The sequence below is a fragment of the Pseudophryne corroboree genome, chromosome 8, assembly GCF_028390025.1.
Source record: "Pseudophryne corroboree isolate aPseCor3 chromosome 8, aPseCor3.hap2, whole genome shotgun sequence".
NCBI classification, from domain to species: domain Eukaryota; kingdom Metazoa; phylum Chordata; class Amphibia; order Anura; family Myobatrachidae; genus Pseudophryne; species Pseudophryne corroboree.
In genome coordinates, this window is record NC_086451.1 from 60,287,533 (window position 1) to 60,431,711 (window position 144,179).

At 49.0% G+C, this 144,179-nt stretch overlaps 1 protein-coding gene and 1 long non-coding RNA gene across 4 annotated transcripts; both read left to right on the forward strand.

Annotated features, from left to right (window-relative positions):
- The first annotated feature begins 49,828 nt into the window (after positions 1–49,828).
- Positions 49,829–71,933, forward strand: LOC134948481 (uncharacterized). 3 transcript variants are annotated; one of them, XM_063936476.1, is made up of 5 exons: positions 49,829–50,743; positions 59,448–59,537; positions 67,063–67,152; positions 69,619–69,735; positions 70,842–71,933. In XM_063936476.1, the coding sequence occupies exons 1-5, from the start codon at positions 49,954–49,956 to the stop codon at positions 71,408–71,410; spliced, it is 1,656 nt and encodes a 551-aa protein (XP_063792546.1). In that variant the 5' UTR covers positions 49,829–49,953; the 3' UTR covers positions 71,411–71,933. The 3 variants fall into 3 exon arrangements, with proteins under 3 accessions (XP_063792546.1, XP_063792547.1, XP_063792548.1); XM_063936477.1 differs by lacking the exon at positions 69,619–69,735; XM_063936478.1 differs by lacking the exons at positions 59,448–59,537; positions 67,063–67,152; positions 69,619–69,735.
- A 1,041-nt stretch (positions 71,934–72,974) lies between these two features.
- On the forward strand, positions 72,975–96,916 carry LOC134947488 (uncharacterized). Its single transcript, XR_010182576.1, has 2 exons — positions 72,975–73,065; positions 96,038–96,916. It is a non-coding gene; the product is annotated as an uncharacterized LOC134947488 (long non-coding RNA).
- The last annotated feature ends 47,263 nt before the right edge of the window (positions 96,917–144,179 follow it).

The following is a 144,179-nucleotide window of genomic DNA, read 5'->3' on the forward strand; positions in this document are numbered from 1 at the left end:
TGGGAGCGCAGGAGAAGACACAGCCCCGCTTGGCTGAGCTCCTCCAATAGGCCCTGGTAAAGCGTACTTACTCCCCCCCTCCCATTGGCAGTCTGCAAATTACACCTTAAATATGCTGGACAAGCTGATATTATGATAGTCTGAGCAGGGCCGTCTCAACAGCAGTATAGGCCCCTGGCACAGCAATGCACTGGGGCCCCTACCCATCCTCCAGCAGTAGAGTTGGGGGGTGCTATCATTGGCAGCTTTGATATACCACTGGTGGTAGGGGGTGTTCTATCTTCCGCTCAGCTTGTATGACCTGGAGCAGTCATTTCTGCTAATTACTCCTTTACTGCACAGATGGTGAGAGATGGGGCGGGAGGGAGAACACTAAACTGTAGAAGGGGCATTGGGCCGAATGAAGGGGCCCCAGTACATGACTTCCAGGGTGGTAGGGGGTGTTTAATACGCAGGGGAGGGTTGGATAGTGGAGTGGGCTTAATATTCAGCATTTTCTGGTGGGAGGGCAGCTTCCCTGACTGCAGATATCTCAAGTTCCTGGAAATAGATTGCTTAGCTTTGAATGGGATAAAAAAAAAAATAGTACCACTTTTCAGGAGGGACTGGGGACTTGGGGATCAGAGTTCAGGAGCCAGAGCAATCCACCAGCGAAAATATAAAACTGCATACCAGGCGTGTGGAGCTGGAGCAGGGACCAGCTGCTGGAAGGCTGATATGTCTGGTTCTGGGCATAGTAGATACAAGCTGCCAGTATCCACAAAAAGGGAAGAGTCCCAGCTTTTGGAGTATACCCTCAGAAAAACTCTAAGGGTGTGTACACACGGTGAGATTTTTTCTTAAGATTTTGACTATATAGTCAAAATCGTAAGAAAAGTTAGTGCAGATCGCAAGGTGAAAGTCACCTTGCGATCCCGATGCGCGGTCCCGCCAGGTCGGCATCGCAAGAAAAGATAGGCTGTGCAGGCAAGTCAATCCTTGCTAGATCGGTGTCCTATCTAGTTCATCTCACATGTCAATGACATCTCACATAAGCCAAAATCTCACATAAGCCAAAATCGTAAGCACACATAGTACAGATCTCAAGAAAAGTTAGTCAAAATCTGTCCTATCTGGGCTCCGGGGAGTACAAGGGAAATCGCAAGTAAAAATAGGACATAGCAAAGATCTCACCGTGTGTACTAACCCTAAGTCAGACAGAACCCAATATATCTGGCTGGAAATAGCAATTAAAAGTATTGGATGGGGACCACTGCTTTGACATCAAATGTCTCTGGTTCCAAAGGGCCGATTTTCAAAAATCTGGTACCCCTGGAAAGAGGGGACCCTTAGCTATAAGCCTAGGGCCCTTATACTATTGGGGCCCTTGGGCAAGAGCCCATTGAGCCCATACAAAAAGACAGCCCTGAGTCTGAGTTCCTTTGTGATGTCCTGCTTACAACTCACTGTGTTCCAAACTTCTATGCTACATATAGATGCAATTATTATGCCTGTATGCAGGTCACAGTCTGTGAAGACGTTTCCATACTTGTCATATGACTTGTTGCTTCTGAATCTATGCACCTGCGCAGTGGCGTAACTGGAAATTTTTCTCCCCCAAGCCAAAAAATCCTTCGGCGCCCCCCCATAATTGGCACTAGTAAAGGGACAAATATGCGCGTGCCGCCATAAAGGGTGTGTGGCTTCGTTGAAATGGGCGTGGCTTCGCGTAAAGGGGCGTGGCATTGCAGGAAAAGACTACCTTATACCCCAGTTTTGCAACCTGCACGCCCAGACGTTAGCCACCACAGGAAAGAAAAATAATCCTGATTCATGCCCCTTATTTGTCATTTTTCCTCCTTATAGTAATGCCCAGTATACATTATGTCACATACTGCAATGGCCCTTAGACATTATTCCACACACAATAATGCACATGACACAATATGCACACACTGTAATGCCCCCGACACATTATGCCACACACCGTAATGCCTGTGACACATTATGACAGGAATCGCAATGCCCGTTATACATTATGCTACACACTGCAATGCCCCTGATACATTATAGCACATACAATGTCTGTGACACAGTATGACACACATCACAATGATCCTGAGACATTATACCACATACCACTATGCCCGTGATATAGTATACAACACACCGTAATGCCTGACACATTATGACACACACCGCAATGTCCGTGATACATTATGCCACACACCGTAATGCCCATTACACATTAAGTTCTACAGTAAGGCTTCCAATTACTTTTAAATTACCTGCTCGTTGCCAGGGGTTTCATGCTCTTGGTTCCATGCACGGTGCCAGGGGTTTCATGCACTGGGTGTCATGCTCGTTGCTAGGGGGTAGTGCTTGTTGCTAGGGCCGTGCTCCCAGTGCCACATATGCCCCCAGTGCCAGATATTCCCCCACAGTGCCAGGTATATGCACCCAGTGCCAGATATTCCCCCACAGTGCCAGGTATATGCCCCCAGTGCCAGATATTCCCCCACAGTGCCACATATGCCCCCTCAGTGCCTACTCCCCCCAGTGCCAAATATTCCCCCACAGTGCCAGGTATATGCCCCCAGTGCCAGATATTCCCCCACAGTGCCAGGTATATGCCCCCAGTGCCAGATCTTCCCCCACAGTGCCAGGTATATGCCCCCAGTGCCAGATATTCCCCCCAGTGCCAGGTATATGCCCCCAGTGCCAGATATTCTCCCCCCCCCCAGTGCCAGGTATATGCCCCCAGTGCCAGATATTCCCCCCCAGTGCCAGGTATATGCCCCCAGTGCCAGGTATATGCCCCCCCAGTGCCAGGTATATGCCCCCCCAGTGCCTGCTCCCCCCCCCTTGTGTTGGAGGGACACGGAGCGCATAGCGCGCCTCTCCAGTGTCCATCCTGGCTCTCCCCCGGCCGGTCTAATAAAGGAAGTGCCGGTTCGTGAGCCAATCAGAGCTCACGAACGGCACTTCCTTTATTAGACCGGCCGAGGGAGAGCCAGGAGGGACACAGGGGGGCGCGCGCTGTGCGGCGCTCCGTGTCCCTCCAACACAGTAGGCAGCAGCGGAGGGATGGAGGGAGAGGAGACCGCAGATTGACATGCGGACGCTCGTCCGCATGTCAATCTGTGTAAAGTCAGTGGCGCCCCCGCAGCCCCTCGCCCCCAAGCCACCGCGAGGACTGCGGGGGCAGAAGTTACGCCACTGCACCTGCGATTGAACATATGGGCCGGGATGTAATGGGAGCCGAGTTTAGCATCCGGGAGAAAGACGTACAAACTCAGACGTTAAAATGTGTAACGTTTACCCGGTACACAGTTAATGTAATGGCGTGCGTCTTGTGCGCTCACAATGCAAATTGACCGCTTTTTTTAGACCAGGAAGCGTCCAAAAATTTTTTTCAGACCAACCGGAAAGCGTCTGTTATTTTAACAGTTTCACAGTGACAGAACGTCCCCCATTGTCATCCAAAAGTCCCATGAGTAAAACAAAACACACCCTAAAAATACCCTAGTCCTCCAGGACACACCAGAATTCCACTGCACAGATTTGGGTATACACCACAGGGTGTGGCTTTAACTTTCTGTTTGGACCCTTTCAAAAAAATGTTTTGGCTTGCTATGGTTTTCTTATTGACCAGTCTTTGGGTATATTTGTTATCTAAAACATGGTCCTAAAACATGGCACTATGCATGAGGTCATGCAGGAGTTCCTATATACGCTTGTACCCATACTGTATATAAGCCTTTTCTGCACAAAGTCTTGTGTTAATTCCACTTCAGGAATTGTGTCCAGGACATTCATTAGTGCACTGCATGTGTCTGGTAGACTTCCATTTGTATAATCCTGAATGTCCTTTTCTTTACCAAGTCTCTGTCTGTAGTAATAAACTCCCACAAGCTAGCTCTGGATAGCAACATATCCACCTTAAATTTCCATACCTAATAATTGAAAATATTCAATTAACCATTGCTATTTTAAGCTCTGAGCTGCTGCCAATTTTATTTTATATTTAATTCTTTACTCCCCTTGAAATACAGTGTTCAAGTACTCACATAAACTTTACAGATTTCACTGGAAGATTGCTTGTGGTCTTCTATTGTGTTATGTCTGGGCCCAAAACCAGTTGCAGGTACTTAGCTGGAACATACAAATGCAGGGAAGATTGTGGGAAAATCTTTATAGTGACCAATCTATGTAAACTTCCTAACATAATATAGATGATTATAATGTTGAGGACTTCTAACAGGATTTTTGAAGACCGTACACTACAACAATGAAGAGAAACTACAACAGTGATTGCTTAAGATACAGTTCCATCTACTCACCTTCCAGTATAACGTTGCCTTTTTTTTTTAAACACATAATTTGTTTTGGTTTTAATGAATACACATGAAAACCACAGGAATTATATGACTAGATTTACGTGAAAAAAGCACCACAAAGTTAGTTTGATAACAAAAAAGGAGCAAAAATATAAATAGAGTAGCAAGAGAACCGACTCTCTACACACTGTATATTGGGTATCCGGACTCCAGGTCAACACCAATTAGGTCGACAGCACTTAGGTCGACACCAATTGGTCGACACACCTTATGTCGTCACTAGAAATAGGTCGACACAGACAAAAGGTCGACATGGAAAAGGGTCGACATGAGTTTTTCACTTTTTTAAAACGTTTTCATACTTTACAATCCTTGTGGACTACGATTGAGAATAATAACCAAGCAAAGCAAGCCATGCGAGAGGACACTAATTGGGGTCCCCGGTCACATTACAAAGAAAATGACACATTTTCCATGTCAACCTTGTTCATGTTGACCTTTTGTCTTTTGTCTGTATCGGCCTATTGCTAGTGTCGACATAAGGTGTGTCAACCAATTGGTGTCGACCTTGAGTCCCAGACCCGTCTATTGTCACTTATGAGAGTACTAGCAAAGTAGTATACCTCTAGTTACGCTTCCCTACCAATACTCAGCCTGCAGCTGTTTCTATACTCCACTAAATAGAAACTAGAAAACACAAATATTAACAAGTGATTTATTCTGGAAAGATCTGTAAAACAGTACTGGCAAATACTATTGGTGCATTGTTATTTTAAGGGAACATAATATAATCATTAAAAAGCTAAGTGCATGATTTCATTAGTAACCTTCCCTTTCAATTTGGCCTTATCCTAGTTTCAAACACTATGGACTATATATTAACAATGGCCCTCATTCCGAGTTGATCGGTCGCAAGGCGAATTTAGCAGAGTTACACACGCTAAGCCGCCGCCTACTGGGAGTGAATCTTAGCTTCTTAAAATTGCGAACGATGTATTCGCAATATTGCGATTACTAACTACTTAGCAGTTTCAGAGTAGCTCCAGACTTACTCTGCCTGTGCGATCAGTTCAGTGCTTGACGTTCCTGGTTGACGTCACAAACACACCCAGCGTTCGCCCAGGCACTCCCACCGTTTCTCCGGCCACTCCTGCGTTTTTTCCGGAAACGGTAGCGTTTTCAGCCACACGCCCCTGAAACGCCGTGTTTCCGCCCAGTAACACCCATTTCCTGTCAATCACATTACGATCGCCGGAGCGAAGATAAAGCCGTGAGTAAAAATACTTTCTTCATAGTAAAGTTACTTGGCGCAGTCGCAGTGCGAACATTGCGCATGCGTACTAAGCGGATTTTCACTGCGATGCGATGAAAAATACCGAGCGAACAACTCGGAATGAGGGCCAATGTACTGTAAGATCCTACTTAGAATAAAAAGTATCTCCTATATATTAGCCCTGCGACTCTGTGCCTGCATTTCTAACGCTGGTGGAGTCACAGGCACAGATCTGGGTGGCTGGATGCAGGCCAGGAACAGTCCCCTCCCTCGGTCCGCCCATCCCCACCCAGTCCCCTCCCATCTCCGCCCACTCCCCTCTTTCCCTCCTCCCTGTACACTCCCTGCACCCTGGTGACACTGCAGCCGGTGAGTCTTGCGGCTGCCAGACAGTGCAGATGAGAATGCTGTGGACGACCTCTGCCTGCTACACCCGCCCCCCTCCCACCCGCGGCACCCACAGCCTTCACAATATCCGCCCACCACCCGCGGCACTCTCCCCGCCCCCCTCCCACCCGCGGCACCCACAGCCTCCACAATTTACGCCCCCCACCCGCGGCACATGCTCTGCCCCACCCCGCACCCTCCCACCCGCGGCACCCACACCTGAAGCACCCCTCCCCCACCCGCGGCACTCCTGCCCCTCCCCCACCCACGGCAGACGCCACTCCCCCACCCGCGGCACTCCCGTCCCCCACCCATTGCACCCACGCCTGCAGCACCCCCACCCCTACCCCACCCGCGGCACTCCCGCCCCTCCCCCACACACGGCAGACGCCACACCCCCACCCGCGGCACTCCTGTCCCCCACCCGTTGCACCCACACCTGAAGCATCCCCCGCCCCTCCCCCACCCGCTGCACTCCTGCCCCTCCAGCACCTGCGGTACATGCCCCTCCCCCACCCACGGCACTCCCGCCCCCTCCCCCACCTGTAGCACCCACACCTGCAGCACCCCCCTCCTTCACCCGCGGCACTCCCGCCCCCTCCCCCACCCGCGGCACCCCCCGCCCCTCCCCCACCCGCATCACCCACCACATCTGTCCTCCACCCACGGTACACGCCCCTCCCCCACCACTCCCGCGCCCTCCCCCACCCGTAGCACCCACAATCTCCGGCACCCCTCCCCCAACCGCCGCACCCCCGGCCCCATACCCACCTCTCCCCCCCGCTACACCCTCGCACCCTCCACCGCACCCGCCCCTCCCCCACCCGCGGCACCCACAGTATCCACCACATCCGCCCCCAATGGGCGGCACTCCCAGCACCTCCCCCACCCATACCACCCACACCCGCACCCCCCCCCCCCGCCCCTCCCCCCACCCGCGGCACTCGCGCCCCCACCCGCAGCACCCCCTTCCCCACCCGCCGCACCCACATCTATCCCCCACCCCGGCACACGCTCCTCCCCCACCCGAGGCACTCCCGCCCCCACCCGTATCACCCACAACCCCCCCGCCCCTCCCCCACCCGCGGCACCCCCGTACCTCCCCCACCCCCATACCCACTTCTCCCCCCGCTACACCCCCGCACCCTCCACCCAACCCACCCCCATTCCCACCTCTTCCCACCCTCACCCCCCCCACCCCCACCCCGCGGCACCCACAGCGTCTACCACATCCGCCCCCCACCCGCGGAACACGTCCCTCCGCCACCCGTAGCACCCTCCACCCCTCCCCCACCCGTGGCACCCCCCATACCCACCTCTCCCCCAGCTACACCCCTGCACCCTCCACCCCACCCACCCCTCCCCCACCCGTGGCACCAACAGCATCCACCACATCTGCCCCCCACCCGCGGCACACGCCCCCCTCCCACCCACAGCATCCACCACATCCCCATCCCACCCGCTGCACTCCCGCCCCCTCCCCCACCCGTAGCACCCGCAGCACCCCCCGCCCCTTCCCCTGCCCACAGTGCATCCGGACCCCCACCACGCCCCCGCAGCCACCACTCCCCCAACCACAGCACCTCCACCACACGTAGCACCTCGGACACCATCCGCAGCCGCTACAAGTGATTCCCTGAATCGGGGTGATCAGCGGCACGGATAGGCACCTCCACCTCACTGAACCCACCCCCTTTCCAAACACCCCACACAGACACTGAACTTCTGTGAGTATAGATGCCACCAGTGGACATTGGATTAATTAAAAAAGTAATACTGTGGCCATTATGTGTCTAAGCGACACTGCTACCTGTGGCCATTGTGTATAAGTGGCGCTACTACCTGTGGGCACTGTGTGTATACGCGGCTCTGCTACCAGTGGCCATTGTGTGTATAAATGACACTGCTACCTGTGGCCATTGTGTGTATAAGCGCCACTGCTACCTGTGGCCATTGTGTGTATAAGTGGTGCTGCTACCTGTGGCCATTGTGTGTATAAGTGACACTGCTACCAGTGGCTATTGTGTGTATAAGCGGTGCTGCTAAAAGTGGCCATTGTGTGTATAAGTGGTGCTGCTACCTGTGGCCATTGTATGTATAAGCGGCTCAGCTACCTGTGGCCACTGTGTGTATAAGCGCCTCTGTTACCTATGGGAATTGTGTGTAGAAGTGGCACTGCTACCGGGGGCCATTGTGTGTATAAGCACCACTGCTACCTGTGGTCATTGTGTATATAAACTGCTTTGCTACCTGTGGGCACGTTGTGTATAAACGTCTCTGCTACCTGTGGGCACTGTGTGTATAAGCGGCTCTGCTACCTGTGGGCACTGTGTGTATAAGCGGCTCTGCTACCTGTGGGCACTGTGTGTATAAGCGGCTCTGCTACCTGTGGGCACTGTGTGTATAAGCGGCTCTGCTACCTGTGGGCACTGTGTGTATAAGCGGCTCTGCTACCTGTGGGCACTGTGTGTATAAGCGGCTCTGCTGCCTGTGGGCGCTGTGTGTATAAGTGGCTCTGCTACCATTGGGTATTGTGTGTATAAGCTGCCCTGCTACCTCTGGCCACTGTGTGGATACGTGGCTCTGATACCTGTGGCCACTGTGTGTATAAGCTGTGCTGCTACCTGTGGGCGCTGTGTGTATAAGCGGCTCTGCTACCTGTGGGTATTGTGTGTATAAGCGGCTCTGCTACCTGTGGGCATTGTGTGTATAAGCGGCTCTGCTACCTGTGGGTATTGTGTGTATAAGCTGGCCTGCTACCTCTGGCCACTGTGTGGATACGCGGCTCCGTTACCTGTGGCCATTGTGTGTATAAGCAGCTCAGCTACCTGTGTCCATTGTGTGTATACGCGGCTCTGATACCTGTGGCCACTGTGTGTATAAGCTGCGCTACATACACTAGCAGTATATACTACACTATGTTATTCATTGTGCCCTGCAGCCACTCTTCACGCCCTCACAAAGGGCTATGCCCCCTTGACAATTGCATGCCCTTCCCCCTTGCAATATTTACTCAATAGCACAAACTTTTGTGAAGGTAAGACTCCATATAATAACAATTATAGCACAGCTGAAGCCCGTGCAGGGGTTAACGGGTCGTAGCCCCTTGCAACGCTATTTTCTGTCTAACACCTTCCCTCTCTTTATCCTCTCCCTACCACCCTGCCTCTCCCTATTCTTTACCCATCACACAGCATTTCTGTACATTCCCTTTCTCCCCCCCTACACCTGTCTTATTTTTTTTCAACCGGAACCCATTTCTGTATGCCCTCTATACTGCCCTGCATTTCTGGTTCTGTTATCTACCGGCCTGCGTATGTTCAAAGGCGTGCAGGGGTTAACGGGGCGTAAACCCTAACGACGGTGTGAAGAGCGCCCGTAGGGCCCGATGAATCACCTAGTTTACATAATAATAGCTAAATTATACTATACAGCTCTAACATATACACAATATGGACAAAAGTATTTGGCCACACCTGTTAACTATTGAATTCAGGTGTTTCAATCAGACCCGTTGCCACAGGTGTATAAAATCAAGCACCCAGCCATGCAGTCTCCATTATCAAACATTTGTGACACAAAATGGGTCGTTCTGAAGAGCCTTTGCAACAAGATGGTTCGTGAATTTTCATCCCTGCTGGATATTCCACGGGCAACTGTAAGTGATATTATTAGAAAGTGAAAGCGTTTAGGAACAATAGCAGCACAGCCACGAAGCGGAAGACCATAGCTGAAGAGTTCGAACTTCCACTGGCATTAATGTAAGCACAAAAACTGTGGAGTGATGTAAAGCACTCTGACACTGGACTGTGGAGCAGTTTAAAAATGTTCTTTGGCGTGACGAATCCCGACTCTCTGTTAGGCAGTCAGATTGGTGAGTCTGGGTTTGGCGGATGATGGGAGAACGTTACCTGCCTGACTGCATTATACTAACTGTGAAGTTTGGTGGAGGAGGGATAATGGCATGGGGCTGTTTTTCAGGGTTTGGAATAGGACCCTTGTCTCCGGTGAAGGGCAATCTTAATGCTTCAGCATACCAAGACATTTTGGACAATGCTATGCTTCCAACTTTGTGGCAATAGTTTGGAGAAGGCTCTTTTCTATTCCAACATGACTGTGCCCCAGTGCACAAAGCAAGGACTGTAAAGATATGGTTTGATGAGTTTGGTGTGGAAGAACTTGACTGGCCTGCACAGAACCCTGACCTCAACCCCATTAAGCACCTTTGGGATGAACTGGAATGGAGATTGCGAGCCAGGCATACTTGTCCATTATCAGTGCCTAACCTCATAAATGCTCTACGGCAGTGGTTCCCAAACGTGTTTGAGTCACGGCGCCCTAGACTACAAAAATGTTTTTTACAGCACCCCTAGGCCAAAAGTTTCTTATTGAGAAATTTATAAAAAGATATTAAGTTAAGTAAATTGTGTTTGTCATCCATAGGTTCATGTGGTGAGGGAAAGGATCTGTTTGTTACATATTTTATGACTAGGTGATTTATCGTGCCCTACGGGTGCTCGTCACACCGTCACAAGGGGCTACGCCACCATAATCCTTGCTCACTCTTCTGGCGTGCAATATTTTTATTATATGGAGTATTACCTCCAATCATAATTTTGTGAGTGGTTAAATATTGCACGGACAAAGGGTGTGCGATTGTTAAGGGGCCGCAGCCCCTTGCGATGGCGTGAACAGCGCACACAGGGCCCGATAAATTACATAGTAGGTGCTGTGGTTGGGGGGAGTGGCGGGTATGGGGGAGACGCGGATAGGGGAGGGGGTCTGGGGGTGCCGTGGGTGGGGGAGGGGCGGTTGCAGGGGCGCTGCAAGTGGGGGAGGGGTGGGTGCGGTGGAGCCTCGGGTGGGGCGGATTCGTGGGTTGGGGAGGGGCGGGTGTGTGGGTGCCGCGGGTGGGGGAGGGCGGACATGGTGGTGCAGCGGGTGGGGGAGGGGCGGGTTTGGGGGTGCCGTTGAGTGGGGGAGGGGGCCCGGAGGTACTGTGAGTGGGGGAGGGGCGGGTAATGCTTCTCCTCCTAGAAGCAGCGATAATACATAGCGAGGCGGCATTTAAAGTGACTTCAATACATTGATAATCCATACTGTGATTTCAGCAAATGTGTCCTAACATTTCTGAATTTTATTTCTTCTTCAGAGAACCTGAAGGTATAAAATTCCAAAACGTTAGAACACATTTGCTGTAATCACAGTATGGACTAATAATATATTGAAGTCCGTTCTCCCTGCATATATATTATAATATCACCTAGCAGAGTCTTTACGTACTGTCCTCCCTTTGGCAGTCAGAGTCTTTACATACTGTCCTCCCTTTGGCAGTGGCTCTCCAGGAGACTTGCACAGCAGCCAAGCAGTCAGTAACTATTGTTAGCGCCAGAGTCCCAACACGCCACATTACAGGGAAGAAGAACAGTATTTTCAATTTAGAATTTACATACCAATGTCAGTCCAGAGAAATTACATTTTTGGATCTAACTTTTAGTGTCTCTTCTGGTGCTAAAAGAATTACAAAGCAATTTTGGTTAATTCATTACAGATATCTGAAATACTGTATAGCGGAAAATATTCCTTAACAACAGTTTGTACGTTTAAGACGTAACTGTTCTTCACTCTTGAATAAAAAAATAAGAATTTACTTACCGATAATTCTATTTCTCGGAGTCCGTAGTGGATGCTGGGGTTCCTGAAAGGACCATGGGGAATAGCGGCTCCGCAGGAGACAGGGCACAAAAAAGTAAAGCTTTACTAGGTCAGGTGGTGTGCACTGGCTCCTCCCCCTATGACCCTCCTCCAGACTCCAGTTAGGTACTGTGCCCGGACGAGCATACACAATAAGGGAGGCATTTTGAATCCCGGGTAAGACTCATACCAGCCACACCAATCACACCGTACAACTTGTGATCTAAACCCAGTTAACAGTATGACAACAGAAAGGGCCTCTTAAAGATGGCTCCTTAACAATAACCCGAATTAGTTAACAATAACTATGTACAAGTATTGCAGATAATCCGCACTTGGGATGGGCGCCCAGCATCCACTACGGACTCCGAGAAATAGAATTATCGGTAAGTAAATTCTTATTTTCTCTATCGTCCTAAGTGGATGCTGGGGTTCCTGAAAGGACCATGGGGATTATACCAAAGCTCCCAAACGGGCGGGAGAGTGCGGATGACTCTGCAGCACCGAATGAGAGAACTCCAGGTCCTCCTTTGCCAGGGTATCAAATTTGTAAAATTTTACAAACGTGTTCTCCCCCGACCACGTAGCTGCTCGGCAGAGTTGTAATGCCGAGACCCCTCGGGCAGCCGCCCAAGATGAGCCCACCTTCCTTGTGGAGTGGGCTTTTACAGTTTTAGGCTGTGGCAGGCCTGCCACAGAATGTGCAAGTTGAATTGTGTTACAAATCCAACGAGCAATCGACTGCTTAGAAGCAGGTGCGCCCAACTTGTTGGGTGCATACAATATAAACAGCGAGTCAGATTTTCTGACTCCAGCCGTCCTTGCAATGTATATTTTTAAGGCTCTGACAACGTCCAACAACTTGGAGTCCTCCAAGTCGCTAGTGGCCGCAGGCACCACAATAGGTTGGTTCAGATGAAATGCTGATACCACTTTAGGGAGAAAATGCGGACGAGTCCGCAGTTCTGCCCTATCCGAATGGAAGATTAGATAAGGACTTTTATAAGATAAAGCCGCCAATTCAGATACTCTCCTGGCAGAGGCCAGGGCTAGTAACATAGTCACTTTCAATGTGAGATATTTCAAATCCACCTTTTTCAATGGTTCAAACCAATGGGATTTGAGGAAATCTAAAACTACATTTAGATCCCACGGTGCCACCGGAGGCACCACAGGAGGCTGTATATGCAGTACTCCCTTGACAAAAGTCTGGACCTCAGGGACAGAGGCCAATTCTTTTTGGAAGAATATTGACAGGGCCGAAATTTGAACCTTAATGGATCCCAATTTGAGACCCATAGATAATCCTGATTGCAGGAAATGTAGGAAACGACCCAGTTGGAATTCCTCCGTCGGAACCCTCCGATCCTCGCACCACGCTACATATTTTCGCCAAATGCGGTGATAATGTTTCACGGTGACTTCCTTCCGTGCCTTAATCAAGGTAGGAATGACTTCTTCTGGAATGCCTTTCCCTTTTAGGATCTGGCGTTCAACCGCCATGCCGTCAAACGCAGCCGCGGTAAGTCTTGAAAAAGACAGGGACCCTGCTGTAGCAGGTCCCTTCTCAGAGGTAGAGGCCACGGTTCGTCCGTGAGCATCTCTTGAAGTTCCGGATACCAAGTCCTTCTCGGCCAATCCGGAACCACTAGTATTGTTCTTACTCTTCTTTGCCGTATGATCTTCAATACCTTTGGTATGAGCGGCAGAGGAGGAAACACATACACTGACTGGTACACCCAAGGAGTTACCAGTGCGTCCACAGCTATTGCCTGTGGATCTCTTGACCTGGCGCAATATTTGTCCAGTTTCTTGTTGAGGCGAGACGCCATCATGTCTACAATTGGTCTTTCCCAACGGTCTATTAACATGTTGAAGACTTCTGGATGTAGACCCCACTCTCCCGGATGAAGATCGTGTCTGCTGAGGAAGTCTGCTTCCCAGTTGTCCACGCCCGGGATGAACACTGCTGACAGTGCTATCACGTGATTCTCCGCCCAGCGAAGAATCTTGGCAGCTTCTGCCATTGCACTCCTGCTTCTTGTGCCGCCCTGCCTGTTTACATGGGCGACCGCCGTGATGTTGTCCGACTGAATCAACACCGGCTTTCCTTGCAGGAGAAGTTCCGCCTGGCTTAGAGCATTGTAGATTGCTCTTAGTTCCAGAATGTTTATGTGAAGAGACTTTTCCAGACTCGTCCATACTCCCTGGAAGTTTCTTCCTTGTGTGACTGCTCCCCAGCCTCTCAGGCTGGCGTCCGTGGTCACCAGGATCCAATCCTGAATGCCGAATCTGCGGCCTTCTAATAGGTGAGCCTTCTGCAACCACCACAGAAGTGACACCCTTGTCTTTGGTGACAGGGTTATTCGCAGGTGCATCTGCAGATGCGACCCTGACCATTTGTCCAACAGATCCCTTTGGAATATTCTTGCATGGAATCTGCCGAATGGAATTGCTTCGTAAGAAGCCACCATTTTTCCCAGGACTCTTGTGCATTGATGTACTGACACTTTTCCTGGTTTTAGGAGGTTCCTGACCAGATCGGATAACTCCTTGGCTTTTTCCTCTGGAAGGAAAACCTTTTTCTGAACCGTGTCCAGAATCATTCCTAGGAACAGCAGACGAGTTGTCGGGATTAAATGGGATTTTGGAATATTCAGAATCCACCCGTGTTGTCTTAGCACCTCTTGAGATAGTGCTAAAGCTGTCTCCAGCTGTTCTCTGGACCTTGCCCTTATTAGGAGATCGTCCAAGTATGGGATAACTAATACGCCTTTTCTTCGAAGAAGAATCATCATCTCGGCCATTACCTTGGTAAAGACCCGAGGCGCCGTGGACAATCCGAACGGCAGCGTCTGAAACTGATAGTGACAGTTTTGAACAATGAACCTGAGGTACCCCTGGTGTGCGGGGTAAATCGGAACGTGTAGATACGCATCCTTGATGTCCAAGGATACCATAAAGTCCCCTTCTTCCAGGTTCGCTATCACTGCTCTGAGTGACTCCATCTTGAACTTGAACTTTTTTATGTAGAGGTTCAAGGACTTCAGATTTAGAATAGGCCTTACCGAGCCATCCGGCTTCGGTACCACAAATAGAGTGGAATAATACCCCTTTCCTTGTTGTAATAGGGGTACTTTGACTATCACCTGCTGAGCGTACAGCTTGTGAATGGCTTCCAACACCCTCTCCCTTTCGGAAGAGACGGTTGGTAAGGCAGACTTCAGGAAACGATGAGGAGGATCCGTCTCTAATTCCAACCTGTACCCCTGAGATATTATCTGCAGGATCCAGGGGTCTACCTGCGAGTGAGCCCACTGCGCGCTGTAATTTTTGAGACGGCCCCCCACTGTCCCCGAGTCCGCTTGAGAGGCCCCAGCGTCATGCTGAGGTTTTTGCAGGAGCCGGGGAGGGCTTCTGTTCCTGGGAAGGAGCTGCCTGTTGGTGTCTCTTCCCTCTTCCTCTGCCTCGTGGCAGGTACGACAAGCCCTTTGCTCTCTTATTTTTGTAGGAGCGAAAAGGCTGCGGTTGAAAGGTCGGTGCCTTTCTCTGTTGGGGAGTGACTTGAGGTAAAAAAGTGGATTTCCCGGCAGTAGCCGTGGCCACCAAGTCTGATAGACCAACTCCAAATAACTCCTCCCCTTTATACGGCAAAACCTCCATGTGACGTTTTGAATCCGCATCGCCTGTCCACTGTCGTGTCCATAAGGCTCTTCTGGCTGAAATGGACATAGCACTCACCCGAGATGCCAGTGTGCAAATATCCCTCTGTGCATCACGCATATAGATAAATGCATCCTTTATTTGTTCTAACGACAGTAAAACATTGTCCCTATCTAGGGTATCAATATTTTCAATCAGGGATGCATGTGTGTATATATTCTTTTGAATAACTTCCATCTTTCTATCTGATGGATCCTTAAGTGCGGCCGTCTCAGGAGAGGGTAACGCCACTTGTTTGGATAAGCGTGTGAGCGCCTTGTCCACCTTAGGGGGTGTTTCCCAGCGCGCCCTAACCTCTGGCGGGAAAGGGTATAATGCCAATAACTTTTTTGAAATTATCAACTTTTTATCAGGAGCAACCCACGCTTCATCACACACGTCATTTAATTCTTCTGATTCAGGAAAAACTGTTTGTAGTTTTTTCACACCATACATAATACCCTGTTTTACGGTATCTGTAGTATCAGCTAAATGTAACGTCTCCTTCATTGCCAAAATCATATAACGTGTGGCCCTACTGGAAAATACGTTTGAATTTCTACCGTCGTCACTGGAATCAGTGCCCGTGTCTGGGTCTGTGTCGACCGACTGAGGCAAAGGGCGTTTTACAGCCCCTGACGGTGTTTGAGGCGCCTGGACAGGCATTAATTGATTGTCCGGCCGCCTCATGTCCTCAACTGACTGTTTAAGGGAAGATAAACCATCACGTAATTCCACAAATAAAGGCATCCATTCTGGTGTCGACCCCCTGGGGGGTGACATCTGCATATTTGGCAATTGCTCCGCCTCCACACCAATATCGTCCTCATACATGTCGACACCACGTACCGACACACACCGCAAACTCACAGGGAATGCTCTAATGAAGACAGGACCCACTAGCCCTTTTGGGGAGACAGAGGGAGAGTCTGCCAGCACACACCACAAAGCGCTATATATACAAGGGATATCCTTATATTAAGTGCTCCCTTATAGCTGCTTTAATATATATATATATATAGCCATTAATGTGCCCCCCCTCTCTGTTTTACCCTGTTTCTGTAGTGCAGTGCAGGGGAGAGACCTGGGAGCCGTTCTGACCAGCGGAGCTGTGACAGAAAATGGCGCCGTGTGCTGAGGAGATAGGCCCCGCCCCTTTTTCGGCGGGTTCTTCTCCCGCTATTTTTCCAGTCAGGCAGGGGTTAAATATCTCCATATAGCCCCTATGGGCTATATGTGAGGTATTTTTAGCCTTGTATAAGGTTTATATTTGCCTCTCAGAGCGCCCCCCCCCAGCGCTCTGCACCCTCAGTGACTGCCCAGTGAAGTGTGCTGAGAGGAAAATGGCGCACAGCTGCAGTGCTGTGCGCTACCTTATGAAGACTGAGGAGTCTTCAGCCGCCGGTTTCCGGACCTCTTCACGCTTCAGCATCTGCAAGGGGGTCGGCGGCGCGGCTCCGGGACCGGACTCCACGGCTGGGCCTGTGTTCGATCCCTCTGGAGCTAATGGTGTCCAGTAGCCAAGCAGCAAATCCACTCTGCATGCAGGTGAGTTTACTACTTTCCCCCTAAGTCCCACGTTGCAGTGATCCTGTTGCCAGCAGGACTCACTGTAAAGAAAAAAAAACCTAAACTAAACTTTCTCTAAGCAGCTCTTTAGGAGAGCCACCTAGATTGCACCCTTCTCGTTCGGGCACAAAATCTAACTGGAGTCTGGAGGAGGGTCATAGGGGGAGGAGCCAGTGCACACCACCTGACCTAGTAAAGCTTTACTTTTTTGTGCCCTGTCTCCTGCGGAGCCGCTATTCCCCATGGTCCTTTCAGGAACCCCAGCATCCACTTAGGACGATAGAGAAAATAAGCTACAGGCAAATTGATTATTCAATAGACTGAAGAAAAGGGGATGCAATTTATTACACTACATTAGAATTGGAATACTCTAGAGCAGTGTTTCCCAACTCCCACCCTCAGGGCACCCTAACAGTGCATACAGTCCATACTACGTGCTGGTGAAAGGTATATGCATTTCTGGCAATACATAAAATACCGGCAGTCAGGATTCCCACAGTCAGAAGACCAACAGCGGGATCCCGATGGCCAGAATCCCGACACATTCCGGTAAGTATTTTTACCCTACCCCTAAGTCCTACTCTAACCATAACTCAACCTAACTTCTCCCTCCCACAACCTAACCCTAACCATACCTCCCCACTGCAGTCTAACCCTAACCTCCCACTCCCCCACAGCCTAACCCTCCCCTAGTGCATAATCCTAACCGTTCAACCCCCCATCCCCGTAGTTTCACCCTAACCTCCCTCACCTCTGCAGCCTAACCCTACCCTTAGTGCCTAACCCTAAGCGCAACCCCTGTGCTTACCTCCGGGATGTGTCGGCCTTTTAACTGTCGGGATCCCGACTGCCAGTTTTTTGACCGCATTCCATTTTATAGATCCACACAGGAGCGGCTCTAGACTGCTAGTGTCTGTTCAGCGCTGCTATGGGAGAGATGTCATGACGTCTCTCCCATAGAGAGGAGCAGGCGGGCAGATACGGAGGAAAGCGCAGTAGCGGTCGGGAAGCAGGAGCGGGGCTTGTAAGTATTGTGGGTTTTTTTTGTGTGTTTGTAAGCGGCGCCACTGGGGGCATCACTGCTGGGGGCACAGTTATAGGGGGCCCAACTACAGTGGGCACAGCTGCTGGGGGCACAACTACTGGGGGCAAATCTATTGGCGGCACAACTACTGGGGGCACCTCCTACAGGGGGCACAGCTACAAGGGGAAAATCTAGTGGGAGCACAGCTACAGGGGGAACAATTACTGGGGGCACAACTACTGGGGGCAAATCTACTGAGGGCACAGCTACAGGGGGCACAATTACTGGGGGCAAATCTATTGGGGGCACATCTACTGGGGGCAAATCTACTGGGGGCACAGCTACTGGGGGCAAATCTACTGGGGGCACAGCTACAGGGGGCACAGCTACTAGGGGCATAACTGTGACCATGCCCCTTCCCTATTAAGCCATGCCCCTATTTTTGGTCACGCGCCTTAGGCGTGCACCAACTCTGTTTTGCCTGTTGGGCGGGGAGGGGGGGGGGGGACCAAAGGAAACTTTCGCCCTGGGCACCACAAGGTCTAGAATAGAATAAAGGCATTTCAACTCTCTATATCCCCCATTTTATTATATTTATTTAAAGAGAAAATCAAAAGTAATTAATGAAAAATCAAGACTAGGGGCCCGAATTCTATTAATACCTAACATAATACGGGATCAGTACTAAATGCCGCCGGCCGGAATCCCGGTGGTCGAAATACCGACGCTGGAATCCCGACCACACAATCCCGACAGGGGTGGCGAGCGGAACGCAGCCCCTTGCGGGCTCGCTACGCTTGCCCCGCTGCGGGCACGGTGCCTCGCTACGCTCGGCACACTATTATATTCTCCCTCTATGGGTGTCGTGGACATCCACGGAGGGAGAATATGTCGGGATTGTGGCGGTCGGGATTGTGGCGGTCGGGATTCCGGTGTCGGTATTTCGACCGCTGGGATTCCGGCCGGCGGCATCTTGACCGCATCCCCATAATACGTACGCTATGCATTATAAAGTCTTCCCAATCACTTGTCACAAAAGGAGAATTTTCTATTAAGAAATACAAAACCAAATATACCTGGTATCATGCAAATGTGGTAACATCTTTATTTAATTGGAAATCGTAAACCCCAAATGAACCCACGGAGGCATTTAATTGAGAAGCACAATGACAACACTTGTGAGCATGTAATGAAATACAAGTCATTTCACAAAGACATGGTAACAATTTTTAATTTGATAAATAAATAAAAATAGGATTTTAATTACCTACCGGTAAATCCTTTTCTCGTAGTCCGTAGAGGACACTGGGGTCCACATTAGTACCATGGGGTATAGACGGGTCCTCTAGGAGCTTTGGGCACTTTAAGAAATCAATAGTGTGCGCTGGCTCCTCCCTCTATGCCCCTCCTACCAGACTCAGTCTAGAAACTGTGCCCGAGGAGACGGACATACTTTGAGAGAAGGATCTAACAGAACAGTGGTGAGATTCGAACCTGCACACACAAACAAGAGGAAAGCCATGCTAACCCAACTTGAACAGGAACAGCAACAGCTGAACCAACAACAATACTGAACCAAGTACCAGTGCAGGAAACACGAAGCGCTGGGCAGGGTCAGTATCTTCTACGGACTACAAGAAAAGTATTTACCAGTAGGTAATTCAAATCCTATTATCTCTTACGTCCTAGAGTAGGGGTGGGCAAAATACGGCCCGCGGGCCGCACCGATCCTGCCCGGCCCGCTGCCTCCCACCTGCGTGCAATGACCAGCGGCCCGACAGGGCCGCTTGTCATTGTCCTGGCCAGCTTCCAGCCTAGGTCACCGGCAGCGGCTGTGAACTGATGCCTGCGGCAGCGCGGCTCTATTAGCCGCTGCCTGCACTATCGGCTGGATGTACTAAGGTCCTGCTGACCTTTCCCCCCCTCCCCAATGTAGACAGCGCTGGCATGGAGCCGCTACTGTGTGCTGTGCTGGGGAGAGGCAGCTGCAACAGTGTCCTCTCTCTCCCTGCTTGACGAGCGGGGGAGGGGGGGAGGTGAGCGATTTCGTCTGCCAATTCCCCCAAGCAGCCATCCCCGCGGCCACCTGCTGCTCAACCAGCACCACTACCCTCCCTCTTGTCCAGTGTGTCTGCCCGCTCCGCGGCTGCACAGAAACATAACTTTTAAATATTTTCAAAGGAGGGGGCTGGCCACACATCACTGCATTGGCCACGCCCCCTTATATTACCTGGTCCCTTCACAGTTGTCAGTGCCCCTGGCACCATTAACACTGGTCTGTACCCGACAAGTTGCGGGATAATGTGCGTGTCGTACAGTACATCCCGCCCATATGTGATCTTTCCCCCCTGCTCCCTGTCAGCCCAGCTCCTCCTCCCCCTGCTACCAGCCAGGCAAAGCTCCGCCTCTGAGACAGGGGGAAGGACTGCTTTGCCGTGTGGAGAGTGGTGGGCTCTCAGTAGCAGGGGTCTCTCGGGGCATGTGTCCTGGGCCCCCCTCCTTCAATGGGCCATCCCTGATTATCAGAAGGAAGGAATAAGGAGGAAGTAGTGTCCCTGCAGGGGGCGGGGCTACCCAGTACGGAGCACAGCCCTGATGCTCTTGCACTTTATCATGCATGGCAGCTACGTAGGATGATGGACTTCCAAAGCAGTCAAAGTTTTCATGCAGTGACAGTCTTTAATTTAAGGTATGAGGGACCATAAATGATATTATGTCTGTGTAACTGTATATGATAATGTGCCTGTAACTTTGTGTATGTGTCTGTATATGTCTCTGTGTAACTCTATATGTGTCTGTAGCTCTGTATATGTGTCTGTAGCTGTTATGCACACCAGTGCCTGCAGGAATGTACTGGTGTCTGAACTGTTATGCACACCAGTGCCTGCAGGAATGTACTGGTGTTTGAACTGTTATGCACACCAGTGCCTGCAGGAATGTACTGGTGTCTGAACGGATAGGGATGCAAAACAAATGAACTCACAGACAGACTGGGGAATATGACATTACGTACACAGAAGGTGATAGGGTAACAAAATAAACACAAAGTGAACAGAGAAGCCCAGATGCTAAGAAACTGGGTGTCTCCCTAGTATTAGTAATGCTCAGATGGAAAAAGCAAGATGTTGTGTTTTAATACGTAGAGAACCCGAAATGCTGTTGCTAAGGGCAACAGCAAAACCCTAAAGGGTTACCAGCGGGTGTGGCAGTAAACTCCTTGGTCAGAGATGGAATGATGCAATACAAATAGGAGATATACAACCCTGGGCGCTTTGAATGGAATGATAGACACAAGGAGAGTCTCCACAATCCTAACCCTCACTTGCAGTGCACAGGTTCAGCTTACTGCCACTAAACTGACACCTGAACACCTTGCACAGTGAGACAGGATTTAGGCAGGCAAGTCTGAGAATACAGCCGCAAACTTGCTAAGTTCACAGAGTAGCAAAAGAACCCCAGCAAGATAAACGACTGACTCCAGTCTTACTGCTAGGTCTGGATTGGCAGAGTGTAGTACCAAATCCCCAGGCCTATTTGCAGTAAGCAACAACAAATACAAAGCTACACAGTACTGGCTAACTTTCAGGAACTGACTAACCAACAAAGATTCAGCAGCATCTGCTTAACCTGAGAAGAGGCCTTATATAGCAGGTGCTGTCCAAGCCCCACTCAGACCTCACAGACTGTGAGCACAAAAACCAGCACCGGATCCCCTGCCGTGCACAGAGCCTGTAACCACTGCACAGCAAAAGACCCGAACCGGAGTATCAGCTGCGCTCAGGTTACTCCGCTAGCACTTGTCTCCCGGTTGCCATGACGACGTGGCAGCACAGGGCAGGAGACCCTAACAGTAGCTCTGTATATGTGTCTGTAGCTCTGTATATGTGTCTGTGTAACTATGTATATGTAGCTCTGTGTATTGTTGGATCAGTATGATTCACCGCCGCTTGGGATCCCGTCGGTCAAAATACCGACGCTGGGATCCCGATATTTCAATTCTGACAGGGGTGAGTAAGGGGTGTTCTCCCTTCTCCCCAACCCCCTAACCCTCCCTCCCCACAACCTAAACCTAACCTCCTCCCTTGGTGCCTAGCCCTAACCACCCCCCATGACTGCCTAAACCTAGGCCCCTTCCCCCTGTAGCCTAACCCTAACCCTCCGAGGGCGGTGCCAAACCCTAACCTCCCCTCCCCGCAGCCTAACCCAAACCGTCCCCCCCCCCCCACAGTGTGTAAAAGGGAGCTCTACCTGCCGTAATGTGTAAAAGATAGCTCTACCTGCTGTAATGTGTAAAAGAGAGCTCTACCTGCCGTAATGTGTAAAAGGGGTCTCTACCTTCCGTAATGTGTAAAAGAGAGCTCTACCTGCTGTAATGTGTAAAAGAGAGCTCTACCTGCTGTAATGTGTAAAAGAGAGCTCTACCTGCCGTAATGTGTAAAAGGGGTCTCTACCTTCCGTAATGTGTATAAGAGAGCTCTACCTGCTGTAATGTGTAAAAGAGAGCTCTACCTGCCGTAATGTGTAAAAGAGAGCTCTACCTGCCGTAATGTGTAAAAGAGAGCTCTACCTGCCGTAATGTGTAAAAGAGAGCTCTACCTGCTGTAATGTGTAAAAGAGAGCTCTACCTGCTGTAATGTGTAAAAGAGAGCTCTACCTGCTGTAATGTGTAAAAGGGGTCTCTACCTTCCGTAATGTGTAAAAGAGAGCTCTACCTGCTGTAATGTGTAAAAGGGAGCTCTACCTGCTGTAATGTGTAAAAGAGAGCTCTACCTGTCGTAATGTGTAAAAGGGGTCTCTCTACCTTCCGTAATGTGTAAAAGGGAGCTCTACCTGCTGTAATGTAAAAGGGGGCTCTACCTGGCGTAATGTGTGTAAGTGGTGCTACTGTGTGGCGTAATTTAAATAATGGAGACTATTGTGCAGCCTAAAATGAATCTGGATGATTTTTTTGGTCACGCCCCTTCCACACGAAGCCACGTCCCTATATTTTTGGCGCATGGAGGGGGGGGAGCTGCTATTTTGTGTGCGGCCCTCGAATACTGACAGGAAAGTGTCAAGTGGCCCCTCTGCTGAAATAATTGCCCACCCCTGTCCTAGAGGATACTGGGGTCCACATTAGTACCATGGGGATGAACCAAAGCTCTCAAACCGGTTGGGAGAGTGCTGAGGTTTCTGCAGAACAGATTTACCAAACTGAAGGTCCTCAGAGGCCAAAGTATCGAACTTGTAGAATTTAGCAAACGTGTGTGAACCTGACCAGGTAGCTGCTTGGCAGAGCTGTAAAGCCAAGACACCACGGGCAGCCGCCCAGGAAGAACCCACTGACATAGTAGAGTGGGCCTGTATAGATCTTGGAACCGGCAAACCTGCCGTAGAATAAGCATGCTGGATAGTAAGCCTGATCCAGCTAGCAATGGACTGCTTTGAAGCAGGACACCCAATTTTATTGGGATCATAGAGAACAAACAGCAAGTCCGATTTTCTGTGACGAGCTGTCCGCTTCACATAGATCTTCAAAGCCCTCTCAACATCCAAGGACTTTGAAGTAGCAGAGGTATCGGTAACCACCGGAACCACAACAGGTTGGTTGATATGAAACGCAGACACCACCTTTGGTAGAAATTGCTGACTAGTTCTGAGTTCAGCTCTATCTTCATCAAAAATCAAATAGGGGCTTTTGTGAGACAACGCCCCCAGCTCCGACACATGCCTTGCTGAAGCCAAGGCCAACAGTGTAACTGCCTTCCACGTAAGAAACTTGATGTCAACGTTCTGTAAAGGCTGAAACCATTCTGATTGCAGGAACTGCAACACCACGTTGAGATCCCATGGTGCCGTGGGAGGCACAAAGGGCGGGTGGATGTGCAGAACACCCTTCAAAAATGTCTGAACCTCCGGGAGAGAAGCCAATTGTTTCTGGAAGAAAATGGATAAGGCCGAAATCTGGACTTTTAAGGATCCCAAACGTAGGCCCACATCCACTCCTGACTGCAGAAAAAGGAGAAACCGTCCCAGTTGAAATTCCACCGCAGAAAATTTCCTGTTCTCACACCAAGAGACGTATTTTTTCCAAATACGGTGGTAATGTTTATACGTTACCCCCTTTCTGGCTTAGATCAAGGTTGGAATAATCCTGTCCTGGGATCCCTTTCTGGGCTAGAATTTGATGCTCCACCTCCATACCGTCAAACGTAGCCATGGTAAGCCGTGATAGATGAACGGCCCCTGTTGTAGAAGATCCTCGCGAACAGGTAGAGGCCACGTGTCCTCTAGGAGCATCTCCAGTAGATCCACGTACCAGGCCCTTCTTGACCAGTCCGGAGCAATGAGAATAGCTTGAACCTTTTCCCTTTTTCATGTCGACTTGTGGAATTCCCCACCAACGTGTCAAGCACCCGAACACCTCCGGGTGAAGGCCCCAATCCCCTGGGTGGAGGTCGTGTCTGCTGAGGAAGTCTGCTTCCCAGTTGTCCACTCCCGGAATGAAGACTACAGACAACGCCACAGCGTGCCGTTCTGTCCAGAGGGGAATACTTGTTACCTCTGACATTGCTGCTCTGCTCTTGGTTCCACCCTGTTGGTTTATGTACGTTACCGCTGTCACATTGTGCAACTGAACCTGAATGGCATGATCCTGAAGAAGATCTGATGCCTGTAGAAGGGCATTGTATATGGCCCTTAGTTCCAGAATGTTGGTCAAGTCAGGAAACCATTCTTCTGATCATTTTCCTTGGAACTGTTCCCCTTGGTTGACTGCTCCCCAACCTCTGAGGCTTGCGTCTGTGGTTAGCAGAATCCAAATTTGAATCCCGAACCTTCGGCCCTCGGTCGGGTGAGGAGTCTGAAGCCACCACAGAAGAGAAATCCTGGCTTTTGGTGACAGATGTATCCTCTGGTGCATGTGAAGATGCAATCAGGACTATTTTTCCAACAGATCCAGCTGGAAGGGCCTTGCGTGAAACCTTCCGTACTGCAGTGCCTTGTAAGAGGTTACCATCTTCCCCAGGAGGCGAATGCATAGATGCACCGATATCCGGGTCGGTCTTAGAACGTCCCACACCATCGACTGAATTGCCAATGCCTTTTCTAATGGAAGGAACACCTTCTGTGCCTCCATATCCAGTATCATCCTCAGGAACGGAATCCTCCATGTTGGTTCCAGGTGAGATTTTGTCAGGTTCAGAATCCAACCGTGATCCTTGAGTAGTCGTGTTGAGAGGGCAATGTTGTCTAACAACCTCTCCCTGGATGGTGCTTTTATCAGCAGATCGTCCAGGTACGGAATTATGTTCACTCCTTGCTTGCGGAGGAGAAACATCATCTCTGCCATTACCTTGGTGAACACCCTCTGTGTCGTGGAGAGGCCAAATGGCAGGGCCTGGAACTGGTAGTGACAGTCCTGTATTGCAAACCTTAGATAAGCATGATGAGGCGGCCAAATCGGAATATGAAGGTACGTATCCTTGATATCCAGAGACACCAGGAATTCCCCCTCCTCCAGACCTGAGATCACCGCTCTCAGAGATTCCATCTTAAATTTGAACACCCATAAGTACAGGTTCAGTGACTTGAGGTTTAAAATGGGCCTTACTGAACCGTCCGGTTTCGGTACCATAAACAGGTAGGAATAATCACCCTTGTTTTGCAGTTGAAGTGGAACTGGAACAATGACCTGAGTCTGTACCAGTTTTTTAATTGCTGCCTGTAAAGTCATGCTTGCTTCTAGAGAAGCTGGTAAGCCTGATTTGAAGAATCTGTGAGGTGGGAGTTCCTGAAACTCCAGTCCCTGGGCGATAAGATCTTTGACCCATGGATCCAGGCATAATGTTGCCCATATGTGACTGAAATATCTTAATCGGGCTCCCATCTATTTGTCTTCCAGGCAGTGTGGTCCACCGTCATGCTGAAGGCTTTGAGGAAGCAGAACCGGAGGTTCTGGCTCTGTTAGGGGTGGCGGCGTGCTGCGGGACTGTGCGCTCGCCGTGGTGGGGCTTGCAAATAGGACCCTCAGGAGCTCTGTGTCCTGCCAGCGGGGAACAGGACCATTAACCCTATAGGAGGTTGGGCCGTCCCCCCCCCCCCCCCCCCCCCTAAGTCCCACGAAGCAGGCAGGCTGGTGCCAACCAGCCCTGTCTGAAAACAACAAACAGAAAATAAATGCAGAAAACTCTTCAGGAGCATCCCTGGTGGCACAGTCTTTAGCATTGCTGCCTCAAGGCACTGAATTTGACTCATGAGCAAGTCCCTATCTGTGTACACTTTGTATGTGATCCCTTTTTTTTTTTGGTTGCTTGTGTGTACCCTAGTTTTTGAGTTTATGTGTTAGGGAAATTTTGACTGTAAGCTCCAAAGGACAGATATGAATGACAAAATGTGTAAATTGAATGCGGAAATTGGTGGCACTGTATAAATAAATAATAAAACATATCTTATCAATGCTTTGCATGGTTGGGTGGTGGTGGGGGGGAGGCATTTGTCAACCACTTAAGCCACCGTACCTGCTGGACCAGGTTCGTCACCATTACTCCACCAGGGCCGTTTTGTTGCCATTCTAATCATGTCGACATTTTATTAGCGTTGACATGATGGATGTCGATGTGGTAGGGGTGGCCATTGACCATCGATGCTTCCAAACATTGATGGTGAACACTTTTGCCATTGATTGGGAAAGCACCAGATGGTTTCCCATAATCTTTTTTAAAAAAAATGTATAAGGTGCCGGGACACGGAGCATAGCTCTGTCCCCCTTAACCCACAAAGCCCAGGCCCCAGGTTCTTATTGGCCCACTGGCCAGACAGTGAAAGAACAGGGATGACTATCGGTTGGTGAAAACCATTGATGGTCATCTATTACATAGCAGGTCACTTGTCATTTCATCATCAATGGTACCCATCGATGGTGGACACACCAATGGCCACCCCTACAATGAGGTCAATGTTGACATGCCAAGCTTGTTGACAAACTCTCAAACATACCAACCTATAGAGATTAGGGAACTCCAGTAAGCTTTACCCATGGATATAAATGGGGTTTCTAAGTTAGCCCAATTAAAAAGAATGGGCCAGTTAAATGAATGAGAAAAGCTTTGAGGTTCTTAAATCATGCATGGTAAACCATTATTTTTTATATCAAGGACTATAGTATGAATGTGATAGAACATGCATGTGTATATAGAATATTTTCCTGGGTTTTTTTGTACATTTTTTGGTTAAAAAAAGTAGAAAAATAGACCTTTAGCAGAGTTTCCCCTAGGGATTTACTAAGCAATCATGGTTTAAAAAGGTGATTCCTTCTTTATCAGAGCATGATACATGCTATGTCGAACAAAGTTTGATATTCCCAGGAAACCACAGCATTGGTTATCAGGATAGTGGGATATAAGTGGGCTATTGCGTTTCCGTTCTGTGGTCACCTAGCTGGCTGTATCCCAGATATGAGTGGAAATAATAATGAGAGGATGATGCTAAGAAAGATTATTCAAGATTCACAGGTTTCATACAGTACCATACTCTGATGCCGGTCTACAGGCAGCAATTATCATCTCTTCCTTTACTCTCAACAACCAATACTGTAGTTTTACAGAGATATTTAACATGTGTTCAATCTATTCTCTATAATGCCCTGCTGAAAGGGCGTCCTATTGATTTTATTTTTATTATGAGATGCTTTGAACTTATACATTTCATTTTGTGTGAAACAGTGGTTAGCAATCCACCTCCGAGTGCAGGGACCATGTGCTAAAGTCCAACTAGGCCTGTATCTGTGTAGGGTTTATATGTACTCTCCATATATTTGCATGCCTCCCCTGGTTCCTCCCGCAGCCCCCCCTCCCCCCCCCAAAAAAAAAAAAAACACCCCACAGGTTAATGTAACTATGTTTATGTGATAGGTGACCCCTGTAAGTGACGTGAATGGCTAAATATCCTTTAGATCCATTTCATCCTTTAATAATGAAAATAAAATAATAAAATAAAATAATTAGCTATTGTTTTAATTGCAAACAGCCACACATCCCTTAATTGCCCTGCCATGTGCTGCAGGAAGGGTTACGTATAGAATGATCCTGCTGGATAGACAGGCTTATTAAGTATGTTTTAATGCTCCCCAGGCAGTGCTATTTCATATGAGCAAGCAGAGAGAGAGCAAACAGCTTTTCGGCTGGTCAGGGCAGGCTTGATAAAATTGTGCTGATTCTGTGCTCTGACACTCTGCTGACAAGACTCCTGCTTATTGTTAGGGGAGGACTGATGCGTCTCCGGCTGTCCTGAAGCTTTCCTAGTGCGCATAGAAGGTTCTTTTCATCCACTCTCCTATCCATAATCTCGACAAACGTCTCTTCCCTGCATTGATTTCCATTTCAGCCAGCGCAGGGCGCTGAACAATAATGAGTCGGCCGTGAAAAGGGGATGGTAAAGGATAGAGGCAGCAGCCTTTAAGGTGTTATGGATACACAAGATATACAGCTGTGTCAATAGAGGCAGCCGTGATGAGGAGGTGACCCAGGATTTATCGCAATGTATTTTCCGTCTGGGTGACCTCCCTGAGAAGTTCAGAGAATGCCGAGATGCTCTGCTGCGGCTGGATGTCACCTGCACTCCCCGCTGGGGTGCAGGCACCAGCAATATTCTGATCCATGTCCTCTAATGTCTTTATGTCTTCCCTCTAAAGAGCTGTAGTAGTATACATTCAGAATATTATGGTAGGGGTGGGCTGTACTGGTGTCTCTACGATGAGATAGAAAAAGCGCCGGAGTCTTAGAGAAGAGGCGATGACATTTTGGAGAAGTCCTCATCAGCCAAAGCAATAAATCTTCAATATTTAATATTTATGCCCTTATTTATCAATGAGTGATAAATTTCACTGTGAGTGATAACTTTCACCAGCCAACCGCTCCTGTCATTTCTCTAACGTCCTAAGTGGATGCTGGGGACTCCGTCAGGACCATGGGGAATAGCGGCTCCGCAGGAGACAGGGCACAAAAAGTAAGCTTTTAGGATCACATGGTGTGTACTGGCTCCTCCCCCTATGACCCTCCTCCAAGCCTCAGTTAGGTTTTTGTGCCCGTCCGAGCAGGGTGCAATCTAGGTGGCTCTCCTAAAGAGCTGCTTAGAAAAAGTTTTTAGGTTCTTTATTTTCAGTGAGTCCTGCTGGCAACAGGCTCACTGCATCGAGGGACTTAGGGGAGAGAATTTCAACTCACCTGCGTGCAGGATGGATTGGATTCTTAGGCTACTGGACACCATTAGCTCCAGAGGGAGTCGGAACACAGGTCTCACCCTGGGGTTCGTCCCGGAGCCGCGCCGCCGACCCCCCTTACAGATGCTGAAGATTGAAGGTCCGGAAACAGGCGGCAGAAGGCTCTTCAGTCTTCATGAAGGTAGCGCACAGCACTGCAGCTGTGCGCCATTGTTGTCACACACTTCACACCAGACGGTCACGGAGGGTGCAGGGCGCTGCTGGGGGCGCCCTGGGCAGCAATATATAATACCTTTTATGGCAAAAGAATACATCACATATAGCCATTAAGGCTATATGTATGTATTTAACCCATGCCAAATGTCTAAAACTCCGGGAGAAAAGCCCGCCGGAATAGGGGTCGGGGCTTATTCTCCTCAGCACACAGCGCCATTTTCCTGCTCAGCTCCGCTGTGAGGAAGGCTCCCAGGACTCTCCCCTGCACTGCACTACAGAAACAGGGTAAAACAGAGAGGGGGGGCATATTTTGGCGATATTTTTATATATTTAAGCGGCTATAAGGAACAACACTTATATAGGGTTGTTCCCATATATATTATAGCGCTTGGGTGTGTGCTGGCAAACTCTCCCTCTGTCTCCCCAAAGGGCTAGTGGGGTCCTGTCTTCGATAAGAGCATTCCCTGTGTGTCTGCTGTGTGTCGGTACGTGTGTGTCGACATGTATGAGGACGATGTTGGCGTGGAGGCAGAGCAATTGCAGATAATGGTGATGTCACCCCCCAGGGAGTCGACACCGGAATGGATGGCTTTGTTTATGGAATTACGTAATAATGTCAGCACATTACAAAAATCAGTTGACGACATGAGACGGCCGGCAAACCAGTTAGTACCTGCCCAGGCGTCTCAGACACCGTCAGGGGCTGTAAAGCGCCCTTTACCTCAGTCGGTCGACACAGACCCAGACACAGACACTGAATCTAGTGTCGACGGTGATGAAACAAACGTATTTTCAAGTAGGGCCACACGTTATATGATCACGGCAATGAAGGAGGCTTTGCATATCTCTGATACTACAAGTACCACAAAAAGGGGTATTATGTGGGGGGTGAAAAAACTACCTGTAGTTTTTCCTGAATCAGAGGAATTAAATGATGTATGTGATGAAGCGTGGGTTAACCCAGATAGAAAAATGCTAATTTCAAAAAAGTTATTAGCATTATACCCTTTCCCGCCAGAGGTTAGGGCGCGCTGGGAAACACCCCCTAGGGTGGATAAGGCGCTCACACGCTTATCGAAACAAGTGGCGTTACCGTCTCCTGATACGGCCGCCCTCAAGGATCCAGCTGATAGGAGGCTGGAAACTACCCTGAAAAGTATATACACTCATACTGGTGTTATACTGCGACCAGCCATCGCCTCAGCCTGGATGTGCAGTGCTGGGGTCGTCTGGTTGGATTCCCTGACTGAAAATATTGATACCCTGGATAGGGACAGTATTTTATTGACTATAGAGCAATTAAAGGATGCTTTCCTTTATATGCGAGATGCGCAGAGAGATATTTGCACTCTGGCATCGAGAGTAAATGCGATGTCCATATCTGCCAGAAGGAGTTTATGGACGCGACAGTGGTCAGGTGATGCGGATTCCAAACGACATATGGAAGTATTGCCGTATAAAGGGGAGGAATTATTTGGCGTCGGTCTATCGGATCTGGTGGCTACGGCAACTGCCGGAAAATCCACTTTTTTACCTCAGACCCCCTCCCAACAGAAAAAGACACCGTCTTTTCAGCCGCAGTCCTTTCGTTCCTATAAGAACAAGCGGACAAAAGGACAGTCATATCTGCCTCGGGGCAGAGGAAGGGGTAAGAGAGGGCAGCAAGCAGCCCCTGCCCAGGAACAGAAGCCCTCCCAGGGTTCTGCAAAGCCCTCAGCATGACGCTGGGGCCTTACAAGCGGACTCAGGAACGGTGGGGGGTCGACTCAAGAATTTCAGCGCACAGTGGGCTTGCTCACAGGTGGACCCCTGGATTCTACAGGTAGTATCTCAGGGTTACAGGTTGGAATTCGAGAAGTCTCCCCCTCGCCGGTTCCTAAAGTCTGCTTTGCCAACGTCTCCCTCGGACAGGGCGACGGTATTGGAAGCCATTCACAAGCTGTTTGCTCAGCAGGTGATAGTCAAGGTACCCCTCCTACAACAGGGAAAGGGGTATTACTCCACGCTATTTGTGGTACCGAAGCCGGACGGCTCGGTAAGACCTATTCTAAATCTCAAATCTTTGAACCTGTACATACAAAAATTCAAGTTCAAGATGGAGTCACTCAGAGCAGTGATAGCGAATCTGGAAGAAGGGGACTTTATGGTGTCCCTGGACATAAAGGACGCTTACCTGCATGTCCCAATTTGCCCTTCACATCAAGGGTACCTCAGGTTCGTGGTGCAAAACTGTCATTATCAGTTTCAGATGCTGCCGTTTGGATTGTCCACGGCACCTCGGGTCTTTACCAAGGTAATGGCCGAAATGATGATCCTTCTACGAAGAAGAGGCGTATTAATTATCCCTTACTTGGATGATCTCCTGATAAGGGCAAGATCCAGAGAACAGCTGGAAGACGGAGTAGCACTAACCCAACTAGTGCTGCAACAACACGGGTGGATTCTGAATTTTTCAAAATCTCAGTTGACCCCGACGACACGTCTGCTGTTCCTGGGAATGATTCTGGACACGGTTCAGAAAAAGGTGTTTCTTCCGGAGGAGAAAGCCAGGGAGTTATCCGAACTTGTCAGGAACCTCCTAAAACCAGGGACAGTGTCTGTGCATCAATGCACAAGAGTCCTGGGAAAGATGGTGGCTTCTTACGAAGCGATTCCATTCGGCAGATTCCACGCACGAACTTTTCAGTGGGATCTGCTGGACAAATGGTCCGGATCGCATCTGCAGATGCATAAGCGGATAACCTTATCGCCACGGACAAGGGTGTCTCTTCTGTGGTGGTTGCAGAGTGCTCATCTGTTAGAGGGCCGCAGATTCGGCATACAGGACTGGGTCCTGGTGACCACGGATGCCAGTCTGAGAGGCTGGGGAGCGGTCACACAAGGAAGAAACTTCCAGGGAGTATGGTCAAGCCTGGAGATGTCTCTTCACATAAATATACTGGAGCTAAGAGCGATTTACAATGCTCTAAGTCTGGCAAAACCCCTGCTTCAGGGTCAGCCGGTGTTGATCCAGTCGGACAACATCACGGCAGTCGCCCACGTAAACAGACAGGGCGGCACAAGAAGCAGGACAGCAATGGCAGAAGCTGCAAGGATTCTTCGCTGGGCGGAAGATCATGTGATAGCACTGTCAGCAGTATTTATTCCGGGAGTGGACAACTGGGAAGCAGACTTCCTCAGCAGACACGATCTACACCCGGGAGAGTGGGGACTTCATCCAGAAGTCTTCCACATGATTGTGAACCGTTGGGAAAAACCAATGGTGGATATGATGGCGTCCCGCCTCAACAAAAAACTGGACAGGTATTGCGCCAGGTCAAGAGATCCTCAGGCAATAGCTGTGGACGCTCTGGTAACACCGTGGGTGTTCCAGTCAGTGTATGTGTTCCCTCCTCTGCCTCTCATACCAAAAGTACTGAGAATTATACGGCAAAAGGGAGTAAGAACGATACTAGTGGCTCCGGATTGGCCAAGAAGAACTTGGTACCCGGAACTTCAAGAGATGCTCACGGAGGATCCGTGGCCTCTACCTCTAAGACGGGACCTGCTTCAGCAGGGACCGTGTCTATTCCAAGACTTACCGCGGCTGCGTTTGACGGCATGGCGGTTGAACGCCGAATTCTAAAGGAAAAAGGCATTCCGGAAGAGGTCATTCCTACACTGGTAAAGGCCAGGAAGGAGGTGACTGCACAACATTATCACTGCATTTGGAGGAAATATGTTGCGTGGTGTGAGGCCAGGAAGGCCCCCACGGAGGAATTTCAACTGGGTCGATTCCTACATTTCCTGCAAACAGGATTGTCTATGGGCCTCAAATTGGGGTCCATTAAGGTTCAAATTTCGGCCCTGTCGATTTTCTTCCAGAAAGAATTGGCTTCAGTTCCTGAAGTCCAGACTTTTGTAAAAGGAGTACTACATATACAGCCCCCGGTTGTGCCCCCAGTGGCACCGTGGGATCTTAATGTAGTCTTGGATTTTCTAAAATCCCATTGGTTTGAGCCGCTCAAATCGGTGGAGATGAAGTATCTTACATGGAAAGTAACCATGCTACTGGCCCTGACTTCAGCCAGGAGAGTATCAGAATTGGCGGCTTTATCATATAAGAGCCCATATCTGATTTTCCATACGGACAGGGCAGAACTGCGGACGCGTCCTCATTTTCTGCCTAAGGTGGTGTCAGCGTTTCACCTGAACCAGCCTATTGTGGTGCCTGTGGCTACTAACGAGTTGGAGGATTCCAAGTTGTTGGACGTGGTCCGGGCATTGAAAATATATATTTCAAGAACGGCTGGAGTCAGAAAGTCTGACTCACTGCTTATATTGTATGCACCCAACAAGATGGGTGCTCCTGCTTCTAAGCAGACGATTGCTCGTTGGATTTGTAGCACAATTCAACTTGCACATTCTGTGGCAGGCTTGCCACAACCTAAATCTGTCAAGGCCCATTCCACAAGGAAAGTGGGCTCATCCTGGGCGGCTGCCCGGGGAGTCTCGGCATTACAACTGTGCCGAGCTGCTACTTGGTCAGGGGCAAACACGTTTGCAAAATTCTACAAATTTGATACCCTGGCTGAGGAGGACCTTGAGTTCTCTCATTCGGTGCTGCAGAGTCATCCGCACTCTCCCGCCCGTTTGGGAGCTTTGGTATAATCCCCATGGTCCTGACGGAGTCCCCAGCATCCACTTAGGACGTTAGAGAAAATAAGAATTTACTTACCGATAATTCTATTTCTCGTAGTCCGTAGTGGATGCTGGGCGCCCATCCCAAGTGCGGATTGTCTGCAATACTTGTACATAGTTATTGTTACAAAAAAATCGGGTTGTTATTTGTTGTGAGCCGTCTGTTCAGAGGCTCCTACGTTTGTCATACTGTTAACTGGGTTCAGATCACAAGTTATACGGTGTGATTGGTGTGGCTGGTATGAGTCTTACCCGGGGTTCAATATCCTTCCTTATTGTGTACGCTCGTCCGGGCACAGTACCTAACTGAGGCTTGGAGGAGGGTCATAGGGGGAGGAGCCAGTACACACCATGTGATCCTAAAAGCTTACTTTTTGTGCCCTGTCTCCTGCGGAGCCGCTATTCCCCATGGTCCTGACGGAGTCCCCAGCATCCACTACGGACTACGAGAAATAGAATTATCGGTAAGTAAATTCTTATTTTTTCATACACAGCCTGTAACATGGCAGTTAGGAGCTGATTGGCTGGTGCAATTTATCACTCACAGTGAAATGTATCACTCATTGATAAATAAGGGCATTAATATGTTAAAGGTTATGATTCTTAGACGATCCTGTGCTAAAAATATTATTACAATTATGTACTGTTCGTGGTGCAAGAAAGTGCCGTAGTGGTGTAATAATTCATTTATCGCGGTAAAGGAAAAATATATCAAATGAATGCCCTTATTTATCAATAAGTTATAAGCTAACCAGCTCCTAACTGTCATTTTTCAAACACAGCCTGTGACATGAAAGTTAGGAGCTGATTGGCTGGTGCAATTTATCACTCACAGTAAAATGTATCACTCATTGATAAATAAGGGCATTAGGCCACCTTTTATCAAACCTCGGAGAGTGATAAATAGCACGGTGATAAATTACCAACCAATCAGCTCCTGTCATGTCACAGGCTGTGTTTGAAAAATGACAGTTAGGAGCTGGTTGGCTGGTACTTTATCACCGTGCTATGTATCTCTCTCCAAGACTTGATAAATCTGGCCCTAAATAAAGTTGTAAGATTATTCCAAAAACATGCTGGTTAGAAAAATGGTATGCTGTTAGCATATCGATCGTCGGGATCCCGGGGGTCACAAAACAGACGCCGGGATCCTGATGGGGGCACCATACCGCCGTCAGTATACCAGCGAGATAGTTAATTCCTCCTCTATGGGTGTCCACGACACCCATAGAGGGCGAATAGATCCTGTGGAGAGCACAGTGAGCCTTCAACGGGCTTAGTTGCGCTTGCCCCCCCTGCCGGCATTCCACCGCTCGGGATGCCGATGTCCGTATACTGAAATTCGGCACCCTGTGCGGCGGTAAATCATACCGAACCGAGTGGAAGCTCCTTAACATTTTGTATATTCATATTTATTTATATATCTGTCTGCTGGGAACAAAGACAAAATGGCTTCCAGCAAAAAAAATATCTATAATCTATTTTGAACTATTAAAGCGACCCGTCATATGCCAATCACCCCGTCCTACCTCCTGCATCGCCCCTTCCCGCCCCCTCCCCACTTCATTCTCTACTGAATACTTACTGCATTTCTTGCGCCCACAGAGTGGTCCACCACTGTCCTCTAAGGCCTGTCAAGTCGCTGCAGTGGGAACCGCTAGATTCAGAGACCACTGCATATGTCGGGGACGGGACAGATCTTCGTTGACTATTATATAGATTACAAGTATGACATTTATTTTGATTGATACAGAAGTTGGAGCCATATCTGGATTATCCATTAGCAACCTTGGGCCAAAGAAAAAAAAGATAGAAATAAGGTGAAAAGGGGCCCAAACCTGTATGTTGCTCAGAGCCCCACCGGGCCATGTGGGTTAAAACCAAAACCAAATTGAGGTGGACGGGATTACACGCCTGGGTCTATCAGTAACTGATCTATATGTATTTATCATGCACCTATATTTGCCGACACAATAACCGTGATGTGCACATTCATGTCCCTTCATAAAAATGGAAGTAGACTTATGACATCAGAGCATGTAGAAAGCACTGCAGGAGCACATCTGTTAAGTGGTCTTTATGTGTTTATATGTGAGGTTTGCTGTTTTGTGAAGTTGGTTGCTTTAAATGATACACTCTTTTTTATATGTTGTTTCCTCAGCCAGTCATCTCATATTAGTCTTAATCTAGAGGCAACAATGAGTACACTGCCAGACTTCTCAGGAATATCTAGCTAGGAATATTCTTTATGATAATCTGATACTCAAGTCCCCTTGATCGGGTTTCTTTGGCTGGCTGGCTGGGGCTAGTTCCACAACAGTTAGAGAGACTCACAGGCAATCTACTTGAGACTCACAGGTAATCTACTTGAGACTCACAGGTAGTCTACTTGAGACTCACAGGTAGTCTACTTGAGCCCTAGATGACCAGTTATAATAGCATTAAATAGGTGTATTTATGCCTGAGGGGGCCTGACACACCTTACAGCAGACTTCCCTCCTCCGAGCAGCGGGCCCACCACATTGTACTGTCTCCGGCAAGTGGGTCCTCCCCCTATGTGGCACCATCATCTCAGTGATATTTGGGAAGATGGCTCATGCGCACAAGATAGCAAAGGCTCTGGCACTATGGGGTCTATTCATGAAGCAGCAAAATGAGTGGAGAAGTGAGCCAGTGGAGAAGTTGCCCATGGCAACCAATCAGCTGCTCTGTATGCAAATTATAAATGTTAACTTCAATGCTGATTGGTTGCCATGGGGAACTTCTCCACTGGCTCACTTCTCCACGCTTTTCACTGCTCCATGAATAGACCCCTATGTTTCCAAAGAGATCACTGGAAAGATGGCGCCATGTAAGAGGTGGCCCCACTTCCCGGTACCAGTTCTGAGTTCAGGGTGTGTAGCCTGCACCCTTTATAGATATGCCTATGTGATAGGGCAGTATACATCAAAGCTTGAAAAAACCAGCGATAGGGCTCCTTCACCAAACGGCATTAATACAGTGGAGTACTAGTTGCATTACTAGCAAACTATCTCATTAGACTGAATTCATACATGTCCATCCATATTAAGCGAATGATATAACTTCCTGGGCGCATTTGTTATACAGCCGTGTACCCGAGCACACTGTGCCAGCAGCATGTGGACTGCTTCAGCTACAGACACCCTTGTCACGGCAATATCTCAGTCATTATCTGTAGCGTGTAACGAAGCCACAACTCAAAATGACATCCAGCCATTACGTACAGGAGTCACTCCAATGTTCAGTGCCGCTCCTTTATTGAGAATTCATGCCACTCTCACAGCCACCGGCCAGAATGAGGGTACGATAAAGGATCAAAGTAGTCTTTGGGGAATGCTGAAGTGGAAACAGAATGTTGACAAGCAGTATGGGAACACTGGATCGCAGACACAGTGACGTCAGCAATACTACTTACAGCATTTACACTGCCGGCAGTACCAAGGTCAAATAATGTTCACAGTTGTACTGCCGGCGCTGGTAAAATGCTTTAACCACTTGCCTGTTGTGGTTGCATCGTTTGTGACCACAACAGGCAGTGCGTTATCTGATCTGGTCGCAAATTATGTGACCAGTCAGATACGCAGAGTGGCCGGCTTCTTCCTCCCGGTTCCTCTGCTTCACTGCACTCTCCTCCAGTGTCTGCCGTGCTGCCGATCACTGCTGTCGGCACAGCAGGACCCTCCGCCCCTCAGTCTCCTAGTGTGTACCTGGTGTGTTACTGATGTCCCAGTGGTGGCAATTCGATGTTCCGATTTTTTAAAAGGTGATTTTGCACAAATATATATATATATATATATACTATATATTTGCCCAGATCTGTCACTCTGTGACTGTGTGGCTAACGCTGGGTGGAGACAGAGTCACAGATCTGGGCAAACCTCTAAATACAGTCAGAGTACAGTGTGTGACACTACACATACAGTCTATGGAGGGTCACACTCTAGGAGCTGTGTATGTACATTCCAGTGCTGTGTCCCATACACATTACACGGGAGCCCTCAGCACTGAGCATTCCGGCCATTGCCAGTCACCTGTACGAGCGCCTGGTACAGGCACCTCTCCGCCACCCCAGATATAGGTACACACAGCCCCCGCCATTACCCAGCCCGGTCACATTGGCCTGGCGGTCGTGGGATACGCACCGTGCAATCTGGATCTCCCTGTAGAGGCCGCTGATGTCAAGGTGGGCGCAGTGACGTCACTCCCGGTGGGTCTCACACCACAAAGCGAATCCAACCGCTTGCAGCGCACCCACGTTCCGCCCTGCCAGGCCTGGCCCTGATGCCACCGTCTGCTGCTGGCCCCGCGCTGAAAGAGAGAGGGTGAGGAGAGCGACCAATGGGGAGGCACATTATACAGGAGGGTGTGCGGGAAGGTGCCCAGGGAGGGGTGTACATACAGTATATATTTATATTATGTTCCCAATAGCCGAGAGTGCAGTAGGGATAGATAAGCGTATGAGAGATTGCAGGGGGCGGGGGAGAACACGGAGGAGGAGGAAGAGAACACTGTGACGCCAATATGCTCATCCCCCATCTGCGCCTCCGGACCCCCTACCCCACCTGCGGCACTCCCGCACCCGCCTCTCCACCACCCGCAGCGCCTCCGGACCCCCTCCCCCATCTGCTGCAACCTCCGCACCTGCCCCTCCCTCACCTGCGGCACCTCACCCCTCCCCCATCCGTGGAGCCTTCGGACCCCCTACACCACCCGCCCCTTCCCCACCTGCAGTGCCTCCGGAAGCCCTCCCCCATCCGCAACAGCCCCGCACCTGCCCCTCCCCCACCCCTCCCCCACAGCGCCTCTGTACCCCCTCCCCCATCCGTGGTCCCCACTCACCCGACCCTATCCCACCCACAGCACCTCCCGACCACCTACCCCATCCGCGCACACCCCTCATCCGCCCCTCCCCTGACCATAGCACCCCAGGACACCCTCCCCCATCCATGGCACTCCCCGCGTCTGGCCCTCCCCCACCCGTGGCACCCCTGGACCCCCTTCCCCATCCGTGTCTCACCCGCACCCGCCACTCCCCCAACCACAGCACCTACTAGGTGATTCATCGTGCCCTGCATGCGCTGTTCACGCTGTCGCAAGGGGCTAGGGCCCCTTAACCACCGCACGCCCTTTGTCCGTGCAATACTTCACCACTCACAAAATTTTGATTGGCGGTAATACTCCATATAATAAAAATGTTGCATGCCCCAAGGGCGGGCAAGGGTTAAGGGGGCGTAGCCCCTTCCGACGGTGTGAAGAGTGCCCGTAGGGCGCGATGAGCCACATAGTTATAAAATAGTTGTGGATAAGTTTAAATACTTGTTCCTCACTTAATTCACTCATAAAAAATCCTGAAATTTTCTAGGGTGTTTTTTGCAGAAAATAAAAGGCCAGTTAAATGGTTAGGTAGGTTTAATGCTCGCCGACATCCCAGTGGCTGTGTTCCACTTGTTGACATTATGATTGTCAACAAGACATATGTATCCCGCTGAAATCCCACACTTCTATGCATGTTGTGATTAATCACATATAAGGGTCTTCTTAATTATGGATAACCAAAATAGTAAAATAAGAAGCATTTTACAAGTATATTGGTTTTGCACCAGTAGGCAGGGCCGGCTCCAGGCATGTTCGAATAGAGCGGCCGCGCAGGGCGCCACCCTTAATGGGCGCCGCACGCTGCCGCCGCCATATTCCTGCCTGGAGCCAGCCTTCAGTGTCCCGGCCCCGGCCGCTTGTGTGCGTGCTATGCAGCGCGCTGTGCGGCGCCGGCGTCTGACGTTAGACGCCGGCGCCGCGCAGCACACATAGCGCGCATACAGAAGTTTTCATCCTTCCGCCCGCCCGCCCGCGCCCACAGCAGTACTCCCCCTCCCGGCTCCCAGCACCGCAGCCGGCTCCCAGCACCGCAGATGTAAGTGAATATCTGGCACTGTGGGGTCATAGCTGCACTGTGGGGGCATTTCTGCACTGTGGGGGCATTTATGTTTCTGGCACTGTGGGGGCATATCTGCACTGTGGGGGCATTTAAGTTTTGTGGCACTGGGGGCATTTATGTATCTGGCACTGTGGGGGCATTTATGTTTTGTGGCACTGGGGGCATTTATGTATCTGGCACTGTGGGGGGCATATCTGCACTGTGGGGGCATTTATGTATCTGGCACTGTGGGGGCATATCTGCTCTGTGGGGGCATTTATGTTTCTGGCACTGGGGGCATTTATGTATCTGGCACTGTGGGGGCATATCTGCACTGTGGGGGCATTTATGTATCTGGCACTGTGGGGGCATATCTGCACTGTGGGAGCATTTATGTTTTGTGGCACGGGGGGCATTTATGTATCTGGAACTGTGGGGGCATATCTGCACTACGGGGGCATTTATGTTTCTGGCACTAGGGGCATTTATGTATCTGGCACTGTGGGGGCATATCTGCACTATGGGGTATTTATGTTTCTGGCACTGAGGGGCATTTATGTATCTGACACTGTGGGGGCATATCTGCACTATAGGGGCATTTATGTTTCTGGCACTGGGGGCATTTATGTATCTGGCACTGTGGGGGCATATCTGCACTATGGGGTATTTATGTTTCTGGAACTGGGGGGGGGGCATTAATGTATCTGGCACTGTGGGGGGCATTTATCTGGCACTGTGGGGGCATTTATCTGTGCACTGTGAGGGGGCATTAATGTATCTGGCACTGTGGGGGCATTTCTGGCACTGTGGGGTCATGTATCTATCTGGGACTGTGGGGGCATATCTGGCACTGGTGGGGCCATTAATGTATCTGGCACTGTGGCGGCATTTATCTGGCACTGTGAGGGGGCATTAATGTATCTGGCACTGTGGGGGCATTTATCTGGCACTGTGAGGGGGCATTAATGTATCTGGCACTGTGGGGTCATTTATCTATCTGGGACTGTGGGGGCATATCTGGCACTGTGGGGGGCATTTATGTATCTGGCACTGTGGGGGGTATTTATGTATCTGGCACTGTGGGGGGTATTTATGTATCTGGCACTGTGGGGGGCATTTATGTATCTGGCACTGTGGGGGGCATTTATGTATCTGGCACTGTGGGGGCAATTATGTTTCTGGCACTGCTGGGGGGGGATGTCATGTGCATTTGGCTCTGCTGGGGGGCATGTCATGTGCATCTGGCACGGCTGGGGGGCATGTCGTGTCTAGCTGGCACGGCTAGGGGGCATATCATGTAGTGTTCCCGTGTCTCAGTGCAATACCTGGCGCAAAGTGTCTAACGTGCTCTGCCTGGCGCAAAGTGTCTAACTTGCTCTGCCTGGCGCAAAGTGTCTAACGTGCTCTGCCCCTACGAAGCAACGCCCCTAAATTTTTGATGCGCGTCTTCGGCGCGCAAGGTCCATGATTTTAAACGGAGTAACAAGCATTACAGTATGTACATAATTTTGCCCTTCTAACTTAAATATGTGCCCTCCCGAATGCAAAATGTGCCCTCCCCGTGATCAGCACCCCTGCCCTAAAACAATGCTAGAGTGAACACTATCATGTGTAGCTGGCACTGCTGGGGGGCATATCATGTGTAGCTGGCACTGCAGCGGGGCATGTCATGTCTATCTGGCACTGCTGGGGGGTATATCATGTCTATCTGGCACTGCTGGTGGGCATGTCATGTGTAGCTGGCACTGCTGCGGGGCATGTCATGTCTATCTGGCATTGCACTACTGTAGACATTATGTGTAGCTGGCACTATACTGGAGACATTGTGTGTAAGGAACACTACTGTAGCTGTTATGTGTAATGCTGCTAATTGTGTGCGTAGAGGGGGTGTGAAAATATATTTATTTATTTATAGTGTGATAATATGAAGTTGTGAGGCTCCGCCCACTTTTCCAGGAGACCACGCCCACTTTTCCAGGAGCGCGCACGCATTAAGTATGGGAGGGGGCGCTTTGAAATTTTCTCGCACTGGGTGCTATTAGGCCTGGAGCCGGCCCTGCCAGTAGGACACTTGCTATGGATAGTTATTAAATATATAAAAGGTACTGATTTAAGAGGACAATCCCTTCTCATACTAATTTTCTCAAATATGTATATTCATTGAATTTCATTCATGGTTCCTCCTCCCATTAATGGAAACTGTGACAGCCACCTCCCACTGCCGCTGCCAGGATGAGGAAACCCTTTGTTATTGGCTGGCCAGTCAGAACTAGTGTGTAGTAGGAAGTGGTTTCTTAATGAGGAGTCAGATCAAGAAAGAAGAAGAAAGAAGAAGACGACCAAAAGAGTTTATTTTACAATGATGTTTGTGGATTTTCTTTCTAAATTTAGAGACTGCTTCCACAGGCTCGGTACCGCAATGTATTTGACCCCAATAGGGTACATGATAAGTGGTAGTGGGGTAACTGTCTGGGGGTTATAAGCAGTAGATTGAGTTGGGGGGGGGATCAGTATGATTTGCTGATGGACAGGATGCCGGCTGTCAGTATACCAACAGTGGCATCCCGTCCATCATAATCCCGACAGCCCCCTATTCAACCCCCTCACCTTTTCCCTACCCTAACCCTCCCTTCTGAGTGCCTAACCCTCCCCACTTGGTGCCTAACCCCTTCCCTCCCCGCTTGATGCCTAAACCTAACCTCCCCTTCTAAGTGCCTAACCCTCCCTCACCCGGTCCCTAACCCTCCCTCCCCAGTCCCTAACCCTAACGTTAACCCCCTCTTCTTCTTCTGCCTAAACATAACCTCTCCCCCCCCCCACCCCGCGGCAGGACGGCAGCGTGTCCCGCTGTGAGGACGATTGGGATGTCGGCTTTTGGTAATGTGATGCCGGTATCCTGAGCGGCGCCGGTATGTGGACGCTGGCATTGCGTCCTCGTTCAGGATCCCGGTGTCGGTATATAGGCCCTCATTCCGAGTTGGTCGCTCGCTAGCTGCTTTTAGCAGCATTGCACACGCTAAGCCGCCACCCTCTGGGAGTGTATCTTAGTATAGCAGAATTGCGAACGAAAGATTCGCAGAATTGCGAATAGAAATTTCTTAGCAGTTTCTGAGTAGCTCGAGACTTACTCCTACACTGCGATCAGTACAGTCAGTTTCGTTCCTGGTTTGATATCACAAACACACCCAGCGTTCGCCAGACAATCCTCCGTTTCTTCAGTCACTCCCGCGTTTTTCCCAGAAACGCCAGCGTTTTTCCACACACTCCCAGAAAACGGCCAGTTTCCGCCCAGAAACACCCACTTCCTGTCAATCACACTACGATCACCAGAACGATTAAAAAAACTTAGTTACGCCGTGAGTAAAATACCAAACTTTTGTGCTAATTTACTTGGCGCAGGCGCACTGCGAACATTGCGCATGCGCAGTTTGCGACTAATCGCTCCGTAGCGAAAAAAAATAACGAGCGAACAACTCGGAATGACCCCCATTGACCACAGGGATCCCATCCATCGGGAGGCTAACTGCTTCCCGAGTTGGGAACAGATAACAGTGATCCAGGGAGTTAGGGTTCTATGGACTAGGCCTTGGAGAAAGATAAAAAGGAGAAAGATAAAGTACCAGCCAATCAGCTCCTGACTGCCATGTTACAGACTGTGTTTGAAAAATGACAGTTAGGGGCTGGTTGGTTGGTATTTTGGGGAAGATTTAACAACGATTGATATTAGTCATGACTACTAATCCTAAATGGTACTCCAACCAATCAGCTCCTAACTGTCATGTTTTTGAAAAATGACAGGAGCCAAATGGTTGGAGCTGCATTTAAGATTAGTAACTAGATTATCACTCATTGTTACATCTGCCCATTTATCTCTCTCTACTTTATCTCTCTCCAAGACTTGAACATAGGCCCCATAGAGGGTTTCAGGATGGGGGTGGGGAGTGTCAGAAACTAGTGCAGATGTAACAGGCCTTGATATGATGGGGTCAAGGCGAATAAAACCACAATGCAGCTGACCAACCCCCTCCCCCTCTGAACCATCACAACAGCGCTCTGTCTGCTGGCCGCTACTAGAGGAAGATGGGGACTTCTGCAAACAGCTAGTGCCACACTGTTGACTGACATGGTGGTGGAGGCTTGCTAGGTGCCTGCTGTTAATGGTGGGTCATGATTATCCAGGACCCCTTAGAAGCATGGGCCCGATACATGTGTGCCCTTTGTACCACCTATTACCGGGCCTGTCTGTCCATTATACTAGGACACCACAGCCAAGGGAGACTTGGAAAGAACTGTTCCTGGGAGTGGACTGAGCTGACCAGCCTGGCATGATTTTCACTCTGCCAGTGCGACCCCACACTCCCGGTCTCCATGTTATAATGTGAATCTGCCTAGAGTATTAGGTGACCCGGTGGCTGAGTATTTAGGGAAGGAGAACAAACTACAGCTGTTTCCGGGAAAGGGGGCTGATCCCATAGTCGGTGCAAGAGCAACTCTCGGGGCTGTTCCAGCCACCATTTTTGGTTAGCGCTACATGATAGATTGAGCTGACGAATGCCCCAGTCAGTGTCTAATCAGCGCAGATTCACAAACTAAGTTCCATCTATATTTTTCCACCTCCAATTCTGATTACTTTTAAAACGTACAATGTCAGGGTCACGGGTGTGATACGTATAAACAAAAATAAAACCTCATGTCCACAAACTGGTTTCTGAATATCAAGTGGCGCTGTATAAAGACTATAGATAAATATGACACTTTGGTCCTTATTGACCATGACGTTGAAATTGCTTTACATCATTTACTTTAAAATTTTAAAAAAAATATATCTAACAGTTATTGACAAAATTTAAGTACCAGAAATACTTTTATTATAACTAATATTAAACTTTTATACTGTTATCCAGTGTTAGTTTAGCTATTTTTTTTTTGGGGGGGGGGGATACAGGCAGATTTAACAATTTTTTAACTTTTCACTGCCAGCAATAATTTTCGCGGCAATCCCGTTTTTGAGAATTTACTATTGAATGTGCGAATCGCGGGAGTGTGCATACCCGTGAAAATCCCATTTTTTTGTGGCAAAAAAGCCATGAAATCCTCAAAAATGGCAATCTTGGTAAATCACCGCGATTTTTTGCGGCTAATTGAATTCAGCCCTATTTTTTTTAACTATGCTTATTTTATGCAAAAATCGGGATGGCTGCATTTATGTATTATGTTGTGCACGTAGATAAAAACAGCAGAACTGGTTTTAACAATACATTAGAAATAAGATAACAGAAATAGGTTGGTGCACTTTACAGACCATTAGTAGGAATAGCGGTAATGTATTAGAAGGTATCAGCACTGATGTGTGGGCTAACTGTAAACAGGCAGCCGTATGCTTTGTGAAGGAATTGTGCACTCAGTATAATAAAGTGCATTCTCCTTAACTTATAGGGAATTCTGATATTATATTTATCTTATTATGTTGTTTAGTTGTTTATTTAATACACATTAGTACCTATTGACTGTCTACGTTTGTTGAGATTGCTCTTATCTTTCAGTGGGAAACACTAGGATATATACAATTTGAAGTTGTTGAAGATGGGACAGAGAATATATGAGGAGGATATTGTTCCACATTCCGATAGATCAGGACTTTTGATACCAGAGCAGTTACGAGATGTATGTCACTGATGACCGAACCTTCAGTGCCATACACAGCAGACAAGGCAGGGACATCTTAACGCATACACACACTGGGCAGCTGCCCATGGCCCCAGGATTCTCTGGGTCTCTGCTCCGTAGGCTGGTGCCTCCGGAGTTTCTCGGATAGCAAGCAGAGAATGCTGCCGGGCTGCTCTGATTGTGAATTACGCACAATCAGTGTGCAGAATTCTCTACCTGCTTTCCAGGCCTGCAGCCAGACAGTGAATGGCTGTCAGGATGCTGATTGGTTGATGTCTGGAGCTAAACACCAATCAGAGTGCTGACAGCCATTTACTGTATGAAAGCATGTGGAGAGACTGCGCAGGACTGCAGGAGGGGTAAGTTATGATTTATTTTTGTATTCCTATGAATGGGTGGGTAGGGGCTCCAGTAAATTGCTTTGTAAAGGGCCTACAATGCTGTTAAGACAACCCTGAGACAAGGGAGGTAATATGGGCTATGTTATGTCCTGATGTACATATCTTTACTTCAATGAATCATGCAGTATGAAGATTATGTATTTTATTTCTTATTGGTAAGTAGTACTTGCATGGTTACAGATAGACATCAACTCCACATGCTGCTCTCCTTCTACTTACTCTCCTTCTACTTCCTACTTCCTTCTACTTCCTGATCACATGTTCATCTGTGCAGCCAGATTCTTAAAGGTACACTACCTCATCTAGCTAATGCACATAAATCTTCATAGATCATACTTGCCTACCTGACCCTCTCCATGAGGGAGAAAATGCTCTGTTCCTGGACTTTCCTGGTAATGTATGATTGCCATCACCTGTGGTGAAACACCTTTCTTATCAATTAACTAGCTCACCACAGGTGATGGCAATCATACATTACCAGGAAAGTCCAGGAACAGAGCATTTTCTCCCTCATGGAGAGGGTCAGGTAGGCAAGTATGGCATGAACCCCTGCATTAGTTCATTTCATACTTGCATTAGCATAAAGTATTAAATCAGGCTTCCACAGCTGCCCCCTCCCATGGCCAATCAGAATCAACCCCCTCCCAATCATCGATATAATAATGTTTGCTTATAAGAGTGCACTGAGGAGGATGAGGCTGTGCAGTAACAGTGACAGGATTTAGGGGTATTGGGCTGAAAAGATGGAATAGAGGCATACTTGCCTACCTGACCCTCTCCATGAGGGAGAAAATGCTCTGTTCCTGGACTTTCCTGGTAATGTATAATTGCCATCACCTGTGGTGAAACACCTTTCTTATCAATTAACTAGCTCACCACAGGTAATGGCAATCATACATTACCAGGAAAGTCCAGGAACAGAGCATTTTCTCCCTCATGGAGAGGGTCAGGTAGGCAAGTATTATTCACATACTTGCCTACCTGACCCTCTCCATGAGGGAGAAAATGCTCTGTTGCTGGACTTTCCTGGTAATGTATGATTGCCATCACCTGTGGTGAAACACCTTTCTTAGCAATTAACTAGCTCACCACAGGTGATGGCAATCATACATTACCAGGAAAGTCCAGCAACAGAGCATTTTCTCCCTCATGGAGAGGGTCAGGTAGGCAAGTATGAATAGAGGGGGACAGGAGAGGTGGAGCAGGATGAGGGGGAGAACTGAGGGGCACGATGTGAGGTTTTGTAGGATACATGACCTGAACTAGAGCGAGAGAGGGGGAAATGACATGAAACAGAATTAAAAACAAGGGGACATTACCCTGTGGAGTCCATCAGCAGTATCTATCGATGTGGCAAACAGAGAATGAATGTGCCTAAAAATAACTATACCAGTGAAATAAATAGCTCAGAGATAGGACAGAGTCCTCTATAGCAGTACTTGTCCGAAGTGTCCAATAAGCCTGAATAACAAAACCAACAAGATGCTCCCCAATAGTGTGGTATTGTCTGATGTCACCTGTGTGCTCAATGATGTGATATAAGACCTCATAGCAGAGATACAATTAAATGGGCTTAGCTACAAATGATTGAAGTTCTTTCATCAATTATGGACCATGTAAACAGGGAGTTCCCTTTGAAAAGTCCGGTCCAGGATGAAACACGTCCGCGGTGCATCTGGGAGTTACAGCTGCTACTGCTTTCGGTACTCCTTGTCATGGCAGGAGGAGGAACTGATTGTTACCCCATCTAACCTGGGGATTCCTGTAGCATTTCTGTGAGATCATTTATTCTGTCAAAAGTTTTTTTTATTGTACATTTGTTACTTACTTTTAATAAATCTACAAAGATTTAAAACAGTATTATGCTGTAATATATATGTTTCCTTTGAAGTCATCCGTTGTGAAATTGGTTATCTATCTATCTATCTATCTATCTATCTATCTATCTATCTATCTATCTATGTATCTCTCTCTCTCTCTATACAGGGTCGGACTGGCCCACAGGGGAACAGGGGAAACCACCGGTGGGCCCCACTGCCTGTGGGCCCACCTCCTGCTCTAGGGATTAGGTTCCAGGCTGTATCCTAGTGCACTTTTAAGTATACATTATACATATGTTACCTTATACTGCACAGTATGGCCACACCTCCACTATTGCCTGGCCACATCCTCAACCCAAAAATGGACCCGCACCACTCCCCCCACCGCTGCAACGCCGCCCCAGACCGACTGCCGCCTGTCAATCTCTATGCGTTCGCATCCTTATGGGATGCGATCGCATAGTGAAAGTCCGCGCTTGCGCAATGCAGCCGCAGCACATGCAGTTTGTGATTTGCCATTTGCAATCGCGATCGTTTGCAATTTTCGGACAATAGCATCCAGGTCTGAATAGCCCCCATAGATTGTAAGCTCCAGTGGGCATGGGGGGTCATTCCGAGTTGTTCGCTCGCTAGCAGTTTTTAGCAGCCGTGCAAACGCTATGTCGCCTCCCACTGGGAGTGTATTTTAGCTTAGCAGAAGTGCGAACGAAAGGATCGCAGAGCGGCTACAATTTTTTTTTGTGCAGTTTCTGAGTAGCTCAAAACCTACTCAGCGCTTGCGATCACTTCAGACTATTCAGTTCCTGTTTTGACATCACAAACACGCCCTGCGTTCACCCAGCCACGCCTCCGTTTTCCCTGGCACGCCTGCGTTTTTACCAACACTCCCTGAAAACGGTCAGCTGACACCCAGAAACGCCCTCTTCCTGTCAATCACTCTGCGGTCAGCAGTGCGACTGAAAAGCTTGGCTAGACCTTGTGTGAAACGACATCGTCCGTTGTAATAGTACATCGTGCGTGCGCATTGTGCCGCATACGCATGCGCAGAAGTGCCATTTTTTTGCCTCATTTAAGTGCGCTATATAAATAACCAGTAATTAAAAATAAAATAAATAAATAAATAAATATATATATATATATATATATATTTATTATCTATGCTAAAGGTGCTAAACAGGCACGGACACAACACACAAAGGAGAGGGAAAGGTAGTTTTTCTCTGCCCCAGGAGGGGCCGTGTGGATTGATCGTCTGCAGGTTAGTGTGGAGCCGGTGTGAGTCTCAATCCCCGTAGCTGGCTTACAATTATTGGAAAAGCACTCGTGCTGCTGCAGTGAAATTAGTTATTGATCCTTTGTCCGGGTGATGAGCCCGAGCTCTCAGTTCCTGCACACTGCAGAAACAATTCCCTCTCCCTCACATAAACTGACAGCCTTGACTCTCTCTGCACACCCCTTAGTGGCAGAGAGATAAGACATGCCTACACTGCAGAGACAGCTTAACCGTTTAGCTGCCTCCTTCACCGACATTTCCACTGTTGGATTTTTTTGTAGTTGCAGTCTGTGATCACTGGTGTCTTTTTGTCCTTGCCTTTGGGGGGGGGGAAGAACTGTAGAGTGATCCATGTTTGTTCCATAAATAGAACATGTCATCGGGGGTCCTACAACGGACCCCTCTGCAGGATCCAGAAGCTCCCATATGTTCTGTCTGGATGCTAATAGAATTATATTTTGTCACTGAGCCAAAACATATGGGAGATTTGTTTTTCTGACGTATAAAGGGCACAGTGTTCATTGGAGAGTCTCCTTGAAAAATGCTAAAAGTGAAATACAAGTTCATCCATTATATGATAATGTGGCCTCAATCACACAGCTAGCTCAATCATTTCATGACATTCTTTTTTGTTAAACCATAATAATCTGCGGCTGCCTTTTCATATGCAGGTAGAAGACCAATACAGCAGATGAGAAGACTGCATTGCAAATGTGCCCTGGAAGTTGTACAGCTGCAGCTCCACCTATATCCTGCATGCTTTACCAGCAATTAAGAGGTTAGTTACTGGGCTTTTATGTTCAGAGCTGGTAGGTGGAGCATGCTGGAAGGCTTAGCAAAACAGGATAAGGTGGGGCTTACACGGACACACAAAATAACAGCTCCCACATGTTTCTCTTCCTGTGCTTCAATAATGTTTGCAGCCCTGGAGAACGTGCTGGCTCAGATTCGTGCTGCAGGCTTAATGAGAGATGAACATCCAGTGAGGGCATCTGACACAGCCACCACTAATCCCCAAGTATCTCTTAGGAGGGCTAGGCCTCCAGAACGCAGGAGTCCATCCCCGATTCCCAGAACCCAACGCAGAGTCAGCAGCCCCTGCAGGTACCCTCCTGGAGGAGATGATGGCCAATGGCAGGATTTAGGCATGCTGTATCCTAGGAGGAATCCATACACCCTAAACTCTGACTTACATTCTTCTAATGTGCATAATTGGAGAGAGGAATATTTACCAGTTTCATCCTATAAGAATTACAAGCATGTACTGGACGGCGGACCGCCGACTGCAGTCACTGAACGTACCTACATGCAGACCCAGCGTGAGCGGGAGTGCTACGTTGACAGTCAAGGGCAGCGCCGCTTTAGTTCTTCAGCAGGCACCCAGCCAGTCGGTGAATTCATGGCTACAGTAGCAGGGCCAAAGCAAAGCGGCTTCAGTGACAGCGGGACTTTTACATCTACAGCCCACGCCAGGGACTTGACAACTACGTCTGACACTGAGAGGTTCCGCCAAGAATTTGCATCTGCAAGGAAACTGGACTGTAGATTTACTGAAGTGCACTCTGGCCTCCCTGCCCAGGTTTCGGGTAAGAAGCTGTAACTTGCAGTTAGAGCTCGCAGACCCTGCATTACATTTCACTTTAGTAAACACAAGAGTTGTGATTCTTCTACATCACTATAGGGCATACTTACCTGCTCCTATATCACTATAGGGCATACTTACCTGCTCCTATATCACTATAGGCAGGGTTGCCGATGTTCTGGCTGCCCCCTCCGGGAGAAGGCAGCCAGCTCGGCGCAGCAGAGGTCGGGGAGGGCGGCTGTGACGTGATAGGGGGTGTGGTGGGGGCGTGTCTATGTGTTTGAAGCACCACAGGGGGCAGAGCGCTTGCGGTCGTGTCACCGTGGCCACGCCGCCACTATACAGTGCCGATATTACAGCCACAGTACAGTGGGGGCGGGGCTATGATGACATGATTCAGCAGGAATCACATCATCGGGTCCCCTTGAACTGCATCGGGTCTTCGGTGCCGATATTACAGCCACAGTACAGTGGGGGCGGGGCTATGATGACATGATTCAGCAGGAATCACATCATCGGGTCCCCTTGAACTGCATCGGGTCTTCGGTGCCGATATTACAGCCACAGTACAGTGGGGGCGGGGCTATGATGACATGATTCAGCAGGAATCACATCATCGGGTCCCCTTGAACTGCATCGGGTCTTCGGTGCCGATATTACAGCCACAGTACAGTGGGGGCGGGGCTATGATGACATGATTCAGCAGGAATCACATCATCGGGTCCCCTTGAACTGCATCGGGTCTTCGGTGCCGATATTACAGCCACTGTACAGTGGGGGTGGGGCTATGATGACATGATTCATCAGGAATCGCGTCATCAGGTCCCCTTGTGCTCTGCAAGGGGGCGGCCAAGGGGGGTGCAGGGGAGCTGTGTTGCTGCAGGAGGCTTGCCTACCTTTCTGAGGGTCGGGAGGGTCACCCAATTTTCGGGAGCCTCCCGGCCATCCCGGGAGGGTTGGCATGTATGACTATAGTGCACACTTACCTGCTCCTATATCACAATAGGGCATGGTGACCTATTCCAGAAGACTCCTAAATTTTAGTGGCGTCCCATGGATTCTGGGAAGAGTAGGTGGCCCTCCCGCATCCAGCCTAAGTCCTTTTTAATGGGTGGAATAAATACAACCTATTGCCGTGATTTGTGGGTCCATTAAGAGATGGCGGGGCCTATATGATGCAATTATATGAGAATTGCATCATTTGACCCTTTCCTAGATGCGCAATTTGCAGCATTACGTTGATAGAATTTGGAGCCTAAGGATGAGTAGTGCTTGGCCCAGCCCTCATCACGGTCAGCTGCTGCTCCCCTGCGGGCTTCTCCCAAAGGGGAGAAAACTAATTTCTCTTACGTCCTAGAGGATGCTGGGGTCCACATTAGTACCATGGGGTATAGATGGGTCCACCAGGAGCCATTGGCACTTTAAGAGTTTGAGAGTGTGGGCTGGCTCCTCCCTTTGCCCCTCCTACCAGACTTGGTTTAGAAAATGTGCCCGGAGGAGCCGGTCACAGCTAGGGGAGCTCTACAGAGCTTTTCTAGTTAAGTTTAATTTGAGAGGTTTTTTTTACTTTACAGGGAGGCTGCAGCGAGGGACTAAGGGGGGGATCAGTGTCCGCCCTGCGGGGTCTGAGCCACTGCCTTCGCTGACTGGATACTGAGCTCCAGAGGGGTCTGATCGTTCTCCACCACAGGAGACCGCTCACCCCAGCAGCATGCTGCCAACCCTTTACAGAGCTGAAGAGGTGGTGAGTGAGACACCGACCCCCCCCCCCCCCCCCCCCCCTAGCAAGTGCGGGGCCGGTGTGAAGATGGCGGCAGCGGGGAGGGAGCGCAGTATTAACTGCTCTCCTGGGAAGGCTCAGCGGTACATGGTACGGCGCTATGAGGGGCGCCCTGGGCTGGTCACACAGCCTGTCGGGGTCCTCGGATTTCATCAAGCACTAAATCCTCCGGCCTGTATAATCCATGAAGAACGGGAAGACAGCGCCATTAAGGGGGCGGAGCTTCTCAGAGCGGACCCAGCAGCGTTTCAGCGCCATTTTTCTGCCTGCACAGCGCTGAGAGGAAGAACAGGTCCCTCCACAGCAACTACAGCTATCTGTACACGGTACCAAGGTGTTGTAGAAGGGAGGGGAGGCTGTAATAAGACTGTGTGTCCTATTAAGGGGTGGTCTTCTGTATGCCGGCGGTCGGGCTCCCGGCGCTCAGTATACCGGCGCCGGGAGCCCGACAGCCGGCATACCGACACTTATTCTCCCTCGTGGGGGTCCACGACCCCCCTAGAGGGAGAATAAAATAGTGTGGCGCGCGTAGCGCGCCACCAGGCCCGTAGCGTGGCGAGCGCAGCGAGCCCGCAAGGGGCTCATTTGCGCTAGCCACACTGTCGGTAAGCCGGCGGTCGGGCTCCCGGCGCCGGTATGCTGGTCGCCGGGAGCCCGACCGCCGGCAATCCGTAGTGAACCCCTATTAAGGAGCACAGTCAGCGCTGACAAGGGGTCTCCCTTTGCTAAAAGCGCTGTGTGTGGGTTGGCTCCAATCTCTGTGTTTCTCTTGCCATTCTTGGGGGGGAAACTGTCTGCCCGTGTGTGTGTGTGTGTGTGTGTGTGGAGTGTTTGGTGGTCTCCTTTAGCTGTGTCCAGGGATACTGTGTCATATGCTGCAGTGGATTTATCCTCCCAGGATGATCCCATTCCATGTAATCAGGATAGCACTGGTTTAGCACAGATACCAGCAAGGGAGCCTGAGTGGTTTTCCTCTATCAAATCTTGGATTTCTCAGATTTCTGACAGTGTTGCAAGTAATGAATCTGCAACCCAGGTATTACAGAGCTCTATGGCAGTATGGACGGTTTCTGGTACCTCAGGACGCCCCGCTATATACCCCCACAAACGTGTGCTTGTGCATGTCACACAAGACGACACGGATACCGATTCTGATACCACAGACGGTGATGGGGATGTTTTGCGGGGGTCCGCATCTCTTACAAAGGGGGTGCAATTGTTGATAGAGGCTATCAGGGATATGTTGAATGTTAATGATACCACACCTGAGCAGGTTGAGGAGGCTTTTTTCTCTAAAAATAAAAAAGCATTGCTAACCTTTCCTGCTTCAAAGGAATTGAATGCTATATTTGAAAAAGCATGGGTAAACCCTGAGAAAACATTCCAAGTCCCTCCCTGAAAGGGTCCAGGTGGCGTTTCCTTTCACTGAGGTGGATAGGAAAAAAATGGGAAAACCCGCTGATTGCTGACGCATCTGTGTCCAGACTCTCAAAAAAGGTGGTTTTGCCTGTTCCAGGATCTACCGCCTTAAAGGAGCTGGCTGATAGAAAAATTGATAACACGCTTAAATCAATGTACACTGCTTCAGGGGCCATATTATGTCCCACTATTGCTACCGCATGGCTTGCGAAGGCTATAGTAAAGTGGTCGGCTACCTTACTTGAGGATTTGGATACGATGGACAGGGTTGATGTTGCATTATATTTACGCAATGTACATGATTCAGCAGGTTTTATGGTAGAATCCATGAAAGACCTGGGTTCCATGGCTGCGGGAATATCTTCCATGTCTGTTTCAGCTGTGTGGAGTACCTAACCTATACAGGTTAGGCTCTCTTTGGGGAAGCTCTAGACGCGTGGATATCCACGGCTACAGTGGGTAAGTCAGTTTCTTCCCTCAGCAGCACCTGCTTCGAAGAAATCTTTCTCTTCATCTGCAACACAGTCCTTTCGGCCTAACAAGCCTAGAAGGGCCAGAACATCCAATACCTTCTTTAGGGGAGGTCGAGTTCAGTCCATGGAACCTGCAGCTGCAGGTTCCCAGGAACAAAAGCCTGCTGCAGGTACACCAAAGTCCTCCACATGACGGTGGACCGCGTGGCCTGGAGGTGGGGCCAGTGGGAGCGAGACTCAGACACTTGAGTCAGGTCTGGGTATCGTCCGGCCTGGATCCCTGGGTGATGGATATTGTATGCCAGGGATACAGGATGGAATTTCAAAGTCTCCCTCCTCATCTCTTTTTCAAATCAGGCTTACCAATTCTGTTGGCAGACAGCACTGTACTACAAGACGCTGTCCAAAAATTGGTGGAGGCACAGGTCATTGTGCCAGTACCACCTCACATGCAGAACAAAGGTTACTATTCAAACCTTTTCGTGGTACCGAAACCGGAGGGTTCGGTCAGGCCCATTCTGAACCTAAAATCATTGAATCCCTTTCTAAAGGAGTTCAAGTTCAAGATGGAGTCTCTCAGGGCGGTGATATCAGGTCTCGAAGAGGGGGTATTCCTGATATCCCTGGATATCAAGGATGTGTACCTCCACATTCCGATCTGGCTACCGCATCAGGCTTATCTCCATTTCGCATTGCTGGACTGTCATTTCCAGTTCCAGGCCCTGCCATTCGGCCTCTCCACAGCACTAAGGGTGTTTACCAAGGTGATGGCAGAAATGATGGTTCTCCTCCGCAAACAGGGTGTGAACGTCATTCCATATCTGGATGATCTGCTGATAAAGGCATCATCCAAGGAGAAGCTGCTGCAGTCCATTGTTCTCACAACACGCCTCCTCAGGAGTCATGGTTGGATTCTGAACCTTCCAAAGTCACATTTGGAACCAACCCAGAGTTTGTCCTTTCTGAGAATGATGCTGGATACGGAAGTGCAGAAGGTGTTTCTTCCGCAGGAAAAGGCGTTGGTGATACAAGCTATAGTCCGGGATGTCCTGAAGCCAGCCCGGGTGTCGGTTCATCAATGCATTTGCCTATTGGGAAAGATGGTGGCCTCTTACGAGGCTCTCCAGTACGGGAGGTTCCACGCTCAAACCTTACAACTGGATCTCCGGGACAAGTGGTCAGGATCTCAGCCGGCCTGCCCATCAACATCCTGGAACTAAGAGCCGTCTACAACGGTCTTCTTCAGGCGGCCCCTCTTCTAAGAAATCGGGCCATTCAAGTGCAGTCGGACAACGTAACAACAGTGGCTTACATAAACCGACAAGGCGGAACGAAGAGCAGAGCGGCAATGTCAGAGGTGACAAGAATACTCCTCTGGACAGAAAAACATGCATTGGTGCTGTCAGTCATCTTCATTCCGGGAGTATACAACTGGGAAGCAGACTTCCTCAGCAGACACGATCTCCATCCAGGGGATAGGGCTCTCCATCTGGTGGTGTTCAAGGAAATAACAGACCTTTGAGGATTACCCCAAATAGACATGATGGCCTCTCGTCTCGACAAGAAGCTTTGGCGTTATTATTCCAGGTCGAGAGATCCACAGGCAGTGGACGCCCTGGTGTCTCCTTGGGTGTTCCAGTCAGTGTACGTGTTTCCACCACTTCCACTCATTCCAAGAATCCTAAAGCTCATAAGGAGAACAAGGGTTCAAGCGATCCTCAATGCCCCAGGCTGGCCAAGAAGAGCTTGGTACGCGGACCTTATGAATCTACTGCAAGAAGATCCGAGGCCTCTTCCTCTTCGAGAGGACCTGCTGCAACTGGGGCCGTTCGCCTATCAAGACTTACCGCGGCTACGTTTGACGGCATGGAAGTTGAGCGCCTGATACTTGCTCGGAAGGGCATTCCGAAAAAGGTCATACCTACCCTGATACAGGCTAGGAAAGGGGTAACGTCTAAACATTACCATCGTATTTGGAAGAAATATGTCTCTTGGTATGAATCCAAGAAGTTTCCTACGGTGGAGTTTCAACTCGGATGTTTTCTCCTCTTCCTGCAAGGAGGTGTAGATATGGGCCTGAGGTTAGGATCTGTGAAGGTCCAGATTTCGGCCCTATCCATTTTCTTTCAGAAAAAATTGGCTGCCCTCCCTGAGGTTCAGACCTTTTTGAAGGGAGTTCTGCACATCAAACCTCCCTTTGTACCGCCTACGGCGCCTTGGGACCTTAACGTGGTGTTGCAGTTCCTCCAGTTGGATTGGTTTGAGCCTCTACAGGAGGTTGAGGTCAAATTTCTTACATGGAAGGCGGTCACGTTGTTGGCCTTAGCTTCTGCTAGACACGTGTCCAAATTGGGGGCTTTATCCTGTAAAAGCCCTTTTTGTATCTTCCACGAAGATAGAGCTGAGCTCTGGACACGTCAGCAGTTTCTTCCGAAGGTTGTGTCGGCATTTCATATCAACCAACGTATTGTGGTGCCAATGGCTACTGACTCCTCAATTACATCAAAGTCCTTGGATGTTGTAAGGGCTCTGAAGATAAATGTGAAGAGAACTTCTCGTCACAGAAAATCGCACTCCTCTGTTTGTCCTATATAATCCCAAGAAAATTGGGTGTCCTGCTTCTAAGCACTATCCAGCACGCTTATTCTACGGCAGGACTGGCGTGTCCAAAATCTGTCAAGGCCAACTCTACTCGTAAGGTTGGGTATTCCTGGGCAGCTGCCCGGGGTGTCTCGGCAGTGCAACTTTGCCGAGCTGCAACTTGGTCTGGGTCGAACACGTGTGCAAAGTTTTATAAATTCGATACTTTGGCCTCTGATGATCTGAAGTTCAGTCAATCAGTTCTGCAGGAGCCTCCGCGCTCTCCCTCCCGTTCTGGGAGATTTGGTACATCCCCATGGTACTTACGTGAACCCGAGCATCCTCTAGGACGTAAGAGAAAATAGGATTTTGGTTACCTACTGGCAAATCCCTTTCTCTTAGTCCGTAGAGCAGTGATTTTCAACCTTTTTTTACTCGCGGCACACCGAACAATATTTTAAAATTGCCAAGGCACACCATCAGTTCCCCACAGAAAAAAAACAAAAACACACATTGGCCCTCACAGTAAAAAAAACAACAACAACACAATACATAGGCCTACACAGAAAAAACAATCTCATTGCTCCCCACATAAATCCTGTTGCTCCCCACATAAATCCTATTGCTCCCCACATAAATCAATCATATTGCTCCCCACATAAATCCTATTGCTCCCCACATGAATTATTCACATTATTCCCCCCATAAATCCTTATTCTCCCCACATAAATCCTATTGTTCCCCACAGGAGAAATAAAATAACAAATATTAGCCTCTACCGGTCAGCTGTCCTCCTCCCTGTCTCTCAGTAGCGGGGGTTGTTCATAGTGGGTTGCTGCGAATAGTGGGCAGTCGGGCAGGTGTGGATGTGGGTGGGCAAGGAAAGCTGTGTATGCAGGCAGGAACTGGAAGATGTGTAGGCAGGCGGGTGAGCTGGCTGGTGAGACGCAGCGTCCGTGACCTATGATATCACACCGCCGCGTTTTCAAGGCATAGGTCACGGTTGGAGCACTTCTGATCCTCTAAGAAAAGCCCGGGCCAACAGTTCACTCTGAAGGTGCAGGAAGCTGCTCTGGCTCCGCGGCACACCTTGCAACTGGTCGCGGCACACTAGTGTGCCACGGCACACTGGTTGAAAAAGCCTGCCGTAGAGGATGCTGGGCGCCCGCCCAGGGCTTCGTTTTCCTGCAAACGTTATTTGGTTCGGTACCACTTCATTTTAGTTGAATACTGTATTGTTACTTGGTAAGTAATGTTTCAGCAGTTGCTTTGTTGGCTTGACGTACCTTGTATGTGTGAGCTGGTATGAATCTCACCACTATTGTGTATAATCCTTCTCTCGAAGATGTCTGTCTCCTCGGGCACAGTTTCTAGACTGTCTGGTAGGAGGGGCATAGAGGGAGGAGCGAGCCCACACTCTCAAACTCTTAAAGTGCTAATGGCTCCTGGTGGACCCGTCTATACCCCATGGTACTAATATGGACCCCAGCATCCTCCACGGACTACGAGAAAAGGATTTACCAGTAGGTAACCAAAATCCTATTTTTGGACAGTATGCTACAGGGCCTCCACCGCTAGGGGTCGGGTTCGACCTCCAGAGAGAGCTTTGGAGACAGGCGGCTCTGCATCACTCAGAGGTCGGGTAACCAGTATGTCTGTGACACTCTGAGGTGGCAGACATAGAGGAGAGAGTGTTACTGCTATAGTCATACAGCCTGATGGTGACATGTCCCACAGTGTGGGTGCTTTGGCGGATTCAAGGAATGGGGTGGTGCATTAGCCACAAGAGGGGTCACCTCAGGATTGTATGTCCCGGAGGTTCGCCGTGGTTACCTGGTGGGGGCCAGTGGCGGTCAGAGGTGGACGTGGCAGGCCTGGACTTTCCCGAGGTGAGCAGTCTGGAAGGGAGGTTCGGGGAGCATATAAACAAATAGCTATGCATCGATTGGGAGCATCGCAAGTGGCCGACAGCAGGGAAAGACCCAGCTTGAGTGGCCGCAAGGAGGGTTCATGAGCCGTAAGTCAGCGCACGGTTATCTCTGGCCGAGCTAATGTCGGCGTACCGCTTAGAGCTGAGCCTTTGAACCAGAGTGTGAGGGACAGAAGTAATGTTTCTGAGGGAACACCGGGCAGTCTCACGGTCCTTGGGCGGTCATATGCAGATGCTGTGCGTTCAGGGCGCGGTCGTCAGTCTGGGGGACGCAAAGTTGCTAGTTGGAATTCGTCTGAGGTGGCGTCTATATGCACCTCATTGATATCCGCACTTGTCCCCGTTCTTACAGCGGGCCATGCAGAGGGTAAATAATTGAGGAGGCATATGAATAGAGAGTCTAATGTGAATAGGAGGCGGGAGTCAGGGGCTACTGGTTCATGAGAAGCAGTGCGTAGGGAAAGGGATGGTCGGGAGGTTCATAATGAGTTTCTAGTGGAAGTGTCCCTTTGCATTTCTCCTGCAGAGTCTGTGATCGTTCCCGATCTACAGGATGATTATAGTGAGTCGGCGGCTGCTGTTGAGTCTGCTAAGGACGATGGTGGAAGGTTGGATGGTGAGTATGATTATGGTCTTAATGAAGCACTACAAGAGGGTGCGGAAAGCAGCTCCCTTAATAAGTCATTGGTTGCAGAAAAATCATGCAATCAGAAAGCTATTGATAAACAGAAGCGTAGGCGCAGGAAGGAGGGTGGTTCATCCACATCTTCTTCTGAGTCCTCTGACTCGGAAGATAATGATAGTAGTGGTGGAAAAAAGAAGCATAGTAGGAAGCGCAAGCACAGCAGTTCTAGCATGTCAGAGGAGGAGGGTCCAGAAGATTCTCTACAATGTGCTAATACGGCTGTTTTAAGGGGCGTTCGGCCCAGAATTAAGGATCGTATACGCGAGGGCAGGTATATTATCATGTTTGCATTAACAAGCAAAGCTAAGAAGGGTCCCCTTGAACTGCATCGGGTCATCTGTGCCAATATTACAGGGGGGCGGGGCTATGATGACATGATTCAGCAGGAATCACATCATCGGGTCCCCTTGAACTGCATCGGGTCATCGGTGCCGATATTACAGCCACTGTACAGTGGGGGTGGGGCTATGATGACATGATTCATCAGAAATCGTGTCATCAGGTCCCCTTGTGCTCTGCAAGTGGGCGGCCAAGGGGGGTGCAGGGGAGCTGTGTTTCTGCAGGAGGCTTGCCTACCTTTCCGAGGGTCGGGAGGGTCACCCAATTTTCGGGAGCCTCCCGGCCATTCCGGGAGGGTTGGCATGTTTGACTATAGTGCACACTTACCTGCTCCTATATCACAATAGGGCATGGTGACCTATTCCAGAAGACTCCTAAATTTTAGTGGAGTCCCATGGATTCTGGGAAGAGTAGGTGGCCCTCCCGCATCCAGCCTAAGTCCTTTTTAATGGGTGGAATAAACACAACCTATTGCCATGATTTGTGGGTCCATTAAGAGATGGCGGGGCCTATATGATGCAATTATATGAGAATTGCATCATTTGACCCTTTCCTCTCCTTATAGATGCGCAATTTGCAGCATTACGTTGATAGAATTTGGAGCCTAAGGATGAGTAGTGCTTGGCCCAACCCTCATCACGGTCAGCTGCTGCTCCCCTGCGGGCTTCTCCCAAAGGGGAGAAAACTAATTTCTCTTACGTCCTAGAGGATGCTGGGGTCCACATTAGTTCCAAGGGGGTATAGATGGGTCCACCAGGAGCCATTGGCACTTTAAGAGTTTGAGAGTGTGGGCTGGCTCCTCCCTCTGCCCCTCCTACCAGACTCGGGTTAGAAAATGTGCCCGGAGGAGCCGGTCACAGCTAGGGGAGCTCTACAGAGCTTTTCTAGTAACATTTCATTTTAGAGTTTTTTTATTTTACAGGGAAGCTGCTGGCAACAGCCTCCCTGCAGCGAGGGACTAAGGGGGGATCAGTGTCTGCCCTGCGGGGTCTGAGCCACTGTCTTCGCTGACTGGATACTGAGCTCCAGAGGTGTCTGATCGTTCTCCGCCACAGGGGACCGCTCGCCCCAGCAGCATGCCGCCAACCACTTACAGAGCTGAAGAGGTGGTGAGTGAGACACCGACCCTCCCCCCTTCCCCTCCCCCCCCCTAGCAAGCGGGGGGCCGGTGTGAAGATGGCGGCAGCGGGGAGGGAGCGCAGTATTAACTGCTCTCCTGGGAAGGCTCAGCGGTACATGGTGCGGCGCTGTGAGGGGCGCCCTGGGCTAGCGCTTACCCCCTACACTGGTCACACAGCCTGTCGGGGTCCTGGGATCTCAACCAGCACTAAATCCTCAGGCCAGTATAATCCATGAAGAACGGGAAGACAGCGCCATTAAGGGGGTGGAGCTTCTCAGAGCGGACCCAGCAGCGTTTCAGCGCCATTTGCCTGCCTGCACAGCGCTGAGAGGAAGAACAGGTCCCTCCACAGCAACTACAGCTATCTGTATACGGTACCAGGGGGTTGTATAAGGGAGGGGAGGCTGTAATAAGACTGTGTATCCTATTAAGGGGCACAGTCAGTGCTGACAAGGGGTCTCCCTGTGCTAAAATCGCTGTGTGTGGGTTGGCTCCAATCTCTGTGTCTCTCTTACCATTCTTGCGGGGGGGAACTGTCTGCCCTCACGTGTGTGTGTGTGTGTGTGTGTGTGTGTGTGTGTGTGTGTGTGTGGAGTGTTTGGTGGTCTCCTTTAGCTGTGTCCAGGGATACTGTGTCATATGCTGCAGTGGATTTATCCTCCCAGGATGATCCCATTCCATGTAATCAGGATAGCACTGGTTTAGCACAGATACCAGCAAGGGAGCCTGAGTGGTTTTCCTCTATCAAATCTTGGATTTCTCAGATTTCTGACAGGGTTGCAAGTAATGAATCTGCAACCCAGGTATTACAGAGCTCTATGGCAGTATGGACGGTTTCTGGTACCTCAGGACGCCCCGCTATATACCCCCACAAACGTGTGCTTGTGCATGTCACACAAGATGACACGGATACCGATTCTGATACCACAGACTGTGATATGGATGTTTTGCGGGGGTCCGCATCTCTTACAAAGGGGGTGCAATTGTTGATAGAGGCTATCAGGGATGTGTTGAATGTTAATGATACCACACCTGAGCAGGTTGAGGAGGCTTTTTTCTCTGAAAATAAAAAAGCCTCGCTAACCTTCCCTGTTCAAAGGAATTGAATGCTATATTTGAAAAAGCATGGGAAAACCCTGAGAAAAAATTCCAAGTCCCTCCCTGAAAGGGTCCAGGTGGCGTTTCTTTTCACTGAGGAGGATAGGAAAAAATGGGAAAACCCGCTGATTGCTGACGCATCTGTGTCCAGACTCTCAAAAAAGGTGGTTTTGCCTGTTCCAGGATCTACCGCCTTAAAGGAGCTGGCTGATAGAAATATTGATAACACCCTTAAATCAATGTACACTGCTTCAGGGGCCATATTACGTCCCACTATTGCTACTGCATGGATTGCGAAGAGCAATAGTAAAGTGGTCGGCTACCTTACTTGAGGATTTGGATACGATGGACAGGGATGATGTTGCATTATATTTACGCAATATACATGATTCAGCAGGTTTTATGGTAGAATCCATGAAAGACCTGGGTTCCATGGCTGCGGGAATATCTTCCATGTCTGTTTCAGCTAGTCGGGGACTGTGGCTGCGCCAATGGTCGGCCGATGCGGAATCCAGAAGAAGTGTGGAGTCCCTGCCCTATACAGGTTAGGCTCTCTTTGGGGAAGCTCTAGACGCGTGGATATCCACGGCTACAGTGGGTAAGTCTCCGTTTCTTCCCTCAGCAGCACCTGCTTCGAAGAAATCATTCTCTTCATCTGTAACGCAGTCCTTTCGGCCTAACAAACCTAGAAGGGCCAGAACGTCCAATACCTTCTTTAGGGGAGGTCGAGTTCAGTCCAAGGAACCTGCAGCTGCAGGTTCCCAGGAACAAAAGCCTGCTGCAGGTACGCCAAAGTCCTCCGCATGACGGTGGACCGCATGGCCTGGAGGTGTGGCCAGTGGGAGCGAGACTCGGACACCAGTCAGGTCTGGGTATCGTCCGGCCTGGATCCCTGGGTGATAGATATTGTATGCCAGGGGGATACAGGCTAAAATTTCAAAGTCTCCCTCCTCAACGCTTTTTCAAATCAGGCTTACCAACTCTGTTGGCAGACAGCACTGTACTACAAGACGCTGTCCAAAAATTGGTGGAGGCAAAGGTCATTGTGCCAGTACCACCTCACATGCAGAACAAAGGTTACTATTCAAACCTTTTTGAGGGTGCGGTCAGGCCCATTCTGAACCTAAAATCATTGAACCCCTTTCTAAAGAAGTTCAAGTTCGAGATGGAGACTCTCATTGCGCTGATATCAGGTCTGGAAGAGGGGGAATTCCTGATATCCCAGGATATCAAGGATGTGTACCTCCACATTCCGATCTGGCTGCCGCATCAGACTTATCTCCGTTTCGCATTGCTGGACTGTCATTTCCAGTTCCAGGCCCTGCCATTCGGCCTCTCCACAGCACCAAGGGTGTTTACCAAGGTGATGGCAGATATGATGGTTCTCCTCTGCAAACAGGGTGTGAACGTCATTCCATATCTGGACGATCTGCTGATAAAGGCATCATCCAAGGAGAAGCTGCTGCAGTCCATTGTTCTCACAACACGCCTCCTCAGGAGTCATGGTTGGATTCTGAACCTTCCAAAGTCACATTTGGAACCAACCCAGAGTTTGTCCTTTCTGGGAATGATCCTGGATACGGAAGTGCAGAAGGTCTTTCTTCCGCAGGAAAAGGCGTTGGTGATACAAGTTATAGTCCGGGATTTCCTGAAGCCAGCTCGGGTGTCGGTTCATCAATGCATTTGCCTATAGGGAAAGATGGTGGCCTCTTACGAGGCTTTCCAGTACGGGGAGGTTCCACGCTTAGACCTTACAACAGGATCTCCTGGACAAGTGGTCAGGATCTCAGCCGGCCTGCCCATCAACATCCTGGAATTAAGAGCCGTCTACAACGGTCTTCTTCAGGCGGCCCCTCTTCTAAGAAATCGGGCCATTCAAGTGCAGTCAGACAACGTAACAACAGTGGCTTACATAAACCGACAAGGCGAAATGAAGAGCAGAGCGGCAATGTCAGAGGTGGCAAGAATACTCCTCTGGACAGAAAAACACGCGTTGGTGCTGTTAGTTATCTTCATTCTGGGAGTAGACAATTGGGAAGCAGACTTCCTCAGCAGACACGATCTACATCCAGGGGAGTGGGGTCTCCATCCGGAGGTGTTCAAGGAAATAACATACCTTTGAGGATTACCCCAAATAGACATGATAGCTTCTCGTCTCAACAAGAAGCTTTGGCGTTATTGTTCCAGGTCGAGAGACCCACATGCAGTGGCAGTGGACGCCCTGGTGTCTCCGTGGGTGTTTCAGTCAGTGTACGTGTTTCCACCACTCCCACTCATTCCAAGAATCGTAAAGGTCATAAGGAGAACAAGGGTCCAAGCGATCCTCATTGCCCCAGACTGGCCAAGAAGGGCTTGGTACGCGGACCTTCTGAATCTACTGCAAGAAGATCCGACGCCTCTTCCTCTTCGAGAGGACCTGCTGCAACAGGGGCCGTTCGCCTATCAAGACTTACTGCGGCTACGTTTGATGGCATGGAAGTTGAGCGCCTGATACTTGCTCGGAAGGGCATTCCGAAAAAGGTCATTCCTACCCTGACGCAGGCTAGGAAAGGGGTAACGTCTAAACATTACCATCGTATTTGGAAGAAATATGTCTCTTAGTGTGAATCCAAGAAGTTTCCTACGGTGGAATTTCAACTCGGATGTTTTCTCCTCTTCCTGCAAGGAGGTGTAGATATGGGCCTAAGGTTAGAATCTGTGAAGGTCCAGATTTCGGCCCTATCCATTTTCTTTCATAAAAAATTGGCTGCCCTCCCTGAGGTTCAGACCTTTTTGAAGGGAGTTCTGCACATCCAACCTCCCTTTGTACCGCCTACGGCGCCTTGGGACCTTAACGTGGTGTTGCAGTTCCTCCAGTTGGATTGGTTTGAGCCTCTACAGGAGGTTAAGGTCAAATTTCTTACATGGAAGGCGGTCACGTTGTTGGCCTTAGCTTCTGCTAGACGCGTGTCCAAATTGGGGGCTTTATCCTGTAAAAGCCCTTGTTTGATCTTCCACGAAGATAGAGCTGAGCTCTGGACACGTCAGCAGTTTCTTCCGAAGGTTGTGTCGGCATTTCATATCAACCAACCTATTGTGGTGCCAATGGCTACTGACTCCTCAATTACATCAAAGTCCTTGGATGTTGTAAGGGCTCTGAAGATATATGTGAAGAGAACTTCTCGTCACAGAAAATCAGACTCTCTGTTTATCCTATATGATCCCATGAAACTTGGGTGTCCTGCTTCTAAGCAGACTATTTCTTGCTGGATTAGGTTCACTATCCAGCACGCTTATTCTACGGCAGGACTCTACTCGTAAGGTGGGGTCTTCCTGGGCAGCTGCCCGGGGTGTCTTGGCAGTGCAACTTTGCCGAGCTGCAACCTAGTCTGAGTCGAACACATTTGCAAAGTTTTATAAGTTCGATATTTTGGCCTCTGATAATCTGAAGTTCAGTCAATCAGTTCTGCAGGAGCCTCCGCGCTCTCCCTCCCATTCTGGGAGCTATGGTACGTACGTGGACCCCAGCATCCTCTAGGACGTACGAGAAAATAGGATTTTGATAACCTACTGGTAAATCCTTTTCTCTTAGTCCGTAGAGGATGCTGGGCGCCCGCCCAGCGCTTCGTTTTCCTGCAAACGATATTTGGTTCAGTACTACTTCATTTTAGTTGAATACTGCATTGTTACTTGGTAAGTAATGTTTCAGCAGTTGCTGAGTGTTCAAGCTTCGTTGGCTTGACGTGCCTTGTATGTGTGAGTTGGTATGAATCTCACCACTATCTGTGTATAATCCTTCTCTCGAAGATGTCCGTCTCCTCAGGCACAGTTTCTAGACTGAGTCTGGTAGGAGGGGCATAGAGGGAGGAGTGAGCCCACACTCTCAAACTCTTAAAGTGCTAATGGCTCCTGGTGGACTCGTCTATGGTACTAATATGGACCCCAGCATCCTCTACGGACTACGAGAAAAGGATTTACCGGTAGGTAACCAAAATCCTATTTTTGGACAGTATGCTACAGGGCCTTCACCGCTAGGGGTCGAGCTCGACCTCCAAAGAGAGCTTTGGAGACAGGTGGCTCTGCATCACTCAGAGGTCGGGTGACCAGTACGTCTGTGACACGCTCAGGTGGCAAACATAGAGGAGAGAGTGTTACTGCTATAGTCATACAGCCTGATGGTGACATGTCCCACAGTGTGGGTGCTTTGGCGGATTCAAGGAGTGGGGTGATGCGTGGTGCATTAGCCACAAGAGGGGTCACCTCAGGATTGTATGTCCCGGAGGTTCGCCGTGGTTACCCCGCGTGGGCTAGTGGCGGTCAGAGGTGGACGTGACAGGCCTGGACTTTCCCGAGGTGAGCAGTCTGGAAGGGAGGTTCGGGGAGCATATAAACAAATAGCTATGCATAGATTGGGAGCATCGCAAGTGGCCGACAGCAGGGAAAGAGCCAGCTTGAGAGGCCGCAAGGAGGGTTCATGAGCCGTAAGTCAGCGCGCGGCTATCTCTGGCCGAGCTAATGTCGGCGTACCGCTTAGAACTGAGCCTTTGAACCAGAGTGTGAGGGACATAAGCAATGTTTCTGAGGGGACACCGGGCAGGCTCACTGTCTCTGGGCGGTCATATGCAGATGCTGTGCGTTAACGGCGCGGTCATCAGTCTGGGGGGCGCAAAGTTGCTGGTTGAAATTCGTCTGAGGTGGCGTCTATATGCACCTCATTGATATCAGCACTTGTCCCCGTTCTTACAGCGGGCCATGCAGAGGGTAAATAATTGAGGAGGCATATGAATAGAGAGTCTAATGTGAATAGGAGGCGGGAGTCAGGGGCTACTGGTTCATGCGCAGGAGTGCGTAGGGAAAGGGATGGTCGGGAGGTTCATAATGAGTTTCTAGTGGAAGTGTCCCTTTGCATTTCTCCTGCAGAGTCTGTGATCGTTCCCGATCTACAGGATGATTATAGTGAGTCGGCGGCTGCTGTTGAGTCTGCTAAGGACGATGGTGGAAGGTTGGATGGTGAGTATGATTATGGTCTTAATGAAGCACTACAAGAGGGTGCGGAAAGCAGCTCCCTTAATAAGTCATTGGTTGCAGAAAAATCATGCAAGCAGAAAGCTATTGATAAACAGAAGCGTAGGCGCAGGAAGGAGGGTGGTTCATCCACATCTTCTTCTGAGTCCTCTGACTCGGAAGATAATGATAGTAGTGGTGGAAAAAAGAAGCATAGTAGGAAGCGCAAGCACAGCAGTTCTAGCATGTCAGAGGAGGAGGGTCCAGAAGATTCTCTACAATGTGCTAATACGGCTGTTTTAAGGGGCGTTCGGCCCAGAATTAAGGATCGTATACGCGAGGGCAGGTATATTATCATGTTTGCATTAACAAGCAAAGAAGGCGTTAGCTGCTGGTAAAAAGAAATCTGATCTAAGGGAGTAGGCGTACAAGTCATATTCGAATTGGCAGAAAGGGATGTTGGTTTTTGCAGCTTGTTTGGAGACTAGACCACAGGAGCATTTGAATGTAATCAAGTATATGTATTATATGTATTTGTTACATGAGTTAGTGAGATCAGGGCGTGGTTTAGCTTGTCGGATTTATGACGAGGAGTTTCGCAGGATGCAGCATCGTAGAGCGGTTATGGATTTTGGTAAAAAAGATGTTGAGATTTTTGTAGCTGTTAATCAACCACAGAAAGGTGGCTCAGAAGCGGTTTCTGAGAAATGTGCTGGGTACAGCAGCAGATGGACAACTGGGAAGAGTAGTCAGGGTAGGTGTTATGCTTTTAATAATGGGCAATGCACTCTAGGGTCCAGGTGTCATTTTCGGCATGTTTGTATCCGCTATGGGGGGTCGCATCCTGTCAAGGACTGTACACGGTCCTCAGGAAGTAGGGGAGGTTTCAGCAGACAACAGAACCGTGCCCCGCGGCTGCTGGTGCTAAGTAGGGCTCCTACTCCAGTGAGGATAAGCAAATTGTCTGGTTGTTTAGATCGTTAACCAATTAGGGAAGACGCCGATCTGTTGAGGATTGGTTTTCTAGGGGCTTCCCTTTGCCTATTTAGGGTCAGCTTAGTTCAGGTGCGGTACGGAGTTTACGCTCGGCTGAGCAGTTTCCAAAGATTTTAAAGGAATAAGTGGATAAGGAGGTTTCTTTTGGTAAAATGGTTGGGCCATTTGTTTCTCCCCCAGTTTCAGACTTGATCTTGTCCCCCCCTTGGGCGTTGTTCCTAAAAAGACTTCAGGAAATTTTAGATGAATTCAGCATTTGTCATGTCCAGTTGGGTCTTCAGTTAATGATGCTATTCCGGAAGCTTTGAGTATGGTAGTTTATCAGTCTTTTGAAGAGGCGTTGGTGAAGGTTAGGTCGTTTGGTGAGGGAGCCTTGATGAGTAAGATGGATATAGAGTTGGCTTTCCGTTTGTTGCCCATTGATCCAGCTTTTTTCCGTTATTTAGGATTTCGCCTTGCAGATTTGTTTTTATGTAGACAAATGTCTTCCCATGGGATGTTTTATATCTTGTTCATATTTTGAAAAATGTAATAGTTTTTTACACTGGTGTATTTCATAATATTCGGGCGAGTCGGGAATGGTGCACTGTTTAGATGATTTTTTATTCATGGACCCGGTGGGAGTCTGATATTTGTGGAAATATTTTAGTGAGTGCCATGTCACTGTTTGCTAACTTAGGGGTTTCGGTGGCAGAGGAAAAGACAGTTGGCCCGGTACCAGTTTTGAACTTTTTAGGTATAGAAATTGAAATGGTTATGGGCTGCTGTCGTTTGCCCAGAGATAAGGTAGGGCGTTTGAGAGAGGATATAGTGATGGCATTGGCTAATGGAAAAGTGATGTTAAAGCAGGCTCAATCAATGTATGGGTTATCCCTATGGGTAAGGTTTTTTGCAGGAAGTTAGAAAGCGCAACAGCTGGTGTTAAGAGGCCGGGTCATTTTATTTGTTTATCAAACGAAATTCGAGGGATTTGCATATTTGGGAAGAGTTTTTGACAGACTTCAAAGGTATTCGCATTTGGCAGACTGTACCCAGATCGATTGTAGAGTTGCAGTTGTTCACTGATGCGGCTGGTTCTCTGGGTTTTGGGGCTTACTTGAATAGCAGATGGGCGTCCCTCTGGCCCAAAGCATGGTTTGATGAAGGTTTAACAGGGAATTTGTTGTTAGAGTTATTCCCGATTATGGTTGCGTTGGAGTTGTTGCGTGATGTGTTGGCCAATTTTTCAGTGGTCTTTTGGTGTGATAATCTGGGGGTGGTTCAGGTGATTAACAGGCAAAAAGCATCGGGTTTACCTGTTTTGCGTTTGCTAACTCAAATTGTTTGCAGTGGAATATTAACTTTTGCGCCAGGCATGTTCCAGGTGTACAAAATAGCGTGGTAGATGCTCTATCACGTTGTGAGTAGCACAGGTTTAGGATATTGGCGCCGGATGCGAATGTATCTGGTGACCCTTGCCCGTCTTATGCCTGGCAGGTGATACGACTGGATTGAAGGGTTTAGCACTAAGATCATTGGCACCTTCCACTCTTCGGGCGTATACAGCAGCAGTTAAGGAGTGGGAGAGATATGCCTCCATACGTCGAGATCAAGGTAAGAGCGATTATGCTATGCTGTTGGGTTATGTTTGGAAATGTTTTAATAAAGGGAAGTCAAGAGGGTCAGTTGCGCCTCTAAAGTCTGCGCTATCCTATTTCTTGAGGCTTGGGGGCCGGCATGATTTCACTAAGTCCTTCGTTTTAGCCAGAGTATTGAAACGGTGGGCACGAGCTATGCCCCCTGGGCAGGACTCACGCAGACCAATAAGCATTTCAATGTTGCGGCGCATGGCGGACGTATTGCGTCTAAGATTATAAAGCGCTTTTATTCAAATGGTGTTTCGTCATGGCCTTCTTTGGGGGCGTTCAGAGCCAGAGAATTGGTGGCAGCATCAAAAGGAGCAAGGTCACCCTTGCTTCTTCAGCATGTGTTGCTGAAAGATGGCGTGTTATGGTGCAAAGTGCAGCATTCCAAAACCGATCAGTTAGGTAAAGGGTGTTGGGTGGCTTTGAAAAGCTTTGATGATATCGAGATTTGCCCAGTAGCCCCGACAGGAGAATATTTGAGAGTGCGGACTGACATTACAGGTCCCTGGTTGTAGCATGGGGATGGTGTGCCGGTTACTCAATATCAATTTCGGTGGGTTATGGAATGCTGTATTTGCATGATGGGTTTGCGCATGTCGAAATACAGTACCCATTCATTTCGGATAGGTGCGGCGACATCAGCGTCTGCTGAGGGCAGTTTGAACGAGCCAATTACAGTTCTTGGCAGGTGGAAGTCTGATGTATTCCGGAATATATCCGGTTTTGACCATTGGTAATCAAATCAGACTTGAGGTATTAGCCACTCGCCATATTTGGGGGTTTTTGAGAATTTTTTTTATCCTGTCAAGTGCCTTAAACCCAGGGGTTTGCACCCGCTTGGCAGGTGTTTTTCGCCTCTCGTCAAGTGTGGTTCTTCACCCCCTCCCCACCCCTTACCTGTTTAAATATGTCATCTTAGAGGCCAGTTTAAAATAGTTTAACTGTTAAAATTCACCATATTAGAAAACTAATAAGGGGTTTAGATGGGGTTTTGAGTTGATGTTGCTTTTAGAGTTATTTTGTTCAGGTTTTGAATAGTGTGAATGTTTGAATATTGATTATTATATTTTTCAGATTGTCGTTTGGACAAGTGCCCAATCTGGATTGTGGGGCACTCGTGTGTTTTACACGGTGAAAGATATGAGTTTGAGTGTCTGCAGTCCCCTGAAGCGGAACTGATCAGGTGGATCATTGTGAGGGGCCTGCGGTGGGAGCAAGTCATGCCCCTATTTTGGCAGCAGCTTCAAAGGTCGGGATGCCCGCTGAGAGTGGTGTTCCATGCCGGGGGAAACGACTTGACCAAGAGGACGGGCCTGGATCTCCGGACGACTATTATTAAGGACCTAGTTGGCTTACAGAACAAGTTACCCTTCCTAAGCGTGGGATGGTCGTACATCATCCCACGTTTAGTATGGAGAGATGCGGATAGGCCAGGCGCCATCGAGGTGGTTCGGCGCCGGACCAATGTGGCGGTTGGTCGGGCCGTAAGTGAGAAATCTGGGTTTGTGGTCCAGCATCCCTCCATTTTATTTTCCAACCCTCAGATTTATATGGACGATGGTGAACAGTTAAATTTGAGGGGTATGGAAATTTTTCTAGAGGACTTGATGGCCTCTGTCTTTAGTTGGGAGTGTAGGAAGTAGGAGTTTTTGAAGGGAAGTAAGTTGAGTGTTCTTAATGTTAGAGGTATGGTGGTGGGATTTTGGTGAAACTGTGGCGGGTTGGAACAGCCTTAAAATTGTGGCTGTGGTTAAAATGGGTTTATAGGTGCTCAGGAGATGAGAAGGTGGTGGAGTTTAATCCATAACGGGGCCGGAGTACCATCAGACCAGATAGGCTTTGGTCTCCAGGGGAGTGGTTAGATACCTGAGCACCTTTTGGTTTGGAGTTGGGGAATACCTTGAGTGGAGAGTTGGCCACGGTATTCCCGGTAATAGGTTAATTAACACAAGGGGTGGCAAATGGCCCCATATTGCCCCTTGTGATGCGATGGAGGCAGGGCTGGATTTGGGCCCTTGCCTCTTCTTGTGGTTCTGAAGTTATGCGTTGAGTTGGTCAGCCACAATAAAAACTGTAAAGTCTAATAATAAATAGGGACTTGGTTTAAATAGGCTTGCCACCATACCATTTTTATGAATAAAGCCGACAGTTTATTTGTCAAAATCATTCAGTTGTCTGTTTCAGTTATTTCTTTAGAGTGTGTTTGGAGTATGCGTATGAATGCAGAATATCCTACGATAGACATTTTAAGAGTGGATCACCCTGGTGTTGCACAGGCGGAAGTGTTGTACTGCTTCAATACAGCTACATTGAAAGGTTTAAGGGAGCTGGCCAGTGCAAAATTTGAAAGGGTTGATTTGTGAAAATACTAGTCCTTCTGAGTCCAAAAAAGAAGGCCTTGGGAATAGCTAAATCTAAGAAGGGTATGGGGAGGAGGCATTTCAAGCTTCAGCTCTTTCCAGGAATCTCCATAAGTAAAGCTGACACACCTGGTGATTTGGATGTAATTGCAAGGGAGGAGGATACTGAATTTCTGTTCACTGTATTTCTTGAAAAAATGTTGTTGCTTATTGTTGGGGAAGTTAGTAGGTGTTCCTAGGTAACTGCAGTCTGCTCGGGTTGTGCCTGCTGTAGTACTGGCTGAGGTGCAGAAGGAAGTGCAGTTGGGCATTATGAGAGGTCCATTCCTTCTCCTATATAGAGAATTTAAAGGCGTAGGACTCATTTTTGGTGGAATTAATTAGGGTATATATTTGGCGATACTCTCCATTGTACAGCCGACATCTACAGCTGTTGACGGATGCGACTGGTTGCCTGGGGTTTATGCATTGGTGTGTCTCCGCTTGGTCTCCTAGTTGGGTAGTCGGAGAACTAACTAGAAATTTGGCGTTGCACTAAAATTGTTGGTGATTTCTTGAGGAACAAATCTGTTGTCTTCTGGTGCAGCAATTTAGGGGTGGTTTAAGCTTCTCAACCAGCAGGGCTTCTTTATTACCAGCAGTTAGGTAGGCTTTTAGCGCACCTAGTATTGCTTTGCTTAGTTTTGGATATTTCCTTTAAGGCTTGCCATTTCACTAGTCATTTCCCTTGGATAGTGAATTGTCTTGTGGCTTTCCTTTCCCATTTTTAATTGCCCAGGCTTCATGCGTTAGCCCCTCTTGCTGCTTTGTTGGGGGTCTTATGCGATTCCTCTGTTTGACAGTTTATCAAGACAGATTAGAATCCCTTGGAGAGAAGGGATTTTACCAGGATACCTGTCGGGAATGGGTTTCTTTTCGGGACTTTAGCATGCATCAAGGTAAGAGCAGTTTTTGTACAATACCAACTTTCTGCAGCGGGGTACACTGTATTCCACAAGAAATACATCGGGGTGTAGAGTGGATCTTGATCCAGAGGCACCAACAGGCTAAAGCTTTAGGCTGTCCCAGGATGCATTGGGGCCCCCTCCGTAACCCCGCCTCCAGGCACTGTGAGCTCAGTTTCAACTTGGTGCCTGTAGAAGCAGGTCACCTAACAGAGGGGCTACACTGGGCAGCCCTGAAAAAGCTTTCAAGGAAGACTTCAAGGGGCGCAGCACTGTTATATGTAAGAGTGACATTCATCGCTGCGTCTCTGTCTCCTCCCAAGCGGCATTGCATACTCCCGCTGTCTTTTCCCGGGTACTTGCGGCAGAGATGCTCCAGCTCTAGGCACACGGCTGCAGATGCTCTCCTTGTTCGCGGGGCTGCTACGGGGAGGAGAGAGGATCCCCCAGACGGGACCAAATTTAAATTGCATTCCGACCGCATGTCTAGGGAGACAGACTGCTATGCTAGCGTGGAAACTGTCACCGAGCAGGGACCCCACTATATCCGCCAGGGCATAGGAGTACAGGTCGGGTGTACTAACGCCTCTGTTAATAAGGCTCCATAGTAACGGCGGTGAGGCCCAGCATAGGCGAGTCGGTGCTTGACCTGTAGCCCCTCCCCAGCCCAGGGCGACATCTACTGCAGATTTCTCTGACGTCCTAGTGGATGCTGGGAACTCCGTAAGGACCATGGGGAATAGACGGGCTCCGCAGGGGACTGGGCACTCTAAGAAAGAATTAGGACTACTGGTGTGCACTGGCTCCTCCCTCTATGCCCCTCCTCCAGACCTCAGTTAGAATCTGTGCCTGGCTCGAGCTGGTTGTACACTAGGGGCTCTCCTGAGCTCCTAGTAAAGAAAGTATTTATTAGGGTTTTTTTTATTTTCAGTTAGATCTGCTGGCAACAGACTCACTGCTACGAGGGACTTAGGGGAGAGAAGCGAACCTACCTGCTTGCAGCTAGCTTGGGCTTCTAGGCTACTGGACACCATTAGCTCCAGAGGGATCGAACACAGGCCCAGCCTCGGTCGTCCGGTCCCGGAGCCGTGCCGCCGCCCCCCTTGCAGAGCCAGAAGCAAGAAGAACGTCCTGGAAATCGGCGGCTGAAGACTCCGGTCTTCATTAAGGTAGCGCACAGCACTGCAGCTGTGCGCCATTGCTCCCTATGCACACCACATACTCCGGTCACTGATGGGTGCAGGGCGCGGGGGGGGGGGGGGGGAGGGTTTGCCCTGGGCTGCAATTAGATTACCTTAAAATGGCAAAGAAAAACACATAATATAGTCTAATAAACTATATATGTGTAAAAATCCTCTGCCATAATATTAATAAAAAAGCGGGAGAAGCCCGCCGAAAAAGGGGCGGGGCTATCTCCCTCAGCACACTGGCGCCATTTCCTCTTCACAGCTCCGCTGGAAGACAGCTCCCCAGGCTCTCCCCTGCAGTTTCCAGTCTCAATAGGGTAAAAAAGAGAGGGGGGGCACTAAATTTAGGCGCAAAACGGTATATTATAGCTGCTATAGGGAAAATCACTTTGTGTAGTGTAAATCCCTGTTTATATAGCGCTGTGGTGTGTGCTGGCATACTCTCTCTCTGTCTCCCCAAAGGACTTTGTGGGGTCCTGTCCTCAGTCAGAGCATTCCCTGTGTGTGTGCGGTGTGTCGGTACGGCTGTGTCGACATGTTTGATGAGGCTTATGTGGAGGCGGAGCAGATGCCGATAAATGTGATGTCACCCCCTGCGGGGTCGACACCGGAGTGGATGGATATGTGGAAGGTTTTAACCGACAGTGTCAACTCCTTACATAAAAGGTTCGACGACATAACAGCTGTGGGACAGCCGGCTTCTCAGCCAGTGCCTGCCCAGGTGTCTCAAAGGCCATCAGGGGCTCAAAAACGCCCGCTACCTCAGATGGCAGACACAGATGTCGACACGGAGTCTGACTCCAGTGTCGACGACGACGAGACTAATGTACATTCCACTAGAGCCATCCGTTGCATGATTACGGCAATGAAAAATGTGTTGCACATTTCTGACATTAACCCAGGTACCACTAAAAAGGGTATTATGTTTGGGGAGAAAAAGCAACCAGTGGTTTTTCCCCCTTCAGATGAGTTAAATGAAGTGTGTGAAGAAGCGTGGGCTTCCCCTGATAAAAAACTAGTGATTTCTAAAAAGTTACTAATGGCGTACCCTTTCCCGCCAGAGGACAGGGTACGTTGGGAGACATCCCCGAGGGTGGATAAAGCGCTCACACGCTTGTCTAAAAAGGTGGCACTACCGTCTCAGGATACGGCCGCCTTAAAGGAGCCTGCGGATAGAAAGCAGGAGGCTATCCTGAAGTCTGTATATACACACTCAGGTACTATACTGAGACCTGCTATTGCTTCAGCATGGATGTGCAGTGCTGCAGCAGCGTGGTCTGATTCCCTGTCTGATAATATTGATTCCCTTGACAGGGACACTATATTGCTAACCATAGAGCATATTAAAGACGTAGTCTTATACATGAGAGATGCACAGAGGGATATTTGCCGGCTGGCATCTAGAATAAATGCAATGTCCATTTCTGCCAGGAGAGTATTATGGACTCGGCAGTGGACAGGTGATGCGGATTCTAAAAGGCACATGGAGGTTTTGCCTTACAAGGGTGAGGAATTGTTTGGGGATGGTCTCTCGGACCTCGTTTCCACAGCGACAGCTGGGAAGTCGACATTTTTACCCCAGGTTCCCTCACAGCCAAAGAAAGCACCGTATTATCAGGTACAGTCCTTTCGGCCCCAGAAAGGCAAGTGGGTTAAAGGCGCGTCCTTTCTGCCCAGAGGCAGGGGGAGAGGGAAAAAAGCTGCACCATACAGCCAGTTCCCAAGAACAGAAATCCTCCCCTGCTTCCACTAAATCCACCGCATGACGCTGGGGCTCCACTGGTGGAGCCAGGTGCGGTGGGGGCCCGTCTCCAGAACTTCAGCGACCGGTGGGTTCGCTCACAGGTGGATCCCTGGGTTCTACAAGTGGTATCTCAGGGATACAAGCTGGAATTCGAGACGTCTCCCCCTCGCCGTTACCTCAAATCAGCCTTGCCAGCTACTCCCCCGGACAGGGAGGTAGTGCTGGCGGCAATTCACAAGCTGTACCTCCAGCAGGTGATAATAAAAGTTCCCCTCCTTCAACAGGGACGGGGTTACTATTCCACAATGTTTGTGGTACTGAAATCAGACGGTTCGGTGAGACCCATTCTAAATTTAAAATCCTTGAACACTTATATAAGAAGGTTCAAGTTCAAAATGGAATCGCTCAGGGCGGTTATTGCAAGCCTGGAAGAAGGGGATTACATGGTATCACTGGACATCAAGGATGCTTACCTGCATGTCCTCATTTACCCACCTCACCAGGTGTACCTCCGTTTTGTGGTACAAGACTGCCATTACCAATTCCAGACGTTGCCGTTTGGTCTGTCCACAACACCGAGGGTATTTACCAAGGTAATGGCCGAAATGATGATACTCCTTCGAAAGAATGGAGTTATAATCATCCCATACTTGGACGATCTCCTTATAAAGGCGAGGTCCAGGGAGCAGTTGTTGGTCGGAGTAGCACTATCTCAGGAAGTGCTACAACAGCACGGCTGGATTCTGAATATTCCAAAGTCGCAGCTGGTTCCTACGACGCGTCTGCTGTTCCTGGGTATGATTCTGGACACGGAACAGATCTTTCAGTGGGATCTGTTAGACAAGTGGTCCGGATCACATCTTAAGATGCATCGGCTGATCACCCTGTCCCCGAGGGCCAGGGTGTCTCTGCTGTGGTGGCTGCAGAGTGCTCATCTTCTAGAGGGCCGCAGATTCGGCATACAGGACTGGGTCCTGGTGACCACGGATGCAAGCCTCCGAGGTTGGGGGGCAGTCACGCAGGGAAGAAACTTCCAAGGACAATGGTCGAGTCAGCAGGCTTCCCTACACATAAATATTCTGGAACTAAGGGCCATTACAATGCCCTAAGTCAGGCAAGACCCCTGCTTCAAAACCAGCCGGTGCTGATTCAGTCAGACAACATCACGGCGGTCGCCCATGTAAACCGACAGGGCGGCACAAGAAGCAGGATGGCGATGGCAGAAGCCACAAGGATTCTCCAATGGGCGGAAAATCACGTGATAGCACTGTCAGCAGTGTTCATTCCGGGAGTGGACAACTGGGAAGCAGACTTCCTCAGCAGGCACGACCTCCACCCGGGAGAGTGGGGACTTAATCCAGAAGTTTTCCAACTGATTGTAAACCGTTGGGAAAGGCCACAGGTGGACATGATGGTGTCCCGCCTAAACAAAAAGCTAAAAAGATATTGCGCCAGGTCAAGGGACCCTCAGGCGATAGCTGTGGACGCTCTAGTGACCCCGTGGGTGTACCAGTCGGTTTATGTGTTCCCTCCTCTTCCTCTCATACCAAAGGTGCTGAGGATAATAAGAAAGAGAGGAGTAAGAACTATACTCATCGTTCCGGATTGGCCAAGAAGGACTTGGTACCCGGAACTACAAGAAATTATCTCAGAGGACCCTTGGCCTCTGCCTCTCAGACTGGACCTGCTACAGCAGGGGCCCTGTCTGTTCCAAGACTTACCGCGGCTGCGTTTGACGGCATGGCGGTTGAACGCCGGATCCTGATGGAAAAGGGCATTCCGGTTGAAGTCATTACTACGCTGATAAAAGCTAGGAAAGATGTGACAGCAAAGCATTATCACCGCATATGGCGAAAATATGTTGCTTGGTGTGAGGCTATGAAGGCCCCCACAGAAGAATTTCAGCTGGGTCGATTTCTGCACTTCCTACAGTCAGGAGTGACTATGGGCCTAAAATTGGGATCCATTAAAGTCCAGATTTCAGCCCTGTCTATTTTCTTTCAAAAAGAACTGGCTTCACTGCCTGAAGTTCAGACGTTTGTTAAGGGAGTGCTGCATATTCAGCCCCCTTCTGTGCCCCCAGTGGCACCTTGGGATCTCAACGTTGTGTTGGATTTCCTAAAATCACATTGGTTTGAGCCACTTCAGACCGTGGAATTAAAATATCTCACGTGGAAAGTGGTCATGCTTTTGGCCTTGGCTTCGGCTAGGCGGGTGTCAGAATTGGCGGCTTTGTCCTGTAAAAGCCCCTATCTGATCTTCCATATGGACAGAGCAGAATTGAGACGCGTCCCCAATTCCTCCCTAAGGTGGTATCAGCGTTTCATTTGAACCAACCTATTGTGGTGCCTGCGGCTACTCGGGACTTGGAGGCTTCCAAGTTGCTGGACGTAGTCCGGGCCCTGAAAATCTATGTTTCCAGGACGGCTAGAGTCAGAAAGACTGACTCGCTGTTTATCCTGCATGCACCCAACAAGTTGGGTGCTCCTGCTTCTAAGCAGACTATTGCTCGCTGGATCTGCTCCACGATTCAACTTGCACATTCTGCGGCTGGACTGCCGCATCCTAAATCAGTCAAAGCCCATTCCACGAGGAAGGTGGGCTCTTCTTGGGCGGCTGCCCGAGGGGTCTCGGCTTTACAACTTTGCCGAGCTGCTACTTGGTCGGGATCAAACACGTTTGCAAAATTCTACAAGTTTGATACCCTGGCTGAGGAGGACCTTGAGTTTGCTCATTCGGTGCTGCAGAGTCATCCGCACTCTCCCGCCCGTTTGGGAGCTTTGGTATAATCCCCATGGTCCTTACGGAGTTCCCAGCATCCGCTAGGACGTCAGAGAAAATAAGAATTTACTCACCGGTAATTCTATTTCTCGTAGTCCGTAGTGGATGCTGGGCGCCCATCCCTAGTGCGGATTGTCTGCAATACTTGTATATAGTTATTGCCTAACTAAAGGGTTATTGTTATGAGCCATCTGTTCGTGAGGCTCAGTTGTTATTCATACTGTTAACTGGGTATAGTATCACGAGTTTTACGGTGCGATTGGTGTGGCTGGTATGAGTCTTACCCGGGATTCCAAATCCTTTCCTTATTGTGTCAGCTCTTCCGGGCACAGTTTCCCTAACTGAGGTCTGGAGGAGGGGCATAGAGGGAGGAGCCAGTGCACACCAGTAGTCCTAATTCTTTCTTAGAGTGCCCAGTCTCCTGCAGAGCCCGTCTATTCCCCATGGTCCTTACGGAGTTCCCAGCATCCACTACGGACTACGAGAAATAGAATTACCGGTGAGTAAATTCTTATTTTTCCCGCCCTGGAGCTTCCTCACACTCTCCCTCACTCCGTGACTGAGACGCTGGGCTCCATCTTAGGTATAACTGCGGCTGGTCTCCGGGACTGCAGGGCAAGGTCTCCCTTATAAAGCTGCCTGTATACAGCACTGGGACACTTCAGTATTCTACATGTCTTTATACAGAAAGCGTTGGTTAAGAAAAAGTGTACCGATTACAGAATATATTGTACGAGTACTCTGATATATACCGCCGGTCTAGGACCGCATATATATATATATATATATATATATATATATATGTGTGTGTGTCCGATTCGGCCCGGCACTCCTAACGCTCCCCAGCGTTCACGAACACGCTCCCGTGCCCTCTCCTTCAGGGCAATGTGCCCAGCATAGACACAGCAAATAAGGGCGGCACTGGGAGACTTCTCAGTGGCGGTGAAACAAGTAAGTGCTTTTATTCAAATGGCAACGCTTCGGGGTCGCAGCCCCTTCGTTACCATGGTAACCAGCCACTATATATATATATATATATATATATATATATATATATATATATATATATATATATATAACTGCTTATACGGGGCAGACATGGTAGTTTATTTGTTGTATCGGGTGCTGTTTGATGGGGGTCAGACTTTGTCTGCCCCGTATAAGCAGTTCCTGGTGTTTTTGTAAGTATTTGTCTTGTGTGGTGTTTGTCCCCAGGCTTTTCCCTTTTATAGGTGAGGTTGCAGCACTTGACACTCTCACAATAACTGCCCAGCTAGACTAATGTTTACATTTATTATATATATTTCTGTGACAGAGTGAGCCAGTATCCATTACTTCCATATCTATATATATATATAGTGGCTTGTTACCATGGTGATGTATTCACCAAGAGGGCGGAGTGTGGCTTGCTAAGTGTGTACCACCTCCCACTTGGTTTGTAACAGAACGATGAGCTCTTTTGACGCGTATTACGCCACTTCCGGTCCCGGCCGTCACTACCGGTTCCGGTCGGGATGCGTTCCACAGTCAGTGGAACGCATGGCACTTCCGGCCGCGGCCGTGTTTTGTTTGTTTTTGAGTCATTTGTGACGTTCTAGGTAGAGGTATTAGGATTTGAGCCACATCATAGTACTATTGCCCATATAGGGTTTAGGTCCTTGTTCAGATAGTTGTTTGTGTGGAGAAATTAGTGCCTTTTGAGGCACTTCCTGTGTCAATTATTGGTTGGGTGTGGCTTGGGCCTGCCTTTGCTATTTAAGGGAAGCCTGTGTGACATATGGTGAATGGTGATGCACTGGACAGTTGTCTTCCTGATGTCCCTGTATGATGTCCTGAAGAAGGTCACGTGATGACCGAAACGTCGACACACCGTCTTTATGTCTCTGTGAGTTATTAATAAATTCCTGTTGGAATCTACTGGTGAGTGCCTGCATACCCAAATATATATATATATATATATATATATATATATATATATATATATATATATATATATATATATATATATATATATATATATATATATATATATATATATAATGTATAGGTTGAGTATCCCTTATCCAAAACGCTTGGGACCAGAGGTATTTTGGATATCTGATTTTTCCGTATTTTGGAATAATTGCATCCCATAATGAGATATCATGGCGATGGGACCCAAGTCTAAGCACAGAATGCATTTATGTTTCATATACACCTTATACACACAGCCTGAAGGTAATTTTAGCCAATATTTTTAATAACTTTGTGCATTAAACAAAGTGTATGTACATTCACACAATTCATTTATGTTTCATATACACCTTATACACACAGCCTGAAGGTCATTTAATACAATATTTTTAATAACTTTGTGTATTAAACAAAGTTTGAGTACATTGAGCCACAGAAAACAAAGATTTAACTATCTCACTCTCACTCAAAAAAGTCCGTATTTCGGAATATTCCGTATTTCGGAATATTTGGATATGGGATACTCAACCTGTGTGTGTGTGTGTGTGTATGTATGTATGTATGTATGTATGTGTGTGTATGTATGTATGTATGTATGTATGTATATATCTCCTATATAATAGCCCTATTCTGTGACCTTGTGATTCATTTGCTAACGCTGGGCGGAGTCACAACAGTGGGCGGAGTTATTCAAATGAGTCACAGAGATCTGGCCAAATCTACAGGAGACTAGGAGCAGAAGCAGATAGCATGGACATTGGGCATGTCACAGACAGGGCTGCATACCTCCCAGCTTTCTGCAGGAGCTTTCTCCAGGCAGAAGGAGGGAAACACTCGGCGAAAAGGGGGCGTGGCTTCACGGGAGGGTCCCCGTTTTCGTCAGTGAGGGGGCATGCCCAGCGCTCTGTGAGCTGCTGGCATGCCCCCAGGGGCTGATTATGAGTCCGGGGGGCCCAGGGCACTTGAGACAGGGGAGCCCTATCTCATTGCTGTGCCTGCAGGGGGTTGGGGGCGTGGCCTAATCGCGGCCCGCGCTGCCACGCCCCCTTATGCAAATTCCGATTTTTGTTTTTATTTTTTAATGGGATTTTGGCCCCTCAGCTAGGGCTAAATCCAGAGGAGGTGGTCGCTCCCCCCTACACACCCGCACAGGGAGAAGAAAGCAGGGAGACTGCTGCCTCCCTGCAACACCACAGACCTGCCAATATGCAGCAGCGTGTGCTGACTGTAGCACAATGCTGCCACTGTTGCTGGCAGGACGGGGGGGGGGAGCTTCTGAGCTGGGACAGAGCTACTCCAGCCGGGGGGGGCCTCTAAAACTGTGGGGCCAACGGTACGTATCCCCCGCCACCCCTCCCCCCCCTTAATCCGGCTCTGCTGCTGGAACCCCCCCATTAATCCGTACCCCCTGATGCCCCCTCTCCCTCTGTCTCCACTATTCACCGCTGCTCTGCTAAGCAGAACAGCGAGTACAGGAGCTTTCCAACTGCCCCCCCCCACCGCAGGACACTGCGACCCGCGGGTGGGACAGCGGGACAGACCCCAAAAAATGGGACTGTCCCGCGAAAATCGGGACATTTGGGAGGTATGGGGGTGTGTGAGGGGTATGTCATACAGACAGACGGGCACCGGCTCACTGTGTGCTTGACCCCCCACATCGGCATACTCAGCAGGGTCTCTCTGGTGCGGAGGAGCGTCACTTTCTGACACACTCCACGCTTCTTAGCTGCAGTTTAGTGAGGCACCTGCCTCTGTGCAGGTTCCATACTGCCTCTGTTATCTCCAGCCCCGGCAACCCCACCGCTAGCTGCAGCGCTGCCACCCGCAGTGGAGTGCGCCCAGCTCATTCACACACTTTAGCTGGCGGGTAGCGCTGCAGAAATCCGAGCTGCTTGCAGGCTCTGACCCACTCCTCCCTCCAGCCGCAGCGTCTCCTGGGAGCTAACCAGTCACTCCCAGTCTCCCCTTACCACAGTGCCCGGAAGCCGTGAGGTCCGCGCCACGTGCATGCTATGACCCCCTCCTCCCTCCAGCCGCAGCATCTCCTGGGGGCTAACCAGTCATTTCCAGTCTCACCTTACCACAGTGCCCGGCAGCTGCGCGAGGTCTGCGGTATGTGACTGAGGAGGGGGGGGAGGGATGCGGACTGGCAGAAAAAGCAGGACTCCAGCCTGAGAGAGTCAGCCATGCCAAGTCTCCAGCAGCAGCAGATCCCAACAGGTTGGAATGGAACAGCAGCAGCCAGCAGCAGTGACTCCGGTAAGACACATCTGTCTGTCACCACTGTTTTGTCCCTAATACCAATCTCTCCCATGCCCTGTGTTCTGTCATGTCCCTGGCCTTGCCCTGCCACCCTTATTCTGGCCCTTTCACCCTTATGCTGGCCCTGTTACCCCTATCCTGGCCCTGTCACCCCTGTGCTTGCCCTGTGAACCCTATACTGGCCCCGTCACCCCTGTCCTGGTCCTGCCGCCCCTACCCTGGCCCTGTCACCCCTGTCCTGGCCCCGTCACCCCTGTCCTGGCCCCGTCACCCCTGTCCTGGCCCTGTTACTGCATACCCTCCAACTACCTTTTATGGCATGTACAGTACCCGCAGCGCCTCCAGACCTCTCCCCAATGCACCACACCTCCGCACCTTCCCCTCCACCACATGCGGCACTCCACCCCTCCCCCACATGCTGTGCCTCCAGACCCCCTACACCACCCGTGGCTCCCACTCCTCCACCCCTTCACCACCCACAGCACCTCCAGGCCCCTTCCACCATTCACCCCCCTTATACGTCTCCCCCCACACCTGCCCCCCTCCACCCGCAGCATCTGCAGACACCCTCCTCCATCAGCGGTCCCCCCCTCACCCACCCCTCCCCCACCAATGGCACCCCTGCACCTGCCCCTCCACCACCTGCAGCACCTCCGGACCTCCTTTCCCATCCGCCGCAACACCTGTACCTGCCCCTACCCTACCCATGGTGCCTGCGGTCCCCTACCCAACCCCCGGCACACCCGTCCCTTCCCATCCCACAGCACCTCCGGAACCCTTCACCCATCCACAACATCCCCACACCTGCCCCTCTCCCACCCGTGGCACCCCTGCCCCTCCCCCATCTGCATCCCCCACTCCTCTGCCCCTCCCCCACGCGCAGCACCTCCCGAACCTTCCCCATCCGGGCCCCACCCCCACTTCTGCCTCCCCTCCACCCGCAGCATCTACAGACACCATCCGCAGTCCCCCCCGCACCCGCTACATTCTGTACATCGTGCCCTGCAGGTGCTGTTCACGCCGTCGCAAGGGGCTGCGCCTCCTTCACCATCGCACGCCCTTTCATTGTGCAATATTTAACCACTAACAAAGGAATGCAGGTAATACTCCATATAATACAAATATTAAACCCCAGAAAGGCATGCAAGGGTTAAGGGGGCGTAGCCCCTTGCGACGGTGTGAAGAGCGCCCGTAGGGTGCGATGAAGCACCTAGTCTATATATATATATATATATATATATATATATATATATATATATATATATATATATATATATATATATAATGTTCAGTGCACGTTTATTGTCATATAATAATAATTATCTGCATTGCTAATGTGACTGTGTGTGCCTGTATCTGCTGCGAGGTTTCACTTTCAGTGTTTCCCAGAGATCTATCACTATATTCTGAACCCTAAGGGACTGGGTGCGTCAGGGTCGTTTATATAGTGCGTCACAGTATTTACCTATTACGTGCATTTTACTGTATTCTCAGTCACATAATACCAGATTTATTCGCAGGTGTTGTGTACTGGGGACTCACTCACATGCTATCGGATTTATTCACAGGTATTATACTCTGTCTGGCTTCATCGTACTAAACCGCTCTGTGTTACATTTGTGTACAATGTCTAACAGAAAGGGCAGTAAATCTGTGGACGCTTCTGCATCATGCAGAGCATGCGCCAAGGATTTACCAGAGGGGGAAGCTGTGTATGATGGTCTGTGTAACAAGTGGGAAAATTCACAGCCAGTGGATTCTCATGTCACCCGCCTAGTGGTGTCATCCACTCTGCCTGTCACCACTGTCACTTCACTGAAAGAACCGACAGATAAGCGTGTGGAGGGATGCCTGAAATCTATTTACTCCCTGATAGATGCTGTACATACTTTCTCATACGTCCTAGAGGATGCTGGGGTCACATTAGAACCATGGGTTATAGACGGGATCCGCAGGAGACATTGGCACTTTAAGACTTTGAAAGGGTGTGAACTGGCTCCTCCCTCTATGCCCCTCCTCCAGACTCCAGTTTTAGAATTGTGCCCAGTGAGACTGGACGCACAACAGGGAGCTCTACTGAGTTTCTCTGAAAAAGACTTATGTTAGGTTTTTTATTTTCAAGGAGGCTGCTGGCAACAGTCTCCCTGCTTCGTGGGATTTAGGGGAAAGAAGTATGACCAACTTCTGGTGAGTTAATGGCTCTGCTTCTGGCTGACTGGACACTATTAGCTCCTGAGGGTGATGATCACTGGGTACACCTAGATGCTCACTCCCGCAGCCTGCCGTCTCCCCCTTACATAGCCAGAAGTCAGAAGACAGGTGAGTAGCAGAAGAAAAGAAGACTTCTTCTTCAGTGACTGCATTCTGAGGTACAGCGGACGGAACGATGCGCGCCATGCTCCCACGCACACACAGCACTGCAGGGTGCAGGGCGGGGGGGGGCGCCCTGGGCAGCAATAAAAATCCTCATTTTTCGACTGGCAAGAGGGGACATTAGTGCCTAGGCACTGTCCTAGCCCCCGCCAGTATAAATATTGAGTAAAATAAGCGGGACAGAAGCGCCCCGTTTAGGGGGCGGAGCTTCTCACAGCTCACTCTCAGCTAGGCGCCATTTCCTCTTCAGGAGCAGAGACGCTGGTCCTTCCTCACATGGCTGACAAGTATCAGGGTGCAAAACGGGGGGGGGGCGCAGTATAATTTGGTGCAATATTGTTGATATTAAAAGCGCTACAGGTCTGGGGCATTTATTAGTGTTTTCAGAACCATTAATTGGCGCTGGGTTGTGAGCTGGCAAATCCCCTCTGTGTCCCTCTGACAGACTTTACTGTGGGTCTGTCCCCTATATGCCCGGTGTGTCTGTGTGTGTTTGGTACACGTGTGTTGACATGTCTGAGGCTGCGTACTCTTCCCAGGAAGAGGCTGTATTAGGGACACAAACAGCTGTGGGGGTGACCCTGTCGGCACCGCCGGCTCCTGATTGGGTGAATGTTTTAAATGCTTTGAAGGCTAATGTGGCTCTTATTAGTAAGAGATTAGATAAGTCTGAGTCTCAGACCCAGGCATGGAAGAAATCTGTGGAGGATATGTTATTACAAGCACAGGACCCCTCGGGGTCACAAAAACGTACTTTGGGCCAGTTGGCAGACACTGATACCGACACGGACACTGATTCCAGTGTCTACTATTGTGATTCCAGATTAGATCCAAAATTGGCAAAGAGCATTCAGTACATGATTGTGGCGGTCAAAGATGTTTTACATATCACTGAGGACCCTGCTGTTCCTGATAAAAGGGTCTATATGTATAAGGAAAAGAAACCTGAGATAACGTTTCCTACCTCTCATGAATTGAACGCTCTATTTGAAAAAGTCTGGGAAAGTCCTGACAGAAAGTTTCAGATTCCCAAAAGGATTACGGTAGTTTATCCGTTTCCCTCTGTGGATAGGGAAAAGTGGGAGTCACCCCCCCCCCCCTCCCCCCCACTGTAGACAAGGCCCTGTCACGGTTGTCTAAAAAGGTTGGCTCTCCTGTCACCTGGCACGGCAGCCTTTAAGGATCCTGCGGATCGTAAACAAGAAACTACGTTAAAGTCCATTTATGCGACCACAGGTACGCTACTCAGGCCTGTCATTACATCTGCGTGGGTGAGTAGTGCTATCGAAAAGTGGGCAGATAACTTGTCATCTGATATAGATACCCTAGATAGGGATAGCATCCTCTTCACGCTGGGTTATATCAAGGACGCTGCAGCATACCTAAAGGAAGCTGCGAGAGATATTGGCCTTTTGGGATCAAAGGCCAATGCCATCGCAGTCTCAGCTAGGTGAGCTTTGTGGATTCACCAATGGAATGCTGATGCTGATTTGAAGAAAAGTATGGAATCTCTACCATATAAAGGTAAGGCCTTGTTTGGTGACGGCCTCGATGATTTGGTATCTACGGCTACCGCGGGTAAGTCATCCTTTTTGCCTTATGTTCCTCCACAACAAAAGAAAACGCACCACTATCAGATGCAGTCCTTTCGGCCCAATAAATACAGAAAGGGCCGAGGTTCTTCCTTCCTTGCTACTAGGGGAAGGGGAAGAGGTAATAGATCACCAGCCTTGTCGGGCTCCCAGGAGCAGAAGTCCTCCCAGGCTTCTGCCAGTTCCACCACATGACGTTGGGGCTCCTATGCGGCAGTCCGCACCGGTGGGGGCATGTCTCAAGCTCTTCAGTCAGTTTTGGGTTCGTTCGGACCTAGACCCATGGGTTTTACAAATAGTATCCCAAGGGTACAAGCTGGAGTTTCAAGATGTTCCCCCTCGCCGTTTTTTCAAATCGGCCTTACCAGCTTCTCTTCCGGACAGGGAGGTAGTTTGCGACGCTATACAAAAGTTGTGTCAAAATCAAGTTATCGTCAGGGTTCCCCAGTCACAACAGGGAGAAGGTTTTTATTCGAGCCTGTTTGTGGTCCCGAAGCCGGACGGCTCGGTCAGAGCAATCCTAAACCTGAAATCCCTAAATTTCTTCCTAAAGAAATTCAAATTCAAGATGGAGTCTCTCCGAGCAGTGATCTCCAGTCTGGAGGAAGGGGATTTTATGGTGTCGGTGGACATAAAGGATGCCTACTTACATGTTCCCATTTATCATCCGCATCAGGCTTACCTGAGGCTTGCAATTCAGGATTGTCATTACCAATTTCAAACGTTGCCGTTTGGTCTGTCCACGGCACTGAGGATTTTCACCTAAGTGATGGTGGAGATGATGGTTCTCCTTCGCAAGCAAGAAGTCACGGTTATCCTGTACTTGGACGATCTCCTGATAAAGGCGAGATCCAGGGACCAGTTGGTGCAAAACGTTGCACTCTCCCTGACAGTTCTTCAGCAATATGGTTGGCTCCTAAACTTGCCAAAATCGCAGTTGATTCCGACGACGCGGTTGTCGTTTTTGGCAATGATACTGGACACAGACCTACAGAGGGTTTTTCTTCCAGTGGAAAAGGCTCTGGAACTTCGGAGTCTGGTCAAACAAATTCTGAAACCAGCAAGAGTGTCAATCCATCAATGCACTCGTTTACTGGGGAAGATGGTTGCGGCCTACGAGGCCATTCAGTTTGGCAGATTCCATGCCAGAGTTTTTCCAGTGGGACCTGTTGGACAAGTGGTCCGGATCCCACCTACACATGCACCGAAGGATAATCCTCGCTCCCAAGACCAGAATCTCACTCCTGTGGTGGCTACACAGCCCTCACCTCCTAGAGGGGCGCAGGTTCGGGATCCAGGACTGGATCCATGTAACCACGGATGCAAGTCTACGAGGCTGGGGTGCAGTCACACAGGGGGAAAGCTTCCAAGGAAGATGGTCAAGCCAAGAAACTTGTCTCCACATAAATGTTCTGGAGTTGAGGGCCATTTACAACGGCCTTCCACAAGCGGAACATCTTCTTCGCAATATGCCCGTACTGATCCAGTCGGACAATGTAACAGCAGTAGCATATATAAACCGCCAGGGCGGGACAAAAAGCAGAGCGACAATGGCAGAAGCCACAAAAGGTTCTCCGCTGGGCGGTAAAGCATACAAGCGCTCTGTCAGCAATATTCATTCCGGGAGTGGACAACTGGGAAGCAGACTTCCTCAGCAGACACGATCTCCATTCGGGAGAGTGGGCCCTCCATCAAGAGGTCTTCACGGAGGTGACAAGTCAGTGGGGATTCCTCAAATAGACATGATGGCATCTCGTCTCAACAAGAAGCTTGAGATATTGTTCCAGGTCAAGGGACCCTCAAGCAATAGCAGTGGATGCACTGGTGTCACCATGGGTGTTTCAGTCGGTGTACGTATTCCCTCCACTTCCTCTCATTCCAAATATTCTAAAGATAATAAGAAGAACAAAGGTTCAAGCAATCCTCATTGTCCCAGTCTGGCCAAGGAGGGCTTGGTATCCAGATCTTCAGGAATTACTCATAGGAGATCCCTGGCCCCTTCCTCTACGCGAGGACCTGTTGCAGCAGGGGCTGTGTGTGTATCAAGACTTACCACGGCTACGTTTGACGGTATGGCAGTTGAACGCCAAATCCTAGCCGGAAAGGGTATTCCCAGTGAAGTCATTCCCACACTTATTCAGGCCAGGAAGGGAGTAACGTCTAAACATTACCACCGTATTTGGAGAAAATGTTTCTTGGTGTGAATCCAAGAAGGCTCCTACGGAGGAATTTCAACTAGGACGTTTTCTCCATTTACTTCAAACAGGAGTGGATGCGGGCCTAAAGTTGGGCTCAATTAAGGTACAGATTTTGGCCTTATCGATTTTCTTTCAGAAACCATTGGCCTCCCTTCACGAAGTTCAGACTTTCGTGAAAGACGTGTTGCACATCCAACCTCCATTTGTGCCTCCAGTGGCACCATGGGCTCTGAATGTCTTCGACGCCTTCGCTGAATCAAAGTCTCTGGATGTGGTCAGAGCTTTGAAGATTTATGTCGCCAGAACGACTCAGATTAGGAAAGCAGAGGCTTTGTTTGTTCTATATGCTCCCAACAAGATTGGGTGTCCTGCTTCCAAGCAGACCACTGCGCGCTGGATCTGTGGTACGATTAAGCGTGCTCATTCCACGGCAGGATTGCCGTTACCGAAATCGGTGAAGGCCCATTCTACTAGAAAGGTGGGCTCGTCCTGAGCGGCTGCCCGGGGGGGTCTCGGCATTACAGCTTTTCCGAGTAGCTACTCGGTCGGGGTCACATACTTTTGCTAAGTTTTACAAGTTTGATACCTTGACCGATGATGACCTCAAGTTTGGTCAATCGGTGCTGCAGAGTCGTCCGCACTCTCCCGCCCGTTCTAGAGCTTTGGTATAACCCCATGGTTCTAATGTGAACCCAGCATCCTCTAGGACGTATGAGAAAATAGGATTTTCATACCTACCGGTAAATCCTTTTCTCTTAAACCGTAGAGGATGCTGGGCAACCGTCCCAGTGCGGGCTGTATCTGCAGTTATTAGTTGTGGTTACACACATGTTGTGTTACGTTTATAGTCAGCCTGTTGCTGAAATTGTTCATGCCGTTGGCTTGTATTCTGTCTATTGCCACGTTGTGCGGCATGCTTGAGGTGTGAGCTGGTATGAATCTCACCTTAGTTTAACATTAAATCCTTTTCTCGAAATGTCCGTCTCCCAGGGCACAGTTCCTATAACTGGAGTCTGGAGGAGGGGCATAGAGGGAGGAGCCAGTTCACACCCTTTCAAAGTCTTAAAGTGCCCATGTCTCCTGCGGATCCCGTCTATACCTCATGGTTCTAATGTGACCCCCAGCATCCTCTACGGACTAAGAGAAAAGGATTTACCGGTAGGTATTAAAATCCTATTATTGCTGCCTCCTGGTCTGCTAAAGGTATTGAAGCATGAGTTCAGGCATTAGAGAATGAGCTGCCCAAGGATATATCTGACACTGCCAGACAATACCTGTCTCACATCACCACTGCCTCTTATTATATTCAAGAGGCGTCCTCTGAGGTGGGTGTGTTGGCGGTAAAGGCGTCGACTACGTCTGTCCTGGCTCACTGCATTTGTGGTTGAGGTCATGGAAGGTGGACCTGGACTCCAAAAAGACCTTGGAAGTACTCCGTTTTAAGAACTTGGCTGGCATGGTTGCGCCAAGCATGCGACCATGCTTGCAAGTGCTTTATCTGACCTGGTCGCACAGTATGCGACCAGTCAGACTGTGTTAGCAGCGGCAGGAAAGGTAAACTTCCCTCCGCTGCTGCTGTCAGAGGGACCGGAAGGTCCCTCTGCCTCCCTGTACTCTCCCCCACTCATTGCCGTGCTGCTGATCATTGCTGATCGGTCATCACAGCAGGATCTCCCACTTCCAGTGGCTGCAGACAATAGCAGCATCTGGTAAGTGTAAACCAACCGCCCCAAGCCATCCCCAGCCGCCCCCTGTGTACCTGGCAGCTGTCTGGGGTGTATAACCTAAAGTCGCAATGTTACCGATGGTCGCGATGTTACCGATCGATGTTCCGATGTTTCGAAGGAAATATGTTTGATTAAAATAAAAATATTTTGTAACTTTTTTTTTTTTTTTAACTAAAATCATTTTGGATAGGGTTAAATTCATGTTCTTCATCTAATAAACTCATAAAAAACCCCAACAATTTCTGAGTGGTTTTTGGCAAAAAAAATTGTCCGTTAAGTGGTTAAAGGAGACTTAAATAAAATTGTGTCTGAACTGGCGGCGGCTAAGACTGCCTTCCTCCCAAATGCTAATCCTTCTTCACAGAAGGCAAAAGGTACCACTTTTCGTTCCTTTCGACCTCAAGGGAAAGCAAAAGGTCAGGCTTACCCGAGACAATCTCGTGCTCCCAAAACCACTAAGCCCAAAGCAAAGCAGTCCTGGGCGGCCCGTCGGCCTGCTTCTAAAGAAGACAAACCTGCCGCATGACGGGGCAGACTTCCCCCTGGGGAACCCCAGGGTGGGAGGCCGACTTCTGCAGTTCACCCAGGTCTGGTTAAAGACCACTTCAGATGCATGGGTGCGAGAAGTTGTCTCTCACGGGTACGCAGTCTCTTTCAAGAGACGTCCCCCTCGCCAGCTTTGTACCACGGTCATCCCTTCGGATCCACTAAAGGCGCAAACTCTGCAGCAGATTGTGAGTTCTCTCTCTGATACAGGAGTGGTAGTGCCAGTACCTCTGTCTTAAAGGGGCAGTGGTTACTACTCGACCCTGTTTCTAGCCCCGAAACCCAATGGGTCATTCTGGCCTATACTCCACTTCAAATCACTAAACAAGTTTTTGAGAGTGTCCAAATTACGCATGGAAACGCTGCGCTTAATTGTGCTGGCGATGGAACCCGGAGCCTATATGGTATCCCTGGATATTCAGGATGCATAACTGCATATACCTATTTCCACTATTTTACACTAGTTCCAGGCTCTGCCATTTGGACTGGCTACAGCTCCACGGATTTTCACCAAGGTCATGGCCGTAATGATGGCACATCTCTGTCGCGAGGGAGTCAGGATCCTGCCTTGTCTGGACGACCTGCTGATCCTGGCAAACTCCCATGATGTTCTCCTCAGTCATCAACCACTGACGGTAAGCTTCCTAAAAGCCCATGGGTGGCTCATCAATTGGAAAAAATCCTTGCTGGTCCCAGCTCAGAGCATGGTGCACCTGGGGGCACTCCTGGGCGCACACACACAGTCAACGTCTGTTGCTGTCTCTGGAGAAAGTCCTGAAGCTTCAGGACAGGATAAGATGTTTCCTCTGTCGCCTCAGAGTGTCGATACATTCGGCGATGCAAGTACTTGGCCTGATGGTGTCGGTATTCGACATGGTAGAGTACACTCAATTTAATTCCCGCCCTCTGCAGAGGTTAATCCTTTCCAAGTGGGACGTCCTACCTCATCAGATCAGATCTCACATGATTGATTACCTTGATTCCGGAGGTCCGTCATTCGCTAACCTGGTGGCTCCAGGACCAGCAATTGAGCAGGTCCATCCCTTCTGTATCCCCGACTGGGTCCTACTAATGACGGATGCCAGTCTGCGGGGATGGGGTGTGGTGTTTTCAGGGTAGGTGGACCAAGGAGGAGTCCCTCCTCTCGATAAACATTCTGGAACTGCGGGCGGTGTTCAATGCGTTAACTCTCGCCCTGTCTCTGGTACAGAACAGGCCTGTTCAAGTACAGTCAGACAACACCACCACGGTGGCATACATCAACCATCAAGGCGGCACTCGAAGCCACATGGCAATGTTGGAAGTGTCAAAAATCCTTCAATGGGCGGAACGCCATCTGCCAGCAATATCGGCAGCATTCATTCCAGTGGTCCTAAACTGGGAAGCGGACTTCCTCAGTCGCCAGAACATACACGCAGGAGAGTGAAGTCTTCACCCAGAAGTGTTTAAACTCCTAGTGAACATGTGGGGCCTTCCACCAGATGTAGACCTGATGGCGTCTCGACACAATCACAAAGTTCCGGTCTTCGGATCAAGGACAAGGGATCCTCAAGCAGCGTTCATGGACGCACTAGCCATTCCATGCAACTTTCGGCTGCCTTACATGTTCCCTCCAGTGTCACTGCTGCCCATGGCCCTGCGGAAGTTCAAGCAAGAAGGAGCGACCTCTAGTCGTTCCAGCATGTCCCAGACGGCATTGGTTCTCAGACCTGCAGGGTCTATCGCCAGAGAGTCCTCTTCTACTTCCTCAACGACCAGACCTCCTCGTACAGGGCCCTTGTCTCTATCCAGACTTTACCAGACTGGCTTTGATGGTGTGGCTATTGAAGCATCACTCCTGAGAGCCAAATGATTCTCTGAAGTGGTCATTCAAACTATGTTGAAAGCCCGTAAGCCTGCGTCTGTTCGGATCTATTATAGGGTCTGGAATTCTTACTTCACCTGGTGTGCTGATAAGAACTATGATGCGTACAGATTGAAAACACCCAGAATCCTGGCTTTCCTGCAACAAGGCCTGGACTTAGGCCTTTGTCTGGCCTCCCTCAAAGTTCACATATCTGCCGTGTCAGTGTGGTTTCAGAGAAAAATTGCGTCTATACCGGACGTTGATATATTCACTCAGGGTGTGTTATGAATTCACCCTCCCTATGTCCCTCCTGTGGCTCCATGGGATCTGTCTGTTGTCCTGAATGCCTTTTAGAAGAGTGTCCATTTGAACCTTGAGTCAGTGGACCGTAAATTGCTCACAGCCAAGGTCCTGTTTCTGCTGGCTATTGCCTCTGCTAGAAGGGTGTCGGACATAGGCGCTTTGTCCTGTCGTCCACCCTTTCTAATATTCCATTGTGACCGGGCAGTTCTGAGAACTCGCCCAGGTTATTAACCTAAAGTGGTGTCATCTTTTCACCTTAACCAAGAGATTGTGGTTCCAGCCTTTATCTCTTCTGACGTCCCCCAAAGAGCGGTCTTTGGATGTGGTAAGGGCTCCCTGTATGTACTGTATGTGGAGAGGACTGCCTCTATCAGGAGGTCAGATACCCTTTTTGTACTATTTAGGGTTTCCACAAACGTGGCTGGCCTGCGAATAAGCAAACCTTGGGCAGATGGATTAGAATGGTGATTGCACAAGCTTATGCGCAGGCTGGACTCCAAGCTCCTGCTGCTATTAAAGCCCATTCTACTCTGTCTGTTGGACGTTCTTGGGCGGCCCGCCATGGTGCGTCCGCAGAACAATTGTTCAAGGCGGCTACGTGGTCCTCAGTGAACACGTTCATTAGGTTCTATGCCTTTTGATACTTCTGCATCCAAGGATGTTTCCTTTGGACACCTGGTACTCATACCCGCTAAGGCGCGTCCCCTCCCTTGTGGAACTGCTTTAGGACATCCCTGATGTATTTCCTGTGGAACACAGTGTATCCCGCTGCAGAAAAGGAGATTTATGGTAAGAACTTACCTTTTGTTAAATCTCTTTCTGCGAGGTACACTGGATTCCACAGGGCGCCCACCTTGACGCACTAAGCTTCTTTGGGTTTGTATGGCATTAGCCGCTAGTCCCTTCTCCTGTCGTGAGAATGTGGTTCTATGTCACTAACATCTGCCTTCTCTCTTACCTGCTCCTACATTGGACTGGTTAACGAAACTGAGCTCACAGTGCCTGGAGGCGGGGTTACAGAGGAGGCCCTAATGCCTCCTGGGACAGCCTAAAGCTTTAGCCTGTAGGTGCTTCTGGATCAAGATCCACTCTACACCCCAATGTATTTCCTGTGGAACCCAGTGTACCTTGCAGAAAGAGTTAACCATGGTAAGTCTACCATAACACTCCTTTTTATGTGGTGGCTGCATGAGTGTGGTTTGATGTGCGTGTCTGTGGTCAGGGTTTTATCACTTTCTTTGCTCAGCTGTATGCGGAGCATAATCGTACATCTAATTTCCTCATTCATAAGACCCTTAAGTGCTGAGCAATCATTGCACATTCATTTATTGTCATCCAATTGATACTCCTCTTTTAGAGGCCTTAATTGACTGCGTGGCTTTAGTGGCTATCAGTGGTTATTTATTCAGTCTGGCTTTTGCTAGGAGTCACTTTAGGGCCTTCAATGAGTTGGTGACTCTGTCAAAGCTTGTGGCCGAGGCTGGCTTGCTGTCCTGGAATGTTCTTGTTGGTTAGTCGGTGCTGCTGTGTAAAATACAGCATACTAAGATAATTCAATTGGCACAAGGCCATTGGGTCACTCTGCATGTGCACAAAGATGAAAGGCTCTGCTCTCTTTCTTGAGTGGCTCGCTATGTTCATTTATGCCCCTCAGCTGGGTGTGCTTGGTTGGTGCACAGTGACTTAGGGGTCTATTTACTAAGCCTTTGATGGAGATAAAGTGGATGAAGAAAAAGTACCAGCCAATCGGCTCCTAATTGCCATGTCACAGGCTGTGTTTGAAATATGACACAGGAGCTGATTGGCTGGTACTTTATCTCCTTCCACTTTATCTCCAACCAAGGCTTATAAAATAGACCCCTTAATAATGCTGACAAAGGGGGTAATTCAGACTGGATTGCGGCGGCCGTCGCAGTCTGAAGCCCTTTACTGCACATGCGCACCCCGGGAGCCCAGAGAGATGCTAACAGCTTCTCAGGCCTGCGATTGCCTCTGCCTGATTGACCGGCAGAGGCGGTCGCAGGGAGAGAGGGGGCATGCCAATGGCGTTAGAACGATGTTGGTGTTGCGGCCAACGCAGGCATGTCCGGAGGGCCTGACATGCGGGGCGGACTAGCACAAAATTTTGCACATCTACGATCAGATCTGAATTACCCCCTCCAGTTTGTCAAGATGTGGAACAGATGCATGGCGCGTTTTGGGTCTAGATTTTAAAGAACTTAGACTGGCGTATCAAAGGGATTTTGTGTTTGTTTTTTTAACCCCCCTCACCTGAAATATAAAAACAAGTTATCGGCTGGGTTTTGATTTTGTTTTTTGGGGGGACGGGGTTCAGCCGTTTCCCTCTCTCTGGCTAGCTTATGTGTGTGCTTGTATGTGTTAGATGTTGTCTGGTTTTATGTGTGTGTTTTATTTTATAGCATCTCACCACCTTTTATTTGTTTGTTCCTGCAGGTCCTGGCTTGGATTCTCAGCCCCTTTGGGTGGTGGGGGATGCATATGTTTTTTGGGCTGCTAGGCATCCTTTAGCTTTGGATACCTCCATTTTTCCTGGGGCCCTTCACGTTCGCTGGGTGGGAGTCCAGGGGCTTGAATGGGCCGGGCTGCGTAAGGTCCTGTCTGACACGGCAGCTCGTTTTGGCATCCCCCGAGTTTTGGTGATACATCTAGGCGGGAATGATTTAGGTTTCCTTAAGTCTCTGGGTTTAATCTTGGCCATTAAAGAAGACATACAATGGCTGGTGGAATTATGGAAAGGGATCAAGATCATTTGGTCAGATATCACCCCCCCGAAGGTCTTGGTGTAGCCCAGCCAGTGGGCCCAAGCTTGATGAGGCTCGCAAAAAGGTCCATACAGCTGCAGGTCGCTTTGTTTTGAGTCATGGTGGCTTGGTAGTGCGTCATCACATGTTGCGCTACAGGTATGCTCATCTTTACAGACCAGATGGCGTTCTTTTGTCTGGTGAGGGTATTGGCATTTTTCTGCAGCAATTGTTTAGGGGGTTAGTGGAGGCTATAGCTAGTTTAGCACATTAGAGTTTGAGCTTTGTTCTTAGGTTTCTGCAATTTGGAGCATATACTGGACGATATCACCCGCATGGAGATCACTGATACCACCTGCAAGGGGTTCCAATTTCATAAGTATATGGTACGCAGAGAATGCACTGAAACTCCATGTTAGGCTAATGTTGGTTCATAGAATCACATCATGGGTCTTCACCTGTTTGCTTGTTCTGTAGTCTGCCACCAGTTTTAGTCTAGCTTCAGTTATCATATTCAGATTTAACCAAATTTAGAAAATGAATTTAATAAACAAGTTTTCATTTGACCATATTCTCATTTCCTGTTTTTTGTATATATTTTACAGCAGTTATGTTCTTATTGTGTGTCAAGGTTTCAGCTCTTAGGAGGTTTAGAGAAATCTCGCAGTTATATTTAAGCCTGAAGTGAATTAAACCACCAAGGTAAAACCTGGGTGGTACACACAATGGGAGTTTTGGTTACATTTGCTGGTCAGGGTTGGTGTGGTCACCTGGCCAGTGAGTTAGAGTTTAGGGGAGTGGGATTTTTTTCTTAGTCATTATACAGGGGAAGTGGCTTGGTTTAGACCTCTATCATAAGAATTTCCTGCTTGCTCTTCCATGATTGTTTATGTTGCAGAAGTTTTTTTTTATAGTGTTGTCCAGTTTAGTATGTCATTGAGACAGTAAAGCATGTCAATCAATGGCCAACATAGGTGTGCGCAGCCCATTTTAGTAGAGTGTGCACCATTGGTGGGTCATGTCTATCACCACCTATTGGGTGTGTCTGTCACTGCCTATTGGGCATGTCTATCACCTTCCAAGATCTAATTTTGTTTCTTAAGCCGCTCTGTGGAATATTCCACACTGAAAGAGCATCCCTGGACTGATACAGCAGAGCTGAAAGAGCACCCCTGTACTGATACAGCAGAGCTGAAAGAGCATCCCTGAACTGATACAGCAGAGCTGAAAGAGCATCCCTGGACTGATACAGCAGAGCTGAAAGAGCATCCCTGGACTGATACAGCAGAGCGGAAAGAGCACCCCTGTACTGATACAGCAGAGGCCACAGAGCATCCCTGGACTGATAAAGCAGAGCTCACAGAGCGCCCCTGGACTGATACAGCAGAGCTGACGGAGCGCCCCTGGACTGATACAGCAGAGCTGAAAGAGCGCCCCTGGACTGATACAGCAGAGCTGAAAGAGCACCCCTGGACTGATACAGCAGAGCTGAAAGAGCACCCCTGGACTGATACAGCAGAGCTGAAAGAGCACCCCTGGACTGATACAGCAGAGCTGAAAGAGCACCCCTGGACTGATACAGCAGAGCTCACAGAGCACCCTTGGACTGATACAGCAGAGCTGAAAGAGCATCCCTGGACTGATACAGCAGAGCTGACGGAGCGCCCCTGGACTGATACAGCAGAGCTGACGGAGCGCCCCTGGACTGATACAGCAGAGCTGAAAGAGCACACCTGGACTGATACAGCAGAGCTGAAAGAGCGCCCCTGGACTGATACAGCAGAGCTGACGGAGCGCCCCTGGACTGATACAGCAGAGCTGAAAGAGCATCCCTGTACTGATACAGCAGAGCTGAAAGAGCACCCCTGAACTGATACAGCAGAGCTGAAAGAGCACCCCTGTACTGATACAGCAGAGCTGAAAGAGCACCCCTGGACTGATACAGCAGAGCTGACGGAGCGCCCCTGTACTAATACAGCAGAGCTGAAAGAGCACCCCTGTACTGATACAGCAAAGCTGAAAGAGCATCCCTGGACTGATACAGCAGAGCTGACGGAGCGCCCCTGTACTGATACAGCAGAGCTGAAAGAGCACCCCTGTACTGATACAGCAAAGCTGAAAGAGCATCCCTGGACTGATACAGCAAAGCTGAAAGAGCACCCCTGGACAGATACAGCAGAGCTGAAAGAGCATCCCTGGACAGATACAGCAGAGCTGAAAGAGCATCCCTGTACTGATACAGCATAGCTGAAAGAGAATCCTTGGACTGATACAGCAGAGCTGACTGAGCACCCCTGGACTGATACAGCAGAGCTGAAAGAGCACCCCTGGACAGATACAGCAGAGCTGAAAGAACACCCCTGGACAGATACAGCAGAGCTGAAAGAGCATCCTTGGACTGATACAGCAGAGCTGACGGAGCGCCCCTGGACTGATACAGCAGAGCTGACGGAGCGCCCCTGAACTGATACAGCAAAGCTGAACGAGCATCCCTGTACTGATACAGCAAAGCTGAAAGAGCACCCCTGTACTGATACAGCAAAGCTGAAAGAGCATCCCTGGACTGATACAGCAGAACTGACGGAGCGCCCCTGGACTGATACAGCAGAGCTGAAAGAGCACCCCTGGACTGATACAGCAGAGCTGAAATAGCACCCCTGGACTGATACAGCAGAGCTGAAAGAGCACCCCTGGACTGATACAGCAGAGCTCACAGAGCACCCTTGGACTGATACAGCAGAGCTGAAAGAGCATCCCTGGACTGATACAGCAGAGCTGACGGAGCGCCCCTGGACTGATACAGCAGAGCTGACGGAGCGCCCCTGTACTGATACAGCAGAGCTGAAAGAGCACCCCTGGACTGATACAGCAGAGCTGAAAGAGCGCCCCTGGACTGATACAGCAGAGCTGACGGAGCGCCCCTGGACTGATACAGCAGAGCTGAAAGAGCATCCCTGGACTGATACAGCAGAGCTGACGGAGCGCCCCTGGACTGATACAGCAGAGCTGAAAGAGCACCCCTGGACTGATATAGCAGAGCTGAAAGAGCACCCCTAGACTGATACAGCAGAGCTGAAAGAGCATCCCTGGACTGATGCAGCAGAGCTGACGGAGCGCCCCTGGACTGATACAGCAGAGCTGAAAGAGCACCCCTGGACTGATATAGCAGAGCTGAAAGAGCACCCCTGTACTGATACAGCAAAGCTGAAAGAGCATCCCTGGACTGATACAGCAGAGCTGACGGAGCGCCCCTGTATGGATACAGCAGAGCTGAAAGAGCACCCCTGGACTGATACAGCAGAGCCGAAAGAGCATCCCTGGACTGATACAGCAGAGCTGAAAGAGCATCCCTGGACTGATACAGCAAAGCTGAAAGAGCATCCCTGGACTGATACAGCAGAGCTGACGGAGCGCCCCTGGACTGATACAGCAGAGCTGAAAGAGCACCCCTGGACTGATACAGCAGAGCTGAAAGAGCACCCCTGGACAGATACAGCAGAGCTGAAAGAGCATCCCTGGACTGATACAGCAGAGCTGACGGAGCGCCCCTGTACTGATACAGCAGAGCTGAAAGAGCATCCCTGTACTGATACAGCAGAGCTGAAAGAGCATCCCTGGACTGATACAGCAGAGCTGACGGAGCGCCCCTGGACTGCTACAGCAGAGCTGAAAGAGCACCCCTAGACTGATACAGCAGAGCTGAAAGAGCACCCCTGGACAGATACAGCAGAGCTGAAAGAGCATCCCTGGACTGATACAGCAGAGCTGAAAGAGCACCCCTGTACTGATACAGCAGAGCTGAAAGAGCATCCCTGTACTGATACAGCAGAGCTGAAAGAGCATCCCTGTACTGATACAGCAGAGCTGAAAGAGCATCCCTGTACTGATACAGCAGAGCTGAAAGAGCATCCCTGTACTGATACAGCAGAGCTGAAAGAGCATCCCTGTACTGATACAGCAGAGCTGAAAGAGCATCCCTGTACTGATACAGCAGAGCTGAAAGAGCATCCCTGTACTGATACAGCAGAGCTGAAAGAGCATCCCTGGACTGATACAGCAGAGCTGAAAGAGCATCCCTGGACTGATACAGCAGAGCTGAAAGAGCATCCCTGGACTGATACAGCAGAGCTGAAAGAGCATCCCTGGACTGATACAGCAGAGCTGAAAGAGCACCCCTGTACTGATACAGCCACGCTGAAAGAGCATCCCTGGACTGATACAGCAGAGCTGACGGAGCGCCCCTGGACTGATACAGCAGAGCTGAAAGAACACCCCTGGACTGATACAGCAGAGCTGACGGAGCGCCCCTGGACTGATACAGCAGAGCTGAAAGAGCACCCCTGGACTGATACAGCAGAGCTGAAAGAGCACCCCTGTACTGATACAGCCACGCTGAAAGAGCATCCCTGTACTGATACAGCAGAGCTGACGGAGCGCCCCTGAACTCATACAGCAAAGCTGAAAGAGCACCCCTGTACTGATACAGCAAAGCTGAAAGAGCATCCTTGGACTGATACAGCAGAGCTGAAAGAGCACCCCTGTACTGATACAGCCACGCTGAAAGAGCATCCCTGGACTGATACAGCAGAGCTGACGGAGCGCCCCTGGACTGATACAGCAGAGCTGAAAGAGCACCCCTGGACTGATACAGCAGAGCTGAAAGAGCACCCCTAGACTGATACAGCAGAGCTGAAAGAGCACCCCTGTACTGATACAGCCACGCTGAAAGAGCACCCCTGTACTGATACAGCAGAGCTGACGGAGCGCCCCTGAACTCATACAGCAAAGCTGAAAGAGCACCCCTGTACTGATACAGCAAAGCTGAAAGAGCATCCTTGGACTGATACAGCAGAGCTGACGGAGCGCCCCTGGACTGATACAGCAGAGCTGACGGAGTGCCCCTGAACTGATACAGCAAAGCTGAACGAGCATCCCTGTACTGATACAGCAGAGCTGAAAGACCATCCCTGGACTGATGCAGCAGAGCTGACGGAGCGCCCCTGGACTGATACAGCAGAGCTGAAAGAGCACCCCTGTACTGATACAGCAGAGCTGAAAGAGCATCCCTGGACTGATACAGCAGAGCTGACGGAGCGCCCCTGGACTGATACAGCAGAGCTGACGGAGCGCCCCTGGACTGATACAGCAGAGCTGACGGAGCACCCCTGGACTGATACAGCAGAGCTGACGGAGCACCCCTGGACTGATACAGCAGAGCTGACGGAGCATCCCTGTACTGATACAGCAGAGCTGAAAGAGCATCCCTGTACTGATACAGCAGAGCTGAAAGAGCATCCCTGGACAGATACAGCAGAGCTGACGGAGCACCCCTGGACTGATACAGCAGAGCTGAAGGAGCACCCCTGGACTGATACAGCAGAGCTGAAGGAGCACCCCTGGACTGATACAGCAGAGCTGAAAGAGCACCCCTGGACTGATACAGCAGAGCTGACGGAGCGCCCCTGGACTGATCCACCCCACTCCAAATATACACAGTACTGACGGACACCTCCATCCAGTACATTCTCCACAGCCGGAGTGAAGATGGCGCCGATCACTGAGACCTTTATAGAATCCAAAACCCGTGAGAATCCAACACCGGGAAGATGACATTCGCCCTCTTTTTGGGGGCACACATTTACCCGTGTTTTCTCATACGTCCTAGAGCATGCTGGGGTCACATCAAGAACCATGGGGTATAGAAGGGATCCACAGAAGACATGGGCACTTTAAGACTTTCAAAGGGGTGTGAACTGGCTCCTCCCTCTATGCCCGTCCTCCAGACTCCAGTTTAGAATATGTGCCCAGGCAGACTGGATGCACACTGAGGAGCTCTGAAAAGACTTTTGTTAGGTTTTTTATGTTCAGGGAGAACTGCTGGCAACAGGCTCCCTGCTTCGTGGGACTTAGGGGAGAGAAGTCAGACCTACTTCTGTGAGTTTAAAGGCTCTGCTTCTTTGGCTACAGGACACCATTAGCTCCTGAGGGTCTGATCGCTAGGCACGCCTAAATGCTCGTTCCCAGAGCCCGCCGTCACCCCCCTTGCAGAGCCAGAAGACAGGTGAGTAGAAGAAGATCAGAACACTTCAGTGACGGCTTTGAGGTACCGCACAGCGGCCGCGCTGCGCGCCATGCTCCCAAAATCAGAGGCACTACAGGTTGCAGGGCGCAAGGGGGGGGGGGGGGGGGGGGCTTGGTGCTCTGGGCAGCATTTTAGCCTCAAATAACTACCTGGCAAGAGCGGACTAAGTGCCAGGGCACTGTCCGGATCCCCGCCAGTATAATTTTTTTTTTTAAAAAGAGCGGGTCTGAAGCGCGCCATTATGGGGGCGGGGTTTAGCCCTCACAGCACACAGCACGGCGCCATTTTCTCTACACAAGGCTGCAGAGACGCTGGTACTTCCTCACTGCTGTACAAGTAACAGGGTGCAAAACGGGGGGGGGGGGCGCACAGTGATTTTGGTGCATTATATGTAACTTATAAAAGCGCTGCAGGTCTGGGACATTTTCTGTAGTGTTTTCAGACCGGGTTTGGGCGCTGGGGTGTGAGCTGGCAATATCTCCCTCTGTGTCTCTCTGACAGGCTTTACTGTGGGTCTGTCCCCTATAGGCCCAGTGTATCTGCGTGTGGTGGGTGCATGTGTTTCGGCATGTCTGAGGCGGAGTGTTCTTCCGAGGAGGAGACTATGTTAGGGACACAAACGGCTGTGGGAGTGACCCTGTCGGCACCGCTGACACCTGATTGGGTGAATGTTTTGAGTGCTTTGAATGCAAATGTGGCTCTGATAAATAAAAGATTGGATAAATCTGAGTCTCAGAACCAGGCTTGGAAGAAATTCGTAGAGGATGTGTTGTTTCAAGTCCAGACCCCCTCGGGGTCACAAAAACGTTCACTTGCCCAGCTGGCAGACACGGATACCGACACGGACACTGACTCAAGTGTCGACTATAGTGATGCCAGATTAGATCCAAAACTGGCAAAGAGCATTCAGTACATGATTGTGGCTATAAAAGATGTATTACATATCACTGAGGACCCTACTGTTCCTGATACTAGGGTCTGTATGTATAAAGGGAAGAAACCTGAGGTAACATTTCCTCCCTCTCATGAACTGAACACACTTTGTGAAAAGGTTTGGGAAAGTCCTGAAAAAAAGTTTCAGATTCCCAAAAGGATTGTAGTGGCGTATCCGTTTCCCTCTGGGGATAGGGAAAAATGGGAGTCACCCCCCATTGTGGACAAAGCTCTGTCACGGCTATCCAAAAAGGTGGCTCTCTCGTCCCCTGACACGGCAGCCCTAAAGGACCCTGCGGATCGTAGACAGGAAAATACATTGAAATCCATTTATGTCACCACAGGTACGCTACTCAGACCAGCCATTGCATCTGCGTGGGTGAGTAGTGCTATCAAAAAATGGGCAGATAACTTGTCATCTGAAATGGATACCCTGGATAGGGATAGCAGTCTTTTGACACTAGGTTATATCGGGGACGCTGCAGTCTACCTAAAGGAAGCTGCGAGAGATATTGGCCTCTTGGGATCACGGGCCAATGCCATGGCAGTCTCAGCTAGGAGAGCATTGTGGATTCATCAATGGAATGCTAATGCTGACTCTAAAAAAGGTATGGAGTCTCTACCGTATACAGGTGGTGTCTTGTTTGGTGACGGCCTCGCTGATTTGGTATCTACAACTACCGCGGGTAAGTCATCGTTTTTACCTTATGTGCCTGCACCACAAAAGAAAGCACACCACTATCAGATGCAGTCCTTTCGGCCCAATAAATACAGAAAGGGCCGACGGTCTTCCTTCCTTGCTACGAGAGGAAAGGGAAAAGGTAAACGATCACCGGCCGTGGCCGGTTCCCGGGAGCAGAAGTCCTCCCCGGTTTCTGCCAAGTGCACCGCATGATGCTGGGGCTCCTCTGCGGGAGTCCGCACCAGTGGGGGCATGTCTCAGGCTCTTCAGTCAGTTCTAGGCTTGTTCGGCCCTGGACCCATGGGTTTTAGAAATAGTGTCCCAAGGGTACAAACTGGAGTTTCAAGACGTCCCCCCTCACCGATTTTTCAAATCAGCCTTACCAGCTTCTCTTCCGGACAGGGAGGTGGTATGCGCCGCAATACAAAAATTGTGTCACAATCAAGTCATTGTCAGGGTTCCCCCGTCACAACAGGGAGAAGGCTTTTATTCGAGCCTGTTCGTGGTCCCGAAGCCAGACTGCTCAGTCAGACCAATCCTGATCCTCAAATCCCTCAATTTCTACCTAAAAAAATGCAAATTCAAGATGGAATCTCTCCGGGCAGTGATCTCCAGTCTGGAGGAGGGGGATTTTATGGTGTCGGTAGACATAAAGGATGCCTACTTGCATGTTCCCATTTATCCCCCCACATCAGGCTTACCTGAGGTTTGCAGTTCGGGATTGTCATTACCAATTTTAGACGTTGCAGTTTGGTCTGTCCACGGCTCCGAGGGGTTTCACCAAAGTAATGGCCGAAATGATGGTTCTCCTATGCAAGCAAGGAGTCACGATTATCCCGTACTCCGATCTCCTGATAAAGGCGAGATCCAGGGACCAATTGATGCAGAACATTATGCTCTCCCTGACAATTCTGCAGCAGCATGGTTGGCTCCTAAACTTGCCAATATCACAGTTGGTTACGACGAGACGGCTGTCGTTTTTGGGAATGATTCTGGACACAGAATTACAGAGAGTCTTTCTTCCAGTGGAAAAGTCTCTGGAAATTCAGAACCTGGTCAAACAAATGCTGAAACCACCAAGAGTATCGATCCATCAATGCACTGGGAAAGATGGTGGCGGCCTATGAGGCCATTCAGTTTGGCAGATTCCATGTCAGAGTGTTTCAGTGGGACCTGTTGGACAAGTGGTCCGGGTCCCATCTGCACATGCACCGAAGGATAACCCTGTCTTCCAAGATCAGAATCTCATTCCTGTGGTGGCTGCACAGCTCTCACCTCCTAGAGGGAAGCAGGTTCGGGATCCAGGACTGGATCTTAGTGACCATGGATGCGAGTCTCCGAGGCTGGGGAGCAGTCACGCAGGGAGAAAACTTCCAGGGAAGATGGTCAAGCCAGGAAATGTGTCTACACATAAACGTTCTGGAGTTAAGGGCCATTCACAACGGCCTTCTGCAAGCGGAACATCTTCTTCGCAATCGGCCCGTCTTGATTCAGTCTGACAACATAACAGCAGTAGCGTACATAAACTGCCAGGGCGGAACAAAGAGCAGAGCGGCAATGGCAGAGGCCACAAAGGTGCTCCGTTGGGCGGAAAGGCATACAAGCGCTCTGTCCGCGATCTTCATTCCAGGAGTGGATAACTGGGAAGCAGACTTCCTCAGCAGACACTATCTCCATCCAGGAGAGTGGGGTCTTCATCAAGAGGTCTTTGCAAAAGTGACAAGTCTTTGGGGAATTCCTCAAATAGACATGATGGCGTCTCGCCTCAACAAGAAACTTCAGAAATATTGTTCCAGGTCGAGAGACCCTCAAGCAATAGCAGTGGACGCCCTAGTGACACCGTGGGTGTTTCGGTCGGTGTACGTGTTTCCTCCGCTTCCACTCATTCCAAAAGTGATAAATATCATAAGAAGAACAAAGGTTCAAGCGATCCTCATTGTTCCAGACTGGCCAAGAAGGGCTTGGTATCCAGATGTATCCAGGAATTACTCATAGGAGATGCCTGGCCTCTTCCTCTGAGGGAGGATCTGTTACAGCAGGGGCCGTGCGTGTTCCAAGACTTACCGCGACTTCGTTTGACGGCTTGGAGGTTGAACACCGGATCCTAGCCCGAAAGGGTATTCCCAAGGAAGTCATCCCCACTTTTATTCAGGCCAGGAAAAGAGTAACGTCTAAACATTACCACTGTATTTGGAGAAAATATGTGTCTTGGTGTGAATCCAAGAAGGCTCCTACGGCAGAATTTTAGTTAGGACGTTTTCTCCATTTTCTACAAGCCGGTGTGGATGCGGGCCTAAAGTTGGGCTCAATTAAAGTTCAAATTTCAGCTTTATCAGTATTCTTCCAAAAACAATTGGCCTCCCTTCCAGAAGTTCAGACCTTTGTGAAAGGCGTGTTGCACGTCCAGCCTCCCTTTGTGCCCCCTGTGGCACCATGGGATCTTAACGTGGTGTTGCAATTCCTTCAATCTCATTGGTTTGAACCTTTACAGAAGGTAGAGTTAAAATTTCTTACTTGGAAAGTGGTCATGCTGTTGGCCTTGGCATCCGCAAGGCAGGTGTCTGAATTGGCGGCCTTGTCTCACAAGAGCCCTTATTTGCTCTTCCATGAGGATAGAGCAGAGTTGAGGACTCGTCAGCAGTTTCTGCCGAAAGTGGTTTCGTCGTTCCACTTGAATCAACCTATTGTGGTGCCAGTGGCTACTGACGCCTTGCTGGAATCAAAGTTTCTCGATGTAGTAAGAGCTTTGAAAATTGATGTCGCCAGAACGGCTCAGTTTAGGAAAACAGAGGCTCTGTTTGTCCTGTATGCTCACAATAAAATTGGGGCTCCTGCTTCCAAGCAGACTATTGCACGCTGGATCTGTCATACGATTCAGCAGGCTCATTCTACGGCTGGATTACCGTTACCGAAATCGGTGAAGGCCCATTCTACCAGAAAGGTGCGCTCGTCCTGGGCGGCTGCCTGGGGGGTCTCGGCATTACAACTTTGCCGAGCAGCTACTTGGTCGGGTTCAAACTCCTTTGCGAAGTTCTACAAGTTTGATACCCTGGCTAATGAGGACCTCATGTTTGGTCAATCGGTGCTGCAGAGTCATCCGCACTCTCCCGCCCGTTCTAGAGCCCATCAAGAACCCCATGGTTCTTGATGTGACCCCAGCATCCTCTAGGACGTATGAGAAAATAGGATTTTAATACCTACCGGTAAATACTTTTCTCTTAGTCCGTAGAGGATGCTGGGCGCCCGTCCCAGTGCGTACTGTATCTGCAGTTATTACTTGTGGTTACACACATGTTGTGTTACGTTTATAGTCAGCCTGTTGCTGATGTTGTTCATGCCGTTGACTTGCGTTGTGTTAAATGCCATGGTGCTTGAGGTGTGAGCTGGTATGTATCTCACCTTAGTTTAACATTAAATCCTTTTCCTCGAAATGTCCGTCTCCCTGGGCACAGTTCCTATAACTGGAGTCTGGAGGAGGAGCATAGAGGGAGGAGCCAGTTCACACCCCTTTGAAAGTCTTAAATTGCCCATGTCTCCTGTGGATCCCGTCTATACCTCATGGTTCTTGATGTGACCCCAGCATCCTCTACGGACTAAGAGAAAAGGATTTACCGGTAGGTATTAAAATCCTATTTTTTTCCTAGTGGAAACGCCCCCATCCCCCTGCAAATTCTCGGATCAAGTGATCTGGGTATCCTACCCGGGTAGCTTGCCGGGTTGAACACGTGTTCAATCCGGTAAGCTGTGTAGTGTAAACGGAAGCCGTGTTGATGCGACACTGCTCCCGTTCACAGAGTATGGAAGGGCGGCGCTGGGAGATCATGTGATCTCCCAGTGCCACCCCTGCCGCGTCAGCAACACGGCACTATGCCGGGTTGGTGAGCTCAGTGTAGAAGGGGGCTCTTGCACGAGTCGCAGCCATGTCAGGCCCCCGGCTGCGACCCGTGCTAGCAAGTGGAAAAGGGGTATTAGTCAGAATATAGGTGATGTGAACCTGGGATCACACTATAAACCAGAAATGATGCGGCCATGTAGAATTTATTTCCAAAACCGCTTATACTTAGCTTTCTGCTGCGGGGTACACTGGTCTCCACAGGAAATTACATTGGGGTATAGAGTAGGATCTTGATCCGAGGCACCAAAAGGCTCAAAGCTTTGAGCTTCTTCCCAGAATGCCTAGCGCCGCCTCCTCTATAACCCCGCCTCCGTGCACAGGAGCTCAGTTTTGTAGTTGGTGCTATGCAGTAAGCAGTCAGACAACAGGGGGGCTGCTCCAGCAGCCCTGAGAAGAAGCTTTTAAAAGAAAAATGAAGACTTCAAGAGCAGCTCCATCACCTCCCCCAGCGGCGCTGTATACTCCCGCGCCCTGATTGACGGGTACTTACAGCGGAGGCTCCGGGTTTCTCCCTGTTAGTGACACACACGACCGCTGTTCTCCTGGATCGCATGGCCGCACTCAGGGAGGAGGTAAGTCGGTCCCCCGGTGGGACCCGCTGTAAATCGTGATCCCACGCGGCCGGTGGGAGGTGGGCCACACGCGATGGCATGGACACTGTGGTAGTACAGGGACCCCACTAGACCGCAAGGGCACAGGTCGGTTTTCTCTCAGAAACCGTTTATATAAGCCCACAGTACCCGGTGGTGAAGTCCAGCAGGGGGATAAGGCTTTGACCTGTAGCCCCTCCCCCAGCCCCAGGGCGCCATTTAGAGTAAATGTTCCCGCCCTGGAGCTGCATATCTCTCACTCCCTGTTAGCGTTTGGGCGCCATTAGGACAAGCTGAGCTGATCCTGGGACTGTTTGGGCAAATCCTCCTCTGTAAAGCTGCCTGCATGTCACGCTGTGCATTTTACAGGACACTTAAGTATTCTACATGTTTACTGACAGTGTTAGTTAAGAAAGAGAGTGCCATTAGTCAGGGTTATATAGTACAAGTACTCTGTGATATACATCCAGTCTTTACTGTGCATTGTTATATCTATTGAGTGTATAGCTATACATAGTACTACTCTGTATTGCTAGTCCAGTACAGTTTTATTGCATGTCATAATTTCTGCATTGTACAATGTGACTATGTATGTGTGCATATAGCTGCTGTGTGACCTCCATTTCGTGTATCTCACTCAGATTGCTATCCCTATATTTTATAACCTGAGGGGGCTAAGTGCGTCAGGTTTATCATTTAATATAGGTAGTTCACAGGATATACTCAGTGTGTATTTTTCTCTGTGATTTTTAGTCACAATCTACCTCTTGAATTCCCTGTTTGTGCTGATACACTACACAGGGGGTTCTTGTCAGGTATTGTGCTGCTGATATTGGCCCTCATTCCGAGTTGTTCGCTCGCAAGCTGCTTTTAGCAGCTTTGCACACGCTAAGCCGCCGCTTACTGGGAGTGAATCTTAGCTTATCAAAATTGCGAACGAAAGATTAGCAGAATTGCGAATAGACACTTCTTAGCAGTTTCTGAGTAGCTCCAGACTTACTCGGCAACTGCGATCAGTTCAGTGCTTGTCGTTCCTGGTTTGACGTCACAAACACTCCCAGCGTTCGGCCAGACACTCCTCCAGTTCTCCAGCCACTCCCGCGTTTTTCCCTGAAACGGCAGCGTTTTTTCGCACACACCCATAAAACGGCCAGTTTCCGCCCAGAAACACCCACTTCCTGTCAATCACACTCCGATCACCAGAACGAAGAAAAAAACCTTGTAATGCCGTGAGTAAAATACCAAACTTCTAAGCAAATTTACTTGGCGCAGTCGCACTGCGGACATTGCGCATGCGCATTAGCGACTAATAGCTCCGTTGCGAGAAAAATATAACGAACGAACAACTCTGAATGACCCCCATTGTACTGTGTTGCCTTGCATTGTGCTTTTGGCTATGTCCGCTACAAAGGGCAATCTTGCTGGGGCTGATCCCACATTGCGTGGTGGTGACGCTGCAGACACCATTTGAGGAAAACATAGCAGCTGAGGGTTCAGGTTCTGGGGGATCCTTACCCCCAAGTTGGACTGTAGCAAAGGGGGTTCAAAATGACCCACCTTGGGCTACCTTCTCCACGCTATTGAATACGCTGGCAACTAGACTAACACCCCCTATGGGACCTCCTGTGCCGGTACATCCGCTTATGGTCCCCGCAGTTAACCCGCCATGGGCAGATCAACTGTCTGCTCAGTTACAGCAATTGAACCAATCACTGACTACTCAGAAGTCTAACCCTCGCCCGCCTAAGACCAAGGGGTCCTCTTAGCGGGCCATTACTTCCTCACGATCCACCAACGTCCCAGACTCCTCGTCTGATGAGGATGGCATTTATACTGACCCCACAGATTCTGATCCCGACGCTGCTGATGGGGAATCTTTCACAGGTGGATGTTCCTGACTTGTTGGAGGCTATCAAGACCATCCTTCAAATTACTGATGACCCGGAGCCTGATGCTGCCCCTAAGAAACCAGACAGGTTTAAACGTCAGAAAGTGGTTTAAACGTCAGAGTTTTACCTCATTCTGACCATTTAGTTGAAATACGTCAGGAATCCTGGGAAAATCCAGGAAAGAAATTCACGCCTCACATACCCCCTCGCAGCGGAGCTAAGTAAAAATTGGGAAACGCCCCCGCCAGTGGATTCACAGGTGGCGCGGCTGGTGGTCTCCTCAGCTCTGCTGGTAACTACCGTCGCGTCTCTGAAAGAACCGACGGATAAGCGTGTGGAGGGTTGTTTAAGGGCAATTTACACCCTAACTGGTGCTGCACATAGGCCCACCATTGCAGCGACTTGGGCTGCAGAGGCTGTTGAAGCGTGGGCTCAGGAGCTGGAGGCGGAGTTGCCTTCCAACGCTTATAATCATGCTAGACAATGTCTGTCTTATATTGTCACAGCTTCTCATTACATTAAGGAGGCTGCTTCTGATGCCGGTATTCTGGCGGCCAAGGCTTCTACCATGTCACTTTTGGCTCGCCAGATTCTCTGGTTACGGTCCTGGTCTGTGGATCTGGACTCTAAGAAAACCCTGGAGGTACTTCCCTTTAAGGGAGACATTCTTTTCGGAGAAGACCTCAACAAGATAGTTGCTGACTTAGCTTCTGCTAAAACAGCATGTCTACCTAGTACTGCTCCTTCGGTGCCGAAGGCTAAGAGTACCCAATTTCGCTCCTTTCGTCCTTCAGGGAAAGCAAAAGGTCAGGCGTACCCGAAACAGGTTCGCACTTCCAAACCCAATAAGCCCAAACCCAAAAGGGCCTGGGCTGCCCGTCAGCCTGCTTCCAAAACGGACAAGCCTGCCGCATGACGGGGCGAGCCTCCCTCTGGGGGATCCCAGGGTAGGGGGCCGACTTCTAGGGTATACCCAGGAATGGTTGAGGACCACTTCCGATGCCTGGGTACGGGAAGTCGTCACTCGAGGTTACACCGTATCCTTCAAGAATCGTACCCCTCATCGATTTTGCCTGACAGACGTCCCTTCGGATCAGGTGAAGGCAAAAACTCTTCATTCTGTGGTACAGTCCCTCCTGAACACCGGGTTTGGTAGTACAGGTGCCTCTCGCTCAGAGAGGCAAACGGTACTATTCACCGCTGTTCCTAGTCCCGAAACCGAGCAGGACCTCATGGCCCATTTTTAACCTCAAGTCCTTGAACAAATTTGTGAGGGTCTCCCAAGTTTCGTATGGAAACTCTTCGCTCTATTGTTATGGCATTGGAACCTGGGGATTATATGGTCTCCCTGGACATACAGGATGCTTACCTGCATATTCCCATTGCAGGTTCGCATCAATAATACTTGAGGTTTGCGGTTGGCAACCTCCATTACCAATTTCGGGCATTACCTTTTGGTTTGACCATGGCTCTGCGAGTTTTCACCAAGGTCATGGCGGTAATGACGGCTGTACTCCGCCGCCATGGGGTCAGGATCCTACCGTACCTGGACGACTTGTTGATCCTGGCAAATTCCCCAGAAATTCTCCTACGCCATCTGGATCTGACTATCCAGTTTCTGCAAACCCACGGGTGGCTCATCAACTGGAAGAAATCTGTCCTGGTCCCTGCTCAGAGCATGGTGCACCTGGGGGCGTTGTTGGACACTCACAACCAGCGGTTGTTCTTGTCTCAGGAGAAAGTCCTTAAGATTCAGGACAGGATCCGATGCTTCCTATCTCGTCCGCAAGTGTCTATACATTCGGCAATGCAAGTGCTAGGTCTCATGGTGTCGGCTTTCGACATGGTGGAGTTCACTCAATTCCATTCCCGCCCTCTGCAGAAGATAATTCTTGCCAAGTGGGACGGCCTGCCTTACCGGATCAGGTCTCAAATGATCTCCTTGTCTCCAGAGGTTAGTCTGTCACTGACCTGGTGGCTTCAGGACCAACGATTGAGCAGGGGTCAACCCTTTTTGGATCTCCAACTGGGTCCTTCTGACGACTGATTCCAGTCTGAGAGGTTGGGGCGCGGTGTTGGTGCAACACTCCCTTCAGGGTCGGTGGACCAAGGAGGAGGCTCTCCTCCCGATAAACATTCTGGAATTGCGGGCGGTGTTCAACTCCTTGAACTTGGCCCAGCATTTAATACAGAACAGACCTGTTCAAGTACAGTCGGACAACACCACCACGGTGGCATACATCAATCATCAAGGCGGCACTCGAAGCCGCATGGCAATGAGGGAAGTATCACTGATTCTTCAGTGGGCGGAACACCATCTGCCAGCCATATGGGCAGTGTTCATTCCGGGGGTCCTAAATTGGGAAGCGGACTTTCTCAGTCGGACGTACACACCGGAGAGTGGAGTCTCCATCCAGAAGTGTTTCAACTCCTCGTGGACAGGTGGGGCCATCCAGATGTGGACCTGATGGCGTCTCGACACAATCACAAGGTTCCGGTCTTCGGAGCAAGGACAAGGGATCCTCAAGCAGCATTCGTAGATGCACTAGCAATTCCATGGGACTTTCGGCTGCCATACGGGTTCCCTCCATTGTCACTCCTGCCCAGAGTAATAAGGAAGTTCAAGCAATAAGGAGGAATCCTACTTCCGATTGCTCCCGCGTGGCCCAGACGGCATTGGTTCTCAGACCTTCAGGGTCTCTCGATAGAGCATCCTCTTCTACTTCCACAGCGCCCAGATCTTCTCGTTCAGGGCCCCTGTGTATATCAGGATTTTGCGCGGTTGGCTTTGACTGCGCGGCTCTTGAAGCTTCCGATCTTGATCCAAGGCACCAACAGGCTCAAAGCTTTGACCTTCCCAGAATGCCTAGTGCCGCCTCCTCTATAACCCCGCCTCCGTGCACAGGCACTCAATTTTTGTTAACCAGTCCAATGCAGTAGCAGGCAAAAGAGATGACAGCTGTTAGTAGCCACATACACCACATTCTCACGACAGGAGAAAGTGTCAGCCATACCAACCCAAAGAAGCTGACACTTTCTCCTGTCGTGAGAATGTGGTGTATGTGGCTACTAACAGTTTTCGTCTCTTTTGCCTGCTACTGCATTGGACTGGTTAACAAAAATTGAGCTCCTGAGCACGGAGGCGGGGTTATAGAGGAGGCGGTGCTAGGCATTCTGGGAAGAAGGTCAAAGCTTTGAGCCTGTTGATGCCTCGGATCAAGATCCTTCTCTACACCCCCAATGTCATTCCCTGTGGAGCCCAGTGTACCTCGCAGAAAGAAATTTAACAATGGTAACTTTTTACCATAAATCTCGTTTTTAAAACTATTTCAAACCTTATTTTCTCTAACGTCTTAGAGGATGCTGGGGACTCCGTAAGGACCATAGGGATAGACGGGCTCCGCAGGAGACATGGGCACTAAGAAAGAACTTTAGGTATGGGTGTGCACTGGCTCCTCCCTCTATGCCCCTCCTCCAGACCTCAGTTTATTACTGTGCCCAGAGGAGACTGGGTGCATTTCAGGGAGCTCTCCTGAGTTCCTTGTCAGAAAGTATATTTGTTAGGTTTTTTATTTTCAGGGAGCCTGCTGGCAACAGACTCCCTGCATCGAGGGACTGAGGGGAGAGAAACAGACCTACTTTAATGCTAGGCTCTGTTTCTTGGGCTACTGGACACCATTAGCTCCAGAGGGATCGGTACGCAGGTCTCACCCTCGCCGTCCGTCCCAGAGCCGCGCCGCCGTCCTCCTCGCAGAGCCGGGTGAGTATGAGAAGAAAGAAGACTTCAGAGGCGACAGAAGACTTCAGATCTTCATAGAGGTAACGCTGTGCGCCATTGCTCCCACACAGCTCACACACAGCAGTCACTGTAAGGGTGCAGGGCGCAGGCGGGGCGCCCTGGGCAGCAATATGAACCTCAATCTCTGGCAAAAGTGTATATATATACAGGCTGGGCACTATATATAAAAGAGTCCCCGACAGTTTTTTCTATATTTTAGCGGGACCGAAGCCCGCCACTGAGGGGGGCGGAGCTTGTTCCTCAGCACTCACCAGCGCCATTTTCTCCACAGCACAGCGCTGAGAGGAAGCTCCCCGGACTCTCCCCTGCTTACACGGTGAAAGATGGTTTTAAAGAGGGGGGGGGCACATAATTTGGCGCAAATACATGATAACAGCGCTATCTCGGTAAACATATTGTGTGTTTTTTCCTGGGTCATTAGCGCTGGGTGTGTGCTGGCATACTCTCTCTCGGTCTCTCTAAAAGGCCTTGTGGGGGAACTGTCTCCAGATAAGAGAATTCCCTGAGTGTGTGGTGTGTCGGTACGCATGTGTCGGCATGTCTGAGGTGGAAGGCTCTCCTAGGGAGGTGGTGGAGCAAATGATTGTGGTGTCTCCGTCTGCAACACCGACACCTGACTGGGTGGATATGTGGAATGTTTTAAGTGCTAATGTAAATTTATTGCACAAAAGGTTGGACAAAGCTGAGGCAAGGGAACATGCAGGGAGTCAACCCCTGCCTGCCCCTATGTCACAGGGACCTTCGGGGTCTCAAAAGCACCCACTATCCCAAATAGTAGACACTAATACCAACACGGATTCTGACTCCAGTGTCGACTACGATGATGCAAAATTACAGCCAAAATTGGCTAAAAGTATTCAATATATGATTATTGCAATAAAGGATGTACTGCATATCACTGATGACCCCTCTGTGCCTGACACGAGGGTACACATTTTTAAGGGAAAGAAGCCTGATGTAACCTTTCCCCCTCTCATGAGCTTAACGAGTTATGTGAAAAAGCTTGGGAATCTCCAGACAAGAAACTGCAGATTCCCAAAAGGATTCTTATGGCGCATCCTTTCCCAGCTAAGGACAGGATACGGTGGGAATCCTCCCCACGGGTGGACAAAGCGTTGACGCGCTTATCCAAAAAGGTAGCGCTGCCTTCCCAAGATACGGCTACGCTCAGGGATCCTGCTGATCGCAAGCAGGAGGCTACCTTGAAGTCCATTTACACAAGACGAGTCCTATGGACCCGGCAATGGACAGGTGATGCCGACTCAAAAAGGCATATGGAGGTTTTACCTTACAGGGGTGAGGAATTGTTTGGGGAAGGTCTCTCTGACCTGGTCTCCACAGCTACGGCAGGTAAATCAATTTTTTTGCCTTATATTCCCTCACAGCCTCAGAAAGCGCCACATTATCAAATGCAGTCCTTTCTGTCACAGAGAAACAAGAGAGTACGAGGAGCGTCCTTTCTTGCCAGAGGTAAGGGCAGAGGGAAAAAGCTGCCAACCACAGCTAGTTCCCAGGAACAGAAGTCCTCCCCGGCCTCTACTAAATCCACCTCATGACGCTGGGGCTCCACTAAGGGAGTCCGCCCCAGTGGGGGCACGTCTTCGACTTTTCAGCCACATCTGGGTTCACTCACAGGTGGATCCCTGGGCAATAGAAATTGTTTCCCAGGGTTACAAGCTGGAATTCGAAGAGGTGCCTCCTCGCCGGTTTTTCAAATCGGCCCTACCGGCTTCTCCCCCAGAAAGGGAGATAGTGTTAAATGCAATTCACAAATTGTATCTTCAACAGGTGGTGGTCAAAGTTCCCCTACTTCAACAAGGGAGGGGATATTACTCAACCCTGTTTGTAGTCCCGAAACCGGACGGTTCGGTCAGACCCATTTTAAATTTAAAATCCTTGAACCTATACTTGAAAAGGTTCAAGTACAAGATGGAATCGCTCAGAGTGGTCATCGCCAGCCTAGAAGGGGGGGATTTTACGGTATCCCTGGACATAAAGGATGCATACCTTCATGTTCCCATATATCCACCTCATCAGGCGTACCTGAGATTTGCGGTACATTATTGTCATTACCAATTTCAGACGTTGCCGTTTGGGCTTTCCACGGCCCCGAGGATTTTCACCAAGGTAATGGCGGAAATGATGGTGCTCCTGCGCAAGCAGGGTGTCACAATTATCCCGTACTTGGACGATCTCCTCATAAAAGCGAGATCACGAGAGCAGTTGTTGAACAGCGTGTCACTTTCACTGAAGGTGTTACAGCAACACGGCTGGATTCTCAATATCCCGAAGTCGCAGTTGGTTCCTACGACTCATCGGGCCTTCTTAGGCATGATTCTGGATACGGACCAGAAAAGGGTTTATCTTCCGGTAGAAAAGGCCCAGGAACTCATGACTCTGGTCAGGAACATTTTTGAAGCCAAAACAGGTGTCAGTGCATCACTGCACTCGGGTCCTGGGAAAGATGGTGGCATCTTACGAGGCCATTCCCTTTGGCAGGTTCCATGCGAGGACTTTCCAATGGGACCTACTGGACAAGTGGTCCGGGTCACATCTACAGATTCACCAGTTGATCACCCTGTCCCCCAGGGCCAGGGTGTCTCTCCTGTGGTGGCTGCAGAGTCCTCACCTTCTAGAGGGTCGCAGGTTCACTATCCAGGACTGGATTCTGGTAACCACGGACGCGAGCCTCCGTGGTTGGGGAGCAGTCACACAGGGAAGAACCTTCCAAGGTCTTTGGTCAAGTCAGGAGACTTGTCTTCACATCAACATCCTGGAGCTGAGGGCCATATACAACGCCCTTCGTCAAGCGGAGACCTTGCTTCGCGACCTACCGGTTCTGATCCAGTCAGACAACATCACCGCAGTGGCTCGTGTAAACCGCCAAGGCGGCACAAGGAGCAGAGTGGCAATGGCAGAAGCCACCAGGATTCTTCGCTGGGCGGAAAATCATGTAAGCGCACTGTCAGCAGTGTTCATTCTGGGAGTGGACAACTGGGAAGCAGACTTCCTCAGCAGACACGACCTGCATCCAGGAGAGTGGGGACTTCATCAGGAAGTCTTTGCACAGATTGCAAGTCAGTGGGGACTGCCCCAGATAGACATGATGGCGTCCCGCCTCAACAAAAAGCTACAGAGGTATTGCGCCAGGTCAAGAGACCCTCAGGCGGTGGCTGTGGACGCACTAGTGACGGCTGCGTTTGACGGCATGGCGGTTGAACGCCGGATCCTAGCGGAAAAGGGCATTCCGGATGAGGTCATTCCTACTCTGATAAAGGCTAGGAAGGACGTGACAGCTAAACATTATCACCGTATATGGCGAAAGTATGTTTCTTGGTGTGAGGCCAGGAATGCTCCTACGGAAGAATTCCATCTGGGCCGTTTCCTTCACTTCCTACAAACTGGAGTGAATTTGGGCCTAAAATTAGGCTCCATTAAGGTTCAGATTTCGGCCCTATCCATTTTCTTTCAGAAGGAATTAGCTTCTCTCCCAGAAGTACAGACTTTTGTGAAGGGAGTGCTGCATATTCAGCCTCCTTTTGTACCTCCGGTGGCGCCTTGGGACCTTAACGTGGTGTTGAGTTTCCTTAAGTTGCACTGGTTTGAACCACTTAAAACGGTGGAGTTAAAATATCTCACTTGGAAGGTGGTCATGTTGTTAGCCGGAGTGTCGGAATTGGCGGCTTTGTCTCATAAAAGCCCCTATCTGGTTTTCCATATGGATAGAGCGGAATTGCGGACCCGTCCTCAATTCTTGCCTAAGGTGGTGTCATCTTTTCATATGAACCAACCTATTGTGGTGCCTGTGGCTACCCGAGACTTGGAGGATTACTAGTCCCTTGATGTAGTCAGGGCTTTGAAAATTTATGTGGCCAGAACGGCTAGGATCAGAAAAACGGAAGCACTGTTTGTCCTGTATGCAGCCAACAAGGTTGGCGCTCCTGCTTCAAAACAGACTATTGCTCGCTGGATCTGTAACACGATTCAGCAGGCTTATTCTACGGCTGGATTGCCGTTACCAAAATCGGTTAAGGCCCATTCCACTAGGAAGGTGGGCTCTTCTTGGGTGGCTGCCCGAGGGGTCTCGGCATTACAACTATGCCGAGCTGCTACTTGGTCGGGTTCAAACACCTTTGCAAAGTTCTATAAGTTTGATACCCTGGCTGAGGAGGACCTCCTGTTTGCTCAATCGGTGCTGCAGAGTCATCCGCACTCTCCCGCCCGTTTGGGAGCTTTGGTATAATCCCCATGGTCCTTACGGAGTCCCCAGCATCCTCTAGGACGTTAGAGAAAATAAGATTTTAAACCTACAGGTAAATCTTTTTCTCGTAGTCGGTAGAGGATGCTGGGCGCCCGTCCCAAGTGCGGACTACTTCTGCGAGACTTGTATATAGTTTTGCTTACATAAGGGTTATGTTATAGTCTTCATCGGTCTCAGACTGATGCTGTGTTGTTTCATACTGTTAACTGGTTCGTATATCACTCGTACTGTCCGTCTTTTCTGGGCACAGTTTCTCTAACTGAGGTCTGGAGGAGGGGCATAGAGGGAGGAGCCAGTGCACACCCATATCTAAAGTTCTTTCTTAGTGCCCATGTCTCCTGCGGAGCCCATCTATCCCCAGCATCCTCTACAGACTACGAGAAAAAGATTTACCGGTAGGTTTAAAATCTTATTTTTGAAATAGTGTGTTATTAAATTTACCTCCGTATTAAGTTAATTGTGTTTGTGTTTGGCTGGCGTCAGGCCAGCCACCAGCTCCGCCTCCTTCCCATCCTCCGGAGCGTCCAAGCGGCTCTTCTCAGTACAGGGGAGAGACCAGGCGCGCGGGCATGGACATGGCATGACCTAATATCACGTCGTGGCCGCACGCACATCATGTTTAAATGGCCTAAGAGTCGGACTAGGAGGCGTGTGTGAGGCGAGGGTGGATCTGCGGGCCGATGACTCACCAACAGCAGTCAGCGGCAATGGATGATTTATACCCCGGACGGCAGGCGATGACCAGCGCAAATTGCAGGCGTCTGTGGAGGCCGTGGCAGTGATTATTTACTGGGTGGGCATGTGCCTGTGTACACCAGGCACACCCTGTGCGCACGCCTATGATGGCCAACATGAAAAGTGTTTGGTCGAGTGCAATTTGGAGCATATACTTGGTGATATCACCTGCAAAGGGATCGCGGAGACCACCTACAGTACAAGGGGGTTCCAATTCATAAGTATACAGTAAAGGGGGAAGGTACTCGTGTGGCAACCATGATGCGCAGGGGTGAGTGGTATAATCCCCTTGGTTGACTGATGTTGGTTAGTAGGATCACATTATGGATCTTCATCTGTTTGATTGTGCTTTAGGCTGCCACCGATTTTTGTCTTGCTTCAAAAAGATCAAAAATAACCATATTTACATTTTTTTTAATAAACAATATTAATTTCACTGTATCCATGTCTCCTCATTTTTATATCTATACATAGAGCGTTCCTGACGATGGGCATGTCGACCACATTTACTGGGAGTGCCGAGGCCAGGGTCTGTCTTCTAACGCAGATTTCCTGGCTCTGGCTGGGCAGTTCCGGTGGTCATTCTGAGTAAGAGCTGGTTGTGATGGAGATCCAGCACTCGGACCGCAGATGCTGCAGGAGGCGTCTTTTTTCCTACAGAAGCCTCCTGCTGCATTAGCATTTTCACACATCCAGAGATGCATCAGTGTTACATTCTGCGTCCATCTCTGAATCAGGTCCTTTGGGTACCTTCTGGCAAGTTAGTTCACAATTTAAAAACATATGGCCATGGTTCTTATTATGGGTACTCTCATGGTTTAGGACCATTTTATTAGCAGAAACGCAATGTGATATTGGATTCCTTGATGAATAAATAAAGATAATGGTTGCATTCTCAAGTTGTAAGCAACTATAAAGCAAAATGGGGTGGTCAACACATTATGAATTAAATATCCCTTCGCTTAGACCTTAACATTTTCAGTTTGTACAGGAAAATCAGATACAGTACAAGGAGACGTTATTGTGGACCACTTTGAAATGGACCCCTTCTCCTATGGCAATATCCCTGATCCTAACAACAGAAAACTATATGACCAGTTTCTTTAGACCACCTTCAGATGGACCCCTTCTTCTATGGCAATATCCCTGACCCTAACAACAACAAAAATTATATGACGGTTACTGTAGACCACCTTCAGATGGACCCCTTTGCCTATGGCGATATCCCTGTCCCTTACAACAAAAATCTATATGACCAGTTATTGTAGACCACCTTCAGATGGACCCCTTCTTCTATGGCAATATCCCTGATGCTAACAACAAAAAACTATATGACCAGTTACTGTAGACCACCTTCAGATGGACCCCTTCGCCTATGGTGATATCCCTGACCCTAACAACAAATAACTATGTGAAGAGTTACTGTAGACTGTCTTCAGATGGACCCCTTCTCTTACGGCGATATCCCTGACCCTAACAATAAATAACTGTGTGAAGAGTTACTGTAGACCACTTTCAGATGTACATGAAGTGGAAAAGGTAGTCTGCACACTGAAGATAGGAAATATGCATGTGGTGTGCTGCTCATATTGGAGGATATCTGCCTCCTAATCAACATAATTACAGGGCATGTACTGCACTCAACCCCTGGATGTGAGTGCAAATTGTCCCTTGTTCCATTATAACTCAACAAGGTTGGTGTACTGAGTTAAGTTGTATTCCGGATGGCAATGTGTGAAAGAATGACACTGATTAATTTGCTATTAATCAGCAACATTCAGCATAGAACGCTGCTGGTGTTCTGAGCCACTTGCATCTGTACTTATACTTACAGTCGTCTTATTAGACGGTATATTGTTACCTATGGCAATTATCACTGCATGTTATTCACTTGATGCCATTAGTAAACTGTTGAATACTGTATTATAAAAATATCTGTATAGTAATCAAACCAGCGACTAGGGAGTAGGGGGTAGTAAGCTTTTAAACTAGGAGCCTGGTGGGAGGGTTTAGCTAGAAACTATGGGTCATGCAGCGAGTATAGTAGGGATGGTGGTAGTGAGATAAAAGGGGGTGGAGAAAGGAGGGAAAGTGCAGTCGGTAAGGGTATTTACATGGGTTCTAATAAGGGTGTTAAAGGTATTGCTAAAGCATTAAATAATAATTGTGTCATCATTACAGCCTATAGTAAATGTTGTACGAGACTTAAGGGAAAATACTTATGTCAGGGCGGTGAATTTAGACGGGAACATTGGGTTGACCAAAGAGAAAAGTATGGTGGGCAATACTAAGTACGGTGGGGTTGGAGATGGAGCGAGAAGGACAGTCTGTATCAGTAACTCTAGGATGCACTAGTTAACCAGGATGGGAAATTTTAAGGAAAACAAACAAGTAAAGGAACCGATAAACTAAAATGTATGCTTGCAAGAAGTCTAGCAGGTGAAATGGGGGAATTGGAATTGTTAGCATCAAAGGCTGAGTATGACATTATAGGTATTACGGAAACATGGTGGGACGACTCTCACGACTGGGTTGCTAACTTGGAGGGGTATTCTCTTTTCAAGAGGGACAGGGCTAACAAAAGAGGAGGTGTATGTCTTTATGTTAAACCATCACTTAAACCATACCTAAAGGAGGTTATCTATGAGGAGACTGGCGATAATGTGGAGTCACTATGGGTTAAAATCTCAAGTGGGGGAATTGATGCAAAAAAACCTAGTCATAGGCACGTACTACAAGCATCCGGATATTAGCATACATGAGGAAGAACAACTATTGCACCAAATCAAAATGGCTGCGGGATTGGGGGACATCCTTGTGATTGGGGATTTTAATTACCCGGATAAAAAGTGGAGTAACGATTCATGTGCTAAAGCGAGGGCAGCAGGTTCTTAAATATGTTTAGGGATCACTACTTGTCTCAATTAGACGAGGACCCAACTAGGGGTAAAACTACACTGGATCTAGTAATTACTAATGTGGACATATCAAACACTAAGGTTGGGAGACTTTGGGTAACAGTGATCACTATATGATCACATTCGACATCAGTTTCAGGAAACATAGCTACAGGGGTTCCACCAAAACTTTTAACTTTAGGAAGGCTAATTTCAGTATGCTTAGATGTGCACTTAATGACATAGAGTGGGAGGTTCTGTTTAATAACAAGAACACTTCGGAAATGTGGGATGTTTAAAAAGGGTTGCTGGATAGCAATATTCATAACTTTATTCCCATGGGCAGTAAACGCAGGAGTATTAAACTCAAACCGATGTGGCTTAACAAGAAGGTTAAGGCAGAAATGGATTAAAAAAAAGCGGGCTTTCAAAGCATTTAAATCTAATGGAAAGGAGGAGTCTTTCAAGTATTACAAGGAGTGTAATAAGAAATGCAAAAGAGCAGCTAAAATGGAAAATGAAAAGCAAATCGCTATAGAGAGTAAAACCAATCCTAAAAAGTTTTTTAAATACATAAATGGCAAAAGGTTAAAAAAGGAGAATAAAAAGATGAATTAGGAGAATTGATAAATGATGACAAAATAAAAGCGTAAATACTGAACAAATTCTTTTCATCAGTATTCACCAGTGAAGAAGTGATGGTGGGAGTAGAGCATAACAATTGTGACAGTAATGATTCATGTTTAGATACTTGTTTAAGCAAAGAATTAGTCCGGGAGAGACTAAGCAAAATTAAGATTAATAAATCACCTGGTCCTGATGGACTTCACCCGAGGGTTCTTATGGAGTTTAGGGGGTAATTCCAAGTTGATCGCAGCAGGAATTTTGTTAGCAGTTGGGCAAAACCATGTGCACTGCAGGGGAGGCAGATATAACATGTGTAGAGAGAGTAAGATTTGGGTGGGTTATTTTGTTTCTGTGCAGGGTAAATACTGGCTGCTTTATTTTTACACTGCAATTTAGATTGCAGATTGAACACACCACACCCAAATCTAACTCTCTATGCACATGTTATATCTGCCTCCCCTGCAGTGCACATAGTTTTGCCCAACTACTAACAAAATTCCTGCTGCAATCAACTTGGAGTTACCCCCTTAGTTCACAACTAGCACGACCCCTATACTTGATTTTCAATACTTCAATTAGATCAGGCATGGTACCGAAGGATTGGCGTATAGCTGAGGTAGTGCCATTATTTTAAAAGGGATCCAAAAATCTTCCGGGAAACTACAGACCAGTTAGTTTAACATCTATAGTGGGGAAAATGTTGGAAGGAATTCTAAGGGATGGCATACAGGAGCATCTACAGTCCGCTAGGATTATTAGCAAGAACCAGCATGGGTTTGTGAGGGACCGGTCATGTCAGACTAACTTAATTAGCTTCTACGAGGAAGTGAGCAATAATCTTGATCAAGGAAAAGCAGTGAATGTGGTCTTTCTAGATTTTGCAAAAGCCTTCGATACAGTTCCTCACACGAGACTGATGATCAAATTAAAGGAGCTTGGCCTAGGAAAAACTATTTGCACATGGATAAGCAGCTGGTTGGATAGCAGGGTACAGCGAGTAGTGGTCAACGGGAAGTCCTCAACCTGGTCGCTAGTAGTCAGCGGAATACCACAAGGGTCCGTACTCGGACCACTACTGTTCAACATATTTATCAATGACCTAGAAATAGGCCAGGCACAGTTTCAATCTTTGCAGATGATACTAAACTGTGTAAGGTAATTAATTCAGAATTGGATGTGGAGTCCTTGCAGAATGATCTATCTAAACTTGAACTCTGGGCGTCTAAATGGAAAATGAGGTTCAATACAGACAAATGCAAGGTTATGCATTTTGGGACTAAAAACAAACTTGCATCCTACATATTAAATGGGGAATGTCTAGGGGAAACAGAGTTGGAAAAAGATTTGGAGGTATTCATTGATAATAGGCTTAATAACCATACACAATGTCAAAACGCAGTAAAGAAGGCAAGTAAGGTGCTAGCGTGCATAAAAAGGGGAATTGAGACAAGGGACTCGGATGTAATCATGCCACTGTATTAGGCATTGGTACGTCCGCACCTGGAATATTGTGTTCAGTTTTGGGCAACATTGTATAAAAAAGACATCAGTGAACTCGAAAGTGTTCAAAGGCGAGCTACTAAGTTGATTAAAGGCCTAGAAGGACTGGACTATAAGGAAAAACTTACTAGGCTGAATATGTATACACTAGAAAAGAGGCGCCTAAGAGGAGATATTATTAATATCTTCAAATATGTAAAGGGACATCACAAAGAGTTATCAGAGGAATTATTTATTAAAAGAACACAATTTAGGACACGTGGGCACTCGCTGAGGCTGGAGGCGAGAAAGTTCCGAACGCAACGGAGGAAAGGGTTTTTCACTGTTAGGGCAATCAGGATGTGGAATTCCCTGCCAGGGAAGGTGGTAATGGCGGACTCTGTAATTGGATTTAAAAAGGGAATGGATAAATTTCTGAATGAAAAAGCTATCCAAGGTTATAATATTTAAAATATCAACGTGGTTAATCCGGGGGTAACATAGTAGCTAACTAATCATAAAACATTATTCAGCAAGTATGTAGAATCATAACAATTTAAAACAGGTTGAACACGATGGGCAATTTGCCTCTATTCAACCTCAAATACTGTGTAATACGGGATACTAATGATTACAATAAATAAATTAACAGACCATTTGCAGATACCAATACATATAAAAGATTTAGAGGAAACCCCTTGGAAAAGACCGAAAAGAAGTTTATCACCTTTCAGAATAAATGGAAACAAAACAAAAATATATTATATATCATATCTTGAAACCATCCATTCCAATGATATATATACTACAAAAAATTCATAAATATAAAGAGATTTCACCAGGAAGGCCCATTGTTTCAAGTATGGAGTCAATTATTGTAACCTGTTGCGTTATATTCTACAACCAGTTGTTCTAAAAATATCACCTTATACCAGAGATACTCTTCAAGTTATTAATCCTATGACTAACATCAAAAGGCAATAGGATTACATTTTGGTGACATCTGATGTCACCTCTTTATATACTATTATTAGCCATCATCATGGATTGCAGACAATTTAATATTTTTTGGACCAGGAAAACATCGAGCTGGACCTTTAAGAGTTTTGTAATGGAAGGTACAGAATTAATTGTTACAGATATTATTTTATTTATTTATTTTTGTTCGATGATAAATACTGAACGGAACTGCAATGGGCACCAGGTTCATCCCGAGCTATGCCAACCATAAAAGGGATGATTTGGAAAAATTTGCAGTAGAGGAGGGGAATGTGTTTGGAGTGAACCTGGTGTCATGGACCAGATGATATTCTTTTTATTTGGAAGAGGCATTAAACCACACTGGATTAATTCTGCCTTTATCTTAACAATAGGAATATTAACCTAACCTTTGAGAAAATGAATCAATCGGTACACTTTTTTGACTTTTTTTAATTTTTGTAAAAGATCTTAAGATACAAACTAAAACCTATGTGAAACTAATTGATTGTAACTCCTATATACAAGCCGATAGTAATCACCGTAAGAACTGGCTAGCTTCGGTCCCAAGCAGCCAGTTCCACAGGATGAGAAAAAAAAATGTTCTAAATTGGAAGATTACCGTACTCAAGGTGCTATATTGTAGAAACAGTTTAACAAGAAGGGTTATGATCCAATTTCGCTTAGTGAAAATTTTGAGAAATATGCCACTTGTAATAGTACTGAAATCCTAAAATATGAGCCCAATTTGAAAAACATTAAAAAAGAATTAGGAATACCATTTATTTCCAAATAAATAATATAGCTTGAGCATTCCTGCAAAACACAATATGTGGGAAGAACCAGTAGAAAATTGAAAGAAAGAATGTCTGAACATTTGCGCAACATAAGCAAAGGATTGGCTACTCACAGTGTATCTGCACACATTAAGAATATACATAAATATGATATTACACATTTGATCTCTTTTTGTGGTATTCAAGCCATAAGTAGTAGTTGGGGGATGTGGGGGGGGGGAGGGGGACACGGAAGACGTTCTTGTAAGAACAGAAATACAAACAATTTTTTATTTAGGCACTCTACATCCAGGTGGACGCAATCTAGAATTTAAAAGTAAATGTTTTTATAAATATGATCATTTTAGATGTTATTGTTAGGTGCCGCGGTCCGCGGCGCCGCTCGGTCTGCTTCCGGGCGACGCTCACGGCCGCCGCACCTCCCTCGCTGCCCGCCCGGCGCCTAGCAATGCCAGGACGCCGGGTCCCTGGCAACGCTAGGACGCCGGGCGTCCTCAGCCGCCGGGTCCATGGCAACGGGGAGGCCATTGGCGGACCGCGTTCCCCGTTGCCAGATAAGACTTATTAGTTGTTCGTGCAGCGGGGCAGCTGCACGGCAACTATTAATTAGGGTCGGGGGGCTGGTCTTGCTGGCCCTCCTGTCATTGCCCAGCAGGGCCTTTTTATGGGAGCCAGCACACTGCAGCCTCGCCGGTGATAGCTTCCTGTATGCTGTTCCTGCCTTGCAAAGTTTGTTCCTGGTCTGCTGTACCTGGTCGATCCTGCTCCCCGTGCTCCTGAGTCCTGGAGTTCTGAAGCCGGTCCTGGGAATCCTTCCAGTCCAAGTGAACCTGTTGCAATCATCTGGGGGTTCTTGTTTATTGGGGTTCTCTCCCGGTTCCGTGAGCAGCGGCTTCTGCCGCGTGTTGCGGCCTAGGCCGCTTAATCCTAGCATTTGTTTTGTTCTGGTGTTTTTGTGGAGGTTTCCGCTTTTCACTGTCCTCCCCGGTACACGACGGTGCCGTGTGGGGTGTGGACAGTGATATCTTTTGTTGTTCTTTTCCTTTGGCGGCGTGCCGCACATATATTTAGTTTTAGGGTAGTTAGTAGCCCCTAGCCTTCTGTTTGCTTTAGTTAGAGGTCCCATTGTTATTATCCTGTCTCGGTTCACGCCTTGTCTCACTCTAAGACCTGGGGGCATCGGAGTTGGGCAGACCTAATCCGCCCTTCAAACGCGGCTGCCATGGGCCCAAGAAACCATAGTCACGCAGGCGTGAACTGACCACACGGGTGAAACAATGGAGGTAGGGTGCTATGGGCTATTTCCATACCACCCCTTATTTCAGCGTCACGTCCTGGTGCTCTGGACTCACTACGCAACATCTCTCCTGTTCTGAGCACCAGGAACGTAACATTATCACCGGCCCAAAAAGAATAAAGAGTTATTTATATTTGGTGGGCCTTGAGATTCGGCCTCATGAATCCGGCAGTATTAGGACCGAATCCCAGCCAGCTTTTGGCCAACCAGATTCAGGAACTAACTCTTCGGGTGAGATCGCAGGAAGATCGTTTGCGAGCCTCCCCGAGTATGATTCCAGAACTAAAGATGTATCTTCCTGACCGTTTTTCGGGTAACCGAAAGGATTTTTTTAATTTTAAGGAAGCTTGTAAACTTTATTTTCGGTTAAGGTCCCGATCCTCTGGTACTGAGTCTCAATGGGTCGGGATTGTGATGTCTTTGCTTCAAGGCGAACCGCAAACCTGGGCTTTTGGGTTAAAAGCCGATGACGCAGCCTTGCTATCGGTAGATGCCTTTTTTAAGTCCTTAGGCCTTTTGTATGATGACCATGATAGAGAAACATCGGCTGAGAGCCACCTGCGTGCACTAAAGCAAGGGAAAAATCCAGCAGAGGCGTATTGTACCGAGTTTCGACCGGTGGTCGAACGACTGTGGCTGGAATGACCCGGCCCTGCGCAGTCAGTTTCGCCTCGGTTTGTCTGAAGTTATTAAAGACAGTCTCCTTCAGTACCCCGCTCCAGAGACTTTAGACAAACTCATGGAGCTTGCTATTAAAATTGATCGTCGTCTCCGGGAGCGGAGGGCTGAAAGAGGAGCTAGTTTCAGGCCTAGTCCATGTGTGTATACTTTCCCTGAGGACGTCGAGGAGCCCATGCAAATGGGTCTCTCCCGGCTGTCCCCAGAGGAAAGAACCAGAAGGCTAAATTCTGGTCTCTGCTTGTATTGTGGTGGCAAGGGACATGTCGCGCGCAATTGCCCGAATAAGCAGGGAAACGCTCTGACCAAGTGAATTGTGAGGGGGTTCACTTGGGTCTGCAATTGATCTCCTCTAATGATTCCTTATTAGTTCCTGTAAAAATTTCCTTTGGTAGTCTCAGTTCGTTGGTGTCGGCCTTCGTCGACAGTGGAGCTGCGGGAAATTTCATGGATCTTGGTTGGGCTCAGGCATTGGGCGTTCCACAGATACCTTTGGATAAACGTATCACCATGCACGGCTTGGATGGTGGTCCGCTTTCTAATGGGGTAATCACTCACCACACACCTCCAGTACAACTGACAGTGGGGGCCCTACATTCTGAGAAAATCGAGTTTTACCTTACCCATTGCCCGGCAGTCCCCGTAGTTTTGGGTCACCCCTGGCTTGCCTTTCATAATCCCACCATAGATTGGCGGTCTGGGGAGATTTCCCAATGGGGTCCCTTTTGTGTTAAGGAATGTATTTCCCGTCCAGTCCGGGTTGCGGCAGTCACCACAGAACTTATTCCTTTGGAATATCAGTACTTTGCCGATGTTTTCTCCAAGGGTAATGCGGATATTCTGTCCCCTCATCGGTCCTATGACTGCGCCATTGACTTAGTTCCCGGTGCCTCTTTGCCTAAAGGGAGACTATATGCCCTGTCTGGGCCGGAAACTACGGCAATGGATGAGTATGTACAGGAGAGTCTGAAGAAGGGCTTCATTAGGCCCTCAAGATCTCCATTAAGGGCAGGGTTCTTTTTTGTTGAGAAAAAAGATGGGTCGCTCAGACCATGTATTGATTATCGGGCTCTGAATATGATCTCTGTTAAAAACACCTACCCCTTGCCACTGATTTCGGTACTATTTGATCAGCTCCGTACTGCCGTTATCTTCTCCAAAATTGATCTTAGAGGGGCTTACAATCTCATCCGAATAAAATCTGGGGATGAGTGGAAGACGGCTTTCAGCACACAGTCGGGACATTATGAATACCTGGTGATGCCGTTTGGGCTGTCTAATGCTCCTGCTGTATTTCAAGATCTTATTAACGACGTCCTTCGAGACTTTCTAGGAAAGTTCGTAGTCGTTTATTTAGACGATATTTTGATTTACTCTGAGTCCTTTGAACAACATATTACCCATGTGTGACTGGTCCTTCAGAGGTTACGGGAAAATCATTTGTACGCCAAACTGGAGAAATGTGATTTCCACATCACAGAAGTGTCCTTCCTGGGGTATATTATTTCTCCAAAGGGGTTTTTCATGGAACCAAAAAAACTCCAGGCAATCCTAAATTGGGCACAACCCACGAACTTAAAAGCAATCCAGCGCTTTTTAGGGTTTGTAAATTATTATAGGCGTTTTATTCATACCTTCTCAGTAGGGAGGCCAATCCCGGGATCGGGATCGGCGGGATCCCGGGATTTGGGCCCAAAAATGCCGGGATTCACGGGATTATACTGCGCATGCGCGGAGGCGGGAGGGTGGGTGTGTAAGTAATAGTACTTACTCATTTAGGCGGGCAGCAGCCATGAACAAGTTGAACGCGCGCGGCACTTCAAATGTAGCGCTGGCCGCCAGCCAATCAGAGCTGGCGGACCGGCAGCCAATCAGGGAAGCTGCAGCGGCAGCCAATCAGGAGCGACTGCTGCGGCCGCTTCCCTGATTGGCTGCCCGTCCGCCAGCTCTGGTTGGCTGGCGGCCGGCGCTTCATTTGAAATGCCGCCGCGTTCAGTGTGTTAATGGTTGCCGCCCGTCTAATAGTAAGTACTATTACTTACACACATGATCCTCTCTCCGTGCAGCCTTCCTCCCTCCCTGCCGCGACCTACACCCTCTGTCCTGAGTCCCGCACCGCTACCTACACCCTCCCTACCTCCCGCACCGCTACCTACACCCTACCTCCCGCACCACTACCTACACACTCCCTACCTCCCGCACCGCTACCTACACACTCCCTACCTCCCGCACCGCTACCTACACCCTCCCTCCAGCGCTGCTCCCTACAACTTTCTCTAATCCCTACTGCAATCCCGGGAATCCCGGGATTGACCGTTTTTCAATCCCGAATCCCGGGATTGGCCTCCCTACTTCTCAGATTTGGTTGCTCCTATTGTGGCATTGACTAAAAAAGGAGCGGACTCTTCCAATTGGTCGCCTAAAGCCAGGTCTGCCTTTCTGGCCTTGAAACAGGCCTTTGTCTCAGCTCCAGTACTCAGACACCCTAACCCGGATCTCCCCTTTATTGTCGAGGTAGATGCCTCAGAGGTTGGAGTGGGGGCTATCCTTTCTCAGGAAGACCCGGAGTCTCGGGAATTACACCCATGTGCCTTCATGTCCAGAAAATTCTCCTCTGCAGAATCCAACTATGATGTTGGTAATCGAGAATTGTTGGCAGTTAAATGGGCTTTCGAGGAGTGGAGGCACTGGTTGGAAGGATCAAGGCATACCATTACTGTGTTCACTGACCACAAGAACCTGCAGTATATTGAGTCAGCTAAACGGCTTAATGCTCGACAGGCACGTTGGGCGCTGTTTTTTTACTCGTTTCAGGTTTATCATCACCTTCAGGCCCGGTTCCAAGAATACGAAAGCTGATGCCCTGTCACATTGTTTTCTTCCGGTTCACAATAACCACTCGGCTACTACCCCCATAGTCCCATCGTCTGTCATCCGGGCTGGCCTCACTCAGGATTTATTTACACAGCTAGTCCAGCTTCAGCAGCAGGCTCCCAGTGTCACTCCTGCAGATCGTCTCTTCGTCCCTGAATTTCTGAGAGGCACTGTTCTAGCTGAGTTTCATGATAATAAGGTTTCTGGTCATCCGGGTATCACTAAGACCTTGGAATTAATCTCTCGCTCAGTGTGGTGGCCTAATCTTTCTAAAGATATGAGGGAATTTGTCCGTTCCTGTCAGGTTTGTGCTCAGTACAAGGTATCTTGATCGTTGCCGGTCGGGCAACTCATGCCTCTAGCCATTCCTCTCAGGCCATGGTCACATATATCCATGGATTTCGTGGTGGACCTTCCTCTTTCAGCTGGGTTCCGAGTCATTTGGGTGGTAGTAGACCGTTTTAGTAAGATGGCCCACTTCATTGCTCTTCCCCGATTACCCTCCGCTCAAGGGTTGGCAGTTTTGTTTCTCCGCCATGTCTTCAGGCTCCATGGTTTACCCATGGATATTGTCTCTGATCGGGGACCACAATTCATTGCCGTTTCTGGAAACGTTTTTGTGCCTCTTTAAATATGAAACTATCTTTAACATCTGGGTACCATCCACAGTCTACCGGACAAACTGAACGTGTTAATCAGTCGTTAAAACAGTATTTACGACTGTACTCGGCCAAACTTCAGAATGATTGATCTGAATTTCTTCCTTTGGCCGAGTTTGCCTATAATAACTCTTGTCATTCTTCCACCAAGGAGTCTCCATTCTTTTCGGTGCTGGGCTTTCATCCTAGAGCCAATTCTTTTTAACCTCATTTTCCAGTCTCTTCGTTGACCTTAACTTCCCGTCTCAGAATGATTTGGAAAAAAGTGCACCTTGCCCTTAAGAAGGCTGCCTTCCGAGGAAAGATTTTTTTAGATAGGTTCCGACGCCCATGCACTTTTAAGGTGGGAGATAAGGTGTGGTTGTCAACCCGCAACATCAAGCTCCAACAACCCTCGGCTAGATTGGGACCCAAATTTATTGGACCGTTCCTTATCGTAAAGATGGTCAATCCAGTTGCTTTTCGGCTACGCTTGCCTAAATCACTCAAAATTGGCAATACTTTTCATTGTTCCCTTCTGAAGCAATATATTTCTTCCAGGAGATTCCCTCGGAAAACTTCTCAGGGTAGACCTCCGGTGGATGTTCTGGGGCAACAAGAGTTTTTGGTGGAGAAGGTTTTAGATTACAAAGTTTCTCGAGGCCGGCTGTATTTTTTAGTTCACTGGAAAGACTATGGCCCGGAGGAAAGGTCTTGGGTCCTGGATAAGGATCTACATGCCCCTAAACTTAAGAAATTATTCTTTCAGGAATTTCCTCAGAAACCCGGCTTTAGGGGTTCTTTAACCCCTCCTGAAGGGGGGGGGGGTACTGTTAGGTGCCGCAGTCCGCGGCGCCGCTCGGTCTGCTTCCAGGCGACGCTCACGGCCGCCGCACCTCCCTCGCTGCCTGCCCGGCGCCTAGCAATGCCAGGACGCCGTGCGTACTGTAGCCGCCGCGTCCCTGGCAATGCTAGGACGCCGGGCGTCCTCAGCCGCTGGGTCCATGGCAACGGGGACGCCATTGGCGGACCGCGTTCCCCGTTGCCAGATAAGACTTATTAGTTGTTCGTGCAGCGGGGCAACTGCACGGCAACTATTAATTAGGGTCGGGGGGCTGGTCTTGCTGGCCCTCCTGTCATTGCCCAGCAGGGCCTTTTTATGGGAGCCGGCACACTGCAGCCTCGCCGGTGATAGCTTCCTGTACGCTGTTCCTGCCTTGCAAAGTTTGTTCCTGGTATCTGGTCGATCCTGGTCGATCCTGCTCCCGTGCTCCTGAGTCCTGGAGTTCTGAAGCCGGTCCTGGGAATCCTTCCAGTCCAAGAGAACCTGTTGCAGTCATCTGGGGGTTCTTGTTTATTGGGGTTCTCTCCCGGTTCCGTGAGTAGCGGCTTCTGCCGCGTGTTGCGGCCTAGGCCGCTTAATCCTAGCGCTTGTTTTGTTCTGGTGTTTTTGCAGAGATTTCCACTTTTCACTGTCCTCCCCGGTACACGACGGTGCTGTGTGGGGTGTGGACAGTGATATCTTTTGTTGTTCTTTTCCTTTTTGGCGGCGTGCCGCACATATATTTAGTTTTAGGGTAGTTAGTAGCCCCTAGCCTTCAGTTTGCTTTAGTTAGAGGTCCCCTTGTTATTATCCTGTCTCGGTTCACGCCTTGTCTCACTCTAAGACCTGGGGGCATCGGAGTTGGGCAGACCTAATCCGCCCTTCAAACGCGGCTGCTGTGGGCCCAAGAAACCATAGTCACGCAGGCGTGAACTGACCACACGGGTGAAACAATGGAGGTAGGGTGCTAGGGGCTATTTCCATACCACCCCTTATTTCAGCGTCACATCCTGGTGCTCTGGACTCACTACGCAACATCTCTCCTGTTCTGAGCACCAGGAACGTAACAGTTATGGCATGAATTGTCCATCCTTTTTTTTTTTTAAATATTTCTATATGTATGGGTTCTTTTTACATATGGTTTAACCGGAAGAACACATAGACATTTTTTTCATTGTTTATACTTTGTTTTTCCTTGGTACATTAATTTCCGCTAATTTTATTTTATAGCTACTAGTACCAGCAACCTCCTCCCTATGCTTTAAATCCACCCTCCCCTGTCCATAGGGCGCCACATATATATACATGCCACGTATATACATGAATGCTATGCACTCTACCAGGGATTTCCATAAGGCGTTCCATGCATTCCACACATGCAACTTCCGGGAATGCTGGTGCTGGGATGGCCGCTTCCAGCGGAAGTAGCATGTGTTCCAGGTCATGTGCTATTGTTTACATCTACTTCTATGTTCATTTTGGCTGACCATATCAACAGTTGTGATTGTTGGTTTTTCTACAATTTTATATATTTATATATTCTAATAAATCTTCTATGGATTCTTTCGTAAATGGTTTCCTGACGTGATCTTCTTTTATGTATAAAATACCCCTCAAAGTTACCAGGGTAGAATAAAGGATACTTAGGCGGTAGGGGGTTTTCAATCTTCTGCTCAGTGTGTAGGAACCGTAGCAGTAATTTCTGCTAATTACTCCTTTACTGCACAAATGGCGGGAGATGGGGCGGGAGGGAGAACACTAAACTGTAGAAGGGGCATTGGGCTGAAGGGGCCCTGGTACATGACTTCCAGGGTGGTAAGGGGTGTTTAATACGCAGGGGAGGGGTGGATAGTGGAGTCGGCTTAATCTTCATCATTTTCCGGTGGGAGAGCAGCTTGTTTGACTGCAGATATCTCCAGTTCCTGGAAATAGATTTCTTAGCTTTCAATGGGATAAAAAAAAACTAGAGAGTCCCACCTTTCAGGAGGTACTGGGGACTTGCGGATCAGAGTTCGGGAGCCAGAGCAATCCACCACGAAAATATAAAACTGCATACTCAGCGTGTGAAGCTGGAGCAGGGACCAGCTGCTGGAAGGCATAGTAGAGACAAGCTGCCAGTGTCCACCGAAAGGGGAGTCCCAGCTTTTGAAATATACCCTCAGAAAAACTCTAAGTAAGACAGAATGTGAGGTGTCTGGCTGGGAAGAGCAATTAACAGGCTTGGATGGGGTCCACTGCTTTGAATTCTGATATCTCCGGTTCCCAAGGGCCGATTTTAAAAAATCTGGTACCACTGGAAAAGGGGGACCCTCAGCTATAAGTCTAGGGTAGACGAATAATTGGAATTCCACGTACATTAGGGGTGTTTATCATCCATTCCTAAAACATACTCCACCATTGTATTCTTCTCTATTTTATTCTATGTATTGGGAGGGGTTCACTATGGCTGGCCGGAGGTCGGGCTCCCGGCGCCGGGAGCCCGACCGCCGGCTTACCGACAGCGTGGCGAGCGCAAATGAGCCCCTTGCGGGCTCGCTGCGCTCGACCACGCTACAAGCACGGTGGCGCGCTACGCGCGCCACACTATTTTATTCTCCCTCTATGGGGGTCGTGGACCCCCACGAGGGAAAATAAGTGTCGGTATGCCGACTGTCGGGCTCCCGGCGCCGGTATACTGAGCGCCGGGAGCCCGACCGCCGGCATACAGAAGACCACCCATTGGGAGAACCATTGGAAAATAGCTATATAGAGAGGATATTAAACTACGAGCACTCTCATCTACCTCTCTACAGAACATTTTGAATTGTAGTCAGACCTCAATCCGACTTTGTAGTAAGAGCGAGTTGTGATGGTGTTTCTTTTGAATTTGTGTAGTTTGGACTGAGGTCCCCTGGAGATTGGGGGAGGGGGCACACAATTGCCATGCCCCATTCTTAATCACGGATCTAGTGATCAGAGGCTGCCAGAGGGGTCTGCTGCATTGAAGTTCAAACCCCCAAACTGCTTCTTACTCACAAGGCGATGTCTGTCTCTGAGTGAGAAGCAAGTTACAGCCAGGATCATCAGCGACAGTGGGCCCCCGTCAGATCGGGCCCCATACACTGGTACTTCCTGTGCCTTCTGATGGTGGCCCGGGCTGCATGTGAATATGTATCACAATGTACTTCCACTTATAGACTGCTTCAACTTACAGACATTTTAAAGTGGTAATTGTCAGCTACGGGGTGGGGGTTCAGTATGCAGCAGCCATGAAGGATTTCCGGGAGCACAGGGGGCTTAAATGTCTTTGGACTCCCTCCTAGATTAGTACAATTTTTCAATTTCTCATACGTCCTAGAGGATGTTGGGGTCCACTTCATGACCATGGGGTATAGACGGTTCCGCAGGAGCCATGGGCACTCTTAAGACTTTTCAATGGGTGTGAACTGGCTCCTCCCTCTATGCCCCTCCTCCAGACCTCACTTTTAGAAATGTGCCCAGGCAGACTAGATGCACTCTGAGGAGCTCTACTGAGTTTCTCTGAAAAGACTTATGATAGGTTTTTTTATTTTCACGGAGAACTGCTGGCAACAGTCTCCCTGCTTCGTGGGACTGAGGGGCAGAAGTAGGAACCAACTTCCTGAAGAGTTTCATGGCTCTGCTTTTGGCTGACAGGACACCATTACCTCCTGAAGGGAACTTAATGCTAGCCGTATCTAGATGCTCACTCCCACAGCACGCCGTCACCCCCCTCACAGAGCCAGAAGTCAGAAGACAGGTGAGTGTATGAAGACAGATCTTCAATCAAGCAAAGTGACGGCTGAGGTACCGCGCGGCTGGCGGGAGCGCAGCGCGCCATTGCTGCCCACACATACACAGGCACTGGGGGGGGGGCCTGGGCAGCAAATAACCTCGTAAACTGGATAAAAGGGGGCATAAGATGCCAAGGCACAGCCCTACCCCTGCCAGTATAAATATTATGTGAAAAATCTCTGAGGAGAAACGCGCCATTGCGGGGGCGGAGCTTCCTTCTCAGGCAACCAGCACACTGTTCAGCGCCATTTTCTCTCATTCACAGACTGCAGAGAAGAAGCTGGTCCTCCTCCACTTCTGAACAAGTATCAGGGTAAAAAAGGGGGAGCCTGGGTGCTAATACATATTGTGCACAATATAATAACGCTTAAAGGTTTCTGTGTACGGAGTACGTGACAGGGATTTTTTCTTTGGCGCTGGGTTGTGAACTGGCTGCTCCTAAACTGTGTCCCTCTGACAGATTTTTCTGTGGGTCTGTCCCCTATAATTCCCAGTGTGTCTGTGAGTGTGTTGTACACGTGTGTAAGAAATGTCTGAGGCAGGGAGTTCCTCCCCGGAGGATGGCATTTTAGGGACACAGAGTTGTAATGTGGTGGCGCTGCCGGCACACCAAGAGTCTGCATGGGTGAAAGAAATACGTGATAGTATGCATCATATCAATAGGAGATTAGATAAGTCTGAATCTCATGCTGAGTGCTGGAGAAAATCTGTGGAGGATGTGATTTTTCAGGGCTCTGTTCTTCCATCCGCAGGCGACCCCTCTGGGTCACATAAGAGACCATTTGCGAATATTGTGAATACTGAAACCGACACGGACACTGATTCTTGTGTCGACGATAGTGACTCCAGAGAAATAGATCATAAATTGGCAAAAAATATACAATATATGATTGTAGCTATAAGGGAAGTTCTGGAAGTCACGGAAGCCACTTCTGTACCTCAATAGAAGGCTTATTTCTCTTACGTCCTAGAGGATGCTGGGGACTCCGTAAGGACCATGGGGTATAGACGGGCTCCGCAGGAGATAGGGCACCTAAAAAGAACTTTGACTATGGGTGTGCACTGGCTCCTCCCTCTATAACCCTCCTCAAGACCTCAGTTAGATTCTGTGCCCAGAGGAGAAAGGGTACACTGCAGAGAGCTCTCCAGAGTTTTCTGTTTTAAAAGAATTTTGTTAGTTTTTTTATTTTCAGGTAGTCCTGTTGGCAACAGGCTCCCTGCATCGTGGGACTGAGGAGAGAGAAGCAGGGCTGGCTTTACGGTTGGGCTCTGTTTCTAGGCTACTGGACACCATTAGCTCCAGAGGGTGTCGGAACACAGGTCTCACCTGGGGTTCGTCCCGGAGCCGCGCCGCCGTCCTCCTCACAGATGCCGAAGATAGAAGCCGGGTGAGTATGAGAAGGCAGAAGACATCAGGCGGCAGAAGACATCAGATCTTCATGAGGTAAGGCACGCAGCGGTAAGCTGCGCGCCATTGCTCCCACTATACACACACAGAGCAGCACTGAAGGGTGCAGGGCGCTGGGGGGCAATATTCCTCACTTTTGGGCATGTTAAGATGGAGAATCCCCCGCCATTTTAATAAAAAAAGCACTGGGACCGAAGCCCGCCGTCGGGTGGGCGGGGCTTGATCCTCAGCACTAACCAGCGCCATTTTCTCCACAGAAGCTGCATGCTGAACGCTGGCTCCCTGGTCTCTCCCCTGCTGAACTTCACAGGCTGGAAAAAAGAGGAGGGGGGCACATTGGCGACGCAGTGAGTGGGAATTGGAATATTATTATATAAAAAAGCGCTATCTGGTCATATTTTTCCACAGTGTTATTAAGCGCTGGGTGTGTGCTGGCATACTCTCTCTCTGTCTCTCCTAAGGGCCTGGTTGGGGTTTTGTCCCCTTGTAGGTTAATCCCTGTGTGTGGGGGGTGTCGGTACGTGGTGTCGACATGTCTGAAGCAGAAGGCTTCTCCAAGGAGGAGGTGGAGCAAATGAGTGGTGTGTCCCCGTCGGTTGTGCCGACTCCGGAATGGATGGACATGTGGCATATGTTGAATGCAAGTGTGGCATCTTTACATAAAAGGCTTGATAAGGCTGAATTAGGGGGGACATCAGGGGGTCAATCCTCGGATTGGACCGACTCACAGGGCCCGTCGGGGTCTCAAAAGCGTCCCTTAACACAAGACACTACTACCGACACGGATTCTGATTCCAGTGTCGACTATGATGAAGTAAAATTGCACCCTAGGGTGACTAAAACCATTCAGTGTATGATTGTGGCAATAAGGGATGTGTTGCATATTGAGGATGAACCCTCTGTCCCCGACACAAGGGTACACATGTTTAAGGAAAAGAAACAGATTACAGGTTGAGTATCCCTTATCCAAAATGCTTGGGACCAGAGGTATTTTGGATATCGGATTTTTCCGTATTTTGGAATAATTGCATACCATAATGAGATATCATGGTGATGGGACCTAAATCTAAGCACAGAATGCATTTATGTTACATATACACCTTATACACACAGCCTGAAGGTAATTTTAGCCAATATTTTTAATAACTTTGTGCATTAAACAAAGTGTGTGTACATTCACACAATTCATTTATGTTTCATATACACCTTATACACACAGCCTGAAGGTCATTTAATAAAATATTTTTAATAACTTTGTGTATTAAACAAAGTTTGTGTACATTGAGTCATCAAAAAACAAAGGTTTCACTATCTCACACTCACTCAAAAAAGTCCGTATTTCGGAATATTCCGTATTTCGGAATATTTGGATATGGGATACTCAACCTGTATTAATTTTCCCACATCTCATGAATTAAATGATTTCTTTGGAAAAGCTTGGGAGACTCCGGAAAAGAGACCGCAGATCCCCAAAAGAATTTATATGGCATACCCCTTCCCTAAGCAGGACAGGGAGATTTGGGAATCAGCCCCCACTATGGACAAGGCCCTGACGCGCTTGTCCAAGAAAGTGGCGCTACCGTCTCCTGACACAGCGGCCCTTAAGGACCCTGCAGATCGCAGGCAATAAACTACCTTAAAGTGTATTTATTCTCATACGGGTGCTGTGCTAAGACCGACCATTGCGTCGGCATGGGTGTGTAGCGCAATTGCAGCTTGGACAGATGAGCTGACAGATCAATTTGATAATATGGATAAGGATACTATATTCTTAACTCTAGCCCATATTAAAGACGCAGTCTTATTTATGAGGGATGCTCAAAGGGACATTGGACTGCTAGCTTCTAGGGCCAATGCCATGTCTATCTCGGCGAGAAGATCCTTATGGACTCGCCAATGGACGGGTGATGCGGATTCCAAAAAACATATGGAAGTACTACCCTATAAGGGTGAGGTATTGTTTGGGGATGGGCTGACGGACCTGGTTTCCACAGCTACAGCAGGTAAATCAATTTTTTTACCATATATTCCCCAACAGCAAAAGAAAGTAACACCCTATCAGATGCAGTCCTTTCGGTCGCACAAGTCCAGAAGAGGTCGGGGATCCTCTGTCCTCGCCAGAGGTAAGGGCAGAGACAAAAGAGCACCTGCTTCAGGAGGTGCCCAGGACCAAAAGTCCTCCCCGGCTGCTCCAAAACCCACAGCATGACGCTGGGGCTCCCCTGAGGGAGTCCGCACCGGTGGGGGCACGTCTTCGACTTTTCAGTCAGGCCTGGGTCAGATCAGACCTGAATCCCTGGGCGTTGGAAATAGTTTCCCAGGGTTTACAAACTGGAATTCGAGGAGGTGCCCCCGCGCCGATTTTTCAAATCGGCCCTACCAGCTTCCACATCGGAAAAGGGATGTAGTGTTAGCTGCAATTCAAACGGTGTGTATACAGCAAGTGATAATCAAGGTTCCCCTGCACCAGCAGGGAAGAGGGTACTACTCAACCCTATTTGTGGTCCCGAAACCGGACGGTTCGGTCAGACCTATTTTGAATCTGAAATCCCTAAACCTGTACATAAAAAGATTCAAATTCAAAATGGAATCACTCAGAGCGATAATAGCCAACATGGAGGAGGGGGAGTTTATGGTGTCTCTGGACATAAAGGATGCGTACCTTCATGTCCCCATATATGCCCCCCATCAGGAATACCTGAGATTCGCTGTACAGGATTGTCATTACCAATTTCAGACGTTGCCGTTTGGACTTTCCACGGCCCCGAGGATTTTCACCAAGATAATGGCGGAAATGATGGTGGTCCTGCGCAAGCATGGAGTCACAATTATCCCATACTTGGACGATCTCCTGATAAAAGCGAGATCAAGGAAGAAATTGCTGAGCAGTGTGGCACTCTCTCTGAGAGTGCTCCAGCAACACGGTTGGATTCTAAATCTACCGAAGTCACAGTTGATTCCGACAACTCGACTACCGTTCCTAGGTATGATACTGGATACGGAACAAATGAAGGTCTTCCTCCCAATAGAGAAAGCCCAGGACATCCAGAACATGGTCAGAGACCTGCTAAAACCGAAAAGGGTGTCAGTTCACCAATGCACTCGAGTTCTGGGAAAAATGGTGGCGGCTTACGAGGCCATTCCCTTCGGAAGGTTCCTTTGCAAGAACTTTTCAATGGGACCTTCTGGACAAGTGGTCCGGGTCCCATCTGCACTTACATCGGAAAATAACTCTGTCCCCAGGGGCCAGAGTGTCTCTCCTGTGGTGGTTGCAAAGTGCTCACCTGCTGGAGGGTCGCCGGTTCGGAATTCAGGACTGGATCCTGGTTACCACGGACGCGAGCCTCCGAGGATGGGGAGCGGTCACACAGGGAAAAAATTTTCAGGGACTTTGGTCAGACCAGGAGTCCTGTCTACACATCAATGTGTTGGAACTCAGGGCCATTTACAACGGCCTTCGACAAGCGGAGAGTCTTCTTCGAAACCTACCGGTTCTGATTCAATCAGACAATGTCACAGCAGTGGCTCATGTGAACCGCCAAGGCGGGACAAGAAGCAGAGTCGCGATGGCGGAAGCCACCAGGATTCTTCGCTGGGCGGAAAATCATGTAAGCGCTCTGTCGGCTGTCTTCATTCCGGGAGTGGACAAATGGGTAACAGACTTCCTCAGCAGACACGATCTCCATCCAGGAGAGTGGGGACTTCATCAAGAAGTCTTTGCAGACATAACACGTCTTTGGGGATCTCCTCAAATAGACATGATGGCGTCACGCCTCAACAAAAAGCTTCGGAGGTATTGTGCCAGGTCTCGGGACCCTCAGGCAGTGGCAGTAGACGCTCTGATAACACCGTGGGTGTTCAAATCGGTCTACGTGTTTCCTCCTCTTCCTCTCATCACAAAAGTGTTGAGGATCATAAGGCAAAGAAGAGTACAGACGATACTCGTTGTCCCAGACTGGCCTCGAAGGGCCTGGTACTCAGATCTACAAGAGATGCTCACAGGAGATCCCTGGCCTCTTCCTCTGAGGGAAGACCTGTTGCAACAGGGGCCCTGTGTATTTCAGGACTTACCGCGGTTACGTTTGACGGCATGGCGGTTGAACGCCGAATCCTAGCAAAAAGGGGATTCCGGAAGAGGTCATCCCTACTTTAATAAAGGCTAGGAAGGAGGTGACGGTTAAGCATTATCACGGTATCTGGCGAAAGTATGTGTCGTGGTGTGAGACCAAGAATGCACCTACGGAAGATTTTCATCTGGGTCGTTTTCTCCACTTCCTACAGACAGGAGTGGATATGGGCCTGAAATTAGGCTCTGTTAAGGTTCAGATTTCGGCCCTCTCGATTTTCTTTCAGAAGGAATTGGCTTCTCTTCCAGAAGTCCAGACGTTTTTAAAGGGAGTGCTACACATCCAGCCTCCTTTTGTGCCTCCAGTGGCATCGTGGGACCTCAACGTGGTGTTACAGTTCCTAAAATCACACTGGTTTGAACCGCTTAACAAGGTTGAGTTGAAATTTCTTACTTGGAAGGTGGTCATGTTGTTGGCCTTGGCATCAGCAAGGCGAGTATCAGAATTGGTGGCTTTGTCACACAAAAGCCCCTACTTGATTTTTCATGTGGATCGAGCTGAATTGAGGACACGTCCGCAATTTTTGCCTAAGGTGGTTTCTTCATTCCATGTGAATCAACCCATTGTGGTGCCTGTGGCTACAAGTGACCTGGAGGATTCCAGATCCCTGGACGTAGTCAGGGCCTTAAAGATTTATGTAGCCAGGACGGCTAGAATTAGGAAAACAGAGGCTCTGTTTGTCCTGTATGCGGCCAATAAGATTGGCGCACCTAGCGTTTGCTCAGTCGGTGCTGCAGAGTCATACGCACTCTCCCGCCCAATTGGATGCTTTGGTATAAACCCCATGGTCCTTACGGAGTCCCCAGCATCCTCTAGGACGTAAGAGAAAATAAGATTTTAAACCTACCGGTAAATCTATTTCTCCTAGTCTGTAGAGGATGCTGGGCGCCCGCCCCAGTGCGGTAACTCTGCAAGACTTGTATATAGTTGTTGCTTACTTACATAAGGGTTATGTTACAGTTGACATCGGTCTTGGACCGTTACTGTCGTTTGTTCATACTGTTAACTGGTTATGTATGTTCCAGGTTACATAGTATGATTGGTGTGGGCTGGTATGAATCTTGCCCTTGGATTGCTAAATCCTGCCTTGTATTGTCCATCTCCTCTGGGCACAGTTCTCTAACTGAGGTATGGAGGAGGGGCATAGAGGGAGGAGCCAGTGCACACCCATAGTCAAAGTTCTTTTTAGGTGCCCTATCTCCTGCGGAGCCCGTCTATACCCCATGGTCCTTACGGAGTCTCCAGCATCCTCTACGGACTAGGAGAAATAAATTTACCGGTAGGTTTAAAATCTTATTTTCTATAAAGAAAAGAAATCCAAGGTCACTTTCCCTCCTTCCCACGAGCTTAATACTCTCTTTGAAGGGATGTGGGTGAATCCCGAAAATACATTTCGTATTCCCAAGAGAATTCAGATAGCTTATCCTTTCCCGGTGGAGGACAGTGTTAATGCCTATTATATATCCTATATTAAACACCCTAAAAGGTTAATGAACACAGTACGCAATTGGCGTATGGAATACCGTAAGAGTACGCACGTAGCGTACAAACGCGTAGCCGTGGACGAGACGCACGAGTGGCACGTTCGCTTACGGCTTAAAGCGTAAGGGCAAGCACGCTATAGGCTGCCGACTAACGTAATGATACGCTATCAGCGTAGCGGACGCTCGAGACCACGAGGAGATCACGAGCGGCGCTGACGCTCACAGAGTTAAACCTTTATAACAGTATCATAAACAATGTACTTCAATTGTAAACCTTTGTGCAGTGATAAGGTGTAAATGCAACACAGTGTAACCTTGTTAGTTTAAAAGCTGTATGAGCGATTCTTACGCTCTGAGAACCCTTTAGCAATATAATAAAGACTCAAATACCGGTCTAAGGGTCTAACACCTTTTAAGGAAATGAATGAACGTTCAATCGCAAAAGAATACACAATACAAGTTATACACTACCAAACTAACATAAAATACCTAACCGAGTTACTACACGTTAAAATACAACAAAGACACAATTACATTTAAAGGGGGGAAGGAGAGAGAGAATGGCTTACAACAAAATAGGAGATAAATATGGTTGCAGAGAACTTACGCACAAGGGGAACAATCGCATGCGCCTTCCTGGATATCCAGCTCCCGATTATCAGTGATGAGAACCGTTGAGAAGAGTAGAGAGCTGGCCCAGGTCGGCTTGTCTTTATATACACTTACACACAGTACAGTACAATGGTCCCTACATTCTTATTGTTCATTGGACACAGGAATCCGTCTCTGTATTATAACAAAAGGTCATAGGTTGGTTCATACAGGTGGGCTGTGACTATTTCAAACTGCTCAGGTGGGAGGGAAACTAGGTTTCCCGCCGCATGGATAATAAAGTGCAAATATAGTAAATGTCCATAAACTTCTTATGTCCATAACTATACGCACGAGCGAGTAATCTGCTTCAAACCAACACCGGAATATTGCTAATTATATTCTCTTCCGATGGATACTAAACACCACTGTGTAACCCCTGTCTGACCCTTCGTATCAAACAAAGAGGAATCTCTCT

Excerpts from the sequence above, each read along its gene's own strand:
- LOC134948481 (XM_063936476.1), top strand. The coding sequence starts at position 49,954 with ATGTTCAGAGCTGGTAGGTGGAGCATGCTGGAAGGCTTAGCAAAACAG. Across the intron at positions 50,744-59,447 it reads CCTCCCTGCCCAGGTTTCGG|AGTCTGTGATCGTTCCCGAT; the intron begins GTAAGAAGCTGT and ends TTTCTCCTGCAG. Across the intron at positions 59,538-67,062 it reads CGATGGTGGAAGGTTGGATG|AGTCTGTGATCGTTCCCGAT; the intron begins GTGAGTATGATT and ends TTTCTCCTGCAG.